This window comes from Cannabis sativa, chromosome X (genome assembly GCF_029168945.1).
Source record: "Cannabis sativa cultivar Pink pepper isolate KNU-18-1 chromosome X, ASM2916894v1, whole genome shotgun sequence".
In the NCBI taxonomy this organism is placed as follows: domain Eukaryota; kingdom Viridiplantae; phylum Streptophyta; class Magnoliopsida; order Rosales; family Cannabaceae; genus Cannabis; species Cannabis sativa.
Genome location: NC_083610.1, coordinates 16,769,245 through 16,912,207, shown reverse-complemented (window position 1 = coordinate 16,912,207; position 142,963 = coordinate 16,769,245). Strand labels below are relative to the sequence as shown.

At 34.1% G+C, this 142,963-nt stretch overlaps 13 protein-coding genes and 1 non-coding gene across 19 annotated transcripts; 7 read left to right on the top strand and 7 right to left on the bottom strand.

Moving 5' to 3' along the window:
* The first annotated feature begins 8,150 nt into the window (after positions 1-8,150).
* LOC115702538 (lysM domain-containing GPI-anchored protein 2) lies at positions 8,151-12,141 on the top strand. Its single transcript, XM_030629967.2, has 4 exons — positions 8,151-9,152; positions 10,108-10,228; positions 10,324-10,520; positions 11,818-12,141. The coding sequence occupies exons 1-4, from the start codon at positions 8,489-8,491 to the stop codon at positions 11,931-11,933; spliced, it is 1,098 nt and encodes a 365-aa protein (XP_030485827.2). The 5' UTR covers positions 8,151-8,488; the 3' UTR covers positions 11,934-12,141.
* A 16,673-nt stretch (positions 12,142-28,814) lies between these two features.
* Positions 28,815-29,435, top strand: LOC133032068 (uncharacterized). Its single transcript, XM_061105888.1, has one exon. The coding sequence runs from the start codon at positions 28,815-28,817 to the stop codon at positions 29,433-29,435; it is 621 nt and encodes a 206-aa protein (XP_060961871.1).
* A 158-nt stretch (positions 29,436-29,593) lies between these two features.
* Positions 29,594-34,361, top strand: LOC115702550 (protein DETOXIFICATION 45, chloroplastic). Of its 2 annotated transcripts, none has more exons than XM_030629975.2 (15): positions 29,594-29,904; positions 30,153-30,555; positions 30,669-30,811; positions 31,006-31,149; positions 31,259-31,437; positions 31,724-31,859; positions 31,994-32,090; positions 32,182-32,282; positions 32,368-32,531; positions 32,781-32,852; positions 32,975-33,091; positions 33,171-33,266; positions 33,366-33,487; positions 33,829-33,886; positions 34,051-34,361. In XM_030629975.2, the coding sequence occupies exons 2-15, from the start codon at positions 30,185-30,187 to the stop codon at positions 34,060-34,062; spliced, it is 1,812 nt and encodes a 603-aa protein (XP_030485835.2). In that variant the 5' UTR covers positions 29,594-29,904; positions 30,153-30,184; the 3' UTR covers positions 34,063-34,361. The 2 variants fall into 2 exon arrangements, with proteins under 2 accessions (XP_030485835.2, XP_030485839.2); XM_030629979.2 differs by having other exon boundaries at positions 34,008-34,361.
* LOC115702569 (probable flavin-containing monooxygenase 1) lies at positions 34,241-41,439 on the bottom strand. Its single transcript, XM_030629986.2, has 5 exons — positions 40,815-41,439; positions 35,608-35,857; positions 35,338-35,513; positions 34,880-35,238; positions 34,241-34,760 (listed from the first exon to the last, which is right to left on the bottom strand). The coding sequence occupies exons 1-5, from the start codon at positions 41,286-41,288 to the stop codon at positions 34,412-34,414; spliced, it is 1,608 nt and encodes a 535-aa protein (XP_030485846.2). The 5' UTR covers positions 41,289-41,439; the 3' UTR covers positions 34,241-34,411.
* A 3,665-nt stretch (positions 41,440-45,104) lies between these two features.
* Positions 45,105-60,121, top strand: LOC115704895 (probable flavin-containing monooxygenase 1). The gene is made up of 5 exons (XM_030632109.2): positions 45,105-45,640; positions 58,412-58,649; positions 58,747-58,922; positions 59,002-59,360; positions 59,617-60,121. Exons 1-5 carry the CDS (start codon positions 45,206-45,208, stop codon positions 59,957-59,959), a joined length of 1,551 nt encoding a protein of 516 aa, XP_030487969.2. The 5' UTR covers positions 45,105-45,205; the 3' UTR covers positions 59,960-60,121.
* On the top strand, positions 55,382-55,488 carry LOC115715432 (small nucleolar RNA R71). Its single transcript, XR_004011303.2, has one exon. It is a non-coding gene; the product is annotated as a small nucleolar RNA R71 (small nucleolar RNA).
* Positions 60,122-61,553: 1,432 nt separating the features above from the next.
* LOC115702500 (probable flavin-containing monooxygenase 1) lies at positions 61,554-65,354 on the top strand. Its single transcript, XM_030629936.2, has 5 exons — positions 61,554-62,482; positions 63,214-63,451; positions 63,556-63,731; positions 63,816-64,174; positions 64,716-65,354. The coding sequence occupies exons 1-5, from the start codon at positions 62,048-62,050 to the stop codon at positions 65,056-65,058; spliced, it is 1,551 nt and encodes a 516-aa protein (XP_030485796.2). The 5' UTR covers positions 61,554-62,047; the 3' UTR covers positions 65,059-65,354.
* Positions 65,355-66,024: 670 nt separating this feature from the next.
* On the bottom strand, positions 66,025-70,474 carry LOC115716752 (beta-amyrin 16-alpha-hydroxylase CYP87D16-like). Its single transcript, XM_030645650.2, has 9 exons — positions 69,827-70,474; positions 68,005-68,335; positions 67,778-67,927; positions 67,437-67,685; positions 67,240-67,329; positions 67,070-67,148; positions 66,879-66,985; positions 66,654-66,781; positions 66,025-66,524 (listed from the first exon to the last, which is right to left on the bottom strand). The coding sequence occupies exons 1-9, from the start codon at positions 70,030-70,032 to the stop codon at positions 66,437-66,439; spliced, it is 1,428 nt and encodes a 475-aa protein (XP_030501510.2). The 5' UTR covers positions 70,033-70,474; the 3' UTR covers positions 66,025-66,436.
* A 732-nt stretch (positions 70,475-71,206) lies between these two features.
* On the bottom strand, positions 71,207-74,774 carry LOC115704544 (beta-amyrin 16-alpha-hydroxylase CYP87D16). 2 transcript variants are annotated; one of them, XM_030631754.2, is made up of 9 exons: positions 74,369-74,774; positions 73,693-74,023; positions 73,462-73,611; positions 73,139-73,387; positions 72,336-72,425; positions 72,151-72,229; positions 71,927-72,033; positions 71,662-71,808; positions 71,207-71,542 (listed from the first exon to the last, which is right to left on the bottom strand). In XM_030631754.2, exons 1-9 carry the CDS (start codon positions 74,572-74,574, stop codon positions 71,528-71,530), a joined length of 1,374 nt encoding a protein of 457 aa, XP_030487614.2. In that variant the 5' UTR covers positions 74,575-74,774; the 3' UTR covers positions 71,207-71,527. The 2 variants fall into 2 exon arrangements, with proteins under 2 accessions (XP_030487614.2, XP_030487609.2); XM_030631749.2 differs by having other exon boundaries at positions 71,681-71,808; positions 74,369-74,773.
* Positions 74,775-83,101: 8,327 nt separating this feature from the next.
* LOC115702598 (isocitrate dehydrogenase [NAD] regulatory subunit 1, mitochondrial) lies at positions 83,102-89,754 on the bottom strand. Its single transcript, XM_030630014.2, has 4 exons — positions 89,049-89,754; positions 87,120-87,359; positions 86,837-86,915; positions 83,102-83,778 (listed from the first exon to the last, which is right to left on the bottom strand). Exons 1-4 carry the CDS (start codon positions 89,577-89,579, stop codon positions 83,504-83,506), a joined length of 1,125 nt encoding a protein of 374 aa, XP_030485874.1. The 5' UTR covers positions 89,580-89,754; the 3' UTR covers positions 83,102-83,503.
* A 3,044-nt stretch (positions 89,755-92,798) lies between these two features.
* Positions 92,799-95,605, bottom strand: LOC115702605 (SEC1 family transport protein SLY1). Its single transcript, XM_030630027.2, has 2 exons — positions 95,343-95,605; positions 92,799-95,069 (listed from the first exon to the last, which is right to left on the bottom strand). The coding sequence occupies exons 1-2, from the start codon at positions 95,371-95,373 to the stop codon at positions 93,235-93,237; spliced, it is 1,866 nt and encodes a 621-aa protein (XP_030485887.1). The 5' UTR covers positions 95,374-95,605; the 3' UTR covers positions 92,799-93,234.
* A 134-nt stretch (positions 95,606-95,739) lies between these two features.
* On the top strand, positions 95,740-97,966 carry LOC115702625 (phosphoglycerate mutase-like protein 4). Its single transcript, XM_030630049.2, has 6 exons — positions 95,740-95,901; positions 95,998-96,078; positions 96,721-96,849; positions 96,987-97,049; positions 97,193-97,317; positions 97,466-97,966. Exons 1-6 carry the CDS (start codon positions 95,806-95,808, stop codon positions 97,656-97,658), a joined length of 687 nt encoding a protein of 228 aa, XP_030485909.2. The 5' UTR covers positions 95,740-95,805; the 3' UTR covers positions 97,659-97,966.
* Positions 97,967-98,238: 272 nt separating this feature from the next.
* On the bottom strand, positions 98,239-104,707 carry LOC115702615 (protein LAZ1). Its single transcript, XM_030630039.2, has 9 exons — positions 104,427-104,707; positions 103,619-103,885; positions 103,456-103,512; positions 101,005-101,113; positions 100,240-100,424; positions 100,044-100,132; positions 99,456-99,717; positions 99,041-99,292; positions 98,239-98,862 (listed from the first exon to the last, which is right to left on the bottom strand). The coding sequence occupies exons 2-9, from the start codon at positions 103,769-103,771 to the stop codon at positions 98,509-98,511; spliced, it is 1,461 nt and encodes a 486-aa protein (XP_030485899.1). The 5' UTR covers positions 103,772-103,885; positions 104,427-104,707; the 3' UTR covers positions 98,239-98,508.
* A 16,329-nt stretch (positions 104,708-121,036) lies between these two features.
* On the bottom strand, positions 121,037-124,685 carry LOC115702647 (G2/mitotic-specific cyclin-2). Of its 4 annotated transcripts, none has more exons than XM_061105342.1 (11): positions 124,271-124,685; positions 124,040-124,129; positions 123,787-123,919; positions 123,598-123,637; positions 123,339-123,500; positions 123,086-123,232; positions 122,442-122,531; positions 122,133-122,354; positions 121,942-122,040; positions 121,673-121,851; positions 121,037-121,578 (listed from the first exon to the last, which is right to left on the bottom strand). In XM_061105342.1, the coding sequence occupies exons 2-11, from the start codon at positions 124,095-124,097 to the stop codon at positions 121,425-121,427; spliced, it is 1,284 nt and encodes a 427-aa protein (XP_060961325.1). In that variant the 5' UTR covers positions 124,098-124,129; positions 124,271-124,685; the 3' UTR covers positions 121,037-121,424. The 4 variants fall into 4 exon arrangements, with proteins under 4 accessions (XP_060961325.1, XP_030485930.2, XP_060961324.1 ...); XM_030630070.2 differs by having other exon boundaries at positions 121,098-121,578; positions 123,336-123,500; positions 123,787-123,922; positions 124,271-124,684; XM_061105341.1 differs by having other exon boundaries at positions 121,098-121,578; positions 123,787-123,922; positions 124,271-124,682.
* Positions 124,686-142,963: the final 18,278 nt, after the last annotated feature.

Sequence of the window (142,963 nt, the reverse complement as noted above, 5' to 3'; positions counted from 1 at the left end):
AGTTACATGCAAATACATGGTGATAAGTTGAAAAAATACTTATTTTTTGTATCCATCAATCAAAAATACCTTTATATTATATTTTATTAAAATATACCCAATTTTTTGAGTGAATTGTCAAATATACCTTTACTCTCTACTTAAGCTTAACATATAATTTACATTAATCTAAGGGGTCTAATTGGGATATTATCTATAAAAGTGTTTATATCTTAAAGAAAATTAAAATAAATAAAGTAAAATGAGTATACAATATAATTTCCTCAAATAATATACATGTGTAGATATATGTTACTTATATATTTTTTTCATTAAAAAATTATTAACATGAAGTTTTATATGTTGTTATTTATATTTATATATTTTTAATGAAGAATTAATTATTTTATGTATAAACTTTAAAAATATATCTATAAAATTGAATAGTAAAATCATTTTTTTTTTAAAATTAAATATATTAAATCTAATGAGAAGTTGTATGAGAAAAGATATTTTATATTAGTTTAAGCAAATAATAATTTTTTTTTTTAAAAAAAACATCAAAATTAATAAGACGCTTTTCAAAAAAAAAATTTGATTGACTTAAAAGTTCTTATATAAAAACAAAACAAAAAAATTACTTATCCTAATTTTTTTTAATCTTAAAAAATATTTTCCCAATTATTTCTTTTTTAAATTTTATCGATAGCTACAAATTAAAAATTAGAATCATCAAAATTATCTTTGGACCCTCTCTAGTTTTGATGGAAAAATACATGCATCCTACCTAAATAATTAAAGAGGTTTTTAAAATATCTACTATTTTTAAAAACCTAAATAATAAAAGTATTTGGGACTGATATTTTATCACAAAAATATAATAGAGCAATATATATATTTGTACATATATATTTTCATGTTTTCTTTCTCTTTTTATATATATTTATAAATATATATATATTTGGTTATTGTTACTTGTGTTAAGAATTTTGTAAATAGTACGTAAGTGCACGTAATCAAGTAGTAAGCTTACATAGGTGAGGTCGAACCACAAAGAATTGAACTGAGTACCACTAAATTAAATCTATGTTTCTATTTGACAAATCAATATTTTTCGAGTTCAATAATCGAATAAAAATTCAAGAAGCTGAAAGAGACAATAAAAATTAATCAGAAATGAGAAGATAGGTCCTATTGATAGGTTTACCCAATTGTTAATGCCTAATTACTATTCCAGTTCTTGTTGTGAATGGCAGATTATTCTAATTAACCTAGCTCTTTTCAGATCTTCTAGGTTCTAAATCTCATGCTCTCTAATTAATCTCTTAATTAGAATTACATAAAATCTGCATTAAATAATAATCTAAATCGTCACAAAAGTCATGCAAATACCTTCATTCTACAAAACTTAGGTTATCCAAATTTTAGCATTCTCAATTCTCACCTTTCAGATTTCGAATTGAGATCATAGACATGTAAAAGGTGATTAAGATTTTACATGGAAATAACACAAATAAGGATAATACACAATCAAAATGAACAGGAATGGTAACTAACATTAACTAGGGCAAACTTTAACAAACATTCATCATCTTCCCTAAATGGAAGATTAGCTCATGTTCAAATCCATAACCATTCCTAAAACAAAATTAAACATAAAGAAATTAAAAAGGAAGAAAGAAAGAAATTGTTGGTGGAATGACTCTAGATCTTCACTTTGCTCCTCTAGCCGCTCTTCACTGCGTTTTAGGTCTCAAAATCGCTTTTTTTCATTTCCAATCGCAATTTTCTTTTTATTTCTCATTTTCAGGGTTCAAAAGACGAAATTGCCCTCACCGCGGCCATAGCTTCCTCCGCCACGGCGAGTGATGACGTGGCCACGGCGGTGGAAACTCTCGCCGCGGCTACTAACTCGCCACAAAATCGTCTCTCTGTTCTTGAGTTATGGTCGCGGCCATGGTTAGGCTCGCCGCGGCCAAGAGTGCACCGAGCATAACTTTGCATTTTTCTTGGCTCTACTTGTCTTTTGTTGCACTTTTGTAGCCTGGGGCTTCCATAGCTTCGAGAAACTTGAAAAACATAGCAAACAAGCGTAATTCTGTCCTAAAACAACGAAAAGCGAACATAATTGTGATCCAGAACATAGGCTAAAAGTAGCCTAACAAATTCCCCCAAACTGAATCTTTACTCGCCCTCGAGTTAAGCTAAAACTAAAACTAAAACAACGCATTACATAACTGAACCTTCCAATGGTTGAACTACTGTAACGTCCCCGCTTCAAGCCTCCATTGGGTCCTTACACCCACGGAATAAATGGCTCTTATACACGAGTACGTCACTCTGGCTGCTTCCCGGATTGATGACTGACCCTACAGACCAACACGAGTGTTTTCAGCGTGCTTTGTCCTCACTCGCACGCATCCTGGGAAAACTTCCCAGGAGGTCACCCATCCTTGAAATTGCTCCCAAGCCAAGCACGCTTAACTGTGGAGTTCTTTCGTGATGGGCTCTTAGAAAAACAAGATGCACCTTGTTGATATAGGTAGTACCGATCAATCCATTAAAGCCTCTTCAGCGTAGTCCCATACCACACGGTCTCGAATCATCCCACTTGACCTTCCCCAGGCGGTGTGGGATTGCACGGCTACCGGTATTTCCCCTTACGGATCACGGGACTGCGGCCATCACGATCACCCCCTTACGGGGTTCGACGTCCTCGTCGACCACACTTCCGGCTGGGTCAAGGCTCTGATACCATTTGTAACGTCCCCGCTTCAAGCCTCCATTGGGTCCTTACACCCACGGAATAAATGGCTCTTATACACGAGTACGTCACTACGTGCTTCCGGATTGATGGCCGACCTACGACCAACACGAGTGTTTTCAGCGTGCTTTGTCCTCACTCGCACGCATCCTGGGAAAACTTCCCAGGAGGTCACCCATCCTTGAAATTGCTCCCAAGCCAAGCACGCTTAACTGTGGAGTTCTTTCGTGATGGGCTACCGAAAAACAAGATGCACCTTGTTGATATAGGTAGTACCAATCAATCCATTAAAGCCCTCTTCAACTGTGTAGTCCCATACCTACACAGTCTCAGAATCATCCCACTTGACCTTCCCCAGGCGGTGTGGGATTGCACAGCTTACCCGGTATTTCCCCTTACGGATCACGGGACTACTGACTGTCACAACTACCACTACCACCTGCACAACTTCAAGCAATTGAATAACCAGAATTTCAACTCAATCGCTCTAAGAATTAACTTGGATGCACAAGTTAGAAGTAATCCATTCATATAGACACAAAACACCTCTTTTGACACTCATATCACAACCATTCTACTCTTTTCAACACTCCGCCAACCTATGTTCAATAAGCTTGAATGACATACCTCTCTCCACTAATGTTAACAACCCTTGCTCAGAATCAAAATGTCTTTTTCGTTACAATATCGTGGCTTAGGTAAAAAGGATAGATGAGAAGTCATTTAGGTTACATTATACCATAAGCAAAATATACCAAACAAGCACCCACAATTATCCATACTTTTATCCCAAAAAAACTGGTAAGAGATTACACTTTCCTCTTTTTGTGCCTACCTCATTGTTCATATTTTATTTCAAGAAGAATTATCACATTTATTACTTTGTTTTTTTCTTCTTATTTTCTCTTTTTTTTTTCTATAGATGGTAAAGGCACTTCACATAACAATTTTTTCAATCTCTTACTTTCAAAATATTTCCCATTTAAAACACTTCATTCCCCCCCAAACTTGATTAAAAGTTTATGGCATAATAAGGTACATTGAGAATGAAAGTAGTTAAAGATAACACATTATGCTCAATTAAGTGGTGAAAATTTTAAAACAGGCTAAAGCTCAACTTTGGATAAACTAAGGACAAAACTTTTTCCAGGTAAGCTCAAAAGGCTATGACTTATAAATTGAAACAAATAAAATAAAATAAATGAAAAAGAAAGTCTTCCAACTTAGTCACAGAGATATACGTAAATACATACAGTAGAAACTCTTAGATAGAGGTTCTATTGTATTACATAACAACATATGAAACTACTCCGATTTGTCTACTACATTATACCTTTTTTATTAAATATTTGACCAATATAGATGTGAACACAGAGTAGGAAAATACAATAGTAATTTCTACATAAATATTGCTAAGGCTATTGGATTAAAATCCTCGTTCATATGTATTGGTGCATTATTTAAAATCACCACAAAGATTATCTCTAGATGAGTTAAAATTATTACTATCTATACATTAAGGTACGCTTTCGCTATTTGAGTTATTCTCTTTGAATCAACAAATATTTTATTTAAATCTATGCTTAGAATAATATGTAATATGTTTTTATATGAAATCAATCTTGATATTGCATATTTTTATGAGTGATAAAGAATTCTAACAAGTGGTACCAGAGCCACCTTCGATTGATTCCTTGAGAATTTAAGGTTTATGTTTTAAAAATTTGGTTGGGGATGTTCCATTTTTTAAAATCATTTTTTTTTTGTATCATGTTGTGCTTTTTGGGCTAAGTCTATTCGTGCTTCTCGTGTCGTGTTGTATTTAAGGACATATTTTTCATGTCATGTCATATCCAAATCTTGGTCATTGTATTATATAGTTTTTTTGGAAGAACCGACGTAGTTTATATTAAACAACGAAAATTAGACCTCATGATCGTTACATAAAATTTTGTCTGGTATAGATGAAGGATCAACCATACAAGTTACATTACTGGTGAACGCCCACTTAGCCACATTATGGGCATGGCCGGCCCTGACTTTTAGTGGGCCATAGAAAAAAAAATTATTTTGGGCCCTTATTTAGAAAAAAAATATGGTATTTTTCAAAATCAATAAAAAAAAATGGTATAATTTTAAAAGGTAAATATTTTTTTTTGGGCCCCTGGGATAGGTGGGCCCTAGGCACAGGCCTAGCCCGCCTATGCCCAGGGCAAGGCCTGATTATGGGTCGTAAAATTACACAATCTTGAAATAAACGAAAAATTACAGCTAATAAAGAAATTAGAGAGTTGTTTGCATTGAAGTACATAGTTACCAATATTCCAAATAGAACAGGTTCTCTTCAACGCGTTGATAACTGTCTCAGAATCACTATCTATCAACACAAAAGAATGCTTCCAGTAGACCGCTAATTAATTCCATAGCCAACAAACATGTTGCGACTTCTCCAATAAGCAGGTTAGAGAAGTTGAGCATGCTGGTAGCTACCCACAAAACTGACTCCTTTTGGTGCCTAGCAAGAGCCACCACACACATTGAATCACAACCAATTCTAACGTCATAGTTGATTTTTATCCAATCTTCTGGGAGGAGACCAAACAAGAGACTCAACCGTCACCGGTGTAGAAAAAAAGGCAAGAACCATAATCTATGTAACACATAGAAATAGAGTCAATGCAATGCTTAATGTTACAAAAAGAATTATTATGAACATTTCTGTTGCGGGTTTGTGTCCACCACTATCGAAGCATACAAGAACAAGTCTTTGACAACCACTCCTCTAGACTCCATACTCCATAAGAATTTATCACAATCTCACACACGGACCTCCGAGTCCATAACAGGCATCGCACCCCAGGGGAAGACTTCCACATGTGAAAAGTAAAGTTACGATAGAGGAAAAGATGCTCCATTGTTTCCTCTCCCTCCCCACAAATAGGACACGAAACATCCTCAACCTGTATTCGTCTAGCAATAATGGATTAGGTAGGCAAGACATTGGAGAGGATACTCCACCACATTGTGACGCTCCAAAATTTTATAATTCCATAGTTTATTCTATAGAGCAGGAGTAATATTGCAAGTAGGAGCACGATTCAAGGCCTGCACCAGATAGACGGACTTAGTAGATAATTAACTATTTGATTCTTTGGTCCATACCCACTTTTTTCTATCTTGGCCAGAGAGTAGAGAGTTTACTACCTTTGATAATACTATTAGTCATCTTAGGCCAAAAAGGTAATGAAGTTTGGACACATTCTAATTTTTATTGTCTGAACGTAAATTCATTACTTTTTCCAAACCCTCAGACCGAACGTTTACAAGGTGAGGATATTATGGTCATGTAAAACTCAGATTTTCTCAAATATTAGTATCCTTCCCATCCTAAACAAGTTTAGGAGCTTCTTTCAAAAGAATTTTCTTAGTCTTCACAATATTCTTCCCTAACTTAAAAGTTATGACACTAAATATTTTTTTCATTATTATTGTAATGTCTATACATATAATCAGGATTTAATCTCAAGACCCCACATATGCACCACTTTACCTTCTATAGACACTTGAGTTAACCTCAACAAATTATGAGACTAGAGTAATAAGATATTAATGTGACTTCTATTGTGGGTGAAGAGTTGGCTGCTTTGTGGTTTGCTTAAGGGATGAGTCCAATTAAAGAAGGGGCCAATGGACCAATCCTAGTCGTATACGATACGACCGTTACAAACAAGTACAACTTTCAAACTATTCTCTCCTAATTAATAAACCTGAGTTGTGGCGTGAGTGCAACGTAATAATACAAGGAGAAAAACAGTGAAAACCAAAATATAATGTTTGCCAATTGTTAGTATTTAGTCCCTCCCACTATTTGGTTTGTAATAATTTTCTTTTGCTTTAATTAGTTTATAATTTTACACAATACACCTATGAAAAACAAGTCAATGGCGGCGCATTTTTCAGTCAAATTCAATTGCAAATTATTAGTAATTAACAAAGAAAAAAAAAAACACAAAACAAAATAAAAGGTAATGGAAGAAAGAAACCCTACAACTTGAAAATTGTAGTGTGGGTTTAGAAAAAAAAAATTAAATTAATAATAAACCCAGCTTGCAATGAGGGAGAAAAGTCAAGGTCAACAGTCACGTCTCCTTGGTTGTATAGTGACATAATGACGCTTAAAGGATGGTAATTTCTTTTAGAATAATTATCATTGAGCTTTTTATATTATTTAATTTTGTCTCCTAAAATATAAAATTTGTTAAAAATTCTTTCTCTTTAAAATATTAAAGTTATACAATTATGCTCTTTTAATAATAAAAATTAGTAATTTTATTTTAAAGTTTGAACAATACAAAATTTTTCTTCCTTTTATTAAAAGAAAAATTTAAAAATTATACTCATTTCTGAAAAATAATAATAAAAAATTATTAAAAAACGTAATAAAAATATTAAATTTACTTAAAAATTTAAATTATTTTTAAAAAATATTTTTAAATTTTATATTACTTATAAATAGGTATCTTAAAAATAATACTAAAATTATTGAAAATCTAAGGGAAACTTACAAAAATACTGAAATTTGGATTAATTTTTACATAAATACTGTCACACGGAAATCTTTACAAAAATACTGTATTTTTATAAAACACCAGTAAAACACAAAGAAGAACAACTCAAAACAACAGTAGAACACCAGTAAAACACCAGTAGAACACCAGTGAAAACTTAACACAGTATACTGCAGTATGAAATTTATAAAAAAATACAGTAAAAAAGTAAAAAATACCGTCTGACAGTATTTTTGTAAAAAAATAACAAAAATTAGTATAACATGTAAATTTCTCAAATCTGATAACTAATTTAAACAAACTGAGAATAAAAAAAATAAACTCATTTATACACGTGTAAGTAACTATTTTTATTTTTTATACTATAAACTAATATAGTACTAAATAAGTAGCACGTATATGGTCATAAAAAAGTAAAATTAACAAACTTTTTAAATTACCCAAACAAATAGAAAATTTACCAAAGCCCCCTCCTATGGAATATACTAAACTCTAAAGAAATCTCCAATACTTGTTTTTGCTGTGAAAAATTTCGTCCAAAAACAACTAAGTAATTTTATTTAAGGACTAAAGTATATTTTCTTTTTGTTTTCTCTGTTTGGAAAATAGAAATTGAAAACCAAAAAAACCAATAAAAGACAACGCACACTCACACCAGTTTGAAAAGAAAAAGTGTAGGCACTTCACTTGCATTGCCTATTGCCTATTGCCTATTGCCTAATATGATTAAATAATTATCAATTTAAAATATTATAGTTTTAGAAATAATAATAAATGTATAACCGGAATTTGGAAAAAAAAAAAAGAAAAAGCAAACCAAAACGTGTAGCCATTGGTCGGAAAGTAAATGCAAGTGAAATGAAACTTGTATTGCCACTACATATTTTGATTACAGCTGAGTCATATCGAGTCAAATAGTCACACCAAATCTCTCCATCCATAACCATAACATATTTCTCTTCCGCCAAGCTTTTTCGTCTCTTTCCCACTCATTTATATCTTCTTTCACAGTTCACACCTTCAAAACCAAACAAAAGTCCAAACTACACACAGAAAGTCTAGCATATCTCTCCAGCTGACTCAGTCCGCTGGGACCCACTTAGTCTCCTCTCTCTCTCTATTTATACAATTATTTAGCTCCAGAAAAATAATAAACCAAAAAAAGAAAGAAAAAAGAATGGGTTCCGCAACTTGCCCGGCGATTCTCCTCAGCCTGTTTTTTATCTCGGCCCACCTCGTGGCCCAATCGGCGGCCCAAACACCGCCAACGTTCACCTGCAGTAAGAAGGCCACGTGTCAAGCTCTAGTGGACTACGTGGTTCCAAACGCCACCACTCTCGACGGAATCCAAACTCTCTTCGGTATAAAAAAGCTGTACAGTCTTCTCGGCGCCAACGGCCGTCCGACCTCGACTCCACGAACCGCACCAGTGGCCGCGAAGGAGACGATCAAGATCCCGTTCCGTTGTATTTGTAAAAACGGAACGGGCGTCTCGAACCGGGTTCCAACTTATACCGTTAAGAAAGGAGACGGACTGGACCATATAGCGAGAGACATTTTCTCGACTCTGGTGTCGTACCAGCAGATCGCCGCCGTTAACGGCATTAAGGATGTGAATTTAATTGAGGTGGGTCAGAAGTTGTGGATTCCGTTACCGTGTAGCTGTGATGACTTTAACGGAACCCAGGTGGTCCATTACGGACACGTGGTGCAAGCTGGGAACTCGATGGAGGGGATTGCTCAAGATTTTGGTACTACGGAAGAGGCGTTACTGAAACTGAATGGGATTGCTAACTCTAGTGAGCTCATGGCTGGTCAAGTCCTCGATGTTCCTCTTAAAGGTTTGCTTTTCTTCATCTTTTATTATCTTTGCTTTTTTCAAAGAAAAGGCTAAAATTTAATTAATGGCATTAACCATTTTTGATAGTTTGGATGAAAAGTGAAAACCCTTTTTAACATTTGATAGTTTTCTTTGATTTGGTGTGGGTGTGCTTAATGCTTATGACATTATTATTCTTTTTTTTTTTTTTATTTAATCGTTTATATATTACAACATGTTTTATCTGGAACTTGTCAGGACCTCCAACACTCGCACAAAACCACTTGAGCTAGCCTCAAGTGGTTTCATTATTATTCTTTAATTAATAAAGCATTAATATTACTTTTCCATTGAGTTACCAGGCCTACAAAGATAGTGGGATGGTGTTGCTAGTCTTTGTATACATGATTCATTACGCCATTACATTTCACTACCCCACATACACGGACTCGATTTTCCATGGTTTTATCTTCTAGTCGGTGGACACACATGAATAATAAAATAGTTGGTTCATATCACAAGATCATTATTTTAAGTCATTTCTTTTTTAAATCTCCATAATCTTACTGATACTATGTTTGCATTAACTTATTGCGTTTGGAATTGTACTTAATTTAGTTTATTACTTATATTTGACTGATTAGAGCCCGGTCATTTGTAAAGCATTGCTATTATAGCACTTTATAGACGTGTTGTTTTGTGATTAGTTAGCGATATTCTTAAAAAATTATTACGTTAAATTATACAGGACTCAATACTTAATTTAATTAGAGTGGCTCTAGCATTTCTCGTCATTTGTGTGCACTTTATTGGTCTTCCCTAGATATTGCCATTGGGAATGATTACTAAACTTTATTTATCTATTTATTTAATTACTTAATAAATTAATTAATCATCTTTATTGTGAGTTTATATCACATAATGGTATGAAATTTATTTATTACTATACTAATAATGGGTTTCATTTTTGGATGCAGTTTGTGCATCATCAATGAGGAATGGCTCGTTGGATAACCCTATACTTTTGCCCAATGGGACTTATGTTGTCACTGCTTATGACTGTGTCAAATGCAGTTGCGATTCCTCAAACAATTGGACGTGAGTGTATTTTTCATAATTTTTTTTACTTTTTCCCTTTTTAATTAAAGACAAGTCTGATCTAATTAATTAATTGTCTTAATTGTCTTTTGAAGATTACAATGTGAGGCAGCCCAAGTTAAGCTAACCAACAAGAAACCGTGGTCCACGTGCCCCTCCATGCAGTGTTCGGAATCTAATTTAGCTTTGGGGAATACTTCTACAACCGATTCCACTTGCACAACGTGTTCTTATGCTGGTTTCAATAACCAAACCATCTTCACCCAATTACTCAACCAGTCCACTTGTTCAGGTACTCCACCCTTCTTTTAAAATTACTACAGATTTAATCTTCTAAAGTATTTTAGATATGATATAAAAGTACAATATTTCAAAAATTAAATAGAATTGTTCACCTGTACAAATTATTAAATATTTTTGTTGATATTTCTTCTAATTTATATATTGAAATATTAGTGATTTTCTTAAAAAGAAAATAATAATTTTATTAAAATGAATCTCATTTATTCAAAAATAAATTGAGTAATTGACATTAAATTGGTGATCTATTGCTAAAATATAATCGTAAAAAGTTGTTTTAATGGTGTGTTAAAAGTTAATTTAAATTTGTCCTATAATAAAAATTGATTCAAAATATGTGATAAAGTTTACTTCATAATAAATACATTATTTTAAATATTTTATTATTAGATTTAATATCAAATTTTGTAATATTAGGCACAAATACTAAAAAAAAATTGATGTAAATATATTACAAAATTATTTTTTTACCAAATAAACTACAATTTTGATATCTCATGATTTGGTACTTATTTTAGGGCAAGTATTGTTATTGAGTACCGGTAGTACCTAGTACTTCTTGACATGTCGTCTTGTAATTAGTTAGCGATACTCTTTAAAAATTATTATATTAATTTATATGAGACTGAATACTTAATTTGAACAATAATGATAATAACCGATCTTAGGTATTTTTCATTTTAGGGCCTTGTTACTATTTTTTTAGTTAACTATATGAGTTCATTTCCAAGACACTATTTTTTTTGTTTCGTTCTAGTACAGTATCCTTGGGAGCAGCGTTTTGGAAGTTCTCGTACATTTATTAGGGAATCCAGATTATTTTATTTTTAGGCTGTCTTTCTTTTCTTTTTCCTTTCCCTCAAAGATTTAGATTATGTTAATATTTTTGGCCTAACAAAACATTCAAAAGTTAAATGCTGGTGACGGTGACATTTTTAAAACGGCATGAAAACTGAAAAACGACAACTACCAGAATTAGACATCAGCAAAATGACCAAAAAGTTTGCAAGATTATCATAGAGTTATAATATAATAAGAGTATTGTTTTGTGTTAAAACAGGTATTTGAAGATTATGTTTCTTTGTTACCAAATTAACTTGGAGTTTTTCATTAATTATATTCAGCTGAAGCCAATCGAATTTTTTTAATTGCTTAATAATTAGACATACAAATTAATTAAGCCCCACTAAAGTTGTGCTTATTAATTTTTTTTGTTTAAATATTTATTAACCACTCAACTAATTAATTTCTTATTTTTTTCCTCTGATTGATTGTGTTTAACTAAACAGCTACCAATTCGAATAATAACAATGCGGCTTCAAAGATGGGTGTAGGAGCTTGGAGCTGGAACTACCTTTTCATCTCAGTTCACTTAGTCCTAATTAGCGTTGGTCTTGGTCTATGAGATGTTAATTTCCTGCTCTCTTTTTTGTTCAAAAACTATTCTACTGCGTACAGATCTGAGTAGTAATTGAAACGCAGGGTATATTGTGTATGTACTATGTAGGTTTTTTTTCTTTTTGATGTTGAGAAAAAATAATTTATTTTCTGGAGAGAAAATAAACATGGCTTTTTTTTCGAATAGAAAATAATAATTTTATTAACCAACAAAATTTGTTACTAAACAATGTAACAAATTGGTAGGAACAGACTCCATACCAAAATGACAACCAGGAAATAATATAGAAGCTCGTGCAAAGTTGTGAGCTACTACATTAGCTGATCGTTTAACAAAAAGAATAGAAACATGTTTTAACTCAAGGAGAGTTGTTTACATTCATCAATGATTTGTCCAAACAACGATATCATTTTAATTGAACTTCGGAATGCTTGAACCACTCACTACAAGAAAGGGGACCTTTTATCCTACTTTTTTAGTTAACAAAAATAAAAAATTGGATAAAAGATATATAAAGACTTTTTATCCCACTTTTAGATTTGGCGCCTCAAATATGCAGTAAATATTTTTTTAGACAAGAGCTCTGTTTGGTAGAAAGTTAAAAAAAAATATTAAAGGCAAAAAAATAATTTCAAGATTCGATTTTTATGAGTTTGCCAAACAGGGGATAAATTTTTTAGGGAAACCTTTTATCCCGGTTATTAGTTAAAAACCGGGATAAAAGGGTTTAGTGTGAAACCCTTTTATCCCGGTTTTTAACTAATAACCGGGATAAAAGGTCATCACTAAAATCCCAAAACTTCAACCATCTGCTCGATCGATCGACATAGTACAACCCAGAAACCCTCTCGCCCAAACCCAGAAACCCTCGCCCAAACCCTCACGCAAACCCTCTCGCCCAAACCCTCTCGTCTAAATCCTCGCCCAAACCCAAAAATTAACCCCAGCCCAAACTCCAGAATTCCATCCACTCCAATCGACATTGGAGGGCTCTTGCTCTCTACCACTGTAAGAGTTCATACTCATTGTTTCTTTTCTACTGTAAGAGATATATTCTCTATTTTCATTGAATCAATAACAGCTCACTACTTCTCCACTCTTCTCTTGCATCTGTTTGTTTCTATTAATTGTTGCTGCTGGAAATTGTTACTGTGTGAGAAAGATATCAGCAGCAGGTACTCATTCCCAGGTTTGCTCTTTCTTTTTATTTCTTTCTATATTAATTCAGTTTTATTAACTGCAATGGTATTTGTGCTCTGGTTAAAAGAAACATGGATTGTTTGTACACTCTTAACATTACATTGGTAACTAACCCCATTTGCTAGAAATCTTAGATAGATGTATATGTATTATCTATCATACATACAAAGACACAGAGAGATTGCATCTTACTGTACATTCCATCAAAGACATCCAGTTTTATGAAAAGCTATCATTAAAAGAGAAATGAGAAAATCTTTTTTTTTTTTTAACTTTAGATTAATTTTTTTTTTATCTGATATTATGTTTTATTTTTATGTTGTATTGATTTTTATGTTAATTTTCTTAAAAAAATATTTAATATTTTATTAATAAATATTTGATTAAAATTAATTTTAAAACCAATATAATACAAAAATTGAATTGCGGTTTTTATATTAGCGAAAACCAATATACCCTTTTTATCCCGGTTTTTTAAATACTTTTTATCCCACTGGCATACATCCCGGTTTTTATATTAGCGAAAACCGGGATAAAAAGCCTTAAAAACCGGGATAAAAGGCCTTTCCTTGTAGTAGTGACTATTAAACTTTGGATTGACTAACTTTAGCATTATTTTTGGAGTTAAAAAGGAAAATAAATAAATTCTTGGCCCATGAATCGTCGAATACGAATACTGGACAGTTTCGCTTGACGATTAGACTGGATTAGGTATAATTTGTCCAATCTTATGTTTAGACACACTGAAAATTTCGATAACTAATATAATTAATCTTAGGAATTTTACACAAACGGCTACTTTTTTAAGTTTTTATTTTTATAAATATTTTTAAATTAAAATATAGTTTATACTCAAATTTATTTACATGTTATACGGAAGACGATGTCATCAACTCTGTATACGGAAGATGATGTCATCAACTCTGTATACAAATATTTTTAAATTAAAATATAGTTTATACTCAAATTTATTTGCATGATTTTTCTGTTGTATTTTTGTTTTTTTGTTGTTAGTCTCTTCTTCATTTTTGTTTCTCGATTTTTTTGTGATTTTGAGTAATAGTTATTACTCGTTCTCATACGAATTCGTTGTCTTCATCTCTAAAGAAACTTAAAAAAATAGTCTACCAAATCTTCGAAACCAAAAATGGTTGTGTAGAAAAAATCAAACGGAGAGAAATGGGAGAGAGAAAGGTTGAACTTCCTCTCTTTCCACAACATAAGTGATAATCTGAATAAAATTGGATTAACAACAGGCAATGGTGGCAAATGGTGTAGAAGTGGTGTTGACGGTGGAGAAGAGGGAGAAGAGGGAGGTCGAGACGGTTATATTTATCGGCATTAGAAGAAATTTGAAAAAAAACTACTTTAAGTGCCGCAGAGTATTTTTCTAATAATTATATTTCTAATATTCTCATGGTTTTTTTTTTAGGAATGAATAACTTCATTAAAAACAAAAATTATAATGTCATACAAACTTTAAGTCTTCATAAACCTCAATAATGAAGGAATCTCATCAAACCATACTAGTTCTTTATCCACCCAAAGAGCATCCTAAGCTAATCCATGTGCAGCTCTATTGGTTCTCAGACGAACATGGATTAGGATACTCCAAAGTCCAAAGAAACTGGACATCAAACTAGCTAAAACCTCAACAAGGAATATTCCCATGTTTTTTGATTGAATGATAGTGGTTACTTTTATTAAAATTTGTAAAAGCACCTATAGTAATTTTATTAAATTGAGAGATTTTTTTTAAAAAAAAATTAGAATAATAAGAAAATGATAGAATCAAAAAGGCAGAACATGATTCTTTTTAATTAAAATAATTTGAAAATGATAAAACTAAGAAAAAAATAGGTTTCGATATTTAAATTTTAAAGTGATTTTCTTAATTAGAATATGTGTTGATTGATATTAATTAAGGAAAAGTAGCATATCCGTATCATATAAATTCATTTTTTATATGATAATTTTAACTTTCTTATCTTTTAAATATATAAATATAATTGGAAAATTATCCCATATACTATTTTTTTAATTTTTTTTTTTTTAAATTTACGGTTTGTGTTTTTAAAGTGGTTGCAGCTCCACTTGCAATAGGGTTTATGTACGATTTTTTGTTACAATTTAGGTTGCAGCGCTAGTTGCAATAGGACTTTCTATGTAGAATTACGTAAAAATGCAATAAAAAAAAATTGAAGTGTAAAAATAAAAAAGTCCCAATATAATTTCCCAAAAAAAATATATAAATATAAATAGAGTAGTTAGGTCATGAGTATTCATTCATATCGTTCCTAAAACGAATGAAATCATGGGCTACAACAGCAACTCTAGCTCCCCACCAAATCGTAAACCGAAGAAAGTAGAGGATGATGATGATGGTGGTGCATCTAATTTTGTAACTATGAGCGGATTGAGTGATGATTTACTCTTGAAAATACTGATACGACTCTCCGATCAATGGTTCGCAATCCAATGTAGCCTCGTCTGCAAATGCTGGGGTGTTCTGATATTGAGTCTCCAATTTCTTAGCGACTTCAAAGATAAACAAGTACGCCCCCACAACGCTTCTGATTCAAATGGGCCAACCCATGATGCATATACGAAAATTTTTAAGTGATTTGTTTTGGCCCCGTCCTACGGATAGAGTTGTTTACCAAAAATAACTCTCCTCATTTACTAGTTATTCGAAATTTATTTCGGAGGAAGGGATTAATGACTGTACAAGCCTGTTTTAACGATTTGTTACTTATGGGAAACTATAAAAAAAAAATCTATATCTGCAACCCATTTACTCGACAATGGTTCCTTCTTCCTAATCCTAAACTCCCTCAACGATGTTATTATCCCATGAAGTATGGATTTTCGTGTGAGGAGGTACTAGACAGTACTAGTTGCGGTAATAAATTATTCAAGTACAGGGTTTTGATTGTTTATGATGAGCATAGACCTGATCAAACTCTTCAATACAAAGTGGCCAATTTCTGTTCGGAAACTAGAAAATGGAGCAAATCAAAAATTGGCTCATCACGAAAAAGGATTTCAGCGCTAAATGGTTGCGACAACTTCGTCTTCTTCAACGGGAATTTTCACTTGTTTATGAGGTGTTCTGAAACCGAAACAATCTCTATCAGTTCCTTCAATCCTGATCGCAACAAACTTGTTGGGCGTATCGAACTTCCCAAAACTAACGGCTTTCCAGCCACCAGATCTGGGACCCCCTCCCCTATACTATTGCTGGAGTGAGTGAGGGTCGTGTACGGTTGGCTAGGGCAGCATTACCAAACTTCGAGGATAAGGAGCGAAGCTATTTGTGGAAGGTTTGGGAAAACAATATTAATGGATCGTGGAGTTTAGTGCACAGCAGGGCTTGCAGCCCTATAGTAGGGGAAAACAAGCGGATAATGGATACATATGAGCTCTGTTTTCATCCGTAGAATGGTGACGTTATGTTCACCATCTCAGAAGTACATAGACACGTCTTTCGTCACAACATTAGAGAAGGAATGGTAGAAAAAAATACTTAAAGTAGTCAAAAGAGATGATATCGTTAATTTTCGTCGACGAATTGATCATCAGATAACCTCAATACAAGTCACCTTAGCTGACAATGGATGGCTTCCTTTTCCTTTCCACCTTACTCGTCTCACCCCGCCAACTCCACTTCCTATCCACCTTAGCTAACAATGGATAGTCCTATTTGACTAAATTTTTGTTTTTGCTTAAAGCTAAAAGCCAAAAGCAATAACTTTTTTTAATGTGGTTGGATGACTCTAGGGTTGTTTAGAATGGGTTAATACTAGCAAGAGAATGATAATGTTTTCACATTACTTTGTTTGTTTTGAGGGTTCAATCTTAGAATAGTATTTCTTTAGTAATATAACTATCCTTGAGGATGATAATATTGATACCTTAAAAAAGGTGGGATTGAATTATTCTCTTCGAGTATATTAATTTTAATATCATTTTTTAATTAATAAATAAATTTAAATACCATTAATATTATGATTTATTAACAATAACATACAAATACATTATACATAAATTTTATGCGGATGGTGTACATAAATGACATATTAAAAATAGATAATATAGTGATAAAATATACCAAACACTCCTCTAAAGATATAGGAAATGTCTACAGTACACCCCCTTAAAGGGGTGTTTCAATAGATCCCCTATTTGTTTTAACACTTAAAAAAAGTAGTTCAATTTTTTTTTTCATAATCGTGTATGTTATAGTAATTTAGGACCATTTATAAATTTTCAGAAAATTTCAAATAATTTACATTGCCGAAAAATAAAATTTATACATTTTATTTATTTTACCTCACTCTGCTAAATGATCACTTTGCTCCAATTGATGTTGATCATATCCTTACAATCCCACTGAGTTTCTTCCAAATTCATGACAACCTCATATGACACCATTGTTGGGTTTTATGCCCTAAATAAAACTCTGTTTCAATGTAATCCAGATTATTCTATATCAATAAAGTAACAGAAGTAATTTTTCATTCACTTGTGTATGTTTTGGTTCACTTAATCAATTGCTTGTCTATCTGATTTATAAATTCATCCAAACCCCTTTCACATACTTGAACATGTTTATTGTGTTGTCAACACAGTGGAAAATAAACATGACTATGTGAATAAAGTATTTCTAGATTTATCAGAACACTGGGTTTCACTGATATGACAATCTACAACAGAGTTTACTTACATTTGGAGAAATGTTATGTTCTTTCCAGAACATAGGTTAAAGTAAAGCTCAGGTTGGATGCATGGAGTATGCATTGGAATGGACCGATATTGAACTTTGAATTAGATTTTGAAACTTACCGTAAACATCTATTCAATTCAATATCAGAAGTTGATCCTAGATCACATGATCTAAATCCTGATATGGTTAGGCTTAATTTCAAGAGTGTTATTCGTGTTCTTTGATTTGTTAGTTAAGCCTAAAACTGTAGTCTGAGCAATACATACATTTTGGGAACACGGTAGTGCGATTGAGTGGGAGCGCTAACATAAATATGGAATCTATAGCTTCTATCTGGCGAATAGTAAGCAAAGGGTGATCTCCTTCGAGCTTAACCAAACGAGATAAATGATTGAGTACTCATTTCACTTAGTTGAAATATCATTTATACAGGGTTAAGTGTTTTAAGGATAAAATACATTGTAGGGTGTTACGGTAATTTAAGTCCCTTTACAGTGTAGATCATCCATATAGAGGATCATTGATCACATTAGGATTATAACAATGGATAACTAATAATGTGTCTATATGGTGGAACATATAGAGCATTCTATATACTGAGAGTGCAATTTTGAGTTCTATGTGTGGATTCAACGAAGAATTAATAAGTCAGTGAATTTAAGTGGTAAATTCTAGATTTGCTTATTGGAAGCTCGGATATATAGACCCATGGTCCCCTCACTAGTTGAGATGATATTACTTGTAAGACTCGTTTAATTGATTTTAATTAATCAATTAAAAATTCTCAAGATAAACTTGTCAGTTTGAGAATTTGGCACTCATTAAGGGCAAAACAGTAAATAGAGATTTTGAAGGGCATATTTATTAATTAGGAAACTTTAATTAGTTTCATTATTAATAAAATAAATGATAATATATTATTTGATAATTATTTTTAATTATTAAGTAATTAGATTTATCATTAATATGGTTGAACAGTGGAATTGGCAACATTTCACGAAAAGGGAAACTATCAAGTGTAGGAAAAGGAAAGTTGGAAAAGAGGCAAGCCTTGTTTCCACATTGCCTAGGCCGACCCCCTTTACCTTCCTTTTTCCTTGATTTTCTCAGTTCAAAATGTCAATCATAGCCCTTGGTGGTCTTCTATAAATAGAAGGCAAAGACTTCAGAATTTAACATAACTGAAAAAGCTTTTCACAGCATTATTCTGAAAGAATTTTCTCTCAGAAAATTCTCTCTGAGCCGCCACCCTCTCTCTCTCTATACCTTCACTGTTTCGAAATGTATGAGTGCTAGAGTAGTGCCCACACACATCAAGTAATACCTCAATCATAGTGAGGAAGGCTGTGTAGATTTCAGAGACAACAAAGAAGGACTTTCGGGCTCAGATCTTGATTATACTCTGCTACAGAAAGGAATCAAGGGTTAGAGATCTGAGTGGGAGGAGACATATATATTCCGCTGCAATCACTGTAAGATTTCTGATACTCTTATGTGTTTAATTTCATATCGTTTTAGAAGTTCATATTTAGGTTGTTAAATCAACATACTTGTGAGTAGATCTAAGATCCTGGTAAAATAACTTCCAAAAACTGGCACCAGAGCCATGGTAATTGATTTGCTTGCAAGAAATTTGGACTTAAAACGATTTGCTTGTTTTTTGGATGGTATCATGTTGCTTTGAGTGTCATATTGATGTTTGAATGTTGTTTGTGAATTCTGGGAAAAATGGTTACTGTTTTTATTCTGTAATTATTTTTGTTGGATAGTTTGGAAAATTCTAAGCAATTTACTTTTTTATAGAACTCGATTTCGATTTAATTTGAATTAGTTATGAATTTTTGAAAATTGGAAAAATCGGGGTGACGAGCAACTTCATCACGCGCGCGGAAGGGCTGCTTGCAGCCTCCCTGCGCCGTGATTTCTCGGCCAATCACCCCAGATCCGCGCGCGGATGGCCATGCACAGCATGCCATCCGTACAGTTCATCCAATTTTCCAATTTTTTCGATTTTTCATGCTATTTCATGGAATTAAATTCCGATTTTTTGTGTAGTTTTGTATGTTGATTTTTGTTTTTCAAATTTCAAATCTAATTGTCAGAAATAAATTAATTTTAATTTTTTAAAATTAATTTTAGATATTAGTGTAATTTGATTTTGAAAATAGGAAAAAATCAAGTTTTGCTTACCTTTTTCTTATTTCCTTTAAAATTTGATTATTTTATTTTTTTAAGGTCAGATATTAATTTTTTTTTTTTGGTAACTTGACCTTAATTAAAATAAGATCACAATAATCATGATAATTTTAAAAGAGGAAATAAGGTATTTTTTTTGTTAACTTTTAAATTTTGTTATTTTTTAATTAAATTAAATTGTAAAACAAGAAAAGGGTATGTGTTTACCATTTTCTATTTTATTTTTAATTTATTAAATAACATGAAATTTAAAAGGAAAGTTAGCAATTTATTTTGAAATGACATTTAGGTTACCCAAAACCTAATTTTTTAAAATGGTAGGTTTAATTTTATTTTTATTTTTCGAAATAAATGATTAAAATTAAATAAATCCTACATCCAACTATCCAAATCTAACCTTGTTGCAGGAGTATGTGTTTTAGATTGTTTGTAAGTTTTCTAAAACCTATTATTGCTTGATCTAAATTGTCTTGGTTAAATTGATGATAGATCAGATGATCTAGTTTTAACCAAAGGTTCAATTGACGATAGATCAAGTAAATAATTTGTAACAGGTAATTTTTACAAACTTCTTTCATCTGTGTATGACTTAGCAACATGATAGGATCCATCCAAATGTGTATGCCTGTGTGAGCCTATATGTTTAATTTCTATTATAGATACATATAGGTGGTTGTTGCTAAATAAAATATCATAACTGATAGAATTTATTTAGGCTCATTTAGTTGTGAGCCTATTCAATTAATAACAGTTATTCATTGCAAGGTTAAATTCCTCTCTTTTGGGCCTTGTGTGAGAGTTGGGAGCCTTAGAAGTGGGTGCGACATACTGGACCCAGCTCCCCCTCACATGAACAACCCCAATTGTGAAGGCCCATTTGCCTGATTTGGATAACTGTGATAGGTTAATTATATTAGTTTGACCTAATAAAAGATTGATTAGCAACATAATTAATTTCATTGTTCCTTGAAATTAATTTAAGAAAAACATAGTTTGAATGGTCATATTCTAGAAAGCTATATGTATTTTTCTTGTTTTAATTAAATATGGAATTATAACCATATAAATTCTTTCTGAATCTTAATTTTATAATTTCATTAAATATTCCTATTTAAGTTGAGATTTAGTTAAATCTATCAAATCAACTTAGATTTGAATATTTTTGAATTTCCTATTATAAATTAAGTTGAGGAATTTTGGAAATTGGTTATTAAGATTCCTTATATATTTTTTTAAGTTGATATTTTCTAAATATGGGAACTTAAAATGGAATATCTTCTAAATTAAGTGGTTACTACTTAATTGGTAATATTTAATTAAGTCATTGTTTGAGTAATATTTTTAAGTTGGGTATTTAGATTTTCTAAACAACTTAAATAAGATATTTTTCAAAATTATTCCATTTTTGAAATTTAATTAAAGTTTTTACTTTAATTTGTAATATTTCATTATTGAGATATGGAATATAAATGATTAGACAAAATACATGTTTAAATAATGAGCTTTAATCAAAGAGAAATTCGATCTCCATTGTTGGTTTTACATAGCTATTGTTTTAGTGAGTAATCCTCCCTAATGGAGGAACGTTCATTAGCAAGTTAGCGCCGTTTAATCTCGAAAGATAAGTATTCTTATAGGTTTATTTATATGGTTCATGACCACCCTAATGGTGGCGACTATGTAAGACTTATAAGAATACGAAACAATGGTAGAAGCTCATAAGATAGAATTGCCTTGACTCTCGCCTAAACGGGACAACGCTGAATTCCAATCTTGATCGAATAAAAGGTTCCTAGAATGTTTGACATTTTAGATGAATTGACAACTCTATTCAATGGATGATGCTTTGACTCTCGCCTAAACGGGACACTGTATCAGTTCATTGGAAACCTTGGAAAATAAACTATGTTAGATTTAGTATTTTTATAACATAAGTGATTGTTTGTTTTACGAACACAGTGTATGAATTTATAGAACCGAAACCTTACTTCTGTTTATTGATATGTTGTAGTGCCAAAATGAATAACCCTCATCCCGATCCACTCCTAGTTAGTATCTTTGCAAAAGAACTCAATAGTGTGAAAATGCATTCTGGTAGTTGCATTAACTCGCACCTATTGTTGATGAATCTGAAATTCCAAAAGGCAAATCTACTAGGAATTGATTTATCAAAGGAACAATGGGTGAAACTCATACTTTATAGTCTTCCTCAGGAGTATAATAGTTTTGTTCTATATTACTTATTGAACAATCCTAACTCCTCCGACATGGACAAACTCGAGTCTGAGTTGAGGGCCCATGAGCGGGATCTGATTGCAATGAGACCTGCTAGCATTGCAAGTTTTAATCAGAGGAAGAAGTTTAAGCATGAGGGCTCCAACAAAGCTGCTTCTTCAAGTACAAATGTCAGACATCATGTTCTATGTGCGAATTGTAATGGAAAGGGACATAAAGAAGAACAATGTCCCAGGCTTCTAGACAATTCAAACGAAGGTGATGCTTTTGTATTTGAATCATGTGTTTTAGAGAACGACAAATCCTCGTGGATTGTTGATTCTGGATCTACTAACCATGTATGTTCTTCATTACAGCTGCTTGAAACTTGGGAGAATCTTCACCCATATGAGTTAAAGCTTAAAGTTGGAAATGGCGAGTTGGTATCAGTTAAAGCAAGAGGAACAGCCCGAATCAAGTTTAATTCTAAGAAGTTTTTACTTTTAGAGAATGTTTTATATATTCCTAATTTTAGTAGAAACTTGATTAGTGTTTCATGTTTACAGACACAATTTTATATATTGAATTTTTCGAGTTCAAATTGTTCAATTTCTCGTAATGGATTTCATATATGTGTTGCAAACATGGAACGAGGGCTTTATGTTTTAGGACCTGATACTCAAATCTCACTAAATACTGAACTTTTCAATGTAGCTAGACCTAGAAGCCTTAAGAGAAAAGAGATTGATAATGATGATCAAACTTATCTATGGCATTTACGTTTAGGTCATATAGGCTTTGATAGACTCAATAGGCTAACCAAAGACGGTCCATTGAAAAATGTCGTCTTAGGAGAATTGCCAGTCTGCGAGTCTTGCCTAGAAGGTAAAATGACCAAACGTTCTTTCTCTGCAAAGGGAGAACGTGCCAAAGAACCCCTAGGGTTAGTACATTCAGATGTTTGCGGACCGCTGAATGTAAAAGCCAGAGGAGGTTATGAGTATTTCGTCACTTTCATTGACGATTTCTCGAGATATAGTTTTCTTTACCTAATGCAAAAGAAATCTGAAACGTTTGAAAAGTTTCAGGAATTTCATGCTTTGGCTCAAAACCAATTAGGTAAAACATTAAAGATCTTGCGAACTGATAGGGGGTGGAGAATATATATGGATATGCAGTTCAAAGATCATTTAATTGAACTTGGAATTGAATCCCAATATACTGCCCCTAGCACTCCACAGCAGAATGGAGTTGCAGAAAGAAGAAATCGCACTCTCTTAGAAATGGTTAGGTCTATGCTGAGTTACTCAACTCTGTCTACGTCCTTCTGGGGATATGCTATTCAAATGGCAAACGACATTTTAAATGTTGTTCCATCTAAAGCAGTCCCTAAGACACCCGTCGAACTATGGAATGGTCGCACACCTAGTTTGCGCCATTATAGGATTTGGGGGTGCCTTGCTCACGTCTTAAGAAAAGAAAGAAAGCAAACTGGAATCGCGAACTGAGGTTTGCATGTTTGTCGGAAATTCTAAAGAGACTAGGGGTGGACTATTCTATAGTCACAAGGATAACAAAGTGTTTGTCTCTACAAATGCTACTTTCCTTGAAGAGAACTATATGAAAGACAACAAACCGAAAAGTGAAATTGTATTAGAGGAAATGCTCACAGATACTGTTCCTTCAAATGTACCATCTTCTTCTACTCAAGAAGAGGAACATGCCACTCCCTCAGTTGTAGCAACTGAGAAAACTACTACTAAAGCTCCTGTTCAGAAAATCACCGCTCCTCGTCGTAGTGGGAGGGTTTCAACGAAACCATCTCGTTATGGCTTGGATGGTGAAATCAATATGGTCATTGGTGACGGTATTGATGACGACCCATTGACCTATAAACAGGCAATGGCAAGTCCGCAACGGAAGCGATGGTCAGCCGGTATGGATTCAGAAATGGATTCCATGAAGAAGAACAAAGTCTGGGAATATGTAGAACCACCTGAAGATTTTTGTCCAATTGGATGTAAATGGGTCTACAAGAAGAAAAGAGGTGCTGGAGGCGAAGTCGAAACTTTCAAAGCTAGACTGGTCGCCAAGGGTTATACCCAAAGAGAAGGTGTGGACTATGAGGAAACTTTTAGTCCTGTTGCCATGCTCAAATCTATCCGAATTCTTCTTTCCATAGCTGCCGCTTTAGATTATGAAATCTGGCAAATGGATGTCAAGACAGCCTTTCTTAATGGGCTTCTTGAAGAAACCATCTATATGGAGCAACCAGAAGGTTATGTTCTTCCTGGACAGGAGAATAAAGTTTGCAAATTAAATAGGTCCATATATGGACTTAAGCAAGCTTCTCGCTCATGGAACAAAAGGTTTGATGAGATCATCAAGACCTACGGCTTTCATCAGAATGAAGATGAACCTTGTGTTTACCAACTCAAGGAAAACCAAGTAGTAGTATTCCTGGTCCTTTATGTTGATGACATTTTGATCATTGGAAACAATGTCAAGAAAATGACTCACATCAAGGAATGGCTTGACACTCAATTCGACATGAAAGACTTGGGTAAGGCAGCCTATGTTCTTGGTATTCAGATTGTCAGAAACCGGAAGAACAGATCCCTTGCTCTCTCTCAAACAGCTTACATTGACAAAGTTCTTGAGAGATTTTCCATGACCAATACCAAAGGGGCAAACATGCCCTCTAGACATGGTATCCGTCTATCTAAGGAACAGTGTCCTACTGATCCTCAAGAGATAGAAGACATGGCAAAAATTCCTTATGCTTCGCAGTTGGGAGTACGATGTATGCTATGCTATGCACTAGACACGACATCTGCTATGCGGTTGGAATCGTGAGCGGTATCGATCAAATCCAGAAGGGTACATTGGAACGCGGTTAAGTATATTTTGAAAGACTTAAAGAGTACAAGAGATTATGTATTAGTCTACAAGGGTGGTGCTTTGAATCCCTTAGGCTATACGGACTCGAATTTCCGGGGATGTCTTGAAGACAGAAATCTACATACGGGATGGTGTTTACTCTTGGGGGTGGAGCGATAGTTTGGAGAAGTGCTAAACAAGCTGCGATTTCGGATTCTACCATGGAGGCGGAATACATAGGCTGCAGCAACTAAAGAGGTTGTCCGGCTTAGGAAGTTCTTCACCGGTGTTGGTGTAGTTCCCGGAATGGAAAGGCCTCTAGTCTGTGTGTGATAACACTGGAGCTATAGCCAACAGTAAGGAACCTCGGAGCCACAAGAGAAGTAAGCACATAGAAAGAAAGTATCATATTATCAGAGAATATGTGGCAAGAGGGGATGTACTGGTGGAAAAAGTGGATACGCAGGATAACTTGGCTGATCCATTCACCAAAGTCTTGGCAGTAACTTCATTCGAAAAGCACCGTCAGAATTTAGGATTAATTGAAATGTACTGATTTGTTTTATATTAGTGCAAGTGGGAGTTTGTTGGGTTTTATGCCCTAAATAAAACTCTGTTTCAATGTAATCCAGATTATTCTATATCAATAAAGTAACAGAAGTAATTTTTCATTCACTTGTGTATGTTTTGGTTCACTTAATCAATTGCTTGTCTATCTGATTTATAAATTCATCCAAACCCCTTTCACATACTTGAACATGTTTATTGTGTTGTCAACACAGTGGAAAATAAACATGACTATGTGAATAAAGTATTTCTAGATTTATCAGAACACTGGGTTTCAACGATATGACAATCTACAACGAGTTTACTTACATTTGGAGAAATGTTATGTTCTTTCCAGAACATAGGTTAAAGTAAAGCTCAGGTTGGATGCATGGAGTATGCATTGGAATGGACCGATATTGAACTTTGAATTAGATTTTGAAACTTACCGTAAACATCTATTCAATTCAATATCAGAAGTTGATCCTAGATCACATGATCTAAATCCTGATATGGTTAGGCTTAATTTCAAGAGTGTTATTCGTGTTCTTTGATTTGTTAGTTAAGCCTAAAACTGTAGTCTGAGCAATACATACATTTTGGGAACACGGTAGTGCGATTGAGTGGGAGCGCTAACATAAATATGGAATCTATAGCTTCTATCTGGCGAATAGTAAGCAAAGGGTGATCTCCTTCGAGCTCAACCAAACGAGATAAATGATTGAGTACTCATTTCACTTAGTTGAAATATCATTTATACAGGGTTAAGTGTTTTAAGGATAAAATACATTGTAGGGTGTTACGGTAATTTAAGTCCCTTTACAGTGTAGATCATCCATATAGAGGATCATTGATCACATTAGAATTATAACAATGGATAACTAATAATGTAATACATGTAATTGGAACATATAGAGCATTCTATATACTGAGAGTGCAATTCTGAGTTCTATGTGTGGATTCAACGAAGAATTAATAAGTCAGTGAATTTAAGTGGTAAATTCTAGATCTGCTTATTGGAAGCTCGGATATATAGACCCATGGTCCCCTCACTAGTTGAGATGATATTACTTGTAAGACTCGTTTAATTGATTTTAATTAATCAATTAAAAATTCTCAAGATAAACTTGTCAGTTTGAGAATTTGGCACTCATTAAGGGCAAAACAGTAAATAGAGATTTTGAAGGGCATATTTATTAATTAGGAAACTTTAATTAGTTTCATTATTAATAAAATAAATGATAATATATTATTTGATAATTATTTTTAATTATTAAGTAATTAGATTTATCATTAATATGGTTGAACAGTGGAATTGGCAACATTTCACAAAAAGGGAAACTATCAAGTGTAGGAAAAGGAAAGTTGGAAAAGAGGCAAGCCTTGTTTCCACATTGCCTAGGCCGGCCCCCTTTACCTTCCTTTTCCCTTGATTTTCTCAGTTCAAAATGTCAATCATAGCCCTTGGTGGTCTTCTATAAATAGAAGGCAAAGGCTTCAGAATTTAACATAACTGAAAAAGCTTTTCACAGCATTATTCTGAAAGAATTTTCTCTCAGAAAATTCTCTCTGAGCCGCCACCCTCTCTCTCTCTCTATACCTTCACTGTTTTGAAATGTATGCGTGCTAGAGTAGTTCCCACACACATCAAGTAATACCTCAATCATAGTGAGGAAGGCTGTGTAGATTTCAGAGACAACAAAGAAGGACTTTCGGGCTCAGATCTTGATTATACTCTGCTACAGAAAGGAATCAAGGGTTAGAGATCTGAGTGGGAGGAGACATATATATTCCGCTGCAATCACTGTAAGATTTCTGATACTCTTATGTGTTTAATTTCATATCGTTTTAGAAGTTCATATTTAGGTTGTTAAATCAACATACTTGTGAGTAGATCTAAGATCCTGGTAAAATAACTTCCAACAACCATACGACTACTGGTGCTTATACGGTCAAGTCGGGGTTCCATTTAGCTGACTCCTTGGCTGAAATTGATGAATCTTCCACATCTAACAGCCGTGGTAATTGGTGGAAGAATTTTTAGGACTTAAGTTACCTCCCAAAATAAATTTTTTTGCTTGGAAGGTTATCCAAAGCGCTTTGCCTGTTGCTGCCACTGAACAAAAGGAAAGTCATTGACTCAGCGACTTGTTCACTGTGTAACCATGCTTGGGAGTCTATAGGACATGCTTTGTTTACTTGTCGGTATGCAAAATCAGTTTGGAAGGCAGCACAAATCACAATTAACTACTAGAAGTAGGGGTGTTCGCGGTGCGGGTTGTGCGGTTTTTAACCATTTTTTCAAACCAACCCGCACATGCGGTTTTTCTAATTTTCCAAACCGCACCCGCACCGCGATATTAAAAAACCGCAAAAACTGCACCGCAAAAAATGATGCGGTGCGGTGCGGTTTTTGCGGTTTATGCGGTTTGAACTATCACAATTTTTTTTTTTTGAAATAATCATAAAATAATTAAACTATCATTAATATAATTATTCCAAAACACTTAAGAAAATACAACAAACTTGAGACTAATAAAAGTTATAACAACAACAATAAATCAATAATCTTTTTAAAGTTTCAACAACACACTTAAATCAAAATAACAAACTTGAAACTAATTAAGTTCTAACAACAATATAAATGTACAACTAACATACTTACATCAATAGATTAAAAATAAAACAAACACAAACTTCCAACTCCAAATTTTAATACACATGTATGGACTTGGGTATGTTGCTAAGAAGAGAGGGTTTGTGAAGAGTTATGGATTTTGCCCTAAGATTTATAGGCTTGGGTTGGGCTCATATGTATGAGCTTAATAAAATAAATATAAAAATTGAAATTTTAAAAGATGCGGTGCGGTGCGGTTTGAATCGCGGTTTAATAATTCAAAACCGCAAACCGCACCGCACCGTGCGGTTTGGGAAAAATTCAAACCGCAACCGCACCGCGAAGAATTTCAAACCGCATTTTTTTTGCGGTGTGGTGCGGTGCGGGCGGTTTGAGCGGTTTGATGTACACCCCTAACTAGAAGGCTCATCATATGCAAGATGGAGATTATGTGATTCATTTATCATCGATATACTCGAAACAAGAGTTTGAAACTCTAATTTGTATTATGTGGGCTATTTGGTCAGAGAAAAATAAAGTTTTACATGGTGGAGTAAGGCGAGATGGATCCTATATTGTTTCCTATGCAACTCACTATTATGGAAACTTCCTTGCCACTCGCAATTGGGCTAAAGCGCCTACTGCCATGGCTGCACCAACTGCAACTGAACAACATCACAAGCCAACGGAGGGAGTTCCATGGAGGCCACCTGATCTGAATGGTATCAAACTTAATGTGGATGCGGCGATCAACCAAATGACAAAAACACTGGGTATTGGAACGATTATTCGAGATCATAATGGAGTTGTTCTTGTTGCCATTTCTAAATCGGTCCAAGGATATTTTCGATCAAATGAGATGGAAGCGAAAGCTCTCTTTCATAGCATCAACTGGGCAAGTCAACTACAAATCCCTGTAACAAACATTGAAACAGATGCTTTAAGAGTCTTTAATGTGCTATCAATTACATTCTTAGATTTGTCTTCTTTTTCAAATTTAATTTTTGATGTTCGTAATCTTTTATCCTCTTTTTTTGTAGTTGTTGTCTCAAATGTTCGGAGACATGCTAACCAAGGAGCACATGAGTTAGTTAAATATGCCCTAGAGTTGGATGAAAATGTCTCTTAGATGAATGTAATTTCTTATCCTATTTTCTCTATTGTTATAAATAACTCATAATTTATAATAATAGTTGAAATTAATCTAAAAAAAATAAAAAATAAATAAAGTAAAAACCTTAAAACATATTATAAATTGGCTCACCTATTTTATCATACTCTTATTCTAATGGTTTCATGTGTACTAGGTTAGGAATGAAGGATTCCTTTGGAGTTTGGACAGTGACGAATTAAAAGAGTATATTTTATTATTATTTGTATTTGTGAGACGGTTTTGTTTTGCCAAATGCCAAGCCATGGCTTGGCCGAGTCCCAACTCAGAGGCGATATAGTAGAAACCGCCTTTTATCTCAAAATTCCACTGACACACAAACTTCTCGTAATCTCAATTTCTTCACTTCAATACATATCCTTGTTTATTTCTGTATATGCCCCCATTTCATTTCTCATTAAAGGACGCTCTTTGATTCATCTTACAGGTTTGCTTTTCTTCTTCTTTTCCCCGAAAACCACAAAGCCATTGCTCTATCTTCTTTCGGTTTTGTGGTTTTATACTCTGTTTATATATATATATATATGTAATCATGTTTCTGTATTTATTCGTACAAACACGAGTTATAGTCTTCTGTTTTTTCCTTTTTTTGCTTTGATATTGAAAGTTTGTCATCTCTCTATAATTGAACCCAGAAAAGAATGAGTCTTTAAAGTTCTAAGACATACTTTTCAGGAAATTTCTGAATTTTGGAGAGATTGCGGTAAATGCTGAAAATGCCGGCTACCCAATTCAGCGGTGGTTCTGTTTCTAATGGAATGACCAGCAGAGCCAGTAAAAGCCACCATATTGCAGAAAAATTTAAGCCCACTTCTTCGGTGCGTATAAGGGACTCCGGTAAATTTGTTGCTTATACTAGTAGGCAGAAGTTAGGCCATGTAGATATAGTTGGGGGCTGCAATTTGGCCAGAAGACATAGGCAATCTTTCAATCCATTGGTGACCCATCGTAGAAAGAATCGTTTTTCCCTGGTCTGTAATCAGAGGAGTTCAGATAGTGGTGCCAGTTCATCGGAGGTTGATGAAAGATTGGTTTTTGAAGATGAGAGTTCTCTTGATGGTGGAGCCAATGGTGCTTCGTAAGACTACTAATTGATACATTACATGTTTTTGTTTTGATGAAATTTTCAAGTCTTTTGTATTGTATGCACATTTTCTTTGCTACTTAATGGTTATCTTCTCTTTATGATAGTGAATTGGCAGACGTTCCTAGCGTTGTATCACCTCCTCCGGATGTCAAGCGTGAGATATTGATGCTTTCTATACCTGCTATTGCGGGGCAAGCACTTGATCCTTTAGCACAGCTTATGGAGACTGCTTACATTGGTAGATTAGGTATGAGTCATTGATTCGTTTAAGATTCCCACTACCTCTAGATTGCCTGTGAATTTGATTTTGTTTGATGGTTTTTCTCATCTTGGTTTTGTTGTTAATTTTTTGTAGTCAAATTCTTAATGCTTTCACTTTCAAGTAGGAATTTATAGGTAATCCATTGACTAATTCTTACGTTCTGCATTGTTTATTGTTAGGCTCTCTGGAGTTAGGTTCAGCTGGTGTTTCTGTGAACATCTTTAACTACATTTCAAAGCTATTTAATATTCCTCTTCTCAGTGTTGCCACTTCTTTTGTTGCTGAAGATATTTCAAGAAATGAAAATAAATCTTCTTCTTCAGGTGAATTTAATGCCCTTGTAATTTATTGTATAGAAAAGTATTGTTCCGAATTAAAGATTTCAGAGATCGGAAATGACAATTCCTCTATTTTGAACTGATTGCCGTGCAGAGAAGCACTTTCTAAACGACAGTAGTAACGGTAGTAGACCTTTTGATGAAGTAGCAGAAAGAAAACAATTGCCTTCTGTGTCCACAGCTTTACTGCTAGCTGTTATGATTGGTACATTTGAAGCTTTAGCCTTGTCTTTGGGAGCTGGCTTGTTTCTTAATATCATGGGAATATCATCAGTAAGGTCCTAAACACTCAGTATATCGGGCAGATTGGCTAATTATCTATCTGGTTTTCCTTATCTCTGCATGATTGCACATGTATTAGTATAGTAGGTTCTCTGTATACTTTTTGTTGCTGTAAAATACTTGTATTTGTTTAATTGGGCAATGCCATTCTTGTAATGGTAGGGATAATTTTGCTTGCTTTTTAAAGGCCTTGTAGCAATGTTTCAGTTTACTTTTTTCAAGCACTTAAATCCCAATTTAAGAATATTCTTAGTTCTAAACATCAGTATGTTAACAGGATTCACCCATGCGGGCTCCTGCTCAGCGTTTTCTTTCACTAAGGGCTTTAGGTGCCCCTGCTGTTGTAGTGTCTTTGGCTCTTCAAGGAGTTTTCCGCGGGTTTAAGGATACAAAAACTCCTGTTTTATGCCTAGGCAAGTGTTTTTGTAACTTTTTTCAAGTGAGATATGTCACTATTATGTCTTCCATTTGTTGTCGTTGTGTTCTTTTGCATTTCTTCAAAGTAGAGTCAATCATCATGCAAATTTACATGGTGCTGTGTATGCAGGTATTGGAAATCTATTAGCTGTGATTTTATTTCCCATACTTATACATTCTCTCCAAATGGGTGCAACTGGTGCAGCAGTTTCCACAGTTGTGTCTCAGTATGTATTCTTTGAATAGTGTTGCACGTTTTATGTTTATTGCTGTGATAATCCCTCGACATAAGATCTTGCTTGAATTTTCATCTTTCAGATACGTTGTCACATTCTTAATGCTATGGTTTCTAAATAAGAGAGCAATACTTCTGCCTCCAAAGATGGCATCATTACAATTTGGAGGATACATAAAATCTGGTAAATTTGTAATTTTTATTTTTTAAAAAATATTTAAAAATAAAAATGATTGTTATGAGATTGAACTCTTCCTCTTTTGTATTAGGTGGTTTTCTTCTTGGAAGAACTCTTGCTGTTCTAACGACTATGACTTTGGGCACATCAATGGCTGCTCGTCAAGGCCCAGTTGCAATGGCTGCTCATCAAATATGCATACAAGTATGGTTGGCGGTTTCGCTTCTGGTTGATGCCCTGGGTGCATCGGCACAGGTATCATCTCTTTCTTTGACTTATATTGCTGTTATAATGCTTTGATCCTACCAAAGATGTGTTTGCTTTGGACTACTAGTTTTGGCCAAGTTTTGCGGTCATGGTTGAAAATGGGTAAAAACTAGACTCATACCGGACCTGTCAACATTAGAGGGATACTATAAATTAATTTCTTAAAATTTCTCTGTGCAGAGTCAGCGTATTCACATAATTTAGCTCAGTTGATTTATGACTGTTGTTTACTTATAGGCTTTGACTGCAAGTTATCTGTCAAAAGGTGACTATAAGACTGTGAAGGAAATTGCTCACTATGTGCTGAAGGTAAGGTCTTTTTTTTCTGTGCTAATTGTCTATCGAGCTTTCTTGTACCTAAATACTTCCACAGATTTTTGAATGTTCTTACCGATTGAGTTTTGACATATTTTAGCTTAACTGTCTTCCAGGTAGGATTAATCACAGGTCTTACCCTATCTGCAATTTTGGGTCTATCTTTTGGTTCATTAGCCACCCTGTTCACCAAGGATGCTGAAGTACTTGCAATTGTTGGTACTGGAGTATTGGTATGTGTAATTTTTCTGTTAACAAGTCCAATTGTTTTATGCATTGACTTCATACTGACAATGTTTAAAACTGTTACAGTTTGTCAGTGCTAGTCAACCTCTTAACGCACTGGCTTATGTTTTTGATGGTCTCCATTATGGTGCTTCAGATTTTGCATATGCTGCCCGTGCCATGGTATGCTGAACTTTTGAAAATCATAGAAATGTCCTTTTTTGGGTCTGATCTGATTGCATATTTTGTTGCTCATTTCGACTACAATTGATCTTTTTGTAGATGGTGGTGGGAGCAATATCATCTGCATTTTTGCTATATACTCCTGCAGTCATTGGTCTACCTGGGATTTGGTTCGGGTTGACTCTGTTTATGGGTTTGCGTGTGGTGGCTGGATTTTATAGGTAACATTCAATATTTGAACCCCTTTTTATTGTTTCTTCTTCTTTTTTTTCTTGATATTATTAATATAATAAATGCATAAAATTTATGGTGAAGCATGAGCTATGGGATTTTAAAGCTCTTTTTAATGTGCATTCTAACTGTGAAATAAGAACATAATTAATTGATCCTAGTTCATCATAAGCTGTTGAAATATGTTTGTTTTCTCTATTTGTGGTGTGCTTATGTGAACATGATAAGGATTGAGTATCTTTCAGAAAATCCATGGTCTTGTATCATCTATGGCTCTATTACTAATGTAACACATCTACTGAAATCATTGTCGTGGTTTTTCTATTTTCAGATTGCTGTCCAAAAATGGACCGTGGTGGTTCCTACACAGTGACTTTCAGAAAGTTGAGGTAGGTATAGATTTATGGCTTTTGACATTATGGTCTGGAATCTGGAGTTTGCCAATGTAATATCGTTGCATAAATTGTTATCATTTTTTAAAGATTGATTTAATATTTGTCATGATTACAGTATTAGTGTCTGAGATTAAAGCTGCTTGACCCTACTTTTTCAGCTGGCCAATTGAGTTGTGCAAATTCTGAAGGTCATTGAAAGTTCAAAGACATCAAACCAAGTAACATGCTCAACCTTTAGAGAGGTTTCAGGTGTAAAGTTTAAGTTTGTGATAACACATTCTTGCATTAGTTTTTTTTTTTCAGTAATTCCACTTTCAATTGCTACCAGAAGGAAGAAAACAATATTGGTAGATATTGATAAAGATACATTATCATTTCAAAACCAATCTGGGACAGAACTTCATTGTTAATAACATTTATTTATTGTTTATATATGTGATTTATAATAAAGTTCAATCACATTTTGCAATAGCTGGTACTGATAACAGGTAAAAGTAAGAGCAGAGTGAACAAGGCTCATTATTCCTTAGGGGAAACGTAATCGGTTGGCCCATAAGGCTCGAATAATTCAGCAAAGAATTTCTTCTTCCTCTTCGGGTTCAAACCCATGTCCTTACACAGCTGGTCATTGTACCATACATGGAGGGCAGCTATGCATGATCTCCTGTAGTACTGACCAGAGTAACGCTTCTTGAACTCATCCCATTTGGCCACGTCTTCCTCCATTTCTTTGATGCTTGGTAGCTTAAAAGTACCAGCCAGAAGCTCCGATACCCATCTGCATCTCATCTCTGAGGTGTACAAGTTTGAAACACTTTCTGAGAATCCAATCACTGCTAGCTGTGGGATTCTTGGATGAATGCATTCCCTGATATAAAAAAGAAACAAGTATATTTAACTAGTGCAACTCCATAACCATAACAACAGTTATATGTACTGATTAATTGTTGTTGCATTTTCAGCCTAGACTATTTAGAGCTAACAAACCTGTAGAGAGGTAGGGCTGAGTTGGGGTCTCCAACAATGTAGTCCTTAAAGGTGGGAGAGACAAACAAGTCTTTAAGCTTTTGGTCACCCCTGAATCCAGTAGCCAATATAACCAAATCTGTGCTCATTGGAGTATCTTCCCCATCAATCACAATACCTTCTTTACAGAATCCAAAACTTGGAGCTTTCTTCAAAATAATACTTCCCTCTTCAACTCGCTCATAGAACTTCTCCGGCACTGTTGCAATCAGACATGCATTGATTTCCTGATGAAACCTATGCTTCGGTACCATTCCATGCTTTTCTAATGGAAGCTTATTTTTTATGTGACTCTCCACAAATTTTGAGAATGCCCATCTCTGTTAATTCTCAAATTATTATAGCTTCATAAATTTTTTTACGACAAAGCCTGTGTCAGTTTCATAAATATTGCAGGAAGAGAAAGAAAAATAGTTTACCAGTGGAGAAAGCATGGTTGCAAGGAGGCAAAGTACAAAACCTTCGCCTGGCTTGTGAACAAGTAACTCGGAGAAGCGATTAAGGTACAAATAAGCTATAGAAAACCCCCATGGCATGTAATCTGGCATGGTCCAGCGCGCGTTCCTGTATAACACAGTGCATGGATTTTCAACCCCTGCATGCCAAACCAAAACCAACTTATTTATATAGTTTTGTTAGTTTATTATTAGGTACATGCATGATTTGGTTTAGGGGGTGAGAATAATGACCGTTTGCGTTGCAACACTCATTGGCAATGTCGATGGCGTATTTCTGAAAGCCAACAACAGTAACTTTTTTGCCTTTTACAAATTGAGCTGCGGTTTTATGATCCATGGCGGTGTAATCGTTTGAGTGGATAACCTGGCCTTGAAATACATTGGGGCCTTTGTGGGGAGGGAATTCGGGCATGTTTGGTACTTCGCTGAAACGTCCAATGCAGAGGATTACAAAGTCCACTACGTAAACCTCCTCCTCATCCTGATTTAACTAATATGTTATTTTCAAGTACTAGTAGTAATAGTAACCAACTACGTACTACTAATTTCTAATCACGTTAACAATTATATGTAGGGATATTTGAGGTATGAGTATCTAAAATTTGGAGTTTGTAAATAATATAGATCTAATAATTTTTATAAGCATTCCATGTTATATTAAAATTGTAATTTTTGTTTATTTCTGTAAATTTTCTAAATTTGTAACCAGATTTTAAATTTATTGAAAGATGATTTAGAAATAATTAATAGTACACGTTTTGTTAAAATTTAATAATTTAGAAGTTATCTTACATGTATCCTGACAAAACTAACTGAGAAGATAATTTTACTAGCATTGGGTACTTATATTGCTAAAAGAAATATTAGGTCTATTTGAGCTACAATTTCAAAATTTTATGTAATACAGCAATACATATGTTATATATATATATAATTAAAATGGTGTATTTTGTACTACATTGTTCATGTATGAGTGATTTGTAGAATTTGTATACTTATAGTTAAGTCATAATCTCCTAATAGTGAAAGTGGAAATGGAGGAGAAAAGGATGTTATACTAAATAATTAAACTATCCTCATTTAAATTTATTAAAACAAAAAACATATGAAGAAAATAATAATTTTCATGTGAGGAAAATTTTCTTACCTCCTTATTACCAAATAAGATAGGAAAATTTTCTTTTGTTCCATAATTTTATTTTCCCTTTTGATTTCTTTCCTCCATACCACACAAAATTTGGTTTGTTACTTATTTTTGTTAAAACTAAAGAGATAGTACATATTAGCTGTAAAGTTAAGAGTTTGTTTAAAGAGAAATGCTTTGAGTTTGGGGTATCTTACGTTGTGAAGCACCACAAGATTATTAGTGTAAATTAATATCAAATCACATATAATTTAATTTAATAAATAATATTAAAAATAACTAATCAATCACAATTTGTCATATCAATATGATGTTGGATACCATTTAGTACAACTCCTAAGGGCCATTGCCCCTCTAACACCTGGAAGAGCCTTCTCTGGGGCAGGAATCTCCTCAAAGAGGGACTTGTTTGGAAAGTTAGTAATGGTAGGTTTATCCCTCTCCTTGATTCAAGATGGGTTCCCAACCTCCATTCGCTTTCTTTTCTGAATAATTTTAACCATGTGGATCAGCATGTATCTTTTTTTCATCAATTTGGATGGTTGTTGGGATCTCTCTAAACTTAAACACTTCACGCCTTCTTTTCAAATTCATGAAATTTTTAAAATTTCCATTGACCCTGTTTCTAATGATACTCTTATTTGGGGTCATCACTCCTCTGGCTGTTTCACGGTCAATTCTGCTTAACACTTGGCCAACTCTCATCACAACCAAGCTCTCCCCTCCTCCAACAATGTCTGTTTTAAGAATCGGTGGAAAACAGTCTGGCATGCCAAAACTCTTCCCCAAATAAAACATTTTACCTGGAAAGCTTTTCACCATATCCTCCCTTTCAGTCTTAACCTTTTTAACAAGAGAGTGGTGCCTTCTCCTTACTGTCCCTTTTGCCACAATGTTTTTGAGACCGTGTCTCATTCTCTCATCCACTGTCCTAGAGCTAATTCTGTGTGGAAACATTCTTCTTTTGTGGATTTCTACCTTTAAAACTATAAATGTGATATTAAATAGTTTTACATGAGAGGTTTTGATGATTTTAACAAATAGACTTTTACTTTGTTCATTAGTTTGATGGACAGACCTTAACCATCTCCAACATAGAGTTGATCTGCTCCTTCATATTCAGTGCTGATGTTAAGGTTTTGGACATTGGGAGTATAGTGATTGGATGCAACATAATCTGGATACCAGTTGCTGTCATCTACTTAAGTTGTTTGAGCAACATTTGCTTGGGCATTGGGAGGGTTGGGACTAGGAGGCTCAGAACTTCTCCAACTGAGGCAAGGAGATCCACATGTTGCTTAACTTTCAGTAGATAGATCATTCAATGACATAGAGCCTTTTCAAAGTTTCTGTAATATGGTTCGAAACTCCAGGATCTTGGAGGAAACTTGTAGAGTGAAGTGTTTTTCGAGAGCACTCCATATTTGTCTCGCTGTTTTACACCCAACCATCCGTGTAAGGAGACTCTCTGTCATTGAAGAGAGAAGCCAGGAAACAAAGAGTTGATCTTGAACCTCTCATTCAAGAAAAGCTGGATTGAAATTGTTCGAAGCTTGATCAACATCATTTAGAAACTGAGGTGGAGGAGCACGATCTTGAATGAACATTTACAATATGTTTCCACGAATTTGCAACAAGAACCTGCTGTTTCTACAAAAGAAAATTGTGATCATTTAGTTTAATAGACATATTGTGATTGAAGTAAACGGGATCGAATTCATCAGAATTGTTTCTCGATTGATTGAGATTCGAAGCTCCATTTGGTTGATTGACTGGTCTATTGACGTTCGAGTTGTTCTGAGTGTTGTTGGTGCTAGCTCCAATGTTCCCCATGTTAGCCAACAGTGGAGGAAAGAGCTCTGATACCATGTTGAACCTCTTCACCATTGATGAACAACCAAGCAAGCATGAACAATAAAACCAGAGAAAAATAGAGGCAAAGAGAAAGAAGAAAGAGAAGGAAAAATAGTGAAAGAGAAGATTGAAAAAAAAGAGCAATCTTACTATTCAGTAAAGAATATTGGCATTATATAGCCAATGATTACAACTGTAGTTTGTTGAAGATAACAGGAATTAGTTAAGGAAGAGAATAACAATAATACCGAACATAACTAACTCTCTAACCAACAAACAAATTGAATAGACACTCCTAACACAATCCAATTAAAATCCAACTTCTAGCATCCAATACAATCCAATCCAATTATAATTGGATATCTAATTTTTGTAATTGGATTAGATTGGATTGATTCAATACAATTAGATTGGATTGAATGTTGCTCACCCTTACTTTTTAGCCAATGCAAATTCTTTGTTTTGGAATGTACCTAAATTGCTTTTGAATGGTGTACTTACCCAATAATTTTTAGATACATTTGGCTAAATAAATAAAACATACAAAAATATTAGAATTTTGGTTAACTTTTACAAAAATACTGTCACACGGAAAAGTTTTCAAAAATACTGTGTTTTTATAAAACACCAGTAAAACACAAAGCAGAACAACTCAAAACAACAGTAGAACAACTAAAAAACACCAGTAGAACACCAGTGAAAACTTAACACAGTATACTACAATATAATACTTATAAACAAACACAGTAAAAAAGTAAAAAATACCGCCTGACAGTATTTTTGTAAAAAATAACAAAAGTTAGTATACTATGTAAATTTTCCTAAAAATTCTTTAACTAAAATAGAAATGAATTTAGTTCATTTGATGATGAAGGAAAACAAGCTTTTAGCCATGCTTTTTTTTTTTTTTAATCTCTCTCCTTTTTTTTTTAACCTCTTAACTATTACATCATATAATAAAGCATTTTATGGGATACTCTAAGATACTAGGAAAACGACATGATCGTGAGAGACAGAAAGAATAAAAACAAAAACTTAAAAATAAATATTTTCTTTAATAAAAAATAGTGTTTTGGATTTGGATTTGATTTTTTTTTTTTTATTATTTTAATTGTTTTATAAAAAAATTTTGGATTACCATAAAAATCAATTGTGATTGCATTCACTATTAGTATTGGTAATTTCAAGATTTCTTCGTATTCTTTAAATCAACATTTGAAATCAGTAATACGAAGTAACAAAATATTAACTCGAACCTTAGAGATTACGGTTAGAAGTTAAATTTTGGTGAGGTAAAAGAAAAGTATGAAGAAAAAAAATTAAATTTACATGTTAGGTATAAAAATGAACAAGTTTTTCCTATATTTTTTTTGAGTGTAGCGTAATAGTTTTTTACAATCATATATTAGCTTAATAGCTTAAAGGTCATAGGTTCAAACTCATGACCTCTCCCTTTTTCCCATCCCTCCCTCACCACTAAGCTAGCCTTATTGGCTTAACTTTTTATATGAAAATTTATTCTTTTGTATTTTTCACTTTTTTTTACATGTTAAGGTATAAAAAATGAACAAGTTTTTTTCTATACTACTTTTTATTCCTACTAAACATGAAAATTTATTCTTTTGTATTTTTTCACTTTTTATTTCTTTATTTTTCTTTCCACATCAAAATTCAAATTTCCAAACATATATTAATTATTTTTTTTTAAAATATATATATTTTTTGAAATTTTCGTAAATACTTTAATTTATAATAATTTGTATTTTTTATGCTAATAAAAATTAAATTCAAAAGAGCATATCATACACCTTTCCCACACAAAGTCGAGTGATCAAAATCCCATTCCCCAATGTCAAAAAGAACTTTATAACTCATAAGAAATAATAAGATAGCACAAACAACTTCTAACAAAAATGATGGGAGTTTAGAATTGTTTGTCCTTAATATAATAATGTACGAAAATGATGGGACTATATTGTTGTTTGTCTCATATTATAATGAGAGGATAATGAGAGACACTATATGTAATTTGTCTCATATATATAAAATCACTCATTATATATCTCTATGTACATGCATTCTCAATCAGATCCTGTATGTGCCCATATGAAATCCTATCTCAATCCAAAATTTTTCCTTTTGTATGGCCTTGACACACTTTCATTTTGCAATTATTATAATTCTGTATAAATGGAGAAAGAGTCCACCAAATCTCTCTCCTCAAAAATAATGACACGACTGAGAGATGATATTTACAATGATGATGTGATATAATGCTTTTCAAAACACAGTGCTTGCACGTATTTACTCTTAACTAATGACACATACACGATCGACCATTCCTACATATTCTTAATAATTATACAAAATTCTTAAGATCTAATCCAGTCGAAAAGAAAATATTTTTAATAATAATATAAACAAAGTCATATATAATTACCTGGTTATAATTGGAAAGGCCTTGTTGTGTGGAAGTGTTCTGTACAACTAGTTTCCATTGACCAGAGGAGGCAGAAGGGAGAGCACCCCAAAGAGCCCAACTCCCAGAAGTAGTGTCTGTTTGATGAGATGGGTTTTGATAGTGAATGCTGCAAACTCTGGTGTGGAATTTGATGTGTTTCACTAAATCAAAATGGCGTGCGTAAGATTCCACATAATCGAGAACTTGATGGTGGTGAGGGAATAGCTCAGAGTCAGGCACTGTGGATGGCCATGGAAAATCGGAGAATTGGTATAAGGGTTTGGGAGTTTGGAGCCTTGTGGTTTCGATGGTTTTGGTCCAAACACCACCTATTCGGCTTCGAGACTCGAAAACAATGGGGTGGAAGCCTTTTGAGAGGGCATATTTGCAGGCCAAGAGGCCACTGATTCCGGCTCCGATTATGGCTACGCTTACCTCTCTTTCACTTGCCATCTCTTTCTTTCTAGTTTCAACTTTTTGATGAGAACTCACTACACTACACTACCTAGTACTTGTAATCCAGTCACAAGTGTACTCTTGTGAATGTAGTCTTTTTCTTTCTTTCTTGATTCTAGTGTACTAGTTTTAAAAATGGGGAATTTTGATAAAGATAGAATTAAGGGTATAATTAACCTTTTTTTTTATGGTAAAAATAAATAATTAAAAAAAAGGGAAATTTGATTTTTTTATGCTTATATTTGGTTAATTTTTTTTCTTAAACACATAATAACTAATATTTGTAGGATATGACAACTTTTATGATATCCCTAAAATACCCCCTATTTACATCACCCCAATTACACAATCAAACCCCCCATCGGACCCCACATCAGACACAATCGGACCAATCAGACCCCATATCGGACCATATCATTATCTCCTACCATTTTTTTTTTTTATGTTTTTGTACATAAAAAAAGTAGCATCAAGTGACCATCGGACCTCCATCAGATCGCATCGGACCATATCTGCTACCAATTTTTTTTTGTATGTTTTTGCACATTAAAAAAAACAGCATCAGGTGACTATCGGACCACCATCGGACTACCATCGGACCATATCTGCTACTAATTTTTTTTAATGTTTTTGCACATAAAAAAAGTAGCATCAGGTGACCATCGGACCACCATCGGACTACCATCGGACCATATCATCGGACTACCATCGGACCACCATCGGACCACCATCGGACCTTCGTCTTCAACCTTTACTCATTTTAACAACAGGAAGGCATCGGACCACCATCAGGCTTGACAAAAAAACCAGTTTTTTTTACCCAAAACTCAGATCTGGCCATTTTCGACCATAAATCTAACATCTACTCATAGATAACAAACATTAATCAGTCAATTTTCATTTGACGACATTGCCCATCATAAATCACCAAAAAAAAAAAAACAATGACAAAAATAAAAAAAAAATGGGTCGAATGCTTACCTTCAACATCTCGGAGGTAGTCGGGTCTCACGGTGGTCGTTTGTGTAGGCAGTCTATGTAGGCGGTGAGGGGTAGGTTCAGTTTTGGTGAGGGTGAGATGTTGAGAGAGAACCGAGAGAGATAGAAGAAGAAAGAAAGAGTTGAGGTTTGAAAATGAGAAGGGTATTTTTGGATTTATTATAAAGTGGTCATATTTTTTAAATTTTGAAATGTATTAATTTAGGCGTAAAATTTTAAGGTATTTTATGCATATTTTTACAAATTTCCCTTAAAAAAAATATGAGAAAATAAAATAATTAATGGCCAAAATGTGAAATGGCAAAAATTATATAAATAGATTTTTCTTTAAAAAACCCATAAATTTTTCGAAACAATCAAAATTAGATTCTCTCTCCACAATTTTCTCCGATTTCTTCTCTGTTAGAATCACATTGTTTTCTAACGAATAAAAATAACAATTCGAACTCAAAAACCAGCAATCTTAACTGATTACATTGAAAACGACATAATCAAAACACAGATCACCATCACTAATTGCCTTCTCCAGCCCCGGTGACTTCGCCAATTAGTTCTCCGGTAACGATAATCTGCAAATCAATGAATACATAATTCTTTAGCTAGAAAACTTAAATCAGAATTAATAGTGATCATACACAACAACAAAATTCGACAACAAATATCGAAAAATCAACAAACTAGGTAAATACACTCAACAATCAAAATTATTTATGATAATTATGATTTAGAAACTTACAAAATCTAAAAATATATATCATCTGAACTAAAAACCAGATTAACAAAAGGATACAACAAAAAAAACCAATTCTACCAATCAAATAAAAATAAGAACTAAAAACTAGATGAAAACTTAAAAAGAACAGCAATACAGAAAATTTAAAAGAAATCGGTTTCAATTATAAACTTATAATTAGATTTTAATATTACTTTTCCTTTAAAAATGCAAGAATGGAACAAATCATATGTGTGATCAAATATGAAGGCCAATGAATAGAAAATATAAGTTATGATGACTACAAAATGACAGGATTCTAATTCCAACTAATTCTTCACTAGCAAACTTGTGGAGCTGATAAAAACTGAAATATAATGCAACGAAAATGACATAGACATATCACACCAGATTTCACCGGGAACAACACCAATGAAGTTATGAGTGACAATTTCATCAGGTTCTACATTGAGCTCAAAAAGACATTGACTGGAGTAACTTATTCTCCACTATGCATCACTACTATAGAAGAGATAGGTATACAAATAGTAAAAAATCTATCTTTCGAACAACCAATACAAGAGCAAAGCAAGACAATGGAAGAACTGGTTCTACAAAAACACAACGAACCATTCTACCATCAATTGATAATGAAGGATGTTATCCCAATTTTTACACTCTGATGCGGCATTGCACGATGGTGACACATGGAATCAATTTTGTATACCTGCTCGCAAGAGATATACCAAACAAAGCACTATGTATATTTGCTCGGACGAAGTCTTCTTAACCGGGTAGTGAGCCATCCGAACAACACGCCAACACTTAGCAGTTTTAGCTTTCGCATCGTGAGTCACTGAAGAAATCCCTATAATTTTGGGATCAGATCACGGAGCCCCATCTTTTCATAGGTTGATCTGAAAAGAATGTTGGAGGAAGCTCCATTATCCACCATGCATCTGGCAACCGTCATGTTCCTAATTTGTACAGTAATGACCAAGGGATCATTGTGTGGGAAGGTTACTTGGGCAGCATCTCCCTTTGTATAAGAGATGGCAGACTCTCCAAGCTTGAGTTTTTTAGAGCCTCTTTCTTCGATAACCAGGATGTCGCTTTTAGGCTCGTGACAAAGAGTCTGAGCATAACACTCCCTAACCTTACTTGTCTCGCCTACAATGTGTAACTTACCATATATTTCATATGTCGTCGCATTATGGGTACCTTACATGCCATCATTCTATGGATAATAACTGAGATAATAAGGCACTCAATTCAATTCATATCATATCATCTTAGTGAGAGCGACTCACAACTTTCGCTAATTTCTTATCTTATGGGTGTTCTAAACGTAGAGAGAGAGAGAGAGGGTTTCGGTCCTAAGAGGAAGAAAAAAAGAAGAGCAACACCACACAAGTACTTCTCACCTTTGCTTTATCCTCTTGTGTGCTTGGCTTGGAATTACAATGAACCTCTAATGGAGTTTTCTTTTAAGTATAGAAGATGATTCATGAATGAACAACACAAGAAATGGAGTGGTGAGGAAAAGAACTAGCGTTGAAAAGAAAGTAAAAGAAGAGGAAATGACACAAAAGCTTACTCTGTAGTTCTTTCTTGGATCAAAGCTTGCATAGAGGAGCTTCAATAGTACTTGTTTTAAGAGAAAAGAGAGCCCTTCTCTCTCTAGAATTATTTTTGAAAGTTTGAAAATGAGAAAGTATGGAGAGAGGGCTTCGGCCAAATAAGAGAAGAGAGAGAGAGAGTGAAGTATGTACAGTGTAGGTGTGATACACCCTTTAACTAGGCCAGTGTGAGAGTGGAGAAACTTTGAATGGACTATGTATTAACCATGAGAATTTTATTTAATTAATAAAAAATTAAATTTGTTAACTATACAACAAGAAACACATGAATCATTTAACATGCAAACAAAGGATCGGTAAGTGCTTTATTAGGTCCAATAGTACCATGACATATAATTTAAAATAAAATATAGTAAAGATAATAAACACAATCCTATACTTTGGAAAAGAGATTTTCAATGTAGGGATCATATAATAAAAAAATTTATGAAAACAAAAATAATTGTAGTGCCATGACATATACATAATAAAATATATATAACAGCAATCAATTATAAGATTAGTTATCTTATAAGTAGAGACAGAGAAAAAAGTAATAATAACACATTGGGAAGCTGATTAGTATGGGGAAGGAGGTAGCCATTATTGGAGCTGGAACAAGTGGCCTCTTAGCTTGTAAATACGTTCTTTCGAAGGGTTTCCAGCCCATTGTTTTCGAGTCACGTAGTGGTGTGGGAGGTCTATGGACCAAAACCATAGAGACAACTAAGCTCCAAACTCCAAAGCCTTTCTACCAATTCTCAGATTTCCCATGGGATTCGTCGGTGGAGGAGATGTTCCCTGACCAACATCAAGTCTTGGATTACATGGAATCCTACGCACGCCATTTCGACCTGGTGAGACACATCAAATTCAACACAGTGGTTCGTTCGCTTGAATATGATACTTCCGACCAAGATATGCAACACTGGGCTCTTTGGGGCGGTGATGGTGAGGCCTGTGGCTCTCGAGGGAAGTGGAATCTCGTTGTTCAAGAACAAACCAAAGCCGTTGATGAGGTAATTAGTTAATAATAATTCTTTTACTAACTACTATTCATTTTTAAATTGATCCACTACTATTTTTTTTCTTTTTTAATTTAATTTTGTATGATTATTATGTAGTATATACTATATAATAATGTATTAGGTGATCTGATTACGTATACATTTGATTTGACCATTTAATAAGAAATTTGGTGATTGCATTTGATATATATGTAAGACAAAAATGTTAAAAACGTTTTTATTATAATAAGTATTAGTTAGGTGTGGGTTTTTAATATTTGTAAAACCGATTGATTGTTAAAAAAAAAAAAGAGAGAATAGCTAGCCTTTCCCGGACCAAACAGGTGTTTTCAAAATATGTATCAGAATATATATTACACCTAGTTATCATTTTTTTTAAAATAATAGATTATAATTTGTTGCTATAATTTTAAACACTACGCAAGTATACGCAATCAAGTAGTAAATCTCACACAGGTGAGGTCGATCCCACAGAGAATTGGATTAAGTACCACTAAATTATACTTATGATTCTATTCAGTAAATCGGAAGCAATTATGATTTAAAAACAGTAAAATATGAAAGAAATTCAGAAAACTTAATAACGCAATTTAAAGTTGAGCAAGATGAGATAATAGGGAGGAGAATCCTGTTGTTGTTTACCCAAATCGTTAATGATTAATTACTATCCTATTCTTGGAGTGAATGACAGATTATGAAATAACCTAGCTCCTTTCAGATCTTCTAGATTCTAAACCACATGTTATCTAATTAATTCCTTAATTAAACTAACATGAAATCAGCATTAAGTAATAATCTACTCGTCACATAAGTCATGCAAATACTTTCGTTTCACATAGAACATTGATTATCTTAATTTTAGCATTCTCAATTCTCACTTTTCAGATTTCGAATTGAGATCATAGAGCATGCACAAGGTGATCAATCTTAAACATGAAATTAAGAACAAATTAAGATAATTTCACACACAAGAATTGAGGAATGGTAATTAAACATTAACTAGGCAAAACATTAAACAACAATCATCATCCTCCCTAAATGGGAAATTTAGTTCAGAAACAAATCCATAACCATTCCTATAGCAATATTCAACATAAATAAATTAAAGAGGAATAAAGAAAAGAACTGTTGGTGGATGAATTCTGGATCTTCACTTCAATCTCTGTGCTCTTTCCTGCACTCTCAGCTGTATTTTAGGGTTTCTGATCGCTCTCCCGAGGACTTCCAATCGCGAGTTTTCTATTTATAACTGAAATTTAGGGTTCGATGGACGAAAATGCCCCTGGTCCGTACGGGATCTCGCCGCGGCCAAGCTTCCTCTCGCCGCGGCGAGATAATTGAAAATAAGGGGTCTCTCTGTATCTTTTAAATGGCCGCGGCGAGCCTCTTCATCGCCGCGGCGGCCCAAGCCTCTAGATTCTCGAAATCTAGCCGCGGCCGGTGTTGTGTTTAGCGCGGCCGGATGTGCACAATTACTCAGAAATTGTGTTTTCTTCGGCTCAGCACATCTTTTAACGAATTTCTGCCCCCGAGACCTCTTTTATTCCAAAGAACCTGAAAACATAGAAAACAAGCGTAATTCCGTCCCAACACAGCTAAAAACGCACATAAATTAGATCCAAAACATAGGCTAAAAATAGCCTAACAAACTCCCCCAAACTGACTCTTTACTCGTCCCCGAGTAAACTAAGACTAAACTAAAAACAAACTGACAATGATAGCTAAACTTTCCAACAATTTAATTGTTACCACCACCTGCACAACTTCAATCCATCAATAACCAGAATTTCAACTTGCCAACTCTAAGAACTAAGTTGAATGTGCAATTTACAAGTAAGTAATTCATACAAACATAAAGCATCGCAATTGCCATCAATATCACAACTGTTCTAAACTTTCCAACATCCCACTAACACATGATCAATAAGTTTGAATGACATACCTCTCTCCACTAATGTTGACAAATTTCTATTTGGAATCAATAGGTCTTTTTCGGTTAACATCACATGGCTTAGGTACATGGGTAGGTGAGAAGTCATTTAGGCTATACTATACCATAAGCACTATTAACCAAACAAGCTTAGACATTTATTTTGCTTTCTTTCCATATATCCCAAAAACAGAAATAATAGATTGCAATTTTTCTTATGTGTGTACCTCATAATTTTCTTAACTCTTTTTTCAAGAAGACACATTTTTTTTCTTTTTTTTTTCATAGGCACAACACACAATATTATTCTTTTTTTTTTCAATCTCTCATTCCTACACTTTATTTTTCCACTTACATCACTTATCCCCCCAAACTTGCTTCAAGGCTCATGGCATAATAAGGTATGTTCAGGGTGAAAAGAGTTTAAGATACAAATTCAAAATTTCGATTAAGTGGTGAAAAATTTTTAAAACAGGCTAAGGCTCAACTTTGGGTATACTATGGTAAAAATTTATAGGTAGGCTTGAAAGGCTCAATCGTTCCAAAGAAAACTTGCCTAAATCACTTTCCAAACAAAAAATATCAAGGATTTCGCTTCAAGAGAGTATGTCATACAAATTCTATTCCATGTTCAATCAATCATTCCACAAACCAAATAGAACAGAGGTGATATGTGAGAATAGCAAATGTTTTAAATCTACATGAATCACTTCCTAGCACACATCCATCTTAATTCAAACAGTTGCAAGTCAAGCACACAGTTATGTTTTAATCCATTGCACAAGTGAATAACAACAATTCAATCAATCTTTCAATTTAGCTATCACGCAAGACTAAAAAAAAAACTAAAACAAACTAAACTAGAACAAATAAACGCGAAAAAATAAATTAAGTTCCCCCCCCCCCAAACTAAAACGCACATTGTCCCCAATGTGTGAAAATAAACCAGGGTGAGAGAAACTTACCTGAGCCCCTTAGAAGGGGTTTGGCGGCGGTGGCTGGTCATAAGGGTTGAAACGGGGTGGCATGGCAAAATAGTTCGGTTCGTCCACACCGATATTCATCCTCGTGACAAGTGTATTCAATTGAGCCACCTGCTGCTCATCGAAGATACTCCTCTGGGCCATGTAATTTTGCATATGCATGTTTTGCTGAATCAGATAATTCAGCTGATCGTGAGTGTACTGCATGGCAGGGTCAAGAGGCCCGACAAGACGTGGTGGTTCGATGTCCTCACGTTCCTCTTCTTCTCTTGCCGGAGGACCTCTTTGAACTGGCGGTTGACCATGAGGATGAGGAGGTTTGAAGCGAAGAACAGTTGCCAAGTTAATAGGGCGCTGTGGCGGTGCCTTTGTATCATATGAGTACTGCGGTACCCCATGTTTCTCACACAGATCAGTGATTATTCCAGCCAACCCAAGTCCTCCACCGGAAGATCCCTCAACCATAATGTCAAAGGTCACTCGAACAATATCCCCCACATTCAAATTATACCCTTTCATAATGCCGTAAACCCATTTAATTCTGTCTATTTGAGCATCAGAAAAATGCTTGTTGAGGAGCATCCTTGCACTAACAAAGTAAAGCCAAGCCTTGGCCACTGGGTTGAGTTCACATCGGTACAATTGGTATGGTTCTCCATTAAGCTCATGGAACCTAAGGCCAGGATACCCTAGAGTCTCAGCAATATCCACATAATTCAAACTTCTCTCTCGAAATTGCCGTTTCAAGGGTTGTTGCTCCACAGTGAAAGTTGGGAGGTCATAAAGGGCATGAATATCGGCTGTGGTAGCAGGCACTCTAACCCCCCTAACTCTTACCTTGCCATCCTCTCTTTCAGGCCAGTTGGCTAAAAATTCCAAAGCTAGAGTTTGGTTACCACGCTCAGTGACATCCACGAACTTAGTCCACTGCCTATGTAGGATTTGATCCCTAATAGACGCAAATGCAGGGGGAATGTTGGCAGTTTGGCTTAGGTTCACAATGTCTATCCCTCTATCTTCAATGAATGCCCTATCTTTCAATTTCAAAAACCGCTCTTGAGCATCCATGTTGGTAAACCTAACTCTATCAAGATTAGAGCGTCCCCTAGGTGGGTTGGATGATGAAGCTCCCTCCTCATTAACTCTTGACCTCTTTGGACCCATCTCACCAAAAAATTATATCCTAACTCCCAAGATTTTTCAAAATTTCGACAGCACTTCCCCTTAAAAATTGACTTCCCGGGATTTAAATCCCTTTCAATTTAACCCAATTCTATTCACACAATCAATTTCAACAATGTATATAGCAAAAATCCCAAATATCCACCAAATAATCCAAAACTATCCAACAAATTCACAAATTCTTCAATAAAAATTGGAGTGGAAGTCTTAGAATCAATACCTCAATGACAATTCTTCCTTTAATCATCCTCCATTGTTGACATCTTGAAGCTTTTGAGAAAAAAAAAGGATGAATAAGGTTTTTTATATTTTGGGTGAGGTTTTAGGGATTTGGGGTTGATTTTGAGTGGGAATTAGTGTTTAATGAGAGAAATAAGGGTTTAGGATGATTATTGATGAAATTTTATGGTTAGAATTGGTGGAAAGGAGTTTTGAATGGGATTAGATGAAGAAAAAATGGTGAAAAGTGGTGTTTTCGGCGTGGAGAAGAGAGGGTTTGAATGGGGTGTGAGTTTTGAAATGTTAGGGATTTGGGGTTTTTAAACAAAATCTGGCCATTCTCGCCGCGGCCACATGTATCCTCGCCGCGGCGAGATTTCGTGAAATTAGCACCCTCTCTGTAAGGCCAATCTGGCCGCGGCGGTGTATACCCTCGCCGCGGCTAGAAATCGTGAAAAATAGCCCCTTTCTGTAAGGCCAATCTGGCCGCGGCCATACATCTCATGGCCGCGGCCACTGACAAAAATAATTTTTTTTTTTTTTTCAGTAACGAAAAAGAATGAACAACAAGAAAAATAACAGTAAACTTAAAAAGAGTTCAACTAAATCAAAAGAACACTTGGGTTGCCTCCCAATTAGCGCTAACTTTATCGTCGCTCAGCTAGACGTTGATCGAGATCTTCAAAGTGGCGCCAGAATCATGGCGGACTTGGTTTGATCAAATTGACCTCCCAAGTAGAGCTTTAATCGCTGTCCATTCACTTTGAAAGTATTAGGACTTTCACCTTTTAGTTCCACTGCTCCGTAGGGAAACACTTTGATCACCGTAAATGGCCCTGACCACCTTGACTTTAATTTACCAGGAAACAACTTTAGTCTTGAGTTGAAGAGTAGAACTTGTTGACCAGGTTGAAACTCCTTTCTGACTAGATTTCGGTCATGCCATCTCTTAGTTCTTTCCTTGTAAATCTTGGCGTTTTCATAAGCTTCATTTCGAAATTCTTCCAACTCATCCAACTGTAGTAGTCTTTTCTCGCCTGCCAGCCTTTTAAGTCCATGTTTAGAGTTCTCATTGCCCAATAAGCTTTGTGTTCTAACTCCACCGGTAAATGACACGCCTTTCCAAACACCAACCGATATGGTGACATCCCTATTGGCGTTTTGAACGCTGTTCTGTAGGCCCACAATGCGTCATCCAACTTTCTTGACCAATCTTTCCTTGATCTCTGCACCGTTTTCTCCAGAATCATCTTTATTTCCCGGTTAGAAATCTCAGCTTGGCCATTACTTTGCGGATGATAGGGGAGGGCAGTTCGATGACGAACACCATACTTTGAAAGGAGTGCTTCGAACTGTTTGTTGCAGAAATGACTCCCTTCATCGCTTATGATCGCTCGGGGAGTACCAAACCGTGTGAATATATTCTTCTGAAGGAACCGAAGAACTGTTTTTCCATCATTAGTCGGTGTTGCCGCAGCTTCTACCCATTTTGATACGTAATCCACAGCTAGTAAAATGTATAGATTGCTAAACGATGAAGGAAAAGGACCCATAAAGTCTATCCCCCATACATCAAACAACTCTACTTCCAAGATTCCTGTCAAAGGCATTTCGTTTCTCCTTGAGATGTTTCCTGTACGCTGACAACGATCACATGCCTTCACAAAAGTACTAGCATCTTTGAAAAGCGTTGGCCAAAAGAACCCGCTTTGCAACACTTTGGCAGCTGTTCTAGTTCCACTGAAGTGTCCCCCACATGGTAAAGCATGACAGTGATTAAGAATAGAGTACATCTCCTCTTCAGGCACACACCTTCTTATTATCTGATCTGCACAGTGCTTGTAGAGGATTGGCTCTTCCCAGTAGTAATGTTTTACCTCGGAAAAGAATTTCTTTAATTGTTGGCGAGATAGCTCAGGAGGAGTGATATTAGCAGCTAAGTAGTTAACATAATCATCATACCATGGTACCATAAGACTTTCCCTCACACTAAAGAGTTGTTCATCGGGAAATTGTTCATTTATTTGTACCTCTTTCGTATTCTGACTTTCTTCCAGTTCTAGTCTTGACAAGTGATCTGCCACCAAGTTCTCAGTACCCTTCTTGTCTTTTATGTCTAGATCAAATTCTTGCAAAAGAAGAACCCATCGAATCAGTCGTGGTTTGGCATCCTTCTTAGTCATCAAGTATTTGATTGCTGAATGATCTGTATACACTATCACTTTATTGCCAATCAAGTAGGGTCGAAATTTGTCACACGCAAACACTATAGCCAGCATCTCTTTTTCTATAGTAGCGTAGTTTAGTTGGGCATCATTCAAGGTTTTGCTTGCATAGTAAATGGTTCTGAATACCTTGTCAACCCGTTGTCCCAAAACTGCTCCAATAGCATAATCACTTGCATCGCACATGATTTCAAAAGGTAATTCCCAGTTTGGTGTAGTCACGATCGGTGCTGAGATTAACTTCTCCTTGAGAATTTGGAATGCTTCAAGACAATCTTTCCCAAATTCAAAAGGTACTCCACTAGCAAGAAGATTGGATAGCGGTTTGGCCACCTTGGAGAAATCTTTGATAAATCTTCTATAAAACCCGGCATGACCCAAGAAGCTTCGAACTCCCTTAACTGAAACTGGAGGAGGCAAGTTCTCAATTGTAGATACTTTGGCTCTGTCAACCTCAATACCTTCTTTTGAGATTTTATGTCCCAGCACTATTCCTTCTGTAACCATGAAATGGCACTTTTCCCAGTTCAGCACCAAATTAGAGTCTTCACATCTTGCTAAAACCAATTCCAAGTTGCTCAGACATTGGTCAAACGATGAGCCAAACACTGAAAAATCATCCATGAACACCTCGATGCACTTTTCTATTAAATCTGAAAATATAGCCATCATACACCTCTGAAATGTTGCTGGAGCATTGCACAGCCCAAATGGCATTCGTCGAAAAGCAAAAGTACCATATGGACATGTGAATGTTGTTTTCTCTTGATCCTCCGGTGCTATAGCTATTTGGTGATACCCTGAGTACCCATCAAGGAAACAATAGTACTCTTGTCCTGCCAACTTGTCTAACATCTGATCAATAAATGGGAGTGGAAAGTGATCTTTTCTTGTGGCCTTGTTGAGTTTTCGGTAGTCAATGCAAATTCTCCATCCCGTGACAGTCAAAAAGTGTTTTTTTTTGATGGGTTGATTTCTTGATTTTGATGAAGCGTGGGATAAACAAGACCTTTTTTGTCGATTTTCTCAATTAGTTGATAATTGTTAGACCAAGGTCTGGTTGGGATGAGTTCATTCTTCTCATTCTTTACCACCGTCATCCCTCCTTTCTTTGGAACAACTTGGACTGGGCTCACCCATTTACTGTCTGAAATAGGATACGCTACCCCGGCATCTAACCACTTCAAGACTTCTTTTCTGACAACCTCCTTCATTGGTGGATTTAATCTACGTTGTGCATCAATGGTTGGCTTCACTCCTTCCTCCATTAAGATTCTATGCATTACAGTTGAAGGGCTGATCCCTTTAATATCTGCTAAAGTCCATCCAATGGCTTTTGTATGCTTCCTTAGAACCCGTAATAGCTTATCTGTCTCTACAGAAGATAGGGAAGAAGCCACAATAACAGGAAGTGTCTTATTTTCTCCCAAATATTCATACCTGAGATGCTCTGGTAGGACTTTTAACTCTAGTTGAGGAGGCTTTTCAGTAGATGGGGTAGACTTTGTTGGTATGACTCCTAACTCTTCATAATATTTTCTATTCAGCGGTCCATAAGAATCGAGCCACAAAGCATACTCATAAGCTTCCTTACCGTCTTGTTCCACCACCTCTTCTTGTACCAAAGTCAAATTAAGAGGATCTTCAGCATGCGTCTTTGTCTCCACCAACTGGTCCACCACATCAATTGCAAAACAGTTGTCACTAGCCGTAGGATAGGTCATTGCTTTGAGCACATTAAATACAACTTCATCTCCTTGTACCCTTAGCTTTAACTCTCCTTTCTGAACATCAATTAGTGCTTTCCCTGTTGCCAAGAAAGGTCTCCCCAGGATGATAGGAACATTACTATCTTCTTCCATATCCAGAACAATGAAATCAGCTGGAAAGATGAACTTGTCCACCTTTACTAACACATCCTCAATGACTCCTCTAGGGTGAGCTAGCGATCGATCTTCAATTGAAGAGTTACGGTAGTTGGCTTTGCTTCACCTACCGCAATCTTTTAAACAATCGACAAAGGCATTAAGTTTATACTGGCTCCCAAATCACATAGTGCATTTATTCCTTCAATTTTACCAATAGTACAAGGAATAGTGAAGCTCCCTGGATCTCTGAGTTTTGGAGGGAGTTTCTTCTGTAGAATAGCGCTACACTCTTCAGTTAGAGCCACTGTCTCATAGTCTTCCATCTTCCTCTTCTTTGACAAAATTTCCTTCATAAACTTCACATAACTTGGCATCTGCTCTAGAGCTTCAGCAAAAGGAATGTTAATGTGAAGTCTTTTGAAGACTTCTAGAAACTTGGTGAACTCGCTTGTCTAAGCTTGACTTTACGAGCCTGCGAGGATAGGGTATTTTTACATGATGATCAATACTAATCGGTGGAGACTGTGGTGGTGGTGCTGGGCTGTCAGTAGCCTTCTCTGCTGTTGGTGTCGGTGTTTGCACTGGTTGAGCATTTATTTCTTCGTCTATCTCAACTGGTTGTGGTAACTCGGGCCCATCATACTTCTTACCGCTCCTCAGGGTAATTGCCTTGCAATTTTCTTTGGGATTGACTTCAGTTGTGCTAGGCAAATTTCCTTGAGGGCGGGTTGCTACCGAGTTGCTAGTGGCCCATCCGAGTCTCGGGTCTTTAATTGAAGATCTAGTTTCGGTCATAAATTGGAGCGATAAATCGTCCGCAAACTAGAACTTCCACCAGAGGCTTGTTGTTGATTAAACTGTTGGTTCTGATTTCTTTGTTGATAGAACCCACTATTTCTTCGGTTGTTACCCTGGTTGAACCCATAATTGTTGTTGTTGTTGTTCTGTGAAAAATTCCCAATGGCTTTAGCTTCATCCATTGGCAAATCATCCACATCTGCTTGACACTCCGAAAAGTGATGACTTCCTCCACATAACTCACAAACAATTTGGGCTTGTTTAGCTTGCCCTGCAATGATTTTAGTCAATGCCTCAACCTGAGCTGTTAACTTTGTGATGGCATCAACTTCTAACACACCGCCTACCTTCTTAGATTGACTCCTTTCGGTTGGCCACCGCGATTGTTTAGAGCCATCTCCTCCAATAGATCATACGCTTCATTAGCACTCTTTCTCATAAAAGCTCCGCCCGCTGCTGCATCTATTAAAGTTCTAGTATTACCAACCAGCCCGTTATAAAAGTTGTGAACCAGCATCCACTTCTCTATACCATGATGAGGACACCTCCTGATCAGATCTTTAAACCTCTCCCAAGCCTCATGGAGAGATTCATTATCTTGTTGGCAGAAATTATTGATTTCTCCTCTCAGCTTTGCGTACTTAGGCTGGAGGAAAGAACTTTGACAAGAATTTTGTTGCCAGATCATTCCATGTAGCAATAGAATTAGGTGGCAAAGAATTCAACCAACTCTTGGCTCGTTCTCTGAGCGAGAATGGAAACAACCTCAGTCGAATGGCATCATCGCTAACTCCATTAACCTTAAAAGTTTCACAAAGTTCCATGAAGTTAGAGAGATGCAAATTAGGATCTTCAGAAGGGAGACCACCAAACTGAACTGAAGACTGCACCATTTGAAGGATGGCAGGCTTAATCTCGAAATTGTTTGCATCCACTGCCGGTGGCCTGATACATGACTGCACTCCCGTCAGAGTAGGGAGAATGTAATCTCTCAAGCTACGACCATTAGCTTGATCTTCCACGGCACCTCCATTATTACCGTTATTACCCCCATTGTTTCCAGCATTATTGTTCACATTCGCAGCCATGATCTACGATGTTTCGGCGATTCTTTGAAACTCTTTCTTGCCTCTTGTTCTTTCGATTCCTCCTGCAAGTTTTCTCGATTTCAGGATCAACTGGTAATATGACTGTTTGTCCTTGACGGCGCATGCACTTAGGATTCCTGAAATAGATCAAGAAAATATTGCAAGAAAAAGGTTAGAAAAATCAGCAAGAGAAAATATACCAAAGTAGAAGTTAGTATAATTTTATGTAATATTAATCTTTAACAATTCCCCGGCAACGGCGCCAAAAACTTGTTGCTATAATTTTAAACACTACGCAAGTATACGCAATCAAGTAGTAAATCTCACACAGGTGAGGTCGATCCCACAGGGAATTGGATTAAGTACCACTAAATTATACTTATGATTCTATTCAGTAAATCGGAAGCAATTATGATTTAAAAACAAGATAAAATATGAAAGAAATTCGAAGAAAACTTAATAACGCAATTTAAAGTTGAGCAAGATGAGATAATAGGGAGGAGAATCCTGTTGTTGTTTACCCAAATCGTTAATGATTAATTACTATCCTATTCTTGGAGTGAATGACAGATTATGAAATAACCTAGCTCCTTTCAGATCTTCTAGATTCTAAACCACATGTTATCTAATTAATTCCTTAATTAAACTAACATGAAATCAGCATTAAGTAATAATCTACTCGTCACATAAGTCATGCAAATACTTTCGTTTCACATAGAACATTGATTATCTTAATTTTAGCATTCTCAATTCTCACTTTTCAGATTTCGAATTGAGATCATAGAGCATGCACAAGGTGATCAATCTTAAACATGAAATTAAGAACAAATTAAGATAATTTCACACACAAGAATTGAGGAATGGTAATTAAACATTAACTAGGCAAAACATTAAACAACAATCATCATCCTCCCTAAATGGGAAATTTAGTTCAGAAACAAATCCATAACCATTCTATGTAAAGAATATTCAACATAAATAAATTAAAGAGGAATAAAGAAAAGAAGCTGTTGGTGGATGAATTCCCGGATCTTCACTTCAATCTCTGTGCTCTTCCCGCCGCTCTCACTCGTATTTTAGGGTTTCTAATCGCTCTCCCAGACTTCCAATCGCAGTTTTCTATTTATAACTGAAATTTAGGGTTCGATGGACGAAAATGCCCCTGGTCCGTACGGGATCTCGCCGCGGCCAAGCTTCCTCTCGCCGCGGCGAGATAATTGAAAATAAGGGGTCTCTCTGTATCTTTTAAATGGCCGCGGCGAGCCTCTTCATCGCCGCGGCGACTGAAGCCTCTAGATTCTCGAAATCTAGCCGCGGCCAGGTTGTGTTTAGCCGCGGCCAGATGTGCACAATTACTCAGAAATTGTGTTTTCTTCGGCTCAGCACATCTTTTAACGAATTTCTGCCCCCGAGACCTCTTTTATTCCAAAGAACCTGAAAACATAGAAAACAAGCGTAATTCCGTCCCAACACAGCTAAAAACGCACATAAATTAGATCCAAAACATAGGCTAAAAATAGCCTAACATAATTCAATAGCTACTCGTTTGGTATGGTGCTGTATTAGTATTATTTATACAATACTATGTTTGATATTGACTTGTATTAATAGCATGTGTAAAGTTATAATATATTTTCAATACACTCGACCCCAACACTGACTATGGGTCTGGGTCTCGCGTTCGGGGTTCAGGTCTAGGGTCTGGGTCCTGGATTCGGGGTCTGGGTCCCGAATTCGAGGTCCGAGTTCGGGTCTGAATCTGGGTCAAGGTCCAGGTCCGGGTTTGGGGTCCAAGTCTGGGGTCTGAGACTGGGCCTCGGGTTTGGGTCCAGGTTTGGGGTCAGGGTCCGAGACCGGATCTGGGTCTAGGTCTAGGTCTGGGACCGAATTCAGGTCTCCGGGTCCGGGTTCGGTCCGAGTGCTAGGTCCTGGTCCGGGTCCGGTTCCAGTTCCAGAGTCCCGGTTCAAGTCTGGGTCCGGGTCTGGGTTTGGGGTCCAGGTCTCGGGTTCGGGTCTGAGTCCTAGGTCCGAGTTTGAGTCCGAATCCCGGGTCCAGGTTCGGGTTTGGGTTCAGGTCCAGGTCCGGGTCCAAGTCCAGGTTCAGGTCCAAGTCCGGAGTCGGGGTCACGAGTCCCAAGTCCCATGTCCAAGTCTCGGGTCTTGGGTCCGGGTCGTGGGTCGCGGATCTGGGTCCTGGGTCCGAGTCTGCATGAAGAAGAGTTGATATTTTAAAATTTGAAGAAAAAAAATTAGTGATGTATTTGAAAGAAATTGATGTATGGTATTATGTAAAAATTTGAGATTGAATAAAAAAAATGAGATATTAGTAATATATTTGGAAGAAAAGATGAATAATCCAATCCAACCGTATAGTTGTTAATTTTTTTATTATTATTATTTTACTTTATATATATTTAGAAAGAAAATGAATACTTTTATAGGAAATTGAATTAAGAAAAATAATGATAGGTTTACACGGTGGACTTTGTGATCCTTTGCATTGGACGATTCAGCGACTTGCCAAACATTCCAGACTTCCCTTCAAAGAAAGGACCTGATGTCTTTCATGGACAAGTCATTCATTCAAAGGATTATGCCGCCATGGATTTCAAAGCTGCTACTGAATTTGTCAAAGCCAAGCAAGTTACTGTCGTAGGCTTTCAGAAATCTGCTCTCGACATAGCAATGGAGGTTTCCACTGTAAACGGTATTAAGAGAACATTTACAAGAATCTCAAACTAAATCAACAAGCAAAAGATGATTATGACAATAATGATTTCATTTTTATGTTTACGTATATACAGGGGTGGAAAATCCTTGCACTGTGTTATACAGAACAGAACACTGGAATATTCCAGATTTCACTCCATGGGGTTTTCCTTTAGCTAATTTATACCTTAATCGCTTCTCTGAATTACTTGTTCATAAGCCTGGCGAAGGCTTTTTACTGGGTCTCTTAGCTACCTTACTGTCTCCAATGGTAATTATTATTTTGTTCTTTAATTAATTATTAAAAGTTTCTACTCTTACTAAAATAATTATATCATACAAAATATTAGAAATTGGCATTCTCAAAATTTGTGGAAAGTGGCATAAAGCATAAACTTCCATTGGAGAAGCATGGAATGGTACCCAAGCATAGCTTTCATCAAGGAATAAATGCATGTTCATTGGCATCAGTGCCTGAAAAGTTTTATGACAGAGTTGAAGAAGGGAGCATTATTTTAAAGAAAGCACCCACTTTCAGTTTCTGCAAGGAAGGTATTTTGATTGAGAGTGAAATCAATCCAAGAAAAACTGATGTGGTAATACTGGCCACTGGATATAAGGGTGACCAAAAGCTTAAAGACATCTTTACTTCCCCAACTTTTCAAGACTACATTGTTGGAGACCCTAGTGCAACATTGCCCCTATATAGGTAATAAGTACAATAAATACAACACAAATTAATTTTCATTTCTCTTTTTCTTCAATATATTTCTTGATGAGGATTGTTATTCGGCACAAGGTAACGTGTTAAGATTAGTTAACCATATTGCCTAAAAGTTATTTTCTTAAGTTATATGGCACCCGATACTTAATTACATTAATAGCAGTATGACACTGAGGAGGGTGCTTAGCACCAGTGTGCCTTTTAACAATTTTCATGTACTCATTTAGTTCTATTTTATTAGGGAATGCATTCACCCAAAAATTCCACAGCTAGCAGTGATTGGATACTCAGAAGGTTTGTCAAACTTGTTCACCTCAGAGATGAGATGTCGATGGCTATCAGAGCTTTTGGACAGGACTTTTAAGCTACCTAATATCAAAGAAATGGAGGAGGATGTAGGTAAATGGGATGAGTACATGAAGCGTTACTCTGGTCAGTACTACAGGAGATCATGCGTAGCTGCTATCCAAATATGGTACAATGACCAATTGTGCAAGGACATGGGTTGGAACCCTAAAAGAAAGAAGGGCATCTTTGCAGAATTATTTGAGCCTTATGGACCAATGGATTATGTTTCACCTTAATTAATGTCACTCATCACCACCCTTGTCATTTACAACTTCTTTTGATAGTATCACCATGTTATTCTCTTTTATGACTCGTTTTCATACTAAAAAAGAATGTAATTGAAATACTTATATTTATGAAATTTTTATTTAAAGAATAATGTTTTAAAATATTTTCATGTAATGATAACCATGGTTAGACATGTCAAAAAGATCCATTTAGTTGGAGCGGGTTGGAGCTCTGATCCGATGGATCACCTCTGATCTGAAACATTCGGATACTTATTGGATCTTGGATCAGATCTGCTCCGCCCCGCCTAATTTTTTTCTATCCGACCCGATTTAAATTTATTTTAAAAAAAACTTAATTCAAGACTCGGACCCCAAACTTGGATCCCTTGGGACCCAGACCCGGACCCTAACCTGGACCTGGTCCGGGACCCAAACTCGGACGAGGGACCCGGGACATGGACCTAGGCCCAGACCCGGACCTGGACCCAGACCCAGACCGGGACTCAGGACTAGGACCAAGACCCGGACTTGGGACCTAGACCCGGTCCTGGGTCCTGGACCTGGACCCGGGACTTAGGATCCAAACCTGGTCCGGACACAAACCGGACCCAGACCCAGACCCGGACCCGGACCCGGACCGGGATCCAGGACCTGGGACCGAGACCCGGAACCCGAGACTCAAGAGTACTGGATCGAGACCCAAGACCCGACCCGGCCCCAAACCCGCGACCCGGGCCTAAACCCGGACCCAAACCCGGATCGGGACCGGGACCTAGGACCTAGAACCGGACCCGGAACCCGGGACCCGGACTTGGTCCGGACACAGACCCAGACCTGGACCGGGACCCGAACTTGGACCTAGGACCCGGACTTGGACTCAAACCTGGACCGGGACCCGACCCGGCCCTAGATCCGGGATCCGGGACCCGGACCCTGACCCTGACTCGAACCCCGACCCAGACCCGGACATATATATGGGCACTTGGTTACGGCCTGGATATATGTTTAGGTTTATGATTAATTATGCTTTTTAACTGAGTTTGTCGACTCACAAGTATTACCTGTGTGTGCATGTAAAAGCTAGAACTGAACCAGTTAGAGTCTAAAGCTATATAAGGATGAAGATTGTACATATTAAGACGGTTAGACTTGAAGTGTTCAGGGTCTTCAGGACAATATTGGCTCACTTTATGGGTCGCTAGATGACAACTTTTGAAGTTTAATATTTTGTAACTTTTAAAACGGAATAATCCCAGATTATGTAAATTATTTTGTTTAATTATGAAAGTGAAGTAACATAATAAAGTTTTAATTCTTCACATTTTTTAATAAACTATTTAATTAGCAAAAGCATGTACAGTATTTAGAAAATACCGTAACACGCCTAATTTTGTAGGGTGTTACAGATAGCATCAGTGAAGCTTCTAGCAATCAAAATAGAGTATCCAAGCTTATTGACAAATTCTGCATTGAATCAGATTGTGTTAATGCTATCCCTCGTTTGAACCATAATAAGAACTACTATGGTGTGATTTGGAAGGAATTGTTTGAAGCATATTAAAAATTAAACTTGATTCCAAGCTATCACTGTTTCTTTGGTTTTTCTTTTACTTGGAGGCTAACTCCTAAACTCATTGTGTGGAGTAAGTAGTAATTAATTTGAATAGGAATTTTCCCTGCTTGTGGCAGACTTGTCAATTAGATAGTAACATTTTCTTTCCTTTTGGTAAGTCTTCCATTTCACACACAAAAAAAAAAATAAATAAATAAATAAATAAATCGGAACGTGCTGTATCAGAGGTTCAATAATGGCTATTACTAACAAACTTATAATAAAATAAAGTAAGATAATAAGCAAAATCTTCTATATCTGAAATAATCGATGAGATTGAGTCATCGTGCTAGCTACTAATATTTAAAAAAAATACAGAAAATATATATTATGTAGCGGCATGACCGGACGTGTATCTTAACCTCTACGCAAAATAATAATAATAATAACATTAATGAAGATTATCTATAAGTATAGAGACACATATAGGAATGAAAGAAGCATAACATATTGGAGTGTGGAAGATAGGTGTGGCTGTAGCAATGGGGAAGGAGGTAGCCATTATTGGAGCAGGAGTAAGTGGCCTCTTGGCTTGCAAATATGTTCTCTCAAAGGGATTCCAGCCCATTGTTTTCGAGTCACGTAGTGGAGTGGGTGGGTTGTGGACCAAAACCATAGAGACAACTAAGCTCCAAACTCCAAAGCCATTATACCAATTCTCGGATTTCCCATGGGGTTCGTCTGTGGAGGAGATGTTCCCTGACCAACATCAAGTCTTGGACTACATCGAATCGTATGCACACCATTTCGACCTGGTGAAACACATCAAGTTCAACTCAGTGGTTCGTTCGCTTGAATATGATGCTTCCGACCAAGATATGCAACATTGGGCTCTTTGGGGTGGCGATGGAGAGGCCTGTGGCTCTCGAGGGAAGTGGAATCTCGTTGTTCAACAAAATACCGAGGCCGATGATCAGGTCATTATAATAATTAATAATATAATATTTCTTTCACTAACTTCTATATTTCTTTTTTTAATTTGTATTTGATGTAGTACATATATATAATGTGTTAGATAGGTGCATGGGATTGTCATTTGATGCTTTGATTTAAATATGAAATGTTTTGTAGATCTGTTAAACGTGTTTAATGTAGTTTTTAATTATATCTGATTCAGTTTCATATCGAAATACATGCAAACTTTAAGAGCAACCAAACTTTATTATTTTTATATTCTTCAAGCCCAGTTTAGCGGGAGGGCACATGTGGCTTGTGGTATCCCACTTAAAATTTCTTATATGTAATTAGCATTACTATAGGCACGAGCTGTTCCTAAATACAATCATGAATCAAGTCTCGTTAGGCATATTGTCTAGCATAATATTACTATTGGTATAATTGAATATCTGATCCTACTTGTTATACTTAAATAAAAATTATAGAAAATTGTTAACTTTGTTTTTAAAGATGTCATCTCATAGTGGTGGTACTCACATTGATGTCCTATAGCAATTCTCTTGTATAATAGAACTATGAGATTAGATACTTATACCTTTTAACATTAAATTTAATATTACTCCTACTTTTTCTCAAATTAAAAAAAAAAATAAGTATATACATATCTAACTTAATATATAAAAATTAAATGTTTGGAATGAATATGAGTAGCTTTTAAATACCGAATTCAATTGTAAACATATAATGACAGGTTTACAGAGTCGACTTTGTGATCCTTTGCATTGGACGATTCAGCAATGTGCCTAACATTCCAGAATTCCCACCAGATCATGGGCCCAATGTGTTTCATGGCCAAGTCATTCACTCCAAAGACTATGCCGCCATGGATTCCAAAGCTGCTGCTGAATTTGTCAAAGATAAGCAAGTTACTATCGTTGGCTTTCAGAAATCTGCACTAGACATTGCTATGGAATGTTCCACTGTAAATGGTATAAAAATATTTGCATTAAAACTATTGCTAGATTTAAATTGCTCGTAAGAAGAAAAAAAAACGATGATGATCAAAATTTTATTTTAATTTATATATATGCAGGTGTGGAAAATCCATGCACTGTGCTATACAGAACAGAACACTGGAATATTCCAGATTACACTCCATGGGGTTTCCCGTTAGCTAATTTATACCTTAATCGCTTCTCTGAATTACTTGTTCATAAGCCTGGTGAAGGTTGTATACTGGGTCTCTTAGCTACTTTACTTTCTCCTGTGGTAATTTCCTTTTTCCCTTATTAGTTCTTTTTGTAGTTTTGTCATTTCACTTACTAATAATAAAATTAATGTAAAAAATATTAGAAAGAGGCATTCTCAAAATTTGTGGAGAGTGGCATAAAGCATAAGCTTCCATTGGAGAAGCATGGAATGGTACCCAGGAATAGCTTTCATCAGCAAATTAATACTTGTTTAGTGGCAACAGTGCCTGAAAAGTTTTATGATAGAGTTGAAGAAGGGAGTATTATTTTGAAGAAAGCATCAACATTTGGTTTCTGCAAAGAAGGTGTTTTGGTAGACGGTGAAACCAACCCAAGAAACACCGATGTGGTCATATTGGCCACTGGATATAAGGGTGACCAAAGCCTCAAACACATTTTTACATCCCCAGCCTTTCAGGGCTACATTGTTGGTGACCCTAATGCTTCGTTACCCCTATATAGGTAATACATGCGTACACTTAAGTTAATTATGTTTTCGCTAGCCTTAAAATATTTTTCTTAGAATAAAGTGAGTGTATAAATATTAGGCTAATTAGGAATTTTTTTCTCTTCCAACTTTAACATGTACCAAATCATGCCCCTGAATTTTTTTAGCTGTTAAAAATTTTTCCTAAACTATTGAGATTGTTAGATTTAAAGACTTTTGTCTAAGTTCATTCAATTTTACTGTTTTAGTGATTGTTTATGTGCTCCCCAGACTTTGATATCTACCAAATCATGTCACTCAAACTTTGATATGTACTAAATCATGTTTCTGAACTTTCATCTATGTTAGAATTTTTTCACTAAAATTAAACAAAAGTCCTTAAATCTAACAATCTCAATAATTCAGGGAGAATTTTTAACGGCCAAAAAAGTTCAAAAAACATGATTTTGTATATGACAAGGTTCGGGAGAAAAAATCTTAATTAGCCTAAATATTATGTTTCTACACATTAATTCTTAAACAATACTCATTTGGGTCACATTTCATTCTTATCAGGGAATGTGTTCATCCAAAAATTCCACAGCTGGCGGTGATTGGATTCTCAGAAAGTGTGTCAAACTTGTACACCTCAGAGATGAGATGTCGATGGGTATCGGAGCTCATTGACGGAACTTTTAAGCTACCTAGCATCAAAGAAATGGAAGAAGATGTTGGTAAATGGGATGAGTACAAGAGACGTTACTCTGGTCAGTACTACAGGAGATCATGCATAGGTGCCATTCATGTATGGTACAATGACCAGTTGTGCAAGGACATGGGTTGGAACCCCAAAAGAAAGAAGGGCTTTTTTGCTGAATTATTTGAGCCTTATGGACCAATGGATTATGTTTCACCCTAGCTAAACTCTTGTCATTTATTTTATGTTGTTCCAACTTCTTTTACAGAATATCACCATGTTTTTCTTTTCTTTTTACTATATGAATTTTTCTTTTGTAACTACCTACAAGTATGATTGAACTCTAATTATAATAATACAGTAATTGATAATATTACTGACAATGAAACTTTGTTATTATGTTGGGTTTGAATAAATTTAAGCAATTTAGATTTTACTGACAAGAGAACACCCACTTTCTAGGTTGTTCTTATTGAATAAAATAAGAATATTTTACTTACCTTGCATAATTTTTGAGAATTGGTGCTTTAAATTGTGTTCTTAAGATATATGAATATATTTAATTTGGTGGTATTTTTTTTTTTTAATTAAGCGTTTATATATTACAATGCATAATTTGGAACTCGAACCCAAGACCTCCAACACACACGCACCCTCCTATGGCCACTTGAGCTAGCCTCAAGTATTTAATTTGGTGGTAGAACTTTATCCATCGAGTTTTGGAAAATCTCGTAAGCTTTTTCGAAATTCTTAGTTCCGTGCATTTTGTTGAAGTGAAGTGATACTATAGTGTTGTGGGCAGTTTTAAACATTAAGGAGGCGTTTGGTTGGGAGGAATGAAAATATAAGAATGGGAATGGGAATGGGAATAGGAATGGAATAAAATTTAAAATGCATAAAATTGATAAAAAAATCATTAAATTTTTTTTCTTGTTACATTGGAATGATCATTCCTTTCTTTTTAAAATGGAATAGTCATTCCACCAAAATGGTGGAAAGAGCATTCCATTGGAATGCTATTCCAATACTTTAAAATGCAACCAAACAAAGGAATGGAATAAAAATTGTTTCCTTTCCATTCCATTCCATTTCATTACCTCCAACCAAACGCCACCTAAGTGATTTAGCTATTTAAGTCTATTTTTCCATCACTTTCTTTTAGTGTGCTATTATTTATCTAGCAATCTGGTCACATTTCAAGCAAATTTTAATTTCTACCAAGTTATTTTTTTTATCATTAAACCACCAATTTATTTTTCTTATACTCTATGTTGAGGGTAATTGATAATTGCATTGGATATATAATTACAATCCCTGAAGAGACTATTCACTTATTATTATATTACTTGGGTGATTGCATACATTAGGTTCATTAATTTTTCACACTAATATGACTAAAATTAAATACACACCACTGTGTGTAAACATTATGTGTAATTTAAGTGTCTCTAACATTATTACATATGCCAAAATACCATAGAAAATAAGGAGTAAGTCATTTGCATAATTTTCATATTTTGGCATTTGTTCATTTTGTAACAAGTTTTTAAAAGAAGGACATTTATTTATTTAATGACAGGCCACTTTGGTCTTTCGCTCTTTACATCTTAGAAAATTTAATGTGAATGCCTTTCCCAAATCCTAAAACAGGATTTCGAGAAATAGTTCCTTCTTTGATTTTTGTCCACCTACAAAAGTTTATTTAAACAAAAAAGAAATTACTAAACAATCCACAATATTAATAAGTTTGTTTAGTCTTTGTGTAACTACTCTACTTAATAAAAAAAAACAAAGCAATTACATAATGAAAAATGTACCTATATTTGGTGAGCAAGACGTGGAAAAAGGTTGCCATGAACACCCTACTATACTCAGCTCCTGCACACTGTCTCATTCCTCCACCAAAAGGCATGAAATTCTTTGATATAACTTCGGAATCGAGTTCCTAATTACAAACAAATTGTATAACAATTACATGATTATCTTTTTTTAGTTTTTACTAGTGAAAGGCTGAAATAAAGTTTTATTTGAGAAAATCAAACCTTCCAACGCCATGGATTGAACTCAAGCGGATTTTGGAATGTGTTTGGACTTAACTGCTGAGCAGAGGTGGCCAGCAGAATGGTCCACCCAGCCGGAATAGTAAATCCTATAAAACCAATATGATCCCATTAATCCTAATACATATTTACATTATTACATGAGAAAAAAGGCATATCATGATAAACCAAACCTTTAACTGGGATATCTTTGATTGCTTTGCGTAATAATCCTGGTGTAACATTTCCCAGCCTAAGAATTTCATTGATAACCTGTATATGTTTTCCCAAATCGATAAGCATGTCAAAACTCAGGGCAGCTGAAATTAATTTATCAATAAATTCATTTGATTGTAAGACTCACATGAAGAGTAAAAGGCATCAATTTGTATTCGTCCCATGTGAGTGAAGAGCTTGTATTTTCTCTGCTTTCGAGAATTGCTTCCTGCTCTGCCTAACATAAAATGAAGAAAAACATAATTAGTCATCATAAGACCAATGCTATACATGTGAAGAAGATTCGTACAAAAAGACAATTAAAGTCAAACTTTGTTTGCTTACTATCATCTCCTCCAATACTGAATGATGCTCTGGAAGTAACAAAAATGCTAATGTAATCACAGTTGAAACTGACTCAAATGTAGCAAACAAGCCCCCAAAAAGCAGTTGACCAATGAAATCTTCAGATAAGAATTTCTCTTTTTCCATGTCCTTACAAATCTGATCCAACAAATCACCATGATTCAACTCGGGCGCATTCTTTCTCTCCTTTAGCTTATCCTTCAACATGGACACTACTTTGTTTTGGTCCTAAATTTTCATATAACAAAGCCAAGCTAATAAATTCAAATGTTTCAATAGAAATAAATGGTACAAATAAAGAAGAAAAATTCGATTCTTACCTTTTGACATTGATGGTATGCTGTGCCAGGTATGTTCAAAGGAAAAGACATGAAACCATTTATGATTCTACTATAAGTTTCAGTTATATTTATAGGTGAAGTTTCAGCATCGTAACTGAAAACTAGCTTGGCGCTAAACTCTAAAATCATCTGTTGATAAATAATTACAGGGTTAATTAAGTAGTAAGACCATGAATATTAAATTGGTAAGAATGAAAGTAACTTACAGCTGAAGCAACTCGTTTAATGTCAACAGAATCTTGAGTTGACCATGAAGTGAGAGCATTGTTGACTACTTGTTCAATCTGAGGTATGAGTTTTTCTTTTAGGCTTTTAGTACCAAAGTGATTGAGAAATATGTTTCTCCCGTACTTGTGTACTGTACCAACTGCGCTGGTTCGAGATTCACCATCTTGTGCAAAGATTTTTGAAAAGGTGTCCATATACCATAACTCAACTAGCTTCCCTTCTTGCTGTAAAATGAAATTGTTGAATTCTGGATCAGCTGACATTATAACGGGTCGTCCTGCTATGCTTGTTCGGAAAATAGTCCCATATCTGAAACATGATCAAGTTAGTGCATGTTAAATCAATGACTATTGACTGAAATAGATTTCAAGCAAATTAGAACAATTTTTCTTTTTCATTCTAAAACTTTTTTTTTAATTTATTTTAAAAATAATCATAAATTATTTATTGATAATATACATAATTATATCATCATCAATTATTTATTATTAACCATTATTATAAATAATATAAAATATGAGTTTAAGCAAAATATTTTTATTTAATATTGTATTTAATATGATATCTAATGTTAAATTATTAGAATTATTGTACCAAAAATACTAGAGTATATAATAAAGGGTAAATATCATTTTGGATCTTGTGTTTTGCAAAAGTTACAAATTAGACCATGTGTTTTGTTAAATGACAAAATGGACCCTGTATTTTCTAAAAAATTAAAAATAGGACACTGAGCTTAATTTTTGATAACTTTTTTTTAATACAACCAACTTGAAGACAATGCTTAATACGAACAGATACAAAAAATGTAAACAGTTTTGTCATATAGCACTTTTAGATCGGATTATAATTAAACTTTATTTTGACAAAAAATTAATTCAGGGTCCTATTTGTACTATTTTAGAAAATACAGGGTCCAATTAGTAACTTTTGTAAAATAGAAGATCCAAAATGGTATTTACCCTATAATAAATTTGTGAAAAATGTATACCAAATTTACCAATCATATTATTACACTTATAATTATATAACCATATTTGCACATAAAATAGTGTGCTCATAGTACTTATTATATTAAATTATATTTTATATAATATTTTTATATAAAATTATATGTGGTAATATTTATTTTTATAGACATTTTAGAAGTATAATATTTTAGTATAAATTAAAATTTAATATAATATTATATAAAAATATAGTATATAATCTAATTTAATATAACACATATTATATATAACTAATTAATAAATAATAGGAATAACGAAAATTGTTGATGTTCATTGACAATAACAACTACTTAATTACATAAAACAATTATCAATTTAATCTAATTTTACAATTATATTTTAAATAAGAAAATAAAGTAATCAATTAAATAGTATTAAGCAGAATACTAAAATTGACAAGCTTATTGCAATGGGGTTCTCTTTGCATTCATCTTTGGATGTTTTTGGCTTCATTCCTTTTTTAATGAAATTATTTATTCTTCTAAAAAAAAAGTAAAATATAGTAGAAAATCAAAATTTTGTTTTAGTTTCTAAAATATACAATGACTAACTATATCAGGTTAGTTATATGATAAAATTAATTAGTATGCTTGGCCATCACTTTTCACCGTATTTTCCTAGTTTATAATTTTCTCTCAATTATATCGGCATCCCTAAACACACTCTGAATCAGCATTCAGCAGATGGAAAAAACATAATAAAAATAAAAAAGAATAGTTAACACAATTAATACTATATACACTATTGAAGAATATAAAAATATATGATTTATTGGTTTACATATGATTACCTTTGAATTCTTGTTTTGATGAAGGGATGAATGTCAAGAGAGTAACTGGGAATAATGAGAGGAAGAGTTTCTCCAATGAGAGGGAATCCCATTGAGCCTGGTGGAAGAATCCCATTGCACTTGGGATTCCTCCATTTCCTAATCCAATTCCCAACCCATATCACCAGCAATCCCACTACCCCAAATACAACACTAGTAATCCACATCTGATCAATTTGTGTATAATGCTCTAACACAAGTAATTCCTCCTCCAAATTATAGGAGGATGATCAAAGAAAATAAGAAATGTATAGGAAATTATAACTGATTATAAATTTTTGTTTTACATTATTATATAGCCTAAGAAAACCGTTCAATTATTAACCATATCGTAACTTAAATATAAACGGACATAACTTAATTTGTAAGAGATAAGAACAATATAACAAAATGTATATTAATTATTGTTGTATATAACTGATTTATTCTTTTGATTTAATAACAAAATATTACATTTTCCATAATTCACTCACGAACTTAAATGACTTTAGTAAATTAAATAACTTAATTAGCCAATTTATTGATACAAGGTTTAACTACTAACAAATTCGGCAATCAATGTGAAGATCACACCAATATTAACTATTAAGGTGGAAATTAACTGGGGGGTCCAAGATTGAGAAAATCAAGCATTTTTGGCACCATTTTAAGTAAATAAGAGAGTGAAAATGGAGAAATTGTTATATAATGGCTATAAGAAAATTCATACTAATTATAATCTCTTATTATAAGTTTTTATTCAATTTTCACGCTTGAAATTACATGTTAAAATATTTTTTTCAATTTTTTTAAATAAAAGTATTCATTATGTATAGTTATAATATCATCTTTGTAAATTTTTAAAAATTACGAATAGTTTACAGTACTAAAAAGAGAGTTACTAATATTCTAGTTTACCATGCAATTTTCAAAAACTTACAAAAATAATGTACAAGTATAATGAACACCTCTATGAAAAATTTTGATATATAATTTTTGAATACGGAAATTATAATGGGTGTGTTTGGAAGTAACTATGTAATTACTAGGTAGGGTAATTACTAGGGTAGTAATTACACAGATTAGTAATTACACTATATTTTAAAATGCAAGGTGTGTTTGGATAGAAGGTGGTAATTACATATGAATTCCTTATATCTTGTTTGGCAAAATAGTTTAGTAATTATATAGGAAAACAATATTTTTTAGTAGCTAATGTTTAATATGGAAAGTTTTTAGTAATTACACAGTGTAATTACATTCAATTCTCATGGGGGGCCATGAGAATTGGAGAGTGTAATTGGAACCCCTCAATTACTTCCAATTACACAGTTACAGTGTAATTACATGGTCAGACAAACATGTCAAATTGTGTAATTACCTCCCATTACACACAAATCCAATTACATTGTGGCTTTCTAAACACACCCTAAGAGTTTAACAGTAACATCAATTCACTAAAATAAACAAGGACGTATTAAGAAAAATGTTTATTTATATTTTAATTATTTCAAATGTAATTTTAGAGACCCTCCTATCTCCATACACACGGACGTCCTACATGCTAACTAGTGCTGAGAAAAGAAGTCCAAAATTGGTGTATCTTTGCTTTACTTCTTAGAGAATTTAATGTGAACGCCTTTTCCAAATCCTAAAATGGGATTTCGATATATACTTCCTCCTTTAATTTTTGTCCACCTACACAAGTTTATTAAAGAAAAAATAACATTACTAAAATAAACATATTAAATCTGTTTTAACCCTTTGTGTAACTCAAGAAGAAAAAAAAAATCTATTAAAAAGCAAGAAAGAATTACCAAAGGGAAAAAATTGCACCTAAATTTAGTGAGCAAGACATGAAAAAAAGTTGCCATGAACACCCTACTATACTCTGCTCCTGCACATTGTCTCGTTCCTCCTCCAAAAGGCATGAAATTCTTAGATATAATTTCGGAATCGAGTTCCTGATTTCCCACAAATTGTATCACAAAATTACATGATTAGCTTCTTTTAGTTTTCACTAGTCAAAGGCTGCAATCAAGTTTTATTTGAGAAATTTAAACAATATTATTGAAACAAAACCTTCCAACGCCATGGATTAAACTCAAGTGGATTTTGGAATGTGTTGGGACTCAACTGCTGAGCAGAGGTGACCAGCATAATGGTCCACCCAGCTGGAATAGTAAATCCTATAAAACCAATGTGATCCCATTAATCTTTATTATAAATTAAACACTACTACAAAGCTAATACATATTTACATTATTACATGAAGAAAAAAAAAGGCATATCATGATCAACCAAACCTTTTACTGGGATATCTTTGATTGCTCTACGTAATAATCCTGGTGCAACATTTCCCAGCCTAAGACTTTCATTGATAACCTGTATAATGTTTCCTCAAATTGATTGAAATGTTAACATTAAGGCAGTTGAAAAATTAATTTATTGAAATAAGTTTATATTAACTTCTTGTGATTGTAAGACTCACATGAAGAGTAAAAGGCATTGATTTGTATTCATCCCATGTGAGTGAAGAGTTTGGATTTTCTCTGTTTTTGAGGATTGCTTCCTGCTCAGTCTGATATAAAACAAATTAATTAGCCATTATAAGTCTTCATATATGACTAACACAAAAATTAGTATGTTAGATTTGTGGCTCAAGATCCAGTCACTACTTTTTTACCAAGTTTTTTTATTCACTTATGCAGAGGCTTAGGTAAAATTAGTTTTAATGGTTGAATTATGCCTATAAAGACTTAATTCCTCATTTGTTATGAAAGAGCATTAATATGACACCACTAATGTCTAGCACCTTAAAAGTGGTATTTTATGATTAGTTAGCAATATTTCATAAAAAGTAATACATCAAATTACATGGTTACCAATACTCGACGGACCCACTTGTATCAATGTTGGGGCTATAGCCCCACTAAAAATATTGTCTTTTAAAAAATTAAATATAATTTTTTTAATTTAATAATTATAGACTAAAATAATAGAAAAGTCCCCACAAATAAGAGTAATTATAATATAGGTATAAATATTTTGTAATAATAAATAAGTCCCCACAAAATAAAAATTTTGGCTCCGTCACTAATTATACCAATAGTGATATAACACGTTGAAGGGTGCTAGACACTAATGGTACCTTTTAGCATTTCTCGTTATGAAATATTTGATCGATTGTTGTTAAAAACTTGGTGTTTCATGACTTCAATTTTGAGATGTTAAGCTAAACAGTGATCTGTACAAAAAGAAAATTAAACTCAAACTCAGAACATGTCTACTTACTATCATCTCCTCTAATACAGAAGAATGCTCCGAAAGTATTGACAAAGCTAATGTCATCACAGCCGTAACTGACTCAAATGTAGCAAAAAGGCCCCCAAAAATCAGCAAAACAATGAAATCTTCAGATAAGAACTTCTCTTTTTCCATGTCCTTATAAATCTGATCCAACAAATCACCCCGATCCAACTCGGGCGAGTTCTGTCTTTCCTTTAGCATATCCCTCAACATGGATACTACCTTTTTTTGGTCCTGATAATAAATACAGATGCTGCTATAGACATGAATGGTACTACACAAAACAGAAGAGAAAGTTTGATTCTTACCTTTAGACATTGATGGTATGCTGTGCCAGGTATGTTCACAGGAAAAGACATGAAACCATTTAAGATTCTACTATATGCCTCGCTCAATCTTAATGGTGAAGTTTCAGCATCATAACTTAAAATTTGCTTGGCACTAAAGTCTAAAAACATCTGTGATAAATTACAGATTAACACTATGAATATGATTATGAAGCTAAGTTAGATAAAATAGTAAGCTTGAAATTAACTTACAGCTGAAGCAACTCGTTTAATGTCAACAGAATGTTGAGTTGACCATGAAGTGAGAGACTTGTTGACCACTTGTTCAAGCTGAGGTATAAGTTTTTCCTTTAGGCTATGAACACCAAAGTGATTGAGAAATAAGCTTCGCACGTACTTGTGTACAGCACCAACTGCGCTGGTTCGAGATTCGCCTTCTTGAGCAAATATCTTTGAAAAGGTGTCCAAATACCAAATCTCAACTAGCCTCCCTTCTTGCTGGAAAAGGAAATTATTGAATTCAGGATCAGCTGATATTATAACTGGTCGACCTGCTATGCTTGTTCGGAATATAGTTCCATATCTGAATCAAAATAAAGACAACACACCTGTTACATCAATGAATATCAGCTAAGCTAGACTTGAAACAAATTACAGTTATTGTAACACTCTCCTCTTAGTGCTTATTGTGGACAATGTCCCACATGGAATAAATGATAGAGAATTGAGCCATATATAAGAACATGGGCTACTCCACTTATTGCCAAGTGGTTTTGAGTTGGAACCCCATGATTCTTAACATGGTATCAAAGCCATATCCCTTGCGGGCAAGTGATCATATCCGATCCGCACCTATACAGATAGTGACCATATGTCCACTCTGATACGGTTCAAGATCCATGTCCCACATGGAGTGCTAATGCATTACCTTTGAATTCTTGTTTTGATGAAGGGATGAATGTCAAGAGAGTAACTGGGAATAATGAGAGGGAGAGTTTCTCCAATGAGAGGGAATCCCATTGAGCCTGGTGGAAGAATCCCATTGCACTTGGGATTCCTCCATTGCCTAATCCAATAGCCAAGCCATATCACCATCAACCCCACTACCCCAAATACAACACTAGTAATCCACATCTCAATATGTGTAAAGCTCTACTACTTAGTACCTAACATTTTCAATTAGAGAGCTCTTTTTGACTGGTATTAATTGTTGTGTGTGGAGAGAGTTTTATAGCCTTTTTAAGTTAGTCCACCAATCATGACTATGTATAAATTTTTCAAGGAACATACATAGAAATAAATTTCAATGTTATTCACTCAGCTGACACAATCTGAAGTCTTTTATTAATACATTTAGTATATATATGTTATTCAACTTCAGATGAAAATAACGTATTGTAAAAGTAAGTTGATTTTGTTATTATCATAGACAATTATTAAATCTAAAAGTCTAAAATTCAGATTATATTTTCCTTGGTTTTTCTATTAAACTTGCCTTTCTTATTACTTGGAGCCCAAATTCTGCATTGTTTGTTAAAATATGTGCAAAGTCAAAGATGTGATCTCTTGGAGTTGAGTACTAGACTAAATGAGTTTGTGGCTGTGGGGAAAGTGAGATTAGGTTAGCTATTAATTGTTGTAAGACTTTTTATTTGTGCTTATATTAATTTTTATTGGTTTTAATAAAATATAGATTAATTGGATAGTTCTTTGTATAACCCGTATGGTTAGTGATCAATAGTTAATGGGTTTGGTATCAGTATATGTAATTGTAAAGTCTAGTTGAAACAGAAATGCGGGCTAAACTAATTAACGAAAGCCTTTGATGAGCAGATCCAGTCCAACTAGGATCATGTAGCTAAATCCCTTTCCTAACTCTATAAATACATATTGTCTCATCACAAACAATTGTATATTTTTTGATAATAAGATAAATAAAACTGTTTCTAATTTAAAGATCTAGGGAGGAAGACTTAATTGATAGTATTGCACAATCAAATTATAGTAATTGCTATGGATCAATCAAGTATGTATACCTAATTATTATTGTGTCCTAGATTATATACAAATTTGTATCTTGGGTTTATTAATTTTCTAACATGTGGTATCAGATTGCCTATTGTATATGATTTAGAACATATAATTTGTATAACAATTGACATGTATATGTTAATTATTCCTATTACATATTAATTTTGTAATTATTATTTGTTAAATTTTTTTCGTTATTTAGTCTTAAAACTTTATATGTTTTATTCCTTATTAAATTCTCTTTCTGATGATATATTATATGCATAAAATAATTGGGTAAATTGGGAGAATTTTAAAATTAAAATTTTAAGATTTATATGATTACATTATAAAATTAATTTTGTGATTTTTAATTCTATTCAATATAATTTAAAATTAATTGTGAATATCTTATTAAGAATTTTATACAATGTTTCCACACATTTAATTTTTTGAGTTGGATGAGAAAATCGAGTTCTTTTGGCTCTTTAATTTTTGAATGGATTTTCAATTAGATCTACCCACTTTTAGTTGTTTATACTTCAAATTGAATCCACATATAGAGTAGAAATTGAATCCCAAAATCCTTCCCTTTTCTGTCATTTTTGTGTTGTTTTTTGGGCGGATTTTTGTCTTCGACCCAACAAGAGAAAATCGAGTCGCGCTATAATGACTGCATACTTAGAATATGAATTAGTAAGGTAATTAGAACTAATTAATGTTCTGATTATATGTGAATATTTTATTAGATGGGCCATATTTTCAAGAAATAAGCATTAGGGTTATAATTTATTAATTCTGAAAATTTTAAGTGTATTATGTATGACATATGTGAAAAATAATTTTTTTTATATTTTTTAATCAGCAACAATAGAATTGCGACGGTTTAGCCATTAGAGTCACACGAATTGTTTTATAACCTTTGTAAGTTAATTTCCACCAAAAACGAGCCATTAGTTTCTCAATATCTTGACTTGTCCCAATCGATTAAAGAAAGACACTCATGGCATGAGTTGGAAGCGATTGGATGACTGTTTTGAGAAAAACTTCTTTACTAGCACAAGAAAAAAATTTACCATCCCAACTATTGATCTGTTAGATGACCTTATTTTTTAGAAAACCAAGAATCACGGACTTGTCTCGACCAATAATATTAGGCAATCCTAAATAAAGAGACCCATCAGAAGTTTCAGCTATACCAAGAGTAGAACAAATATAAGAGCACAAAGAGATGTTGATATTTGGGCTAAAAAATACAGAGGATTTGGCAACATTCACCATTTGACCAGAAGCCAATTCAAAATATCAAAGCAGAGTAGTCACACTTTTAGCAACACTTGAAGACGCCTGACAGAATAAGTAGCTATTGTTAGCAAATAGCATATGTGTGATCGATGGTGCACCACGAGCCACACGGAAACCTTGTAAAATGCGATTAGCTTCAAATTTTTGAATCAAAGATGAAAAACCCTCAGCATAGATGACAAAAAGATAGGTGGAGAGTGGATCACCTTGGCAGATACCCCTTGTAGGAATAATTGGTCTCATGACATGACCTCCATGGAGAATAGAATACTGAATAGAAGTAACACAGTGCATAACAAGGTTTATTCACTTTTTAGCAAAACTCGTTCGCGACATAATAGCCCGTAGGTAATCTCATTCTACTTGATCATCGACTTTGCTCATGTCAATCTTTGAAGCCATAAATCATTTCTTGCCTTTTATTTTACGTTTTAGATAATGTATTACCTCAAAAGCCACCATCACATTATCAGAAATAAGTCGACTGGGTATTAAGGCACTTTAAGTATTTGAGATCACATGGTCAATTAAACCGCACATACGATTCGCAAGGGCTTTCGAAACTACCTTATACAGAACATTATAAAGGACGATGAGACGCAATTCACCCATAGAGATGAAATTCTTCTTCTTTGGAATCAATACAAGATTGGTATTATTTAAACCCTAAGGAAAAATCCTTGTATCATAGAAACTTTTAACCAACTGTATAATATCACACCTGACAATATCCCAACGTTGTTGATAAAATCTAGGACCCATACCATCAGGGTTAGGAGCCTTATCAGGGTGCATTTGGAACACGGCCCATTTGATCTCATCATCAAGGATTAGCTTTAAAAGTTCTTCATTATAGAAATTTTATAAAGAACGGCTGACACCATTAACCACCATGTCCCAAGAAGGAGCACCAGCACAAAATAAAGAACCAAAATAATTAGTAATAACTTGCTAAAGCCCTGTGTCCCAATCTTTCCACACCATTTGAATTTCGCAAACATTTAATTTGATTATGTCATCTTCGAGAATTCGCCATTATATGGAAATACTTGCTATTCTTATCGCCATAATGTAGCCAATACTGCTTTCACCTATGCTTCCAATATATTTCTTTTTGAGCCAAAATCTCAAAATAGTTATTTTGCTCACAAACAAAATCTTTAAAAAAAAAATAGTTATGATCAGCAAAAGCCTTTAAACGAGCCACGGATTTCTTACTTTTAGAGGGGAAACTTTTAAATTACTAGTAAGTTTTCGACTCGAATTATTATGTTTGAAGTTGTAAATTTTGATCTTTTCCTAGAGATGAAGGTCACTGAAAGATTCCCAACAATTTTTTACAATTTGAGAACAACTAAACAATAATCGTCTGTATTTTTGTAAAAAATGAATAAATGAATGAATAATCCTTACAAAAGTTTTTGTTATTTTTGAGAATTTATGAACTAATCCCAAAAAAAAAAAAAATAGGAGTGAAAATGGTAAAATGCCAAAAGAATATGATTGAATAAACTAGGACCTACTAATTGAAAAGAAAATTTACACAAAGTATTATTTTAGCAAAATTTTAACATGTTTATAGTCAAATAATTTTTTATATATTTTTTACAAAATTCTTTTTTTAATTTTGTGATTTTTATGTTATTTCTAATTACAATTTTACTATACTATAAAAATAACATAAAAATACAAAAATAACAACATGAAAATAACAAAAAATATCAAAACAACATTCAAATAACAAGAAAATTTCATGATTACGACAAGAAAACAACACAAGAATAACATGAAAACATCAATAATCCGTATTTTAACATTACATTATTTTAACATTCAATTATTTCCAATCGAATAGATCTTAGCGTTGCCAATTCTATATATTGTTATGTGTAAAGCAATGTGTTATTTTAAATTTAGTCGTGGGTCTGGTGAATATAATTAAAATAATTACTGTCAAAGTTATTTTAAATTTTGATTTTGTGCTGCATTATTGCGTATATGTATATTATCAATTTTGGAAAATTTATATTGTTGAAAATATATAATATATAGGGAAATTTGCGGCAAAAGTCCCCAAAAAGTTCTCAAGGTCACACTTTTTATTTGTCCGTTGGTCTCCAAGTTAACAGATCTGTTAAACCCAATTCAAATACCACGTGTCGAAATATTATTGGTGGGTATTATTATTTTAATTTAAAAAAATAAAAATAAAAATAAATAATTTTAAAAAAAATTCCTTTTTTTTTCTTTTTTCTTTTTTTTTCTTTTTCTTTCTTTTCTTCTTCATCTTCTTCGTATTCTTCTTCTTCTTCTCTTCTCACTGCCAGCACCACCAACCACCAACCCCCAACTCTCAACCCCAAACCACCACCACCACCCCCACCACCACCACCACCACTCCCAAATAATTTCCCATGCATTAATAAATTTCCAATGCATTAATAAAAAATCCCAAAACCCCAAAAAATAATTTAAATTAAAAAAACAAAACTAAAAAATCTCATCTCCAATCTTCTCTGACCATCTTCGTCTTCTTCATCTCCGACCACACCCTCACCCCCGTTCAACTGACCAACACCCATTCCCAGCCACCCCCTTCAGTAACATCTAAGGTTCCATTCTATTTTCCATCAACAAACCCTCAATCAAAACCCCCAAATTAAAACCCATAAATTGTTAGATCTGTAACACCAAATTCACACAAAGAATCAGCATATTTCACCATCTCTAGAATAATCATAATAATAATAATATTGGATCCTTAATATTGTAGTTAAAGTGGATGCTTACAATATTTCGAGTTCATCTGGATCGGTTTCTGGAAGAAATGGTAGTCAGAATAATCATAATAATAATAATCAAGTTGGTGGGAGAAGATCCGATTCCGGTGAGCTTTCTGGATCGAGCGAGAGTAGTCCAACTGCTGTTGAAAGTCTTCGATCTGGAAAGAATTTCAAGACGACGAGATCTGATTCGGGAAGTAGTACACCTCCGTTGATTTACTCAGGTAGTAGTTATGGTGGTGGGTCGTCGGTGAACTCTCCTCCTCCGTCTTTGAATGTTCTTCCAACTGGGAATATATGTCCTTTTGGGAAGATTCTAAAGAGTGGTGGTGGTGGTGGTGGTGGTGGTTTGGGGTTGAGAGTTGGGGGTTGGTGGTTGGTGGTGCTGGCAGTGAGAAGAGAAGAAGAAGAAGAATACGAAGAAGATGAAGAAGAAAAGAAAAAAAAAAGAAAAAAAAAGAAAAAAAGGAATTTTTTTTTAAAATTATTTATTTTTATTTTTATTTTTTTAAATTAAAATAATAATACCCACCAATAATATTTCGACACGTGGCATTTGAATTGGGTTTAACAGATCTGTTAACTTGGAGACCAACGGACAAATAAAAAGTGTGACCTTGAGGACTATTGCCGCTATTTTTGGACCTTGGGGACTAATCAGCATCAACGTGAACTTTTTGGGGACTTTTGCCGCAAATTTCCCTAATATATATGTGCATATATAATAAAAAATGGAAATTTTCCAATTGTTGATTTGGTGTGTGAAATGAGAAAATGTTAACCAATTGAACAAATCAAATGAAAACTTGTTCGAGAGAAAGTGACCTTTTGTGTGACTTGTGAGGATTTAACGTAAAATTGTCTACAAAATAGCCTTGAAGTCCAATTAGCAAGCCGTTAAATGTGGGTTATTGCTTACAAGAAACATATTAATATACCAAATAATTCATCAAAAGGTTGTACTACTTTTGTGAGACATAATGGAAGTACTTCTAATTGTAAGCCTACAATACAGAATATATATACTCATATTTATGAATTATGAACTGCCTTGCTAGACTTGTTACACAAGAAATTGTGTTACCCCTCTCTCACGAAATAGAAACTATGTAATAGCAACAGAGTGGAGTAAAATATGAACTGTTTGAGTAGCTGTTAACAACTTTCTAGTATAATTTTCTATTAAGGGTGTAGGTATTTTTAATTTATTATCAATCAACATGCCCATTTTTTATATCATTAGCGTATAAAAAGAAGATTATTCTACATTAGGAGAAATAAACTAGAAAAGGTGACTAATGAATCAAATTGAACCAAATCTCAACTTTCAATGGATGTGTCAGTGTCTTCTATGCCAGAACATATATATTCAATGACTGAATGATAGGAAGATAGGATCATCGATGGATTTGGGGCCAAGTGTTTGTTTGGTGAAAAGGAAAATACAAAAGAAAAAAAGTAACTGTAAAGGAAATTAAGAGGTAAAAGAGTAAGGTATTTGTAGAGAGAGTGAGAGAGAGAAATAAAAATTACAAGATAATACAAATGAGCATTATTGTTCCTTGGTGTCTTTTTTTTCTTTTCCATATAATATAGTTATAATTTAAATAGTTTGATAAGCACAAGTAATTATTTGTTTGCAAAAAAAAAATATTTAAATCATGATTTGAATTTTTCTTTTTTATTTTTATTATTTATAAGGATGATTTCAATATTTTAAATCATCTAATATTTCTTTAAAAAATTGTAGAAAGCCTCCATTAACTATAGAAAATTAAATAATAACTCATTCATAGAGAATATTTTATAAATAATAATGAAAAACTATCACACTACTTAATTAAAATAATTAGTAATTTTATCCCCTAAACTTTCGACATTCTGATCTTACCCCTTAAAATATACTGGTTGTTAAAAATTCTCCCTCAACTTTTACATTTACAAAAAATTTTCTTATTAGATTTCGTTTCGTTATTCCGTTTAAATGCATACGTGTCTTGGTAAATTAATAATTTTTTCCCATAAACTTTGGCAACTATCAAATCATACCCCTCTAAATAAAAATGAGAATATTCAACATTTTTTTAGTAAATCTTAAAATATTAATTTAGATCTTAAAAAAATTATTTTGAATGATTAATAAAATTAAAGAAATAAAATTTTAAAATTAATTAAGTGATTTAAAAAATCCATTTAGATATAAAAACACTATTAAAAATTTAATTTTTGTAAAAACTAAGGTGACGTTTGGTAATACTTTTTTAATTAGTTTTCTGTTTTTAAAAGTGGAAAAGTAGAAATATTTTTCAAAAACATGTTCTATAAAATTGTTTTTACTTTTCAATTTTATAATTAGAAATCAAAATTTTGAAAACAAAAAAAAACACTTTCAATATTTTTTTAAACAGTTTTTTTTCTTAATCAATCTTTTGGATTACAACCAGACCCGGACCCAAATTCCCTCCTCACGGCCTTGGCGCTGAACCCGACTTCTAACCCGAACCCGAATCCAACCTCGGATCTTGACCCGACTTAAACAAAATCAAAAAATGAAAATGAAAATGAACTTTACAGAACACACTTTTGTTTTCTGTTTTTAAAATTGAAAAACAAAAGTGGTTACAGAACGTATTTTTGTTTTTCAAAAGCAAAATTTTTAAAAACAAAAATTTTACTTTCATTTTGTGATTAAAAAATTAGAAAACAAAAGTGTTACCAAACGGCACCTAAATTTTACAGGACAAGTTTAATTTTTTTTTTTCTAAAAATCTAGATTTGTTTAAGTAAATATAAAAAAATTAGTTTAATTTTTATTTTTTAAAAAAATAATTTTATATTTTTATTAAATTTCTAATTATTTCTCTTTATTTATTAAAATTTGAGTTTATAAATATAATAAGCATGATTTTCTCCTCCTAATAAATAAAGTTTGAAATAATATTTTTTACGAATAATTTAAGTTTTTAAAATAAACAGTATTTTTTTAACAGATTAATATTTTTTATTAATTTAATACTTTTATCAGATTTTTTAACTTTTTCAAAATTAATAAAAAATTATAATTATTAAATTTAATTTTTTTTTAATAAAATGAGATGAAATTCGGTATTGATCAAAATTTAAAAAGTAAATATGCGATTATTAACGGTCAAAAAATAGAACATAATAAAAAATTAAAAATTAAAAATTAAAAAAAAAAACATGATGGTGTAACTATTATATTTTAAAAAAAAACTATTAACAAGCCATAAATTTTAAAAAACAAAATCAAGTAGTGTCAAAAGTTAAGAACAAAAATACTGATTATTCTTTTCTATAACATATTCCAATATTCACTCCCAGCAAACAAGCATTACCTTAAAGATCACATAAAAAATTAATATTATTGGGAAACTATATTAATATTAATAAAAACTTAGGAAATTTTGATGTCCTGAACTGAACAATAACATAATCAAACAAGAGGTATAACATAGCTGCAAAAGCTTACCACATTTAAAGAAGGCAGAGTAAGTATATATTGTGTACATAATCATATGTCTTGATAAATAATCAGTCAGTAGTGGAGAATAATATCTCATAAATTATTTTCATTAAAACATTATATGAACAATGATAAATGAAACAACAAACTTCCCATCCCCAAGAATTAATGTCTGAGAAACTTTTCCTTTTTGTATTGTTGCTCAATAAAACAACAATTCACATGAGTTGAGCAAAATCGAATCAAAAGGACTTTGAATTGTATAGAAAGGAGAAAAAAAAAATCTCTTGTGGAATGCTTATTGCAACACCGACTATAAGATTAACTCGGATTATTTCCAAAAATAAAAAGGAAATGGGAGGAAAAATCATGCTTTCTGACAATGCAGAAGATAAGGTAACAATATAGGCAGAGAAAACCATGTCAGGAAGCTGTTAATGAATACATGACCAAGATAAATATTGAACATTTACCCAATCCATCAGTCTAGATTGGCAATAACAGCATCAACCACCTCTTGGGTACTACTGTCTCCACCAAGATCTTTCGTTCTGTATTTGCCATCTGAGATCACACGTTTCACAGCTGTCTCGAGACGATCTGCAAATGAAGGGAACTGAAGATGCCGCAGCATCATGGCTGATGACAGTAGCAAAGCCACTGGATTTGCCTTCTTTTGCTCCAGTAATTTTTCATTTCCCACGTTTCCAGCAGAAGCACCTTGCTCAAAAACAGCATGTTCAGCTCCTACGTTTCCTGTGGTTCAGTTAACAAACATTATGATCAATACTTAGAAATAGATAGAACAATGAAATTTCCTTTCTGTGTGTGATGAGTTATTATCCATGTAACAAGAATACAATTATGCATGTGCTGGCATCTGAAAGGTTCACACATCATGTGAGACTTAAAATGGAGAACCAATTCAAATTAGTTGTTTTGCGGCCAAGATGTTTGGTTTGTGTTGCAATGCAGTTATAGAAAGCAATCTGAATCAGTATATATAGCAAAAACAGTTACACGTGTTAGTGAGTTTTGTGTTTAAAGGAGAGTGAATATCTAGATGGAGCAATTGTTACCGAGTAGTACGATTGTTTTACCTCTGGTTTAGAGATTAAAACTGAATAATACAAACACATTTCTTTTGGTTTGAAGTTACCAGATCTAGGATCTAGAAAAAATCATCAGAATCAGTTCAAGGAAGAAATGTAGCAAAACATTTGTGAGGCCAAACAAGCAATGGCAGATACTTTGTCATGCAAAGCAATGGTGAGAGATGGAGTCACAACACATGAGCGACTCTGGGTGGGAGACAGAGGCGCAACACATGAGCAACTCTGGCTGGTCGAGTGTGAGAATAGGAACAAACCTAAATTCTTGGACTTTTAGGGATGAAAATACACATTACACTAAATCAAATCAATGCAGGTGAGATATTGGAAGTTGATGTGGTCTCCTTTGAATGTGATGCTTTTTCGGATTCCACTGGTTACACACTTACATCACGGGAGTTTGAATAGAAGTTGACCGGAAGTGAATGTTTTGATGTAACAAAATTTTTGGCCATCAAAGGATGGAAATTTCTTGCAAAAGGCTCTTAATTAACAAAAATCTGTGGAAGAATATAGGCATCAATTTAAAGTATACCACACATGCTGCACGGCAGCACCCTTGAATAATATTTCAGATAAAATTCTTGAATGTGTGAATAAGTTGAAAGAGGAATTAAGGTGGCGTTTAGTTGGGAGGAATAAAAACATAGGAATAAAAATGTGAATGAAAATAGGAATAGGAATGGAATAAAATTTAAAATACAAGAAAAAATTGACAAAAAAATTATTAATTTTTTTTTCTCATCATCTATTGGAATGGTCTTTCCTTCCATTTCAAAATGGAATAGTCATTCCAACAAAATGGTAGAAAGACCATTCTATTGAAATGACATTCAAATACTTTAGGTGGCATTTGGTTGGATGTAATGAAATGGAATGGAATGGAAACACTTTTCATTCAATTCCTTTGTTTGGTTGCATTTTAAAGTATTGGAATGACATTCCAATAGAATGCTCTTTCCACCATTTTGGTGGAATGGCTATTCCATTTTAAAAAGAAAGGAATGATCATTCCAATGTAACAAGAAAAAAAACTAATGATTTTTTATCAATTTTTTTAATGCATTTTAAATTTTATTCCATTCCATTCTTATTCCTATTCTCATTCCCATTCCTATTCCTATATTTTCATTCCTCCCAACCAAACGCCTCCTTAATATCCAACCAAACAAAGGAATGAAAATTATTTTATTTCCAATCCATTTCATTACCTCCAACCAAACGCCACCTAAGGAGAGAATTAACATTGTCTGAACCAGTGAGGTTGCTTAAAATTATGGAAGTTGCTCATAAGATTGAAGGGAAAAAAATGAGATTGAGACTAAGTATAAAGAAGCTTTATTTTCTATGACCTCTACGATTTTGAATCATGGTTCCTATAGAGATACTAAGTCTTTGAATGTTCCACCAAATAAAATGTGAAGTTGCTCCCATTATAGGAGGTGACCAATACTGGGTGAGCACGTTAGGTACAAGTGCAACCCAAAAAAAATGGATACAGGATATTAACCAGAAACCAGTATTAATCTTTTTTTGAAATAGAGAGAAAAAAAAAAATTGTTTCTGGTGAGATGAAAAAATTCCAACAGACCATAGAAGCCAGATTAAACAATCGGATGTTATCATCACCAATGACAATGAGTAAGACTGGCAGTACACAGCTTCAGTGGAGGATTGTGAAGGTGATGAAGGCAGCTGATGAATTAGCGGGAATTAAGGTGCAAGGTATTGTGCATGATCAACAAGTATTACCGTCTGTAAATAGTAAAAGCTACTCACAACATTTCTTTAGAATTGGTTAAGAAGTTGAGACTGACGATGTGAGAAACGAGAATATGAAACATTCATGGGAAATGAGTTATTGGTGAGGCATAGGGTACTTGTAAAGGTGTAGCTCTAATTCAAGAGGATTTTTTACCTTTGGCATTGGAAAGTAGAAACTATCTATTCAATGATTTGAGATTTTAGGGAATGTTTAATTTAATTTGCAAAATTTCATTGTGAAGTTCGGGCTTGGGTGAGAAAAAGTTGTTAAGCCAAGTTGGAGAGGTTGCCTACAAGGTGGAATTACCTGCGACAGCTCAGATTCATTCCATTTTTCACGTTTTATAGTTGTATTTCCTTTCTTCAACCTTGAGGACAAGGTACAAATAAGGGGGGAACTATTGAAAGGTTTACCTGAGACTAATATTGTGATTTGTTTTGTGGCTGAGTGAGATGGTTGGTTCGCGTTGTTATGCTGTGCAGTCAGTGATTAGTAAACTATATAACCAAAATCTTTATAGGAGCTAGGGAGCTTTGGACTATTTTTTTTTTATAGAAGAGTGCCCACCTTGAATGAGCTATGTATAATAGTTTAATACATTGGTTGTATTGTATAATAGTTTAATAGATTGAGTTGTATTGTATGAATTACGATTAGAACTAATCCAGTGAGATTTATGTGGTGCCATCACTCCCTAAATTACAGCTAACAAGGAGTGATCCAAGATCTTGAAAAAAAATGGTACCACACAAATATATTTCTTTATTAAAAAAAAAAATCAGTTAAAAGGCAGCTATGGTAGGTGATATGCAGCTTTTACGGTAGTGCTTTTGAGCTCCAAAACTTTTCAAATGCATGACACATAATTTGGAAAACATATCATTTCTTTTCATATAAAGTATTAAAATTAAGAGCTTATTGGATGCTTGGTTTGTACCTCCTGGCATGACACCAGTGCCTCCGGCGATACCAGCTGCAGTATTAGCCACTAGGTTTCCATAAAGGTTAGGAGTCACCTGCAAAACATGAAATAGTCGATTTAAATTAATTGAGCACAAGAAGAGAGAAAAAAAATGGAAGCAATAACCAAATCTCAGTTTGAGAGAGAGCTGTCAGACACTCGCATTTTATACAAAATAACAACAGCAATAATAATCAATAATAATAATAACTCGGTTTTACTACATTAAATTAAAAATAGTTTTGTGAAATTCACATACCATGACATCAAACTGCTCAGGCCTGGAAACAAGTTGCATACAGCAATTGTCAACGATTATCTCGTTGTACTTGATGCTGGGATATTTTGTGGCAACCTCCCGACAAGATTCTAAAAATAAACCATCTGCAAGTTTCATAATGTTGGCTTTGTGCACAGCTGTCACAGTTTTCCTGTTATTCAGATAGGCATACTCGAAGGCGTACTTAGCAATACGCTCTGAGCAGAACTTTGTTATCACCTAGCAAGTTGACTAAATGAGAAACGGAAACAATATTGCACCAATAAAGAATGACGTCAATGATTACTCAACCCTTTGTTTGGAACTCAGAGTTCAGAGAGGATAAAAAGTAAAAAAAAAGTGTTCAAAAAATTCATTTTCTTTTGTTTGGAATATTACAAAAAAATGAGAGAATATACTTTCAGAAAAAGCTAGTGTTAAATTTGATGAATTTTTATAAACTTAGACCAATTGTCAGTACCAGTAAGATAAATGATTCAAAAAAACTTATTATAACACTTTAGAAAAACCTAACTTTTCTTTATTTTTTTCCCTCACAATATTTTTCCACGCTTAAATCTGAGATCCAAACATAAACAATCGCAACAAAATATTTTTCATTCAAAAAGAATAGCAAAAATAATAAGCATGGAGAAGATAAAATATACAACAGAGTCTATGATACACAGGGATGTAAAGTAAAATATCCAGCGTTGTTAAACCATATAATGCTATGCAAATATAAAATAACATCACTCATGACAGAATCCCACATCTCATGCTAGAACATATCACATGAAGCCAATAACTGGAAAAGGGAGTATTTGGCATTGTAACTAGAGAACTGATTCTTCTTTTTAAGGATAGAATCATAGCAATTTGTTCTCTAAGAAAAATTAAGAGGTGTTCAGCACTACTGTCGGCAAACAACTTTATAAAACAAAACTAAAGAGAACAGATTATTAGAGAACAAACATGACTTTTCAATGTTCTTTTTAAAATGATATATATAATCACTTTGCCATGAGTCCATGAATTTCAGTATACTCATTCTATCTTATGACTTTCAGAATCCGTACTCACATTTTTCTCTTTCCTCTTTCTGTCATTACTTCCTTGCTCCTCATCTCCCTAATGACTTTAACTGTACCCACTCTTATGAATTTCCCTCTCTTCAATTTCTCTATAATCAATCTCTATTATCTCTTCAAACTCCATATAATCTCATGACTACTCTCACTCCCCATTCTCTCATTTTACTTCTCACTGACTTTCTCAGTTCAAATACATATTATTTTCATTCAGTATTCCCTCTAAACTCTATTGTTAGAAAGCATTAGTCAGACCCCTCTTGATTAAGTGTAAACAAGATAAGACAGTTACGTTCACAATACAACAACCAAAAGAAATCCTAAACAGGCCCTAATTTTCTTTGTTGTCTAAATATTTCGGGGTACTAAACTAAATTATCAGAGTCATGTTCATCAACGTATTTACTTTCTAGTCTTCGAGAATTATGTTTTTCAACTAGCAAAGAAAGGTTTTCATAACCCATTCTAGTGGCATTGCATCTAGCTCATTGTAAGGTGTACGCTTAATAAGTCGAGACGTCAAGTGTGGTAACTCAACCTTAGAACCAAAATCTCCAAAGCCTAATGAGGTTCAATATCAATGAAAAGCCTTCTACAACTGCTAGTGATTCATTTGAGGCAGAGACTTTCAAGTTTATAATAGAACTGCGCAACCACGCAATAATTCCAAATGTTCCGCACGCTAAATTGAACTAGCTCCATTAAATCATTCGATCATATTAAAATATTAAGTTCATTGTTAATTCCAGATTTTTCGATCACGGAAAAAATGCACAACGAGAACTAATAAAAATACCAAAATAATTCATAATGATAATACGAGCAATATCATCATTACCTTGAGACTCTCGACGACGCCAGGAACAACCTCGTGCTCAAGCCCAGAGTACTCTCCTTCAGTGTTCTCCCTGATCACCACGATGTCCACGTTATCGTGGCGCGTCGGTAAACCCGGAAGATTGAAGCAGTTGACGAGCGAAGCGTACAAATCAAGCTCCCTCCTCAATTGTACGTTGAGCGAGTTCACACCACCTCCCACAGGAGTCTTCAACCCTCCCTTAAGACACACCTTGTTCTTCCGAATCGACTCAAGGACCTCCTCTGGGACCCGCTTCATGTCGCCGTGGATCTCGTACCGCTCGAAGTAGAGCGGCGCGTGCATAGCCTCCATGACCTGCTCAACCGCATTGGTCACAAGCGGTCCGACACCGTCTCCGGGGATTAGGGTTACAGGACGTGGAGCTCCGTCACCAGGCCGGGGCATGTATGTGACGGATCGAGTGTGCGGGTCGGGTTTGGCTCCCAAGGAGGCGACGGGTGTTGGCCGAGCCGTGAGTTGTCTGATGATAGGGAGGGCTCGACGGGCCATGGAGGAAGACTTGGATGGCGCCTGAAGAGTGAGACGAAATTAGGGTTTCAGTTGGCCGTGATTTGAGATTGAAAGGGATCGAGAGAAGAAGTAGAAAAAGGTTAGCCTTGCAGAAGAGTTGACATGAAAAAGGAAAATAACTAAAAATAATTAATTAAAAAGGGCTTTTATGCAATAATGCTATTTTTATTATTGGACTAAAAGAACGAAAGGTTCTCGGGTGGAATTTGACCCGAATCTTTATTGGGCTCCATTCAACGTTTTTAAGAGCATCTGTAAAATATTGATGTAAAATATTGAGATGTTATACGAAGAAAATAATGTCATTTTAAAAATTTGTATAAATTTGTACGGATGCTATATTATAAGATTGATAATTTGTACGGATGCTACAAATTTGATTTTTTATACTTACATATACTTAATATTTTATTTCTAAACTAATATATATCATCATTGAAAATATATGAACACTTTATCTAAAACCCAAAAATACCCCTCTCAAATTTTCCATACATTTTTTTAGTGCAAAAACATAAAAAAAAAAAAAAAAATTGGTAGTCCGATGGGGTCCGATGGTAGTCCGATGGTGGTCTGATGGTCACCTGATGCTACTTTTGTATGTACAAAAACATAAAAAAAAAAAATTGGTAGCAGATTTGGTCCGATGGTAGTCCGATGAGTGGTCCGATGGGTCCGATGGGTGGCCCGATGGGGTGGCCCAATGGATGGTCCGATGGGTAGCCGGATGGGTGGTCCGATGGTGTTAATGGGGTGATGTAAATGGGGGTATTTTAAGGATATCATAAAAATTGTCATATTTTACAAATATTAATTATTATTTGTTTAGAAAATTTTTTTTAACCAAATGTAAGCATAAAAAATCAAATTTCCCTTTTAAAGAGTATTATATATTAAAGTACTTTTAGAAGTAACAGTAACAAAAATAATGTGAAAGAGATATAAAATAAAATATTGTATTTATAAATAATGTGTAAATTTTTAGCATCCTTAAAAGTATTACAGAACTTACCATGTTTGATTTTGAATAATCTTATTTTATTTATGACAGGTTCTAATTGCTCAAACCTTTTCCGTTATAGTTCATGTTTTCACTCCAAAAATTCACGATGTACGGATGTAAAACTACTGTAATAAGTTTTACAATGTAAGCCATGAGAAAATTAAAATTTGGTGTAATTAAAAGTAATGACATAATTTTACGTATTTGTCTCACTATGTAGTTACACGATAACAGTATAATATAAAGTAATTAAGAAATCTCAATTTTACTTTCTAATTCTCATACTTCTCATGGGAATTGAGTGTAATTATAATTACTAAAAAAAAATTATTTTAAATATTAAGAACTAAAAATTATTTTTTTTTATGTAATTACCAACTATTTTACCAAATAAGATATTAAAAATTCATAAATAAATATCACTTCATATCTAAATACATTTTATATTTTAAAATATAGTGTAATTACTACTTACTACATAGTAATAATTATACAGTCAACTATAAAACTTTAATGATCCAAAATTAACATTGCAGTCATAGTTTGCATGATTTTGAAAAATATTGGAGAACCCCCAACAACTCTTTTAAAACTCTATTTTCTCAAAAAAAAAAAATTGAAGAAATAAGCGTTAAAATTTCTTCCAACAAATGTTGTTGGAAAGCATTAGGCTCTACTACAAACAATGTTGAAGGTACGTTTACTGCCTGATTTCAATATGGTCTAACTAACTGGATTAGAGATGAAATTGAGTTTATCTAATCAATGTTGTGTTGGACAAATAATTTTATATGGAATAATATTCAACCATCAATAGACAAACAATTTTAGGGATTGGGAACTTACCCATTCAGTGACTTTGGCGCTGGATGTTCCCAAAATGGATACTATCAGGTCGGGTGAATTCAATAATAGACGCCTATTGGCATTCCAACTTCCCTTTTCCTTTCAAACGTGAATATCTCTTGTAGCTACAGGCAGAACACCTGGTAGAGAGACCCAATCTTGAGTGAAATAAATACCACGACTTCTATTTTTTTCAATAAAATCATCACATAGTAATATTTACACTTTTATATGTTAATTTGGCTATTATATAAAAAATACATGTTAAAACAGAGTTATAAATACGTGCATATTGGATTGGTCCGACTCGTATATTGAAAAACCTGTAAAAATACGGGTCATGATGTACATACCATAAAAAATATAAGTCATGTTGTGTTGTGCCAATAATTTTATAGGGTAGCCCCAACTCGTAGATGTTTGAGTCGTGCTCGTATGTAGTGCTTTACTTGGGCCAACCTGTATTTTTGTACGAGCTTGAATTCATACTCCATGTTTTTATATTTTATTACAATTAATGAGCTAACCACTAAACTATTTGTGTTTTTTATAGTTTCAGTTACTTCTATATAAATTTTCAATAATAGCCACACTATCATATAAAAAAATTATTAGAATTTGAGTTCTGTTTATACTTCTTAAGCAAGTGTCGGTTTGGTACTGTGCCAAAAAGTCTACCCCTACGTTAAAATAATTAAAAACTCTTCATTTCCTTTACCATTTAAAATAGCAATTTGCTTTTTTCAATAATGTTACTTTTTTCAAAATCAATTCAAGCTCAATGTTGGATCAGTAAAATTTACAATATCAATTTACTTTTTTCTCTGACCAGAGAATCAAGTGACAAATTACTTTTCACTACTAAGTTAATTTCAACTCAATAAGCTAAAAAAGCAAACAAATATAGTTTCATGGAAGAGTAGCAAACATCTGATGTAGAATAGGAGATAGAGTTATGGGCAGTTTGTGTCTGAAATAATATGTAACAACAGAATTGTCACGTGATAACTAAGTTGCTCTTCATATTTCATGACATAGCTAAACAAATCAAAATTAATTGTCATTTTGTTCGACTGAAAATTCAACAAGATTTGATTTCTACAAATTTAGTGAAGATTTAAGAACAATTAGGGACATCTTCACGAAAGTTTGAATGGACATCTTAACATTTATTTTAGTTTCCCATTCCTAAATTTGTATATAGAATTTTCTCTCTCACTACAATTGTCATATAATGCAAAAAGCAAAGTTTTTTTTTTTTTTGCAGAAATTGTCAGCATCCATGAGTGGCTGTCATCAAAGTTGCAGGGAAGTTAAAACAAATTGTAAGAAATTGTACCCTTGAGATATTTGTGGTTGTAACTATTTTCAATAACAATATGGTTCGTTTAACACAAATACTAATTTGCAACAATACACTCATCTGAAGATTTGGACGATAAACTTATAAGGTAAGGCTTTCAATTAAATCAAAGAACAGGGAAGACCAAATTTTTAAGCACAGAAACTTATGAATACAAAACTAATCCAAAAAGTGAAGATTACCAAATCAAATGGCAGTTCTTCCAAACCTCATTGACAGTGAGTCCTGTCTGAGAATCGTCATACAGGCCTTACAAAACAAGAAAGCACATTTGCCAAGCTTCCAAGCATCGTAAAATGACAACCTGCGTCAAAAATCTCTGACTTTGTTCACCAGTGCATCTTCGAATTCAGATGGCCAACCTTCTTATCCTCTGACCATGAGATTGTGTAATTAAGATTCTTATGTAAGCATGGGTTGTCTTACTGTGTTGAAGCAGAAGCAGGAGCACCACCCAATCCCATTTTTTGACCCAACAATGAAAGCTGTTCCACAAACTCCTCTCCGGTCAGTAATTCTGTTGTTCCGTATATAACATGCTTGGCAGGCTGTTGACGCTGCACGAGCTCTTGCAGGCTCCCATATTCAACATAATTACCACCACCAATCATGAATACAATAGCTTCCTTAAAAGGTCCTTTCAAATGGCTGCTAGTAGATCCAGAACTTGACTTTGGAGCACGAGGATCAAAAACAAGGTAAGAATCAACTTCTGGATTTGGCTTCCCCTCCATCAAGGCATCCACTGTTCTTGTCAACGCCAACTGCCTATCATTTGACAAAAGATTCTTCACGCCTGCTGTCACAGCACTGATTGACTGCCCATATAGTTTCTCGGCCCAGTCAACAATGTTGCTTCTGCTAGCAGAATTGGCAGATGCCAATGAGACATTCAGTGATTTGATCTTCTTTACATACTGAAATGCACAAGTATCAACTTCAGACTCCCTAAGGGCAGCTTCCACAGCCTCCACTTCTGCTTGATTCATGCTTTCTGAAGAAATAAGATACATGATGGCAAACCTCAGCTTATCCAACTTAGTCCCTTTACCTCTAAGTACACCTAGAAGATCATGCCGATCAATTCCCCCTCTGACAATCATATCATTCTCCTTTTTTGCATAAGAATCAAGAGACCTCTCCTTGATCTCACCCAACAACACAGTTGCAATGTTTGTGTGCTTATCAATTACCTGCTTCCTCTCAGTCAATTCTGGAAGTGAGTTCACAGCATTCATCAAATGTTTAGTGTTTCCAATCATGTCAGTCCCGTCAAACTCAGCTCCATCAGTTCCACCAGTTCTTCGATTGACATCATCAACATCTTTCTTATACTTGTTCAGCTGGGTCTCAATCTCCACTGCCACTTCTGGAAACTCCAGAGATCCATTTGCTACCCAAAAAAGATCTGAAGAATCCAACTCAAAAGACTTTGTTCCACCCTTTTCACCCGGGACAGTCAACCTATTTAGCTTCAATCCAAGCACATCATGCACTAAAGGACGGTACCTAAAATCATGCTGTATCCCAACAGACAACTCAAAATTCCGATCAAATATGCACAAAATTGGACGCTGGAAAGAGCTCGCGAAGTTCCCACCTTCAGTAAATAAATTATTCTTAGACAACAAGTGATCACGAAGCCTCTGATCCAATGCAGATGCAACCATCTCTGCAGGACCTCCACGCGGACACCTTATGATTGGCACCACTCCAAGAGTGGCCAAAACACAGAACAACCCACCAGCTATCTTCTCAACAATCTCCTCAATCTCTCGATCGCCTGCAGATGGATCGTTCAGCTGGACATAACTGGATTTCTGTGCCAATGAGAACAAATTATCCTCCAGTGTCACAAATTCCAAATATTGATCGTGCACCTTTGAAATCCGATCAATTGAATCGGAATTCAGAGTCCCAGAAGCCAGATCCTCGAGTAGCGGGCGAGGAATTGAAGATGAGAAATTTAAGTGGAAACTATCATAGAGTGATTTAGAGGCATCAGCAATGATTCTCTGGATATTAACCGGACTGGGTTGAACGAAGTAGACAGCAGGAACATCAAGGACCGGTTTTCGATCTTTGTCGATAAGAAAGTAAAGGGTGACACCATGTTTGCGAAGATCTTTAACATGAATCAATGGTGAAAGGATATTTTGGCAAAATCTATCATAGATCAAGATCTTGTAAACCTCTTCGTTAGCTGTTCCCGTTGCGTTCACGGGTTGGTTCATATTCAACATTCGAATAATACATTCTGAATTCAAAAATTCTCAAATCAAATTCAATATCTCAAACACACGAAATTCATAACCAATTTAAAACAAACTCAAAATACATAACATATATACACATAAACATGTACCGCTAAAAATCCATAGCATTTCATAATTGAGTCCTTAATTGACATGAGTTCAATAATAAAAAAAAACTACAGGGTTTTTGGTTTAAGTTCTGAAATTGATTCCAAAACGAGATCTAAATCAAGTTAGGGACCAAAAAAAGACCCAAAGAAAGATTCAAAGCTCACCTGTTTGTCTTTGACGAAGATTGAGGGCCATTTCCGGAGATCTGAAATCTCAGCTAGTTCAGTTGAAGACGAAGCTTGCTTTTCCAAAGCTCTCAAATTTTCGGGAGAGAACCCTCTGAACGTCGAATCGAACGGTCGAACCTCGTGCAGGACATAGATGTAAGAAAATAATATGAGGATTATATTCCTATACGGCAGGTTTCTTTACAAATTATATTATTATCCACTCATGTAACGACACGTGTAATTAAAAATGGAAAAACTACTCGGAATTGACTATGGTAAACTTTTGAGAAATATGATTGGTCAGAAAACGTACGTGGGTTGAAACCCAACCAATGAGGAATGAATATTTCATACATATTATTTCTATTGCTGAAGAAGAGCGGAGAAAACCGTTCTAAGATTTCGGAAGCGCATCTGAGTTTAGCTTAGTTAAGAGTGAAGAGGACACTGAACCGGAATGGAATCGACGACGTCGTTTTTGAAAAACAGATACTGGGTTTTGAGGCATGGCAAGAGCATTCCAAACGAGAGAGGCCTCATCGTTTCATCTCTGGTATTTTTTTTTAATAATTATTTATGTGTGGAGACAAGTGTGTTGGTATTTGGTATTTTGATAGAGATGTTTTAACGATGAAGTTCGTACCTGCAGGAAAATGGGATTTGCCCAGAATATGAATTGGCATCGGAAGGTGTAAACCAAGCACAAATGGCTGGACAATTGTTCCAAAAGGTATACTTGTTGGTACTATGCTCGAGATTTAATTATTATAATGTCCATTTTTTTTAATATAATAACATGTGTTATATGCTCTATTTATTTAAAATATTATAACATATAATTCAGTTTTGTTAGTTTATGTCAACTTCATTGGGGTTGAAATTATTTACAACATTGTTTAGAAGTTACATTTAGATCTACATAAACTTGTTCTGTCTTTGGTTAAAGGGTCTCTACTCTACTGTCAATCAATGCAAGTTTTTGTGTCATGATGTTCTTCTTAAGTTAATTAGCTAGTGGTTAGGGAATGAGAAAACTGATTATAGAGTTTTTTTTTTTTCTTTAATGGTTTTTTTGGGGAGCAATGAGTGTCACGGGCGAAATTTGCCAAACTAACAATATGAATTTTTTTAGTAAAATAAATAACCATATTGAAGTTACAATGTGTGACCATAATGATCGTATAATATAAATTTATAGTCACAAAATTGTTTATTATGGTCTGATAGTATAATTTTTGATGGTTTGTTCAACCAAATATGATTATTTTTAGTATCAGGATTCATATTTTTGATACTTCTGCTGATGGGGTTTTATAATCTGTTAGATAGAATGAAGTTTAATTCTTTTTGTGGACTTTTGCTACATTTGCAGGAACTGAAGGAAAATAACATCCCACTCGAAAACATTCGCATTTGTTACTCTCCATTTTCAAGAACAACTCATACTGCTAAACTAGTAGCATCTGTTCTTGGCATTCCATTCGAAGGCGATCAATGCAAGGTAAGCCATTTCACCCCTTTTGGAAAAGTTAGAATTTTACTGATAAGAAGCATTACTACTAGGGTAGAAGTTCAAGAATATTTATTAGTCATCTTGATAAAATCATCATAGTCAATAAACTTTATTTTGTTGGACAGGTTATAGAAGATCTTAGGGAGCGTTACTTTGGCCCTTCATTTGAACTAAAGTCACATGACAAGGTAATATAAAAGAAATCTTTAACTCTAGTTAGTTTTCATTTGAAGTTTTCTTAACAGAGATATGAAGTCAAATCAAGTTTTCACCATTTTCTTTTCATGTGGTCTTCTTAATATCATTTAACATTTAATCTTATTATAAACAGTATGCAGAGATATGGGCTCTCGATGAGAATGACCCATTGAACAGGCCAGAAGGTGGAGAAAGCGTTGATGATGTTGTGGCTAGACTCACAAGGGCTCTTGCAACAATTGAGGCACAGTTTCAGGGGTAAATCACTCTTCATGTTTTTGCATCTTTTAACTGCATAAACATGAAGTCATCATACCCTTTCTGTTGGTTTTTTCATCATGATTATTGTTTGTAGTTGCAAAGTCTTAGCTTTTTCCATCATATTAACAGATGATGAATTTTGCAGGTGTACAGTATTGGTTGTGGGCCATGGTGACCCTCTTCAAATCCTTCAAACAATACTTAATGCTGCTAAGCAACACACAGGACCCAACTGTGATAGCTTGGAATCAAGAATTCAAGCAGTTAGAACCCCTCCTATCTTGTCCCAGCACAGGAAATTTGCACTGCAAACTGCAGAGCTCAGGGCAGTTATATAATAGAAAAGACCCCTCAAAATCTGAAGTTTGCAAATTGTTGTTTTCTCTTAGTAGATTCTCTACTGAAAATTTCCCAGCTTTGGTATTGTTGATCATAGGCTACTGTCTAATAATGCTTAATGCAGTGTCTAATCATGCCAACATGACATGTCAATTGCTAACTATATAAGATAACCAAGAGTATTATAACGCTTTTAAGCATGAAAGATCATGGGGAAGAACTTGTTCGACGTCTTAATTCCAAAAATAGTTCATTGGCTTATGTATGTCCTTTGGAACGATTAAATACAAGTATTTGAACATTCTCACTCAAGCACACAATAAGAATTATAGGGCTCGTTTGGAACGTCGTATTAGGTCGTATTGTATTGTATTGTATTATATTGAATTGGATTATATATCATATTTTTATATAATACTATATTAAACTTTAATTTATACTAAAATATTATATATTTAGGTGTCCATAAAAGTTAATACCACATATAGTTTTACATAAAAATATTGCATAAAATACAATTCAATATAATACAATACAATACAATACGACCTAATACGGCGTTCCAAACGAGCCCATATATTTCTATAAACAAGCCCCTAATTCACAGGGAAGTTCTGTACAGAAAATTATAGAAACCTACAAAAAAATGTACTGCATCATCATCATTACAGCAGATGAATTCAGATCAAGAACCACAGCACCAAGGTGAAGCCAACTCCGGCATTGGTAAAAACATGCTAAGCTGCTTCTTGCCCATGAGTAGCAAATCACTGGACCATGGCCAAATGTTAAAGGCATGCCCCTGGCATTTGAATCCTCATTTTCTGATTCAATGAGTTTTCCTTCCAATTAGTCTTTTGTGAGCCATCTTCGGCCTCTAATCTGATACCCACCGTAGCTTTGATCACTACTGCTCTCTCCTCCGCTTTCTGCACTGGTGTATCCTGATTTTTTGCGATGCTTCTTTCCCCTAACAACCCCACTATCGCTAATGCTCCCATTCAACAGGGGATCATCTATTCCACGAATCACCCTCCGTGCTGGAGGTGATGCAATGAAACTGTCATCCTTTGTTCTTCTTTTTTCCTTGTCATGTCTCTTAATGTTTTCAGAGATCTTATGTAATTTCTGGTTGAACTTTGTGATACCCTTCTCAACTGGCTCCACTGCCTGAGTTACCGTGAACTTCACATCATTCACAATCTGTAACGGAGACAAACAGGTAATTCAACGTTAAAGTAAATGGCAAGACCCAATCAGACAGTTATTTTAGCTCTCAGAATCAAGTACCCGGCTATAGTGAACCAGAATGCCCAGCATGACAAAAGAAACTTGAAGTTTCACTTTTAATATACAGTTAGCAATACAGTAAGAAACTTACATATTCCCCACCACCAATAAAAACATCCCGAACACTTTCTCTGATCGACATACCACTCTTGCCATGAATATCAGGGGAAGGAAGTCGAAGCTTTGTTGGGCGTTCACTGTCTCTAACCTCATCAGGATCTAAAGGACCGTCAACAGAAGCGTAGTCTCCAAGAACTGCAACACTTCCGGGAAACCTTTCTCCCATTACCTCATATGGTTTTGCAGGAAACACATAAAGGTGAACCATAGAAGCAATGCACATCTGCACTAGAGGAACACATATATGTTGAGTAAAACCATTTTGTAGAAAAGGGGATGCATCAAAAAAATAAAGGGAAGGAGCGGAATACATTAGATATAGAAACAGGAAGCAATTCCCTATTTATTGTAATAAAGGATATTTCTGACACAAAGACAACACTTACCTCTATACAAATAATGAAGTCTTGGACGCTTGACTTTAATTGTAAGCCTTGAGCTATCGGACTTTTGAACAAACCAAGGGCATAGAGAACAGCGATTGCCACACCTTGCCACCAGGTCAAAAACACAATTGATTTAAAAGTCAAAAACTTGTACAGAGGTTTTATGTGAGATAATTCATCCTTTGTAACAGTATAGAATTGAACTAGGCAATACAACGCCCATGACTGACTAAAATTCAGAACAACCGCAATATAAGGATACCTGCAAAGTAAATAGAGAGCAAAAGCCATTAGTTTCTGATAACAAGTTAGATGCCATGACTTCTTTTTCTGCTAGTTTAACTGTGCAACTAACAAGATTGTACAGACTTCTCCCATGAAAGAAAAATAGAAATTGCTTATCTTTAGTTTTTTTTTTCCCAATCACAATAGTATAAATAGGACAATTCCAAATTGCTGCCAATGACAAATAAAATACCCGAGATTTTTTTAAGCAAAACAAAATCTACTAAAAACATCAGAAAAATTAGCTCACCGAAGTAGAATTTAACAAATCCCTGAGATTTTCTTTATGTTAAAATATCTTACCCACAGCCCAATTTAAATTCTCCTTCACAATATACACCGAAGGCTTCAAGAATTACAGCTAAAACAGCACTTAGAGTCTTGATTAACATCTGCAAAATGAAAGAAAATATAAAAATCTACAATTCTGCATGAAGGGGGGAGTTGGAAAACACACTAAGAAAAGTGATAATAATTTTCAGAGTGACAGCAAACATACATACTGAACAATTCCAAATTTGATAATCTGGTAAAACCATTGGCCAAGTTTCCATGGCTTTAGAAAATAGTTCATTGGAAAAGGATGCTTTACTGTTCCCTTTTCCAAATTGTGTTCTAATAGAGGAGTCTTAGAACTTGCACGCCCTTGTCGTTCCATAAATTCTATAGTCCTCTCCTCCCCACCTTAAAAACAAAAGAGGGAAAAAAAATCAAAAAGAAAGGTTTCATCATAAATCTTTTCTGGCTAAAAGTGGCAGCAATCCAAGTTAAACATCCAAAATACCATTGACAAAGAAACAACAATAAAGGATAATAAATTTTGAATGATGTCCATGTAAAGTCACCAGTGCAGCATCATTACATTGAAACTAGAGACTAGAGTATAAAAGGAAAGTTGCTGTCTTTGTGCTTCTGAAAATTAAAATCACTTTTATCTTAAACCCTGCAAACATATCAATAGTAAATAGAAGATATGAAAATTTCTAATCACTGTTTGAACACATAATTGCTTTATAACTACCAGTTCTGGTATTTCAAAAAATTCAATGATTCACCTAGTATTGCTTTAAAAAAAAAATAAAGGATTCAGCTAGTATTGCCATAATAATCTTTAAATCATCCCACTGTGGCTCTTGCTTGAGCTGAAAAATCCACCCCTCAAAAACCCAAAACCTAAAAAGTATTACTTGCATTCTGCAGAAAAGAAATCACATTTCAAAATATAAGTTTTTCTATATCATTAAAAGATCATGATACGACATACCTAAGCACGCGACGAGATATCTTCCAAAGCAATACATGGCAAATGATTCGTAACAATCTCGAAGTATTCCACAGTCAACACCAATTGATGGATGCACCAATGATACAAACTGTCAATTAAGTGACATTAGAAGAAAGTTAAAAACAACGACAACATAAAATCAACTATCAAGAAGCTAGGTGGCATGTATAGTCTAGTAATTTCAAACAAAAGCAAATTAAGAAACTTTGTGATATTTAATACAGAAAATGAACCTAAATGAACTGATTATACTGAAACATAGTCATATGTAGACACTTCAGAAAACATGTAACAAAGTTTACAAACTAACAACCCTTTTTACAAACCATTTTGGTAAATTATAAAACATTCCATTACCTATCTACAAAGCAGCATAAAAGTGAGATAGTAAATGAGGGAAAGTTATATACATACCTATACTAGTTAATCCAGAAGGGAAAAATACCTATAATATATATATAAATGTATCTATCCATGACATATATAAAAGAGTGAAGAAAATGTTTTGGTTTTGTTACCTATTTTGACTATGTATGTACTGTTCATTGGTTGATATTTGGTTCTTTTGTCTTTGTGATTTTAATTTTATTTAACTTTAATCTTTTCTTGCTTTACTTTATTTCTTTATATTTCTCTCTGTTAAGTTGATTCACGTCAATCTTATGGTTTATTATGTGCCTATGAGTTATCAAAAGTATTATGGCACAAAGTTATCAAAAGATGACATGGGGCAGCTTATAATTTCCGGGATACAAGGAAGGGAGAAAGGCTAACAAACAAAGGCCGTTGGAAAAGCATTGCATCATTGTATGATATCTTCTTGAATCTGGTTAATTTCAAGGTTGGGAATGGTGTTCGTATCGAGTTTTGGAGGATGCATGGTCAGGGGAGTTTGCACTAGAGCAACTATACCCTAACTTAGCTCGAGTTTCTGTGGGTAAGAACAAAAGCACAAGGCAATTGGTGAAGGACCAGGGATGTCTAGTTCAAATGCATGGTGGAATCTTCAATTCAAGATGAATTTAATGGACAGGGAAGTAAACAGCTTTGTGTCACTATTGAATATTTTAGAGCAAAAACCAATTTATGTATTACTTGAAGATTCTAGAGTTTGAAAACAAAACACCAGTGGAATTTTCTCTTGTAGGTCTACTTTTAGTTGTTTGGTTTCCAACTTTGTATCTAAGGAAGACTAATGACCCCAAGAAGTGTGGAAAAGTTGCTTACCATCCAAAATAAAAGTTTCTGGTTGGCTAATATTGATTGATAAGGTTCCATGAGACATTACAAAATGGAAGACCCTATCAGTTAGTATCTCCGACTTGGTGTGTATGTTGCTGAAAGAATGGAGAATCTTCTCCCCATTTGTTCTTGGAGTGTTCTTTTAGTAACATCCTGTAGGCAAGGATAGATGGCTGGGTGAGTTTGGGATTGAATGGTGTATGACCCAAACATGCAGCCAATTGATTATGTGTAAATTGGAAGGAGATTGAAGAACCACAAAGTTGTGGACAACATCAATCTTGGCGGTATTTTGAGGTGTTTGGTTGGAATGAAATGAGAGGATCTTTGAAGGAATTGAAAATGGGGCTGAATGGGGAATGATTAAATTCTGGATTGCTATAATGCTACATGGTTATTAAGTCAAAAGGGTTCGAGGGGACACCTTTTCAAGATTTGATCAGAGAATGGAGTCTTATCTTACATTTGAAATCATAGACAGTAGAAATTTTGATTCATGTTTGTGTTTATTTATTTTTTTTAGTCTTATTTATGCTTTCTGGTTGAATGATATAACATAGTTTGTAACCACGGTTTTTCTCCACCATATGTGAGGCTCCCAAATAAAGTTTGGGAGGAGGTCAGTCTATGATAGGTTAACTTTGTCTCTATCTTTAAAAAAAAAAGGCCTAGATCACTCTCATTAGATATTCTATTTAATAGAGATTCTTTAAAATATTTAAAAAACCAACTAAGACGCACTACATCAGATGCTTTAAATTAAACTCTTTCATTTTGAAACTTCTTTAAAATTTACTGTTCATACTTTACATTTATAGGATACTATTCATTACGCTAAATATATTTTATTAATTGTTTTAGCTTTAAACATTTATTTTTTATGTGATGTGTATATATTAATATTATATATTTGAAATGAATAATATATATATAAATTTGAAAAAAACAGAATTTTGGTGATATATTTTGAAAGATAGATTCAATTGGGGTGTGTGAGTTCGTAGCAAAAACAATGTCTTTAAAATGAGGAAAAGCTAAGTAATACAGTCAAATGTTTATCCAGGGTACAAAAAAGAAATAGTAACCTTGTCAAATAAATTCAGCTACTTGAGAATTATAAAAAATTTCTATATGAGGATTTAAAATATTATACTAATGCAGTGCAATGGAGGTCTGTACGGAACTTACAGATTCTACTGAATAGCAGGGAACCATGAGTATGACAGCAATTAAGAATTTTTGTTCCTGAGTGTTGAGGAAAATATCAAACAAGATAATCAGTGCTTACGCAAGAAAAGAACAGAAAAAGGGAAACTAAGCAGCTGTTTATCGAGGATGTGTGTATATCTACCTCAGGATTCTTGTACGCAGAAAGGTGCTCAAATAAAAGGTAAAGTGAAAGAGTAAGAGTGACAAGAACAAAGCCACCTGCAACTAAACTTGCCCATGTAGGAGGTGAGTACCCCAACTCAATAAAAAGATTTAATCCAGCTGTGATCCTCATCAGCTAACTAAACTTCACACCGTCCAATATTTACATGAAATGCTAGCATAACTAATAACTCCTCGATGAAAAGCACTGGCTAGAAAGTCAAGATGGAGCAAAAACAATATGAACCTGCTTACATGATGAGAAGTTATCAATAATCATCCCATCTAATATATCACCTTTGGAAATAGCATAATCCTATCACACAGCAGTGAGCACACATATACACTTCAGTGAAAATGCAACAAACAAAGCTTAAGAATTTGGTTAAAAAATAAGCAATCCATACTATTCAAAATCTTAGCCCACAAAGAGTGTCCAAGGGCGGAGCTATGGAGGGTGCATGGATTTTGTCTAAATTGTTTTAACATACAGACAAGGATGGGTGTCTATATATTTATATGATATCTATATATATATTCCTAAACAAGAAACGCAAGATAATTCATAATGTTAGAGGCAAACATATACCTCTTTTCAACAGCCAAAGAATTGTGATTTAATAAAATATTTGAGAACAAATAGATTATCTTATCATTAATGACCTCTATCAAGAATTGACTGCATTCTCCTATAGGTAACGATTTCATTTTCACTTACAAGGATCTAAAGTTCAGTAATATCATTTTCTGATCAACATATAAGAAATGAAGAACAAAGAGTAAGATACCTGAAAGCGATGAACCGGCGAGTTGGGTTGGGCAGAAGAGCCAACTAGAGCAGCGTCAGAGAGAGAATTTAGGGTTTGCGTGTGAATTTGAGAAAGAAACAGGAGGCGATGATGGAGCTGGAGAGCAGGAGAAGACGATAAATGGAGAAAAAAGAGACTAATAATTCATATCATCATATTTGGGGTTTTTTCAGAACTATTATTGTTTTGGTCCTCTATCAATTTTCTTTTTGCAATTTGGTCTTTGTGATATTGTTTTGTTTTTAGCCTTCCACATATTTGTGTCATTTTTTCCACAAGTATCCATTTGCTATTATTTCGTAAATATCATAACAAAATCTTACCACTAGTTGACTTTTGAGTTTTGAGTAGAGAAATTTGATTTTCTATAGTTACATATACCTAATATTTTATCTTTAAACTAATGCATATTACTATTAAAAATATATGACTACTTTATCTAAAGCTCAAAAATACCTCTCTCATAACTCTAACTTTATCTCTCTCGCATTTCAGCACATGCATCAAACCCCATCAGACCCGTCGAACCCACAAATTTTTTCCAAACACGCACATGCATCAGACCCCCCATCGGGTCCCCATCGGACCCAAACAAAATTTTTTTCCCAGCACGCAAGTATCGGACCCCCCCATCGGGGTGCCCATTGGACCCCATCGGGCCATCGTCTTCCCCAAACTGTGATTTTCCCAAATCGCAGATCTGAACCTAAAATCGAACCTAAATCTAACAAAACTCATGGCGCACACATAAACATATACATTATACATTATAACCCTAAAATCAATACCTATTAATACTCCAAATCATATATCACACACAAAAAAAAAAACAATGACAAAAAAAAGGGGGCAGACGGTGTAGGCGGTAGGCGGTGAGAGAGAAGTGCTTGGTTTTGGTTTGGGAGGGGGCCGGCGTTGTGGACAGTGGTGAGGGGGCGGCGTTGTGGACGGTGGTGAGGGGGGTTTTGGGTTGTGGTTCGGTTTAGAGAGAGAGAGAGAGAGAGAGAGAGAGAGAGAGAGAGATGGGGTTGAGTTATGAGAAAGGTATTTTTGGGTTTTAGATAAAGTGCTCATATATTTTCAATGGCGATATGTATTAGTTTATGGATAAAATATTAGGTATATGTAAGTATAGAAAATTAAATTTCCCTTTGAGTATCAAGAACAAATCCCTAATCATATTACTAAACTTAATTACTTAAGCCTAGCTCAAGTGGTCATAGAAAGGTACGTGTGTTGGAGATCCTGGATTCGAGTTCCAAATTATACATAGTTGTAATATATAAACGCTTAAATAAAAAAAAAAATCATATTACTAAACTTCATATTTGCATCTTGGGGGCACATTTACTAAACTTCATATTGTCATCTTGCCAATTAGTAGTACAGTAGAACCTCTATTCAAGAATAGACTTGGGACCAAGCAAATTATATTCTAATTGAGAGGTTATAACTAAATAGAGTTATACTAGAAAAAAAAATTAAAATACTAAAAAATATCAATGTAACAATAATAACAATAAATACTTATTAATATTATATTACAATAGAATTATTTTAGAGTAAATATAATGGTAATACATATGTTACAATTGGAATAAAATTATTAATTTTATGTAAATAAATTTACAAAACATATGTATATATTTTATTAAGATGTAATTATTCTTATATAGAAGTATACTTTGTTAATACGGGACTTAGAAAATGTATAACTAATTACAATTTAGAGGTTATTCTTATTTATAACTGGCCCAAATTGGGACTTAATTTTTTTATAACAAATTAGAGGTTATTCTTGAATAGAGTATTCTTAAATAGAGGTTCTACTGTAGTTGCTATTAAGTAGCGGCCACATTAATACCCATGTTAGTAGTTGTATTTGGGTTTGTAATTTTTCAAAAATAACATTGTAATCTTGTTGTGGCTAAATAGAGTTTGTTCGCAACTTTTTGATATATTGAAGATTTTTTAACTACTAAAGAACATCTTTTGGAATGACCAATATATCATATTTTATCATATGTAAAATGGTCTTTTTCAAAAAAAAAAAAAACAAACAATATTTGCATCTTGCAGTCACATTAGATTGTGATTATGCAGTGCCATCCCATAAGCGTAGGGCAACAATAGAACGAAGCCTAGTGTCACATACTCACCTTTCAAACAACATAGAGTGACATCTTGATTGTTTTGAGACAATGCTATTATTTTAATTTTGAATATTTGTGATAGTGTGATTTTTAGTCAATTTATTGCCCATAGCTTCAGAGAAAAAAGAATTCAAAGAAAGAAATTGGAAGTAAAGTACAATTTTTTGAAAATATAGCTCAAGAAAAGCTTGGCTTTCTCGCTTGTTTAGTAAAGTCCAGTTTTTGGCCTTATTTTGCAGAGTTCAAAAATTAAGGCATTCAATTTGGAAAGTCAGCTCCAAAAAATCGGCGAAGCTCAAAATTTAATAGCTCGGGATAAAAGGTCAACGAGTGTGGTTAAAATATAAAAATTCAAGTATTTAAAGAACCAAGAGAATGCTCATACTAGGAGCAATGTCCTTAACCCAGGAGGCAAAATGATTCAGAAGGGAAAAAGTGCACGAGAAGTAAATACAACAACTAGAATAATGGCAAACATTGAGCAACACTATGAGAAATTTTAATTAATATGTATATATTTATAATTAAGGAGCCAATCCAAAAAAATACATACAAGGAGTTTATTTTATTCATCAAAAATCGACAAATGATCTCCACAACAAGTTGCAAAAAGTCTACAGTTACTACCAAAAATTCATGTTCGAGAATATTTTACAAAGGTAATGTCCTTCAAATACTTACTTCTAATAAGGCTCCTCTTGCGAAATTCGAGCCCATTGGTAAGATCCCAATGTTGAGCATTGAGGTCTTTTAGCCTTTGGATAGCTTGAATGAACACATTCCTGGATACATCAACTGCATACAAAAATTTGTTGCTATTCTTTGAAGCTTCAAGATAGCTCAAAGGTGCCTATTATCGAGCCAAGAACGATGAATCCAGACCACTAGCAGAAAAGAAACATGTAAAGTTTAGAAGTACAGAACAATCTAAACTGATAAGTTAAAAGCAAGCGTGGAAATGAATAAATAAGTTCATGCATAACGTTCCCACCATCTTTATGTATAAGAAGATTGGCAAAATGGATGAAAAGGCAAAGAAGTAGCGAATATTAAAGCAAGTCATCAAAGCAGTAATTCAAGAGCTAGGAAAGCAAAGAATATGGATAAAAAGAAGCAAAACATACAAAATGAGTAAAAAGAAACCTATATAGGAGGAGGAGAGAAGAGATGACAAGCGCAACTAAGTAAACTTAAGGTGGGGTTTGGTTGGAGGTAATGAAATGGAATGGAATGGAAAGGAAACAATTTTTATTCCATTCCTTTGTTTGGTTGCATTTTAAAGTATTAGAATAGCATTCCAATAGTTATTCCATTTTAAAAATAAATGAATTGTTAAATAAAATCCACTTATAACCAGTCCTGTTACACTAAATATCCACATCAGCAAATTACAAACAAAAATAAAGCAAATAAGACTCGATCCTAGGGTGGCTTCGCCTCTAGTGGATCAAGACTTAGTAGTTAGTTCCAACTGAAAGTTGTAACTAACTCCTAAGGCTTTGATCAACCGACTCAACAGCATTATAAATACACAGATCAAAGCAAATAAACATACATCTACAACACAGAACACAGATTAGAAAGAAATAGAGTGAGAGAGAAGGAATAAACCCTAGTTTGAGTCTTCAGCTCCAAGATCCAACCATGAGAACCCAGATCTCATGGTGAGAAGCTCGAAGAAGCAGTACATGCACAAAGAAGACAAAGAAGAGAGTTAGATCGAGAACAAACACAAAGAAAACAACAAAAAAAAACAAAAAGTGTAAAGAAAGAAATCGAGCTTACCTGATCGATTTCTGTGACAGGAAGCTCCACAGTTTGTAAACAAACCTTGTGATAGTGGATATCAAGCTTTCATCTCTGACAAGAGCTTGACAGAGACGTAGCCCAGTTTTGGGTGAACTCTGAAACAAATTCTGGTGTTTTCTCTCCTTGTTTTTCATTTTTCTCTCATCTAATCTAAGCTATGGGTGTGTGTGGGTGTGAATCTGGGTTTCAGATCTAGATTCGAGCAAGTTCTCAAAGAGAACTTGCTCTGCTAGGGTTTCGAGTTTGTGAGTGTGTGTGTGAATTGTGTCTGAGTGTTTAGGATTCTAGACTCTTCTATTGAGTCTTTGAATCAAAGGTTTCATACGACATCAAGATTGGTGTCGTGGGGTTAATACGGGGTCGTATTGGTCTAAGTTTTACTTAGACAAGGAAAGGTCAATTCTGACCTTAAGACTGATATTATTGGCTTTGTTGGTGTAGGGTTAAAACAGTAAATTCCTACATGAATGACCATTCCAATGTAATAAGAAAAAAAATTTAATGATTTTTTTATCAATTTTTTTATGCATTTAAAATTATATTCCATTCTATTCCTATTCCCATTCCTATATTTTTATTCCTTCCAACCAAACGCCTAAGAGTTTGAAGCTCTTCCATGAGAGGAACATTGTGAAGATCGAGCTCTAGACAGTCACGTGCCACATCTTAGAAGAAGAGTTGGTCGCTTTAAGGTCGATAACCTAATTAGGAGGATCATCCACAATATAAGAATTGACTTAAGGTGATACAGTCGATGAGATTGGGAGTTCAGACACACAATATTTCCTGCCTTTCAAAACTGATGAGATCATGAGCTCGTCATCATCAAAGTCAGAGGAAGAGTTGATGAGCTCTTCACTGTGATTGGATTTTTCATTTAAATCCTCATCTCCAAAATAGGCTCATGTCAAGTATACATTTTTTGCCAAGGCATCTCCACGATTATTCCTTAATTATCTTGAAAGGTAATCGCTCTCTCCTCCAAAAAAAATAGTCTAAAGATGCTTTGGCCATAGCACCAATAGTGTTGATCTCAGTGGAATGAACTATAATTTTTTCTGAGCTTATTTCTATTATCAAGCCTCAACTGAGTATAATTGACTTTAGATTCTGACAGTTTCTGTGATTATAATGTGTATCTTAGTAAGACAATAATAGTGAGCTAATGAATAAGGAAATGTTGGAAGAAGAACTCAGATTTTGAGCTTCAAGTCACCTTCACTATTGTGCAAACGTCGACTTTGCCCTAAAGGTTGACTTTTTTGGCTGACAGAGTATGGTTAACCCTCGCCTTTAAATTTACCTACTTCTGTGCCTTCCTATTACATAGAATGATTTTATTTATGTCGTAAATAAAATCATTCTATGTAATCATATTATTTAAAGAAATAGAAAATCTTTTAAGGAGTGTTTGGAAGTAACTGTGTAATTACTAGGGTGTTAATTACACAGTTTAGTAATTACACTATATTTTAAAATGCAAGGTGTGTTTGGATATGAGGTGGTAATTACATATGAATTTCTAATATCTTGTTTGGCAAAATAGTTACTAATTACATGGAAAAATAATATTTTTTAGTAGCTAATGTTTAATATGGAAAGTTTTTAGTAATTACACAGTGTAATTACATTCAATTCTCATGGGGGCCATGAGAATTGGAGAGTGTAATTGGAACCCCTCAATTACTTCAAATTACACAGTCACAGTGTAATTACATGGTCAGACAAACATGTCAAATTGTGTAATTACCTCCAATTACACACAAATTCAATTACAATGTGGCTTTCTAAACGCACCCTTATGATTATGTCAATTGCTTAGTTCACATTTTATTTTACGTGATTATATGCTTAATATTTAAATTCTATTAAGTCCATAATGTATAGCTATTCACAATTATTGTGATATCCTCACAGTAAAAAATAATTGTTACTATATGATTCGAATATTTAAGCCTAAAGATTTATATATTTACATTGACGTGATAATCAACGATGCATTTTATTTGCACTAAAACAAGTGATATGCTTTTTTTCGAGGCATTGATAAAATAGACTTGATATCGAATATGTAGATTTATATTGGATTGGACCGATATTTACAGTAGAGTAAATATCATAATCTTACCGTTATATATATTCTAAGTCAATATTACTTAGTTTATCATAGATCAATTGGATCTGAATCCTGACATGATTAAGATTTAAGATAATTCTATTATTTGAGTTCTTTGACTTGTTCGTTACTAGTTTATCTTATGGACTAGCTCATACTTACATCTTGCGAATTCGGTAGCATAATTGAGTAGGAATGTTAGTCATAAATATGAATATTTATATCTTCTATAATATTAGAAGTGAAATGACAGTTTTCTTTGAGGTTAGTTGAAGCGTTTAATGATTGAGTACTCATTTTAGTAATAAAATTAGTTTACTAAAATATCATTATGTCAACTAAGTAAAATATAACGAAAGGGCAAAACAAAAATTTTAAGTTCCAATTAACTATAGACTATCTATAGAGGATTATTATAGAAATAATAAAGAATTTATAGCGTATCTATATTATGTATAGAGCGTTTTATAAAATTTGGAGTGCAGTTTTGAGTCAATAATAGAGACACGAGGAATTAATAAGTTAGAGTCATGAGAAATATATTAGAAGCTTGATTTTATAGGTCCATGATCCTCATATTATTTAAAATATTATTTAACAGTATGTTACAATAATTGTTATTTAAATCAATTAAAATTTACATTACTGTATTTGTCAGTTTTGAGAATTTTTCACTAAGTTGATGAAATTTAGATGAAAGAGAGAATAAATGTATAATTATTAAATAAGATATTTTGTTGTTATAATGAATAGTAATATTTAAATTATGTTTTATTAGAATAACTATTTGGATATGAATAAATGATTATATAATTAAAACTAGTTTAAATATAAAAAAGTTAATTAAATATGGTAAAAATACTTAGTTGAACGTATATTTCCAATGTGCCTATGGAATTGATGCCTATTCTTACGAGCGATTGCTCTTCTTAATAAAGCATTCCATTTTCAAAAAAAAATATGGTAAAAATAAAAAGGAAAATTTACATGATGTACTAACTTTTCTCCATTTATTACAAAAATACTGTGACACGCTGACATTTACATTTTTACAGTTTTTATTTATTCGGCAGTATACTGCCATTTGTTATATGTTTTTATATATTATGTGGCTTACTATTTTCATGGGGTTTAGCCTCTTTATTTTTTTAAAAAATAGTGCTTTAAAAAATGGATGATTTGACTTGTTGTGTCACTGTTTATGACAACTTTTTATATCTTTTTTGGGTTTTATTTTTTTTATAAAATATTTTCAAATATTTTAAAGGTTATATAATCATTACCATAAATCCACTCTCCCATAATCCTTGTTCATCTTCTTCTTCTACTACATTCTCACCTGGTTACAAGGTGTGGGTAGTTTTATATTTCTTTTCAAAAAAATTTAGAAATTTTTACATCAAAAATCTAATTTACTCAATTTATTACAAAAAAACCCCTACACGCTTACATCATCATTTTTACATTTCCTCTTTCTTTTATTACAATTATACCACTTACACATCAATTCCATCCATGCAGCCACGTCATTGATTGATGACTTATATCAATCACACCTTACATCATTCACTTATCTTTTTCTCTTCTTCCTTTTTTTTTTTTTATTATTTTCAATTTCTTTTCAATTTTTTTTTTTTTTTAAATAAAACCTCCATAGCTGAACTCTTCTCCTCTCCCTTTGCCAAAGAAAAGTTCTAAAATGGGGTTGAAATCTGTAGCTAATAGGAATAAGACGATGACTCCGATTTTGCTTCTCAACTGTCGAAACGTGAGCGAGCTCCTCCTAAAAAAATCAAAGGTTGCTGCCCAGGAAAAAATTCATCAAGATAATGCTAAAAAATGATTAAGATGGAGCTGGTCTTCGATCTCAGGTTTGTTTTCGGTTTCTTTTTCGTTTCCCCCCTTTTTGAAATTTTTTTCGTATTTGACATTAGTGTGTTTTGTGTTTATCGATTTTACTATTTTAGGTTTTTCACTTTAACATTTCTTTTAGTTTTGTTTGATTTTTTAGGGCTTCTATTTTTTTTAGTTTAATTTTTTTGTTCTTTTTATGAGTTTTTTATTTTTGTTTGTTTAGTCTTAATTTCTGTTTTATTTTGTTGTTTTTTTTTCTGTTTTTATTTTTCGAGATGTTTTATTGTTTTTCATTTCAGTTTCTTCATTTGATTATTTCTCATTTTGTAATAGTTTTTTCATAGTTTTTTAATAGTGTAAACACCTTCTATATGTATTTTTTTTTTAATATGTTTTTTGTCTAGTTGTTTCCTGTCCATTTTTATATCATCAATGGGTAACAATGAGATATATAATGGATGTTGATGTTCAAAGAGTTTTTCCTGTATTTTAGTTTGTATACAGTTGTTTTGTAGTTTTATTATAGTTTTGCTACTTGCATATGTTATTTCATTATAAAACTAATATGCAACTATTTTGCACAAAACTTACTATGTATAACTACTATTTCTTAGTCCCCGTCAAATTAAATTCCTACATAATATATAAACTAACATAAAACGATAATGCAACTATAATGCAACCAAAACAAAAAATAAACTGACTTATACGTAACTGGTTGTACCTTAATTCGAATTTACTCTTCTTATTGTGTTTCTAAAAATATATATATATTGGAAACCAGTAATCAATCAAAATGCAACTGTATATAACGTAGATGTATTATTCATGAGGTTTTTTTTAAATTTTTCACATAATACATTGTTTTGGATTTAGTGGGAGCTCCAGATCTGTTTGTTACAGATCTACATTTCATGAATATAGATTTCGATATTAGGGGAGTTATTTTGATCGAATAAAATAGAAAACAAATGTGTAATTTCAGTTTCTTCACAGTTTTTCTAATTTTTTTTCGTCATTTTCTGTTTAGATCATTGCAGGTCTTCTTTTCCAGTTGATTTCGCCAGAATTAATAGTTGTATTTTTATCGTTTTGGTTTCATTTTGGTTGTTTTGCAGTTTTGAAACGATCGCGGTATTTTCACTTTCATGGTTCGCTCTGTACAGCTGAAGGCTTAGTGAATGTGGTATTTTTGTAAATATTTGTATGTGGACTGTATAAATGTTTAATGGGCCGGCCCAAAGTATTTTTGTAATTTTTTTTCCTTTTTTGTATTTTTCTGTTTTTTTCCCAAAAATTTAGTTATTACATTTTCTTCTCAAGCTTTCCTTTTAATTTTTCTCTCCATTTTCGTTCCTTTTTCTCTATAAATACTACTCCTCCTCGATCTAAATGGCAGTTACACGTTCATCCTCATCATCCCCTGTTGCTAAAAATTCCCCAAAACAATCCCAGAAAATGAAACTCAAACCAACAATAGGTAAGAAATATTTGAAAGATAATCATCCTAGTTCTACTTCTCATGTTGCCCCTAAAAGAAAACTACCTGCTAGAACTTCCAAGAACACTCGAGGAAAACATCCTTGAACTGTTGTGGAGAACTCGGACTCTGATTTTGAGTTGGAGACTGAGTTTGTGAAGTCTCCTAAATCTGTGAAGGTATTTTCGTATTGATCTTGTGTTGTTTTAGGGGTTTTTTTACATTTTCATTGTATTGTTCATTTCTCTGTAAATTATTTGGGGTTCTCATTTTGCATGTTGATTTTTTTGTTTCTTTTATTCTATGATTTTTGGTTTTTTTTTTTTTCATGTTGTGTATTGTTGTTGTTTTGGTTTTGTTTTGTTAAATTTTAGGGAAAGGGTAATCCCCAGTAAAGATTGTGCAATCAACAAATGTGGTTGAGAAAATAATTGGGAAAATGGTTGTAGAGGTGTGTGATTTCATTTATTTTTGTTCTATTTTTTTATGCTTGTTTTTGTTATTCTTTAATTTTTTGTGTTATTGTAGTATTTTTTTAGTAGTGTTTTCTTTTATTTTTTTTAGGATTGAGAATTTAAGTACACCCGATCAGAATACTACCATTCTAGAGTAGTAACTTCTGGTTATAGCCAATATCACTGGAGAGTTTGTCATGTTGTATAAAATATTGATGGAATGTCCTAATTGGTTACACGTGTCACAAATGCAATAAAGATAGAGACTACTTTACTTCTAGGTGGTCCTTGATAATATATATTATGTATATAAAGAATCTAAATGAATGTTGACTATCATCTTGTACACGTGTAAGATCATCCTCCTACGTGGCACCAAAAGGCTCATCTAACGGACATCTATCTCATTTTGTTTTAAAAATAGATGTTTACAATTATACAATTTTTATACATACCATGGGTTCATAAACATTGATTGAAGTAATATTGGCTATACTCCTTCCTCCAGTGGGTGTTTTCCTCCGCTTTGGTTGTGCGTAGTAGCTGAGGAAATTCTTCAGAGTTTCCTTGTCCTTGTATGCTTGACTTTTTTCTACTTCTGGGTGATGTTTGTCTGTTATTAGCTTCACGTTGTTGTTGTCGATTTCTGGATCTAGTTTTTTTCTGTTGTTTTCAAGTTGTTCTACTATTTTTTTAGCAACCAGCTTCGCATAGTCAACTATGTCAAATTTGTCGTTTTCAAATTCTCTTGTTTTTGACTCTCCTCCTTCTTCTGATTGGTGTTCCAATGTGTATGATTCTATTGTTGTTGTGTTGTTTTCAAGTATTGTTGTGTTGTTTTTGAGCATTGCCACATTCTCTTAAAATAATTATGTTCTTTTTCTCATTGTCCATTGCTCTTTATGAGAACTAATATAGATTCCATGTCCTGTCATTTTTCATAATATTTTATTTACGTGACCTTTTTTTCATAGTAAAATAACATTACAAAACGCACACAATCGTTTTCTGGTGTTCTTTATGAGAACTGGTATAGATTTCATGTCCTGTCATTTTTCACAATATTTTATTTACGTGGCCTTTTTTTCATATTAAAACAACAGTAAAATAACACTACAAAACAATGCACACAAATCGTTTTCTGGTGTTCTTTTTTTATTATTGGGCTTTTCCCTATAATTAGCAATAAATTTGTGTTAATAAGATAAAAAACAACTTTAAAACAACCTTGATTTTTATATTGTACATTATTAATCGTTTCTTAGGAATGATATATGTAAATATTGTTCTTCGTTCTTGATTTGTTGTTGATTTAGTAATTTTTTCTCTTCGCCGAATTTTATGGTTTTTTCTTGATATTTCTATAGTTTTGGTGTTGATTTGTCCGTCCCCAACCACGAAAGAGGTGCCGTTTGTGCTTTGTTACTGTTAACAGTATAAAAGTAAATATTTTAGGTCTGAACAGTATGAAAGAAAAAAAAAAGGGCTTGGACAGTAAAAAAAAATTATTGCCGTGTGGCAGTATTATTGTAAAATTTGGGAAAAAAACAGTATTTTTGTAAATTTCCCAAATAAAAATATGACAAGATTTTTCATTCATTAGGCAAGGGCATTTTACAAAAATACTGAGTTCGGGGTAATACTTTTCAATTTTACTGCCACACGGCAGAATTAACATTTATACTGTCCTCCTTTTTTTTTTTCTTTTATACTGTCAATACCAAAACAAAAGTATGAGGCCTCCATCTTTGACAATCACAGACATAACCACCACAACAACACCAAGACAACCGGAAAATAACCATTAATTCCGACAAGATTGAACAAAAGCAGTAAAATCGACGTCAATAAATAATCATGGCAAAACAACGGTAAAACAACACTAAAACAATCAAACAAAACAAAAGAAAAAAATGATTAAAAAAAAACAAACAATCTGCTGCACAACCTCAACACCAGATGCAAAATCAACTATATTTGCAAGTCTATTCCTAGAAAATTATAATAAAAAAAACTACTAAAATAACACTGAAACAACACAAAAACAAATGAAGCAAATATAACTACTTAGAAAAATATAAAAGAAACACACACCTCAAAACTCTCTTGTGAGTGAGCTCGTCAAATATATTTATAGGAGAACCAAAAGAAAAAAAAAACACAAAAATAGCCAAAGAGAACGAAGAATAAATGTATTTATAGCCTCCATCTTCCACACTCACAGACAGAACCATCACAACAACACGAGAACACCCAGAAAATACCTATTAATTCCAGCGAGATGGAGCAAGGGCAGTGAAATCGGCATCAAATAAATAAATCATGAAAAACAATAGTAAAACAATACTAAAACAATACTAAAACAAATAAAACAATAAAAGAAAAAAAATGATCAAAAATTAACTATGTTGTGCACATCCTCAATACTAAATGCACTATATTTGCAAGAAAGTTCTAGAAAATTAGAACAAAAAAAAAACCACACTAACTCTTATATTTTCAAAAAAAAACATAACTAAGAACTTCAAATTTTTTTTTTTTTTAAGAAGAAAAGAAAAGAAGATGAAGAAGAAGAACTGAACATGAAAAAAAAAATCATGAAAAACAACAGTAGAACAATATTAAAACAACGATAAAGATGAAGAAAAAAAAAACTTGAAGAAAAAGATGAATATTAGAACATGGGGGTGAGATTTATGTGAAAAGCTAGAAGATAAAGATGAAGAAAAAGATGAATCGTGAGAGATGGGAGTGGGATTTTTAAATCTATTTAAATAAAAGAAAAAGAGTGAGACATGGGGTGTGATTTTTAAATTTATTTAAATAAAAGAAAAAGTAAAACATGTCACTTTTATGACACATCCCATCAACCTTTTCATCAAAATAATAATTATTAAATTATCTCAAAAAATAATAATTATTAAATATTAAAAATAATAAATAATAATTTTTACATCCATTAAAATAAAAAATTAAATAAATAACTTGAGCCCATGTCTCAATCAATCAAAAAAAAAAATAAAACAATAACATATACAATTTGGCAGTATACTGCCGAAATTAAAAAAAAACAGTAAAAACGTAAATTTGGGCGGGTCACAGTATTTTTGTAATACATGGGGAAAAGTTAGTAAAGAGTGTAAATTTCCCTTAGGCAAAACATGCAAAATAGAAATATCTAGCCCAATACTATGTGTATGGGGCGGCTAGGGAAGCTAGTTTCCCTTTTGTATTTTCTTTTTATTTTGTATTTAATTAATGAAAGAAAATAACTATTTACTTGCATATAAGAAGAAGGAAATAAGAGAGTGTTCTACACACTCTTCTTTAGAATTCAAAATTTTAGAAAAGATTGCCTTTTTTCCTATATTATAAAGTCTCTCTCTCTCTCATTTTCGAACCACACATTGGTTGTAACATTGCCCACTCTATTATGTTACAACACCTAAATCTATGTGGAAATCCCTTTTTCCTTATTCAAAAGTTGTTCTTCTTTGTTCTTCAAGACCTTATACTTTTTCTTTAAATCTTTTTTCAAAGCTTCTATTTGAGAACAAGAATCCTTATAAGACTTTTTTTCAACATCGAGCTCATTCTTGACAACAGAAGACAAAGCAGCTTCTTCTCGTCGTTCTCGAGCTCTACTCAGTGCATAGCTTGATTCCACAACCACATCAAGTTCCTTGCAGCATGCTTCATGCTCAGAAGAAGAATAGGGGATAGAGAGAGGAATACAACTTTTGAGTGGTAGCAAGACCTAAGTCGAATAGAGCCATGAGGCTATGTTCGACATCCTTCTGAAGTTGGAGCCACTTCTCATTTTCAACTTCAAGAAGGCACTGCACATAAAGATTTGGCTTCAAAAGAATGGAAATTCTAATTAGTTCAGAAGTAGCAGATAGGTGAGGAGAATAAGAAGAAGGGATGATAGAAGTATGAGTTGTGGTTTGTTCAGCTCCAGAAGTCGAAATCTTGGGAGAGCAAAGTGAATTAGGGGCAATGGGATTGCCCATAACAGTAAAGGTAGTGGAAACAGTCTTGAGGAGTAAAGGGAAATGATAGAGATAGAGCAAGAAATAGAAGAACTCATTGGAAGGTCGAAAGACTTTGTTTTAGGAATAATATGCAAACTAAAAGGAACGTCAAACGTACAAGTAAAAATTGAAGAGACATGGAGAGCATGGAGCTCGAGAAAATTATAGAGCATAGTGAAAATCGAAATGCTGTGATCAATCTCCGAAGGCATGAAAGTAGGGGAATCCATTACTCCACCTTGAAGGTGTTTCTAAAGAGCTTCAGCGCTCGATGTCACCAAGTTAGGCCCAATAAATCCCATAGTCAACGTCACTAATCTGACTCTCAATGTGAATTGTCACTGAGATTATGGCATAAACTGAATAGGGGTCAGGCTATAAACAATCTTGCTCAGCTCAGCTTGATGCGAAAAAGGAGGAACTACTCCAGAGGGTGGGGTAACAAGTTCCACAGAGCAGGACGAAGAACTAGGGGCAGTTGAACTCACAAGCATAGAAGAAGCCACTCGATAATTTTCTAAAGAAGACTCATACTTGCTAAATAAGGTGGCCTCCTAAGTTTTTTGCCCTCCCAAGGAGCTTGGTTCTTTTGGGCTTCACATAATCTTTTTCTTCTTTATTTATAATGAGCGACTTTCCCCCAAATGAATGACTAAAGAAATTGGGTTTGTGGATAAAGGAACTATAGTGACAAAAGAAATTGCACTAGTAGATAAAAGCAATTCAACTGATGGGATCGAATAACTAGGCAAAGCAGAATTGGAAGGAAAAATGCTCAGGTGATCTTGAGCAACAGATGGAACCACATTTCCTGGAACCAAAATACCCTCTTCAACTAAGAGGTCTGAAAAGCTGATAATAACACACCTTAAAGTTTTAGAGTGTTCACGGTCTTCTTTGTCGACCTTCGACCAAAGGAGCAGTATATGGGCAACATGAATCTTTGTTAAAACCCAGGGGTCTTCATTTATGGGCACCTGGGTCAAGTATTCTCGATAGCTCACAAATATCTCTGCCAATAGAATTTGTTTCATGTATGCTAAAATTGTAAGTGTAGAAACGTTAACTGAAGAGATTTCATGGAGGTTTGGAAGACAGGAAAACCTTTTGATTAGGATGAGTCAATGTGATGGGACATATCTTTCTTTCAAGTGTTGAATAATGCCCAAGTTGGTAAGGATATGCTTACACTCTTCGGTTAGGGTTCCAACAGGCTAATAAATTTTCTCAACTAAACGGTTTGCCACAAAAAACACCTCGGAATAAACAACTTTGGGATGCCAACCCCCCACCAATTATAAAAGCAAAAAAAATCCCATCGCTTGTTATGTTGGCAAACCCCTAGCCATGTTTGTAATTGAAACCCTTGGGGGAAATGTATCAAGCAATAAAACAAGAAGTGCAAGTTGTTCTGCTTAAACAGACGAAGAACTCAAACGTGAGAAGTACCATTCCCTTATGAGCACAAAGAGCAGCAGGACCGTCTGAACGAAATTTGGAAGCAGCTGGGTCATGGTCACAATGATGCAAAGGATGTACGCCAATAGAGGAGGATTTGAAAAAGTATTAGTTCCATATATTTTTTGCTGACCAAGATTTTCACCCTCGCCCATCTCAAGGCCTCCCAAGTTTTCGATTAATTCAAGTTTTGTCAACATTCGGAAAGTAATGCCAGCAGGAACATGATACCTTTACATAGATTTTATCACATAAGCAACTTCATATTCGGTCATATAAAGCTCATGTCATTTAAGGGTGAAGCCTTTTTCAGTAAAAAATTTTGATTTGCCTTTGGTATTCTTGGAAGTCGTGATCAGGAAAAGGGAAAAAGTGAAAACAAAGGAGGAAACCCATCGAAGGAGAGAATGGGGAAGATCAGAAAGGGCGAAAAGCTAAAATATTGCGAAAGTTTCTAATATTGATGAGATCTTTTTCAATTAAATATCGTCAATTTAAATTTTAAATTAAGTGATTAGGGTAAATTGAAAAGGTAAGGATAATTCCCTAAAATTTGAAATGATTGTTGTACCTGTGCATCTTGAAAAGACATGTGCATAATGATTTTGGATAACCGATTCCACAACATATGAGCTCAAACTTAACAAATGACGATTTCACTATGATTAAAACACGAGAAGTAATTAATTGATGTGACAGAAACAACAATAGTGGTCAGAAACACATCGTTTTATTTAAAAAATAAGAGAAAATCAGAAGAGCAGAATTGAGTTCAGAACCAGATAGAGAATAGAGCTCGATAAGTATAGTAGAAGAGAAGGCACACGGGGAAATAGGAAGAAAATTGTGCGGCACTGCCTATAAATAGGAGACTCCAACATTCAAAAAGGGAACAATTCTTAATCACATTAGCCTAGTCAAAGCTCTACTAAATTACATCTCCAAAAGTGTATACGAGTTTGCAAACACTGCTCAGAGAGAAAATCATCGCCAATTTAGGAGAAATTGTGTAAAGAATTCGAATTGCAAATACAAATTTATTTTTGAGATAATTTTCAGCATCAACATATTTTGTAAAAAATATAATGAATTGTTTATAAATAAAGAATTATTTATGAAATATATATATTTATTTGTGAAGTTGATTTATACAAAATTTTACAAAGTTGATTTTTTTAGCCCCTCATAATTTGGAAGAATTGTTGGTATTATTTCACACAACATCAAATACCAGAACCCCAAAAACGGTGGGCAGAAATGAATTATTGATTCTCATCCTTAAACATTATAGAGTATGATGTTGTGTGTATATATAAAAATTCAGTTCTGACAAGAGGGGGGAGGAGAAAGAAACATATCTACACATCTAACACTACTTACAAAATAAAACCGTGAATGTAGTAGAAATATAGATTCATGGTCACACAGATCAACACTGCTAAATAATAAGTTTTTGGCAACAAAAGAAGAAAGAAACCCACTAAAATTGTGCTCAGAAAAGCCGTTGGTGTATATATATGTTTTGTTTGTTTTAAGACTTAGCAGAGCAGAGAAGAGAAGAAGGGTGGGGGGGGGGGCAACTTTTGTTGCTTTTCGGTTTGAAATTCGAAAAAGGAACTCAAAACTCGGTAGACACACCTATTAGAAAGTTTGCTGGTTCAGCTCTAACTGCGAACCCAAATTTCTTTGTGTTGTATTTCCTGTATACTCCAGTCAGTTTCTTATCCTTTCCAGCCTTTTGATGGAAAGAAACCATCAATCTTGAGCATTCTCTGAAATTCAACAAAACATATTAACTAACACCATTAAACTATTTGTAAATACCAAACACAAGAAGGAAAGAAAAGAGTAAAAACAAGTACTCACAGGAGTTGGTTTTCTGAATAATTAGAGTACCACTCGCTGGTCTTACTCCACTGCTTAGACCCGCAGAGAGTACACTGAGAAGTGTAAATTGCTGCAGCAGCGAGTAAAGACGGCGAAAACTTGAGCATTTTGTACTCCACTAAGCACAACTCAATGATGTAGGATGACAAAATTTCAAGCTGCTCTCACAGTTCCAATCAGATGTTGTATTAGTTTGTTTCAATATTTTAGAAACATTTTTTGTCATATGGGGGAACAAAACTACTCACTTTTTTGTTTGACTGAGCGGCTTGGAGAAATCTCCTCAAGAAAACAAATGGTGTAGGGACAGAAAAGTTGAATTGTAACTCATTCACAATCAATTTCTCCTGTTCATAAAAGAAAAAAGTAAGAGCATTAGTGGACAACATTCTTTGCAAATGAAGAGATAAATAAATAGTTAATAGTAGTGATTTACTACCATGTCTAGAACATCTTGCTTTGTGTATGCCTTGTCAGTTATGAGCACAAAATCCTCAATTACAGGGACTGAAACCTCCTCATACTTGCATGCCAATAACATTGCTGTTACCCCAACTAACTGAAGCTTCTTTCTGATCACTATTTGTCGTTCTAAGAACCTATCAATCAGATTGACAGTCAGGAAAAGTGTCTCTTCCATGAGTTCAAACTTGTGGTGAACCTGTTTATAAAAATAAACAAGTTAAGCTCTATTTTCACATTCTCAGAGATACATAAAAAGCAAACAATATATTATAAATATATATACCTCAATAAGCCAGTCAATGAGTATGGCTCTCATTTTATCATTAATGTCAGGTTGATGAGCCATGTAATTTGGAGAGACACAGCTTAAACACTGCACAATATATATGATATCATTCAATAAAGCAAATAGTTTGACACATGGACAATCATTTACAAAGCATTTTGATCACATTCTTTCAATTTTGAAAAATCCATTGACCATAACTACTGACTATATATTAATTGAATTATATAATGGCATTCATAATAAAATAAGTTTTCTGAAAGATAAAACTTATCAAATAGAGGAAATCCCAAAATAGCCAAAACACAGTAAAATTTGACACAAGTTTATGGCAAATGATTCAGATTTCAGATATAAATTAGTCAATTGAAACTGCATATCCTTCCAAAAACAATAAATGAGACTTGTAATAATCTCATGTGTTGAGTTGAAATTGGATGCGTTTCCAAAATCAATAAATGAGAGTTATAACGAGCTCATGGGGCTGAGTTAACAATTTTCAATCAAGGGCAAGTATAAGATAATTCAAAAGAACTAATTAGCATATTAGTTTGGACTAAAAGAGCACAAGTTTATCAACAGCTTTTCAAGTATAAGCGTTTTTTTTTTCCTTTTTTTGTAAATGTGATAAGGCAAATTACCTCAGTTTTCCTATAGTGGACATAAATTTCATTTACATACTCAACAACTGAAAGTGGATCTTTCAAATTGCTGCTGTCGATATCCATGACAGGTTCCTCTTCCACATCTTCTTCTTCATCTTCCACATCTTCCATTTCAACTTCCTCCTACAGTATTTATATGCAGTACATCCACAGTCATTTTTCCAAACAGCAATAATTATAGTTGATACAATTTGCTAATCCAGGAATTACTATACACAATACTTACCACCTGATCAAATTCATCTAGAAGAGCTTCTGTGTGCTTCACAAACATTGGTACTGGGACATCCTTGTTATCCTCAAAGTCCTCCACTTCTACAATCTGACAGTCCTCTATGCCACTAGACTTTACTGCCAATAAGTTTAGATTCTGAGTTTGACGATTACAAACCTGCAGATCATCAAAGATTCCATCAGACAAAGTCAATTTTTTAACACTCTTAATCATAAAATTTTAAGGCAACACAAAGAAATGAGATGGAAATTACTTCAGAGCAATGCTGAACGACATGAGCTGGTAGTAGCTTCCTATACAAACGCCAAACACCAAGCGTGAAACAAAGAACAAGGCAAAATTAGATACCGACCTTGTAACTTTTATGAATTATATTTAGAGTTCTGTAGAAAAAATAATGCATAAAGTGAAGATAGATCAGACACAAGAGTTTTGACATTACCCAGAAAAATCCCTTTTGTTGATGACATAAGGATTATGAGTTGCCCCAAAAATGTTAGGATTGATACTACTCAATGCCCTTCTCTGATTGTTTCCCATCTCCTTAGCAAACTTAGCACCCCCAATTCTTGAACCTTCTTTAAAATATCAAAGAAAATACAGAGCATAAAATAAGCTTTAGATCTGTGTTTAAAATGTCTCAACCACATATAACTCCATGACTGGTATACAGAAAATTGTGTTTAAGATTATACCTTGAAAAAATGAGGGGTTTGTAGTGTCCTGATATATATTCTCTTCTAATCCACCCATCGTGATCAATAAACTCAGTAGTAGCAGAGAACCTTGAAAGAGCAAGAAAATAAGAAGAAGAAAAACCCATGTCACAAAAAGAAGAAAACGATAAGATCAAGACGAAGAAAAATATTGCAAGAGCACAAAGATCGTTGAATTTGGATGAAAACAAAAAAACGAAGAAGACCCACTTGGGTTCAAGTTGCGTTTAGTCCAATCCAAGAGAAAATTCAAGCTAATAAATCAACTGAAACTGAGCTTCAGTCCTTAAAACACCGGAAAGAAACTCCATTAGAGAACCCTCTACGCTCTATTGTCTTCTAAAGCCGCCTCCTTGGTCACTCGACTCACTCTCTTGGGCTTCTTTAAAGGATTTTGGATTGTCCCGTCCAAAAAAAAAAAGAAAAAAATAGAGAAGTTAAGAGGAAAGGATTTGATTGGGGATGATTATAATGAACGGAATAAAAGGTAAGAAAACGAACAAAGGAAAAAGCGAAAATTAGATCAAGGATGGAAGGCCAACGGGGCAATGTCCCCGCATGCATTCTTTCTCTATTTTGAAATTAACGGCTACTAAAATATAGCCGTTCGATCTTCGTTTTTGGCTCTTGATTAAACTGTAGCCGTTAGATGTTCATACAAAAACAAAAGGTCGCAATGGTTTGTCTCTAACGGCTATCTACCCCTCGCGCTTGATGACGTGGTCGTTGCCCCAATTTTATTTTATTTTTCATCTGAGTCCGTTGCCCAATTTTATTTTATATAAATACCAGAAATTTTAAATATTCTCATCAACCAAAAATATAATGTTTTTCCTCAAAAAAAAACCAAAAATATAATAATTAATTAAATAAATAAATAGATAGATAAGATTACTATTATTGTATTTTGTCATGGGTGGTGTACATGTTTATTGGAGACATTAATTGAATATCTAATTTTTCTGTCTTAAAAGATTTTGACAGATCAAAAAATAGGTTCTAAATTTAGCCAGCATTAATTGAAGATCTAATATTTGAAGACTGAAAAGAAAAAAAAAATTATATATGGGAACTTTGTTGATTTGGCTGTCTTTATTTTTTTTATTTTTTTTAAATAAAAATAAGGACTTTGTTGATTTGGTGAAGAGATGGAGCCAAGTTTCAACCTCTAAATACGCTCTTCACCACTGAGAAAAAAAAAAGGAAGAAGATTCTTGGAGGCTCTCAAGTCCCAACGACTTTTTTTTCTTCATATTAATCTCATAACCTTTTTCTTTTCTTTTTTCATATTATCACATAATCATAACCTTTTTTCTTTTCACTCAACTTTGGACATTATTTATCACATTTAGCTTATGGTTTTATTTATAAAAACTTTACAAAATAAAATAGTGGATTCTAAATAAGGGTCTCTATGTATAGACATATGAATGATGTAGGTGTATGTGCTTAATTTCTTACCTTGATGAGGTTGAAGTGGTACTCGAAGTTGTCATACTTGGTAAAAAAAAAGGAAGAAAATCTGAGCTGTAGTAATATTGGCCTATAATTTTGGTTTTAATTTGTCTTCACATATAGACAAATTAATAAATAAGTACAACAGAATCTTTGATGTACATGTATGTACACACAATATTAAAACACTAATAAGGTAAATTAAAATGTAATGAATTTATATGTAAATAATACATAAAATTAACGAATACACCTTTATATATATTTATAATAAAATAATATAGTAATATTTAAAAAATTAATGAAAATTTTAATTGAGGTAATATTATGATTAATATTTATCACAATTTGAATACATATGTAAATATCTAAATGCACAAAATTCACCATTGTATTGTCACCATATTGTCCAAATTGATGGCTAATCCCTTCTTCCTTATATTTTTTTTTTTTTGCTGAAAGAGAAATGATTTATTCATAATGGTCTAAGATCTTGGTGAGCATACAGGGCATCACCTCCCAGCAATTAAGAAATCCCTTATAATTGTTAAACAATTCCCATTTAGCCAAAGCATGGGCAGAAAAATTCTTAGATCTAGGAATCCAAAGGATCTCAGCCTGCAAACTAGAAAGCAGATTACAAACTTTTGAGAAAAGAAGAGAATCACTCCAAGAAAGGGACTCATTCGAAGAGAGAGCCTCGACTACAACCTGGTTGTCCGAGAGGATATCAGCCTCTATGATCCCCAATCTGTGGAGAACCTCCGCTCCTTTCCCGACTGCCTCCAACTCCCCATGAGTAACCGACTGCAGAGAGACCTTCAGGGCAAAGAGAGCCTTGATGCCTCCACTAGCATCCCATGTGACAACCCCAATCGCCCCTATCCCGTCTCCAGTAGCGAAATCGACATTAACTCGAATTCTCCCAGGTCTCGGCAGCTTCCATCTCCCCAATAAGCTAGACTCCCTATCATTGCTGTCATTGACTCTCCACCTGACTTTACTATGATAATTTGTATTCCTTATAGCCCATAAAGAGTGAACTCCTCCCGGTCACAAGCCTGAAAAATATCAGGAAAGGAAGAGGGGTCAAGAATCAGTTTAACCACCTCCTTCCCGGACCCTGGGCTCAGCTGATCAGTCCAATTACCCCACTTGCTTTCCCACCACAAATCACAAGTGATCACACAAGAGGTAAAGAAATGTTCGTCAGTGTCACCATATGCTACTCCACATAAGGCACAATCACCCACATAGCTACCAAAGATACGATTATAAATGGACCCAAAAGGGACACACCCCCTATAGACTTTCCACAGGAATAACTTCAATCGCTCCTGAAACTTCAGCTTCCACAGCTTCGTGCAATAAACATCAACAGTAGAAGATGCTGAATATAAACTCCTAAAGACGGTCTTAATTGAAAACTCACCTTTAAGGTTATCTCTCCACACCAGCCTATCCACCGTGTTCAATTCTTCTATCTTGCAACTGATTATGGCCTCTGCAGCAGAGGGTCTGAACTTCCTGACTATAGCAGACACGTCCCATTCAGTACCATCATTTGAGAAAAACCCTTTCAGAGAACCCTTGTCCACCATAAGAAGGTTAATTACACCCGCCTCCAAGATAATCTCATCACCACAGGACCAAGCCTTTTTCCAAATATTGACATGTTTCCCATCACCTACCAGCCACAAACTATTATCATTAATGAATTCTCTAGTTCTCCAAATCCCCCTAGCAACCAGAGAAGCATTACTGGGAGATTGATGCTCAAGAAGTCTGTATCATTGTAATATTTGCTCGAGAGAATCCTAACCCAAAGGGCATTAGAATTGCTTGCCATCATCCACCCTAGCTTCGCAAGGAAGCAGAAATTGATGTCCCTAAAGCACTGAATGCCAAGCCCACCACACGGTTTTGGCTTACACATCGAATTCCAGTTCAACAGAGCCAGATATCGACCCCCCTCCAAATTTCCTTTCCACCAAAAATGACGAACAAGAGCATCTAGAGAGTTAGTTATACTCACAGGAATGGGAAAGACAGCCATGTTGTAAGTTGGTATCGCAGATACCACACTTTTGATTAACGTTGTTCTCGCTGCCTGAGAAAACAACTTAGCCTTCCACCCTTCCATCCTTCTGCGAGCCTTGTCAACTATGAAATTGAAATCTTTGCTTCTATTACCTTTGACAAATAGGGGGTTTCCCAGGAAAAATTCGTTACCATCCATTAATTCAAAGCCGAACACTTCTGCCAGCTCCAGGCCTTTCCCCCTATCACAGTTCTTAGACAAGAGAACTTTAGATCTACCCGTGTTGATTTCTTGGCCAGACTAACTGCAATAAATTTGCATTGCTTTAGACAAGGTTTCCACATTCCGCAAATTAGCTTTAACAAAAAGCATACTATCATCTGCATACATCAGGTGAGACACCGTGGGACCATTCCTCGACATTCTATACCCCTCAATCAATCCCAACCTCTCCTTCTCCAGGTTGAGACGAGAAAGAATCTCAGAGCAAAGAATAAACAAATAAGGCGAGAGGGGGTCCCCCTGCCTTAGGCAACGCTGAGGAGTAAAAATCTTGGTTAAACCCCCATTTAACAGCACTTGGAAGCTAACCGAAGAGATGCAATACATAATCAATTTTCTCACCGACTCACTAAAGCCAAAGGCTTTTAAAACTTCATTCACGAAATTCCACTCCAGTCTGTCATAGGCCTTGGACATATCACATTTCACCCCCATGAACGCCTCCCTTCCTTTCTTAATCCCCATATCATGGACAATTTCACTAGAAATTATAGAATTCTCCGCTATCCAGCGACCCTTCACAAAAGCCGATTGGAAAGGGCTAATTATCTTCTCCAAAACAGGACGAATTCTATTAGCCAGGATCTTCGCAATAATCCTGTAGCTCACATTACATAAGCTGATGGGCCGGTAATCATCAAACTTACTGGCATTGCTTCTTTTCGGAATCAAGACAATGAATGTCCGACTGATCGCCTTAGTAAACTTCCCGTTTCTAAAAAATTCCTGCACAAAATTGACCAGATCCCTCCCCACAGTATCCCAGTCATTCGTATAAAATTTAGCTGGGAACCCATCCGGACCTGGGGATTTCAGTTGAGGCATTCCCCTCACAACTTTACGAATTTCTTCTGAAGACGGGATCGTCACAATTTCATTCTCACTATCAGTAACACACGGAGCCACCAGAGACAGTAAATTCTCGTCGATTAGAGGAGATGACGACTGAAATATCCCCATAAATTATTGCGAAAGAAATCAGCAATAAGTCTTTGATCTTCTATCCAGTGATCCCCGTCCTCCGAAACTGCCCAAATGAAATTCCTATTCCTTCTAACCAAAAAAGAGGCATGAAAGAATCGAGTATTTCTGTCCCCATCCTTAAGCCATAATTCTTTGGATTTTTGGTTCCAGATTTCTTCTTGACGGGTTTCAACTTCCTCCATCTCGAGAAGAATTGAGCACTCTAGTTGAACATTCTCAGGTGAAGAAACTCAATTCTGCACCTCAACCAGAAGACGCTCCAATAATTTTATCTTTAAGAGACTACGAGGCCGAAACGTGACATTTGAAAAAAATTTCACAAGATCAAATCAACAGGTAAAAGACCCCAATACTGAAAATTGACACACATTGGCCGAAAAGTTTCAAATAAAACTGCGTAAGTTTTTAGTTTAGCTCATCTTTTCGGACGAACAGTACTTTAGACTCACAATGAATTACAAATGACTCTGATACCATGTTAAAATTTAGGATAAGATGCATGGATTCCTCCTGAAAACTAATTAGTTATGAGAGAAGTAGCTCATTCATTTTATATATGACAATTTATTTCCACACATTAGTAATGTGAAATTAACTCTCTAATATGACTCCTTCTGTTTAGATCTCTAACTCTTGTTCCTTTCTGTCACAGAGTAATAACAAGATCTGAGCCTAGATATCCTTCTTTCCTTCGAGTTTGGTTACCACCGTCCGTCTTCTGCACTATGATTGAGTACTTGACTTGCTATGTGTGGGCATGGTACTCTATCACTATGGCTCAAATTGGTGAAGAATAATGAATAAGGTGTGAAATCACTATAGAAAATCAGTCTCTCATCTACTTGTTACCAGAGAATGAAAACTAGGTTTAGTTTGGTTGAAATAAGTTGGATGAGAATGAGAGCATCATGTTCTTTTATAGTATTTCAACTAGGGTTTAGGATTTAATTACATGGATTAAAAAAGAATAAAATAATGGGAAAAATCACTAAGTGGTCGGCCTCACTAGTTATAATTTTGCCACTTTATTTCAACTATTTATCCTTCTTTCAATAATACCATATTTTCTAATTTCAATCATATAAATGTCAAAACTATTTATTTAATAATTATAATTAATTATCAAATAAAATTGGCATTTATATTATTTATTAATTAGACTTAACAAAGTCTCTTAATTAACAAATAAACCCCAAAACCACTTTTCTTCACAATTAAGCCCTTGCATAGTGAAAATTTATAAATAAGATATAGCCTAATTTTAGAATTATAATTGACTAATTAAAACTAATTAACTGAGTTTGCAAGCAGTATTATTTAAACTATTGTGGGGACCATGGGCCTATATAATCAAACTTCCAATAGATAGAACTAGAATTTACCAAGTAAATACTCTAACTTATTAATTCTCCCTTGCGCCACTATTGATTCACAATTACACTCTTAATTATATAGAACCATTTTCAATCATTGGGTATCTAAACTCCGCGCTCAACAATCTTTTGCTTACATAATATACTAGAAGTTGTACCTTTTCTTCTTCTCGCACTAAAGTGGCACTTATGGCATGATCTGACACTACCAGATACAAAAACAATGGCTCTCCCTGAATTGGTTTGGACAATATTGGAGCTTTGGTCAAATATTCTTTAAGTTTTTGGAAGGCATCTTCACACTCAACTGTCCATTCAAACTTGTTATTTCCACGGAGAACATTAAAGAATGGAATGCATTTGTCTGTTGATTTAAAAACAAATCTACTAAGTGATGTAATTCTTCCAGTTAAACTTTGAACATCTTTGTGATTCTGTGGTGAAGGCATATCTAGAAGAGCTTTAATCTTCTTTGGATTCGCTTCGATTCCTCTGGTACTGACAATAAAACCCAAAAAATTTCATGAGAAAACTATAAACGTGCACTTCTTCGGGTTCAGTTTCATTCTATATTTTTGGATGATAGAGAAAGCTTCCTCTAAATCTTCATTGTGGCTCATGGATGTCTTTGACTTTACCAACATATCCTCGACGTATACTTCCATATTTTTCCCTGGAACATCTTTGAACCTTTGAGCATCTTGTTGACAAGGCATTGATAAAGGGCTCTAGTATTTTTTAACCCAAATGGTATGACCATGTAGAAATAAATGCCTTTATCAGTTTAGAAGATAGTGTGTTCCTGGTTAATCATGTGCATTTTGATCAAATTATAGCCAGTGTGTGAATCCATAAATCTTAGAAGTTCATAACCTAAAAGCATCAACCATTTTATCTATCACAAAAGTGGGAAGCAGCCTTTTGGGCAAGCCTTATTTAGATATATGAATTATGCACAATCTCCAAGTTCTATTAAGCATTAGGACCAACATTGGATTACTGGATATAAAGCTTTTTGGAGAAACTCTATATTAGTCAGCTTGTCTACTTCCATCTTCACTACTTCCGCTCAAACTAGATCTAATGGTCTTCTCTTCTGACAAACTAGTTCCACTGCATGATTTGTGTTTGGAGCCCGACGAATCACGTGAAGGCTAATTCCAGTCATGTCAGAATGACTCCAGGCTAGCACATCACTGTCTTTTTACTGTTGATGAGGATGATCTTTTCTCTACCAGCCGGAGGTAGATTCTTTCCCACTTTAACGACTTTGATGGGATCTTCGTCATTGATGTATACTTTTTCAATCTGCTCCATTTGTTCAATTATTCTTTCCACGCCTACACGTGGATCTACATCTTCTTCCTGAACCACCCCCAATGCTGGTTTGGTGGATGTTCCAGGTTCTTCATGGTTTCTTTCTCGAACCATCAAAATAGTTTTGGTCGAGACATTATAACAGCTTCTTGTATTTTTTTTTATTTCCTTTGATTGTTCTAATGCTTTTAGTATCACTTGAGAACTTCAAACATAAGTGATGAACAGACGTTACAACTCTAAAGTCAACTAAGATAGGTCATCTTAGGATGACATTGTAGGCTGTTGAGCAATCCACTACCAAAAAATTACAATATTGAAAACTGACACCGTGTTGCTTCTAGGAACAACTCCGTTCAATGTAACTGAAAGTTGTATTTTTCTCATTGGTTGGAGTGTGTCTCCATTGAAGCCTTGGAGCTAAATCGAATAAGATGTTAGGTTTGTTTCTACCAGACCTATGGCTTTAAAAGTTTCTTTGAAGAGAATGTTGACTAAGCTTCAGTTATTTACGGGAAATCTAGACATTCTCTTGTTTGCAATTTGGGCTGCTATCTCTAATGGATCGTTATGTGGAAAACTTACATGCTCAGCATTGTCCTCTACGAATGTTACTGGAAAATTCATCATTTGAGGACGCTATGTAGGTGATTGTACTAGATTACTGTTAGGCTATTTTTAGCCTATATTTTGGATCAACTTTATGTTTGCTTTTCGTTGTTTTAGGACAGAATTATGCTTGTTTTCTATGTTTTCAGGTTCTTCGGAGCAATGGAGGCCTCGGGTTGCAAAAAGTGCAATAAAAGATGAGCGGAGCCAAGAAAAACGCCAATTTTAGGCTTAATGCACTTTTGGCCGCGGCCATAACTCGAAGACAGAGGACACAATTTTTGAAGCCCAAGTCGCCGCGGCGAGATACACCCTCGCCGCGACCATAAAGTCAGAACAGAAGTACGGTTTTCAGAAGCTTATCTGGTCGCGGCGAGGAACATTGTGGCCGCGGCGAGAGTCCGTACGGTCAGGGGCAAATTTGTCTGACGAGCCCTAAAAATCAGATATAAATAGAAAACTGCGATTGGAAATCAGGGGAAGCGATTTGGAACCCTAAAACACAGCAGAAAGCGACAAGAAGAGCAGAGAAAATCAAAGTGAAGATCCAGAGTCATTCCACCAACAGTTTCTTTCTCTATTCCTTTTTAATTTATTTATGCTGAATATTGTTATAGGAATGGTTATGGATTCAATTATGAACTGAATTTCCCATTTAGGGAGAATGATGATTGTTGTTTAATGTTTTTGCCTGGTTTATGCATAATTGTCATTCCTCCATTCTTGATTGTGAAACTATCTATATTTGTGTTTAATTCCATGTGTAAGCTTGATCACCTTCTGCATGTTCTATGATCTCAATTCAAAATCTAAAAAGTGAGAATTGAGAATGCTAAAATTGGATAATCGATGTTCTATGTAAAACGAGAGTATTCACATGACTTTTTTGACAAGTAGATCATTGCTTAATGTTGATTTCATGTTAGTTTAATTAAGAGATTAATTAGAGAACATGTGATTTAGAACCTAAAAGATCTGAAAAGAGTTAGGTTAATTTATAATCTGTCATTCACTTCAAGAAAAGGATAGAAATTAGGCATTAACAATTGAGTAGATAAACAACAGGATTCTCCTCCCTATTATCTCATCTTGCTCAACTTTCACTTGTGTTATTTAAGTTTTCTGAATTACTTTCATTCTTTTTCAATCATAAAAACTATTGATTTTCCAAATAGGATCGTAAGTATAATTTAGTAGTAATTAATCTAATTCCCTGTGGTTCGACCTTACTTGCGTGAGTATACTACTGGATTGCGTGCACTTGCGTAGTAATTAATAATTTTCGTAACAATTACATGCTTCATCCTGTTCCAGCTCATTCAGGTGCCTCTTTTGTGCATTTCTGGTGCTTTCGACAATATGTGGGCCTTCAGATATTGTTTCCACATGGCCATCTAATGTTGGTGGAGCAACTCTGGGTAGGTATGGGTTTCCAGGTCCAGAAGTAACAAAAGGTCTTATTGCGGGGGCATTTGGTGTAGTCAGAGCTTGTATTCTAGGATTTTACTAAAGACCTACTCTATGAGAAGGATTTATGGTTCCAGGTTTTCCAGGAATAAAAAGTTGTCCTTGTGCTACGTCTTGTTCGTGATAGTTAACTAGTATCCTCTCCCAATTGGATAAATGGCCATTTCGGACTAACCCTTCGATCATCCTTCAAGTAGTTACAATCATTTGTGGTATGCTCCAATGTCAACATGGTGTTCACACATTTTATTTGGGTCATTTTTTTTTTGTTTTCTGCCTTTGTGCATAGATGGAGGTCTTTCGTAATGAACTATATTACAAGTAGCTTTTTAAACATTCTCACGAGTATCTACTAAGTTGGTATACTTAAAATATCTTGGTTCTTGAGTTCTTCCTTTCTTCCCAGATTTGCTTCAACTTGGCCCTTTAGAACTACTTTTATTCTGGGAATAACTTACGTTCGATTCTGAAACTTATGTTTTTTGGTTTGCTTGTCTGAGAGCGGCACTGTATGTAGTTTATGCCACTCTGTAGTCGAAGAAACTTATATGTGTAGTCAATTGTATGGAAGTACCAGGTCCGTAAACAGTGGGTGTTGTGAACGTAGATGCTAGAGGAAAGATAGTTGGAGCATTCATCTGTGAAGTTTGTGTTGTGGAAGTGTTTGATGATGGTGCTGGAAGTACTCCATAAACCTCAACATAAGCATCTTCCATATTTATAAATCCTTAGGCTCTGGATAAGAAGTCAGATAAAGAATCTACCATTTTCTTTTGAAGTTCCCCCATAGCAAGGATCTAATGGTTATTTCTAATGTTAAAGCCACCATCTTCATATCATCAGTAACCTTTTTTTTACAACGATATCCATCATATGTTGGATATACTTCTTGAGGCTTTCTCCTAGTTGTTTCTTGATGTTAGTTAAAGAACCAACTTCTAGGTTGGAATCCTTTGCTAGTATGAATTGTTTCGTAAACATTCCTTGTAGATCCTTCCAGTTACAAATCGATCTTGGAGATAACCTTTTCCACTAGTCCTCCACCAACTTTGACAGAGTTAATGAAAAGTAGATGCATTTTGCATCATCACTAGCTTTTACTACTTGCATCATTCGGTTGTATTTGGATAAATGGTCCATGGGGTCCGTGTTGGGTTTTATGCCCTAAATAAAACTCATTTCATATAATCAGATTTACTTATTAATAAAGATCAGGAATAACATTTTATGTTGCATGGTTCACATGATTTATTTCATGATTATATGTATATAATGTATGAATTCTTTTTAAGTCCAGAACATATGAGTTTGTTAAAGATTATAGTGTTGTCAGCACAGTGGAAAATAATCTTTATTGTATGTTCAAAAGTTGATTCCCTGATTTGTCAGAACACTGAATTTAGACTGACATGGTATAATCAGCGATAGGTATTCTTACACCTTGGAAAAGTGTTATGTCCTTTCCAGGACATTGGCAAAGTTTACCAGTATCAGATGTATGGAGTATACATCGGAAGGGACCGATATTGAACTTTGATTAGATATGTTAAAATTTACCGTAATATCTATTCAATTCAATATCACCTGTTGATCCTAGATCACATGATCGAAATCCTGATATGGTTAGGCTCAATTTCAAGAGTGTTACTCGTGTTCTTTGATTTGTTAGTTAAGCCTAGTTTTGTATCAGGGTGATACGTACATTTTGGGAACACGGTAATGCAACTGAATGGGGGAGCGCTAACATAAATATGGAATCTATAGCTTCTATTTGGCAAATAGAAGTAAAGGATGATTTCCTTCGAGCTTAACCAAATGAAGATAAATGGTGGAGATCTCATTTCACTTAGGTGAAATATCATTTATACAGGGTTAAGTGTTTTAAGGATAAAATACATTGTAGGGTGTTACGGTAATTTAATCCCGTATGCTGTAAATCATCTATATAGAGGATCATTGATCACATTAGGGTTATAACAATGGATAACTAATGACGTGTCTATATCGTGGAACATATAGAGCGTTTCTATATGACTGAGAGTGCAATTCCAAGTTCTAAGTGTGGATTCAATGAGGAATTAATAAGTTAGGAAATTTACTTGGTAAATTCGGTTCGACTTATTGGAAGCTCGGTTATATAGACCCATGGTCCCCATACTAGTTGAGGCCATACTGCTTGTAAGACTCAGTTAATTAATTTTAATTAATCAATTATAATTCTAAAAGTTAGACTATGTCTACTTTATGAATTCTCACTAAGTAAGGATGAAATCGTAAATAAAAGGGTTTCTAGGTTTAATTATTAATTAAGAGACTCTGTATGTCTAATTAATAATTATTTTAAATGACAATATTATTTAATAATCTATTTTAGTTATTAAATAATTAGTTTTGGCATTTAAATGATTAGAATTGGAAAAATGACATTTTTGGAGAAATTGAAATAAAATTGAGGAAACTGCAAAATCCAAGTGAGGCCCATATCACCCTATGGCCGGCACCTCTTTGTGTGTTTCCCAATTATTATTTTCAATTTTAATTGCCATGTAATTGCTAATCAAAGTCTAGCTATAATAGGAAAGTGGTGGATCACACTAAATAAGGCAGTTAATCAATTACACAGTAAAAGAGGAAACTGTTTATTTGGAAAGTTGTGCTCTCCCTTTTCCCTATATAAAGCAACCTTGTTCTCTTCTCTTGTATGAAGCCATAAGCCACGAAATTCAAGAGAGAAAAAGAGAGAAAAATTCGAAATCCTTGTGAGATGAGTAGTGCCCACACACATCAAGTGGTATCTCAATCATAGTATGGAAGACTATGGAATTTCTGCATCAAAGAAGGAGAAAAGAAGATCCAGGTTCAGATCTTGGTGATGCTCTGCTACAGAAAGGAATCAAGGGCTAGAGATCTGAACGGAAGGAGTCATTAGGGCTGAGCATCGGTCGGTTTGGTCGGTTTTTTTACAAAAAAAAATCCGAAATTCGGTTTTCGGTTTGGATTGGTTCAATCCGAAAACCGACCGACCAATCCAGAAACATCCTTAAAACCGACCAATGTGAACCGCGGTTTGGTCGGTTAAAACCGACCAAACCGATTTTTTTTTTTTTTTTGTAAAATATAATAAAATTTATTCTATAAACACATTAATACAAACTCTAAACACATCATTATATATTTTACAAGTCCAACCATACAAATTATAATGTCTAGTTAAAAGTTCAAACTCTAAAATACAACATAATACAACACAAATCAAATATAACTTATAAGTCCAAAATAGTGAATGACTTTAATAAAATTATTACTTTTAAATTTTAATATTAATAAAATAATAATATATTATATATTATATATTTTACTTATCAGTATATACTATATAGTATATACAATTAGAATATAATAAACAAACTAAAAAATTATAAAATTACATATGTATAAGATATTTCGGTCGGTTTCGGTTTTATTGGTCGGTTTACGGTCCAAAAAAAACCGACCGACTATTGGCGGTTTAAACCGTTGTCGGTTTTTTCGGTTTTCGGTTCCGCCGGTTTCGGTTCCAGCGGTGTTCGGTAGGTCGGTTTAAACGGTTTTTTCGGTTCTCTGGATTTTATGCTCAGCCCTAGGAGTCATAATATTCCGCTGCACCCACTGTAAGGTTTTCTAACTTTATATGTGTTTATTTTCATTGTTTTAGAATTCATATTAGGTTGTTAATCCAACATACTTGTTAGTAAATCTAGATCCTGGTAAAATAATTTCCAACAGTCCGTTCTTCCGTCATACAATTTCATTTAAGGCATTCTAACATGCTCCTGTAGTTATGCATCTATATTTCTTTTCACAAATGGTTTGGTGTCCTTTTATTCTGAGTCAGACACAGTTTCATTTTACTTTTGGGGTTAGTGAGCTTTGTTAACTCTTCAATTTTATGCTCCAAATGTTGAGTTTTATCATCTGGAGATTCTCTTCTGCAAACATGGTCGTTAATATGATTTCTTAGGCTGTCCCTGTGAAGTTTGGCTTTCTCAGTCTAACTTTTTCTTTTTTGGCATTTAGTTTCCTCCAAAGATCATTCATGGAAAGACTTCCACTTCTGTTGTCTGATGGCAGACACACCTCTTCAACATCATCACAGTAATTTATATCCTTCCAGGCAGTAGGATTTTTGGCTTTTGGATAAGATTTATCTTTCTGTGCAACTCTACCTTTAGAATCAGTTTGATGACCTTGTCTTGAGGCATGATTTCTTTTCTTTTTCATTTGAGGTTGGCTGGAAGATTTGGATTTCTTTCGCTGTTCAGCTTGAGTAGCCTTCTTTGAAGTTTTACCTACCTTTACTTTCCCTTTGTCCTTATGAGAATCGTAAGTTTCAAGATTTTTAGGATTAGTCTTCCCGATGGTGTTATTCCTTAAAGTCGAATGAGTAGTTCAACTTGTAGTAGTCAGTGCTTTGTTATGGCCTCCACTATCCTCATTTTATTGTGCATCAACATAGAAAACTACTCTTGCAATGATAATTTATCTTCAATTATTTCAACTTTCTGGCCATGGTGACCACATGATCTGTCTCGTCTAGATCACCCTCCTTTTTAGCATCACCGTCAGCGAGCATGTCTTGGTGATCATCCTCGAGCATTTCTTGGTGATCATCCTCAAGTGAGTCTTGGTGATCATCTCTAACATCATCAGAATAATTCTCCCTTAATTCATCATCTTCGGCCATAGGATTTTTAGGGATAGGTTTCTTACTGGTATGATCCTTCTTGTGGCAATTGATCGCCTTATTTGGATCTTCTACAGCTCCCGTTCTAGCATTGGGATCAGCATCTCCCTTTTGGGGATCATTGAAATAAAAACCAGACTCGGTTCGGGAGAGTACCATACGTAATTTGGGATGGTATCACTGCTTTCGTCAACTCTCAATGAAAACACCAAAATATTTACTGAGATTTTTTAAAAAAATGAATTATTTAATATTAGAGCTAAAGAAAATTTGATTAAAAGAATCAAATATGAGGAGAACACTCAAAGTTTTTACGTGGTTGGGGCGTTAATGAGCCTTAGTCCACAAGCCATTATTATTATCAGATAGGCTAGAAAAGCCTAAGGGATTACAATGAATATGAACACTCTATTTTCTTCTCAAGTTTGTAAGTTAAGAAATTCTAACCCTTTGCATGAAGGATTCAGTGTGTATTTATAGAGTAATAGAGATCATACTTAGTTACCATTTCTCTCTAATGGAATGTTTATAGATAATACATTACTTTGGGCTTATCAAATGAAACCCAGTCCATAAGGCAATGACTGTATGCTGATTTGGCATGTTGATCACGGTCATAATTGTTCATACTGTGTCCCTTGATTGTGGATAATTAATGGATATTAATTATTTGATTTTCAATTATGTAGTTTCCTATTTTAGCTTGATATTTATTCTTTGTCCGAGATCTGAGGAAAGTGATTTCCTTATTCTGCACGTAACAGTAAACGGGAAACTACAACTGGCTTATAGATACATTAAAGAGTTCTTCCGAATACACGGAGCTAGGATCCTTCTGGATACAAACTAACCTTGGCGGAAGCTCGCCTGAGCAAGAGGTATGATTACTTTTCGGAAGGCCAGGTTTGTGTTGGGCTCAGCCCAGTTCTTGTCGTTTGGGCCCATTGATAGACCTTGACTTCTATTTGGAATCCATGTGTCCCTTGCCGAAAACACGGATAATGCTATGTTAAAGTTCAAACAAGAACAAGTATTAACACTAACCCATAATCAAAAGATAGACGAAGGAGGATGAGGGAGAGACGACGGGTGGGGCCGTAGTGTGGGCTTTGATGTCGAGAGAGAGAGAGAGAGAGAGAGAGAGAGAGCAAAGGGGAGGGAGGTGGTAGTGACTCGTTGTCGGGGATGGTGGTGGTGGATCGGAGGAGAGGGAGCGAAAGTAAGAACGAATGATTTGGTTTAAATTGAAAAATTAAGCAAATGAATAAAAATGAGGGCTGAAATAAGAGTTTAAATTGAAAAATTAAACTATATGTGTAACCACATTCCTCGATGGTTTAAAATCGTAGGGAATACTATGGTTGACGATTTTAAACTGTTGAGATGTCATTTATAACCATTTTTTTTTTGGCTTGTGACTCTTTTAAATAGTTGGGAAAAATACACGAGTGTTTTAAAATTGTTTAGAATAGTCTACTATAGTCGACGATTTTAAACACCCACTTAATTTTATTAGTGACAGTTCTCTAAAAAAATAATTTAAGAACCGACGGAAATAATTATATTTATAATAGTATTATTTACAAACATATCTGTTATTATTTTGTTATATAAGTATCTATATGTAAAGTTCTTCCCCAAGATAAAGAGAATAGTGGCAGTCGAGAGCACATAATTAGAAAATATGTTTCTTATTATTTGGGATTTATCAATTTAGAATTAAATTTCTCATCTCTTCCTATATTCTGTGTAACATTTGCTAAATTTATAGGGGTTTTTATATTCAGTACCGTACATATACACAATTTACGTAAATGGGGGTGGGAACAATGTTTTCATTTATGTCCTCCTCATGCTCTTTTTACTTGGTATATGAGTCATCTATTAATTGATTTTATTCTACACCGAATATGTCTACTTAAATAATAATATAAAGGGTAAATATGGTCGTAAGTACCTAATATTTTATGTTTGTAAACTGTATAAATTTAATATTTATTTTTAACAGCATAAATACTCAGTATTTATAAAACTGTAATTTTCTTTCACTTAATTTCGCCAGCACAGACCCTTTTGAATTTATTAAAAAAATATTTAGAAATAATTGATACTACATATTTTTATCTAGATCCAATAATAAAAAATTTAGCCTTTATATGTGCCCTGTTTAAGACAATGACGGAGTCTGTACAGAGAAAATAAAAAAAAAATTACAGTTTTATATTTAAGCCGCTTACAAACATAAAATTTTAAGTACCGCTATTTATTAATATAAAAGATAAAAATTAATTAAGGAGAGAGACTAAAAAGGAGTGAGGACGTTCACTTTGAAATAATAATAAAAAGAAACATTGTTGGACAGCTCATAATAATATATTAATTAATTAACTGTGATTTGTTTATAAATTACTACTTTTGATTTTTAGTGTTTGGGCCATTGAACTTTGAAAACAAAGAATGATTTCAATGATTTTCCTTCCTATGTTATGGTGGAATGGTATGGCAGTGAGTGCACGCAAATGGCACAAAATTTAAGTACCAAAATATTGAAACTGGAATTGACTTGGCCTAAATTATGTGTCGGTAGTCAATCTATTAACATATATTTTGTTTTTTATTTTCACTTTTTAATTGTTTAATGGGGCATTGGTGGCCTATTAGGGTTCCACAGGAAAAAAAAACAGAAAAAAAATACGCCAACACAAACAAGGAGCCATGTGATTGGTAAATTTAATTATTTATGTATATTAAGAAGGAAAATTAATTCCCTATACTTATATATTTTAAAATTTTAAAATTTTAAAAATAGGTTCACTTACATTAAATTTAAAAATACCCCTCTTATTTTTCAAATCCCACTTCTCTCTCTACACTTATGTTCTCTCTCTCTCTCTCTCTCTCTCTCTCTCTCTCTCTCTCTCTCTCTCTCTCTCTCTCTCTCTCTCTCTCTCTCTCTCTCGATTTGTTGAACAGGCCCCTTCAACATCCCAACCCACGGCGAACCACCCCATAGACCCCCACCGACCCACGGCGCATCCCCAACCAAATCGAACACAATGCCAAAGGTGAGTTCGTGTTCTATTTTTTAGTTTTTTATTGATTTTATTTGTAATTTTAGTGTTAAAGATAAATTTTGTTAAATTTAGAGATAGATTTAGGTTTTAGAATAGGGAAATTTACATGGTATACTAACTTTTGCTATTTTTTTACAAAAATACTTCCACGCGGTCTTTTTTACTTTTTTACTGTGTTTTTTTATAAGTTTCTGTTGGGTTTAATGCCCTAAATAAAACTCATTTCAATATAATCAAATTTACTTATTAATATAGATCAGAAACAACATTTAATGTTGCATGGTTCACATGATTTATTTCTTGATTATATGTACATAATGTATAAATTCATCTGAAACCCTTTTCACATACTTGATCCTGTTTATTGTGCCGTCAACACATTGGAAAGTAAACATGACTATGTGAATAAAGTTTCCTAGATTTATCGTACACGTGGTTTTACTGATATGATAATCTACAACAAGAGTTTACTTGTATTTGGAGAAATACTATGTTCTTTCCAGAACATTGGTTAAAGTAAAGCTTAGGTTGGATGCATGGAGTATGCATCGGAAGGGACCGATATTGAACTTTGACTTAGATTTATTAAACTTACCGTAATATCTATTCAAGTCAATATCGCCAAGTTGATCCTAGATCAAATGATCTTAATCCTGATATGATTAGGCTCAATCTTGAAAGGCTATTCGTGTTCTTTGATTTGTTAGTTAAGCCTACTTTTAGGTCAGGGTGATACGTACATTTTGGGAACACGGTAGTGCAATTGAGTGGGAGCGCTATCATAAACATGGAATCTATAGCTTCTATCTGGCGAATAGTAAGCAAAGGATGATCTCCTTCGAGCTTGACCAAACGAACATAAATGGTGGAGTACTCATTTCACATAAGCTGAAATATCATTTATACGGGGTCAAGTGTTTTAAGGAATAAATACATTGTAGGGTGTAACGGTAATTTAATCCCTTTACAGTGTAGATCATTCATATAGAGGATCATTGATCACATTAGGATTATAACAATGGATAACTAATGATGTGTCTATATGGTGGAACATATAGAGCATTCTATATAACTGAGAGTGCAATTCTAAGTTCTATGCGTGGATTCAACGAAGAATTAATAAGTTAGTGAATTTTAGTGCTAAATTCTTGATCTACTTATTGGAAGCTCGGTTATATAGACCCATGGTCCCCCCACTAGTTGAGATAATATTGCTTGTAAGACTCATGTAATTGATTTTGATTAATCAATTATAATTCTCAAATTAGACTATGTCTATTTGTGAATTTTTCACTAAGTAAGGGCGAAATTGTAAAGAAAGAGTTAATAGGGGCATATTTGTTAATTATGATACTTTGTATGGTTCAATTAATAAATATGATAAATGACAATATTATTTAATAATTATTTATAGTTATTAAATAGTTAGAATTGGCATTTAAATGTTTGAATTAGGAAATTGGCATTTTTGAGAAAATCAGATACAAAAGGTGTTAAAATTGCAAAATTGCAAAAAGCAAGGCCCAATCCACTAAGTGTATGGCCTGCCACTTTTGTAGGAAATTTAAATTGATTTTT

Coding starts and splice junctions, on each gene's coding strand:
- LOC115702625 (XM_030630049.2), top strand. CDS start 95,806: ATGGAATCGACGACGTCGTTTTTGAAAAACAGATACTGGGTTTTGAGG. Junction 95,902..95,997: donor GCCTCATCGTTTCATCTCTG/GTATTTTTTTTT, acceptor TCGTACCTGCAG/GAAAATGGGATTTGCCCAGA. Junction 97,050..97,192: donor AACTAAAGTCACATGACAAG/GTAATATAAAAG, acceptor TATTATAAACAG/TATGCAGAGATATGGGCTCT.
- LOC115702569 (XM_030629986.2), bottom strand. CDS start 41,288: ATGGCAAGTGAAAGAGAGGTAAGCGTAGCCATAATCGGAGCCGGAATC. Junction 35,239..35,337: donor CAACCATGCTTTCTCCACTG/GTAAACTATTTT, acceptor GAGAATTAACAG/AGATGGGCATTCTCAAAATT. Junction 34,761..34,879: donor TCAGCCCTACCTCTCTACAG/GTTTGTTAGCTC, acceptor TTTTTATATCAG/GGAATGCATTCATCCAAGAA.
- LOC115702615 (XM_030630039.2), bottom strand. CDS start 103,771: ATGAGGATCACAGCTGGATTAAATCTTTTTATTGAGTTGGGGTACTCA. Junction 100,425..101,004: donor ATATCTCGTCGCGTGCTTAG/GTATGTCGTATC, acceptor TTTGTTTTTAAG/GTGGGGAGGAGAGGACTATA. Junction 99,293..99,455: donor ACTTCATTATTTGTATAGAG/GTAAGTGTTGTC, acceptor CCTCTAGTGCAG/ATGTGCATTGCTTCTATGGT.
- LOC115704895 (XM_030632109.2), top strand. CDS start 45,206: ATGGGGAAGGAGGTAGCCATTATTGGAGCTGGAACAAGTGGCCTCTTA. Junction 45,641..58,411: donor AAACCAAAGCCGTTGATGAG/GTAATTAGTTAA, acceptor AAATAATGATAG/GTTTACACGGTGGACTTTGT. Junction 58,650..58,746: donor GGAGGTTTCCACTGTAAACG/GTATTAAGAGAA, acceptor ACGTATATACAG/GGGTGGAAAATCCTTGCACT.
- LOC133032068 (XM_061105888.1), top strand. CDS start 28,815: ATGTGGGCTATTTGGTCAGAGAAAAATAAAGTTTTACATGGTGGAGTA.
- LOC115702550 (XM_030629975.2), top strand. CDS start 30,185: ATGCTGAAAATGCCGGCTACCCAATTCAGCGGTGGTTCTGTTTCTAAT. Junction 30,812..31,005: donor TGCTTACATTGGTAGATTAG/GTATGAGTCATT, acceptor GTTTATTGTTAG/GCTCTCTGGAGTTAGGTTCA. Junction 33,488..33,828: donor GTGGTGGCTGGATTTTATAG/GTAACATTCAAT, acceptor TTCTATTTTCAG/ATTGCTGTCCAAAAATGGAC.
- LOC115704544 (XM_030631749.2), bottom strand. CDS start 74,574: ATGTGGATTACTAGTGTTGTATTTGGGGTAGTGGGGTTGATGGTGATA. Junction 72,426..73,138: donor CTGTATTAGAGGAGATGATA/GTAAGTAGACAT, acceptor GTTTTATATCAG/ACTGAGCAGGAAGCAATCCT. Junction 72,230..72,335: donor CAATGCCTTTTACTCTTCAT/GTGAGTCTTACA, acceptor AACATTATACAG/GTTATCAATGAAAGTCTTAG.
- LOC115716752 (XM_030645650.2), bottom strand. CDS start 70,032: ATGTGGATTACTAGTGTTGTATTTGGGGTAGTGGGATTGCTGGTGATA. Junction 68,336..69,826: donor ATCAAAACAAGAATTCAAAG/GTAATCATATGT, acceptor ATCATGTTTCAG/ATATGGGACTATTTTCCGAA. Junction 66,782..66,878: donor TCAATCCATGGCGTTGGAAG/GTTTGATTTTCT, acceptor GTTTGTAATTAG/GAACTCGATTCCGAAGTTAT.
- LOC115702647 (XM_030630070.2), bottom strand. CDS start 124,097: ATGGGTGGATTAGAAGAGAATATATATCAGGACACTACAAACCCCTCA. Junction 122,041..122,132: donor AGCAAGATGTTCTAGACATG/GTAGTAAATCAC, acceptor TTTTATGAACAG/GAGAAATTGATTGTGAATGA. Junction 121,852..121,941: donor CCGCTCAGTCAAACAAAAAA/GTGAGTAGTTTT, acceptor CTGTGAGAGCAG/CTTGAAATTTTGTCATCCTA.
- LOC115702598 (XM_030630014.2), bottom strand. CDS start 89,579: ATGGCCCGTCGAGCCCTCCCTATCATCAGACAACTCACGGCTCGGCCA. Junction 86,916..87,119: donor CTGAGCAGTTTGATGTCATG/GTATGTGAATTT, acceptor CATGTTTTGCAG/GTGACTCCTAACCTTTATGG. Junction 83,779..86,836: donor CACTGGTGTCATGCCAGGAG/GTACAAACCAAG, acceptor ACTGAACCACAG/GAAACGTAGGAGCTGAACAT.
- LOC115702500 (XM_030629936.2), top strand. CDS start 62,048: ATGGGGAAGGAGGTAGCCATTATTGGAGCAGGAGTAAGTGGCCTCTTG. Junction 62,483..63,213: donor ATACCGAGGCCGATGATCAG/GTCATTATAATA, acceptor ATATAATGACAG/GTTTACAGAGTCGACTTTGT. Junction 64,175..64,715: donor GCTTCGTTACCCCTATATAG/GTAATACATGCG, acceptor CATTCTTATCAG/GGAATGTGTTCATCCAAAAA.
- LOC115702605 (XM_030630027.2), bottom strand. CDS start 95,373: ATGGCCCTCAATCTTCGTCAAAGACAAACAG. Junction 95,070..95,342: donor TCTTCGTCAAAGACAAACAG/GTGAGCTTTGAA, acceptor TTTTGAATTCAG/AATGTATTATTCGAATGTTG.
- LOC115702538 (XM_030629967.2), top strand. CDS start 8,489: ATGGGTTCCGCAACTTGCCCGGCGATTCTCCTCAGCCTGTTTTTTATC. Junction 9,153..10,107: donor CCTCGATGTTCCTCTTAAAG/GTTTGCTTTTCT, acceptor TTTTGGATGCAG/TTTGTGCATCATCAATGAGG. Junction 10,229..10,323: donor GATTCCTCAAACAATTGGAC/GTGAGTGTATTT, acceptor TGTCTTTTGAAG/ATTACAATGTGAGGCAGCCC.